Source organism: Artibeus jamaicensis, unplaced genomic scaffold, assembly GCF_021234435.1.
Source record: "Artibeus jamaicensis isolate MK-2021 breed Jamaican fruit bat unplaced genomic scaffold, CSHL_Jam_final contig_793, whole genome shotgun sequence".
NCBI lineage: Eukaryota > Metazoa > Chordata > Mammalia > Chiroptera > Phyllostomidae > Artibeus > Artibeus jamaicensis.
In genome coordinates this window covers 5,412,404-5,556,582 of record NW_026521975.1, presented here as the reverse complement: position 1 = coordinate 5,556,582, position 144,179 = coordinate 5,412,404, and the positions used below count along the sequence as shown (strand labels likewise).

Below are 144,179 nucleotides of genomic sequence, written 5' to 3'. Positions count from 1 at the left end.
AAGAAATTAGTGTAACTATCATAACCCATGTTAGTAAATGACTCTCTCTCTGTAAAACTATGGCACCATGGATTTTTATTCATTCAATTAGGAATAAAGGGTTTATTTATTTATAATCAATCATAGTCCCTTATTTCTGATAATCAAATGGTCCCAACTTTGACCATCAGGAGACCTCTTGGGTTGGCTTCTGTATATTTTTGGTGCAACCCCATTCATCCCGACAGCTTCCTTACTTTTGGACAATGATACACCAGGCTCACCTTATACTTTCTCCACCCAGATCTGGAATCAGCCATTTCTCCAAAAGCCCTGATTTCTTTAGTGAGGGTCAGTGCCAAACTTAATTATACGAAGATGGCCGTTTCGTAGGTTTCAACCCAACACCAAGAAGACAAGGTCTGGTTGCTAACTGCTAACTGCTGCCACAGTGCCTTATTTCCAGGCCTGTCAGGGAGCAGAGCCAGGAAATGCATCCTTTTTGTTTTAACCATGAATTCATATCAGTGTTACCAATTTAAAATTAATGCAGACCTTTCTAAGTTCCATTGTATAGCTGTATTTCTTTTCTCTGACCTTCAAAATCTTGACTCATTCTATCAACAAATTTACTTATTTATTTTATCTTACAATATGCATTCGTTTCAAAATTATTATAATGATGTGACTCCAGATACTAAATGGAATGAAATTTAAAATTGCTCTGTTCTTTCTGACCTTAGACTGTGTCCCACAGTCACAGATATGACCCATTTCTAGATAGTGAGATGTGTGACAACTGTCAGTTACACAAACATGGTCACTGTGGCACAGGACATACACAGCCAGCAGCCAAAGGAGTGGAAGCAGCAAGTGAACATTGGAGCCGTGGGAACTGCCTTGGTGTTCCAGCTGAGGCCCCTGAGCTGAGAATAACAGATGAGAAGTACCCACTTATTCTAGAGCTGTGGGACCCTCTATGTCGGAATCACTCAGAGGCGTCCCTGGGCACATTCTCCGTGTGAGAGCGAGGGGGCAGGCGGCAGGAGGTGGAGCTGAGGTGGGCAGTGGGAAGGAAGCAAGGACTTCAGAGTGGAAAGCTGTCGAAGGCTGTGATGTGGCCCTCATCCTCGCGGAGGAGAGGGGGTGCTTCTCCCACCACTTCCACATAAGGGGAGGCCTCCAGCCTCAAGCCCAGAGCAGGAAGCTGGGCCAAGGGTGGGCTCCAACCCTGAAGAAGGAGAGGAGCGTCTGAGCAGTTGAGGAGGGATTGTCCCCTCTGCCGCTCCCCATTCCCCAGCAGCTGAAGCGTGGAGTGAGCCCTGTGAGACCTGCGAGACTGCCTGGTGGGACCGCTTCCCTGCTTCTGCAGTCAGCTTCCTCCGGGACAAATCCGGGCGGCAGGTCGGGTCACCAAGATCCCACCATCACCCCCGACCCCCCATCTCTCTTCCTGTCCTTCCTGCCTCCAGGGCCTCTATCTGAATTTTAAAACTGGGTCCCTAGTGAGGAAACGAGGCTGATGTAACCCAAGCAAGCCCCTGTGAGATGAGTTACATTCTCTGCTCGCTCCGGTTATGGGTTTGGTAGCTTTTATTCAGGCATTTCTCACAAATGGGAATGCGTTCGCTCTGGCTGCGCAGATGGAGGAGAGCAGCTGTGGGGCTCCCAACTGCTAATCGACCGAGAGTCCAGTTGTTGAAGCAACATGGGCATCGTGGATGCAGACGACCCCGGACATCAGGGGCCCGAGGGCGTTCCTGGTCTTACGCAGACGTGCTGTTCGCCTCCCTCCTTCCCACGCCCATTCTCTGGCTTGTAACACCTAACTCTCACTTCGCCCCGCTTACCCCAGGATCCCTTCTGTGACGGCAGCAGCTCACACTTCCAGCTCACATCTCTGGCCCCACTGCCCTTAGCCGAGAGTCTGCGCAAATCGCCTGGGCGTTTTCTTTGGCTGGTTTCTTCAGGAGCTCCCACGTTCCTCGCCAGGTTTTGGATGCCAGTTCTTAGGACTCTTACATGAGAAGCTCCAGGTAGACATTTTTCAATAGTTAAAAAAAGGAAAAGAAACATCTGTGTATGTTTGAAAACCATAGAGTAAACATAAATAAGTAAATATGAGGCCCCTCAGAGTATTAACACAGGCTCAACCACCGCCAGGCTCAACCTTTTCCCCTGCCAGCCCCCCCCCCCCCCCCGCCCTCAGGGGTCACTCAGGGCTGGGCAGCAGGATTACTGAGCCCAATAAAGCAATGCAGCTGACAAACCATTTCTAAATACAGTTCATTGTGCTTCAAGTTGACATATGCACTCCTAAAAATCATCACACCACGCCAAATCACTCAATAAACGAGGGCCACTCTAAATGTCATCAGTAGCATATTCCCTAAAAGATAAAACCTCAATAAAACAGCAGCCCAGTCTAACATGTTATATGGTTAATGCATTTTTTAAAATTACAATGAGCATGGCACTTAACCTTGAAAATGACATGAAGTTTGCTTGTGGAGGAGGCTGGAAAGGGTCGCATTATTATTATCTGGAAGTTGTAATGCCCATGTCGATGGGCGGGGCTGTCTCCTGGGTTTCTCTTGGCACTGAGTATCCAAGGTAGGCAATCTTCCATAACCTTAAATCCTAGGCATGTTTTTCTGCCTCTGAGACACAGGTCCTTTGAGGCATGTGTTTAAGATAAATACCCGTTTTGCCAAAGTTGAAAGTCTAACCCAATATTATAGACCCCTTTACAGTGAACTTCCCTGTCACTGCTGGAAATTTGTTTTCAACTTTCTTATTTTTTTCATCTGCACTCAGTACTTGAAACCACTAAACTAGACATTACAGGCATTACAGAGTCACTTTTGCAGGATGCGGCAATTTCCCTTAAAGTTTTCATTATAAATAATACTTTCCTGCACACACATGCTCACTGGAATTTTGAACCAGAAGCCTTAGACATGTTCGGGATGTTGAATGATTTTTTTTTTAGTATCAAAAAACTCACATTGTGCAAAAGCATAGCAAAACACAACCTCCTGGGACAACACGTGAATGGAGGCACCTGGTAGCTGTTTGAGGTGTGCACATTTTGTGTTTGTTGTGTATTCTTACCCAGCTGAGCTCATTTGGGTGCAGCTGGATGTTCACAGATAAATGCAAAATTTGCGTTATGCTCAAATTGTTCCCTGTTAGATCAATTGCTTTGGGACCACTTCACAAGTGTTACAGTAGAATTGACTAAGAGTGAAAACTACCGTTTCCACAGGGAATCCTTTCTACTGGATATCAATCTCTTTCTCTGAGATATCCTAATTGATTTTGATGTACTTTACTTCAGAAACACTTACGACATGGCTGAATGCAGGTTTCATTAACTGGACAGTGGATGGTGCCAGGCTGTGGACCTTTTTCCATCAGGAGCCTTCCTCCTGCTGACTCCAGTTTCTATACGCAGCCCCGTTCACAAGCTGCTTACAAATTGTACATCAAGCTAGGCCAGTTCTACACGCTATCCGCCCTAAGAAAGATGCAAAACTGCAAATCAGATGAACTGGTTTCCAGAACCCCTATGTGGATTATGAAGCCAGGAGCTAGAGGGACAGCAGAGAAGGGCAGGGGGTGAGGGAGAAAGAGCAGCCTCAACACAGTGAGAGTATCAGAGACAGTGTGGGAGGCAGAGACAGACAGGGAAAGCAGACAGCTTCGGAGTGCCTACTGTGCGCCAGGCATAACGGTGAGGCCTGGGCCACCAGGGAAGCACAGGCAGGAAGACTGGGGCGGGGTGAGGAAATGATTCTTACACCTCAGGTGAAGATGGGTCGCACAAGAACCCCCTTCCTGCCCTGGGCCACCCATGCAGGGAGACTTCCTGAGAGGACTTCAGATGGGAAATGAGGGTGGGCCTATCATCACCTTCCTGACTGTCTCTTTCAATTCCCAGAATTCACATATGTGCTTGCTCCTGGCCAGGTAACTGGGGGTCGTTTTGTGAGTCACCACAAAGTCTCTGGATAGTGTGGGAGCCTGAGAGCTCCAGGGCGGGCTGGAGTGGACTGGGAAGAGCCTGATGGGCAAGTGAAGCAGCTTGGTGAGGGTAGGGAGAGGAGCAGGGTGAGGGGCTGGAAACTGGCTGTGATGTTGAGTTTGGGCCCACCTACTGCTTCGCTCTAACACAAGCTGCATGGGTGGCCTTGGGCAAGTTACTCAGCTTCTGACATCTGTCTCGTAATGTGTCAAACCACAACAATAATACTTACCTCAGGGTATGGAGAAGCTTATGTGACATAAAGGAAGCTCTTCCCCCCAGAACCTGCTCTGAAGTGAGCAGTCAGTGAATGGCAGCTATTGGGTATGACTGATGTCATTGGGCATTACTGTTATCACCATCACTTCTGGCACAACTATAGCCACCACTGTGGCTATGGGGAGGGTGCAGCATTCATAGCAACAGGTAATCCGGTAGAGTGTGGAGTTGACCAGCTCCATGGTCAGATCCATGTGTGGCTTGCTTTTCTAGTGAAGCCACACTCATTCTCATAGGTCTCTGTTCTGGTTCCTGCACCCTGAAAAGCAGCAGCTGTGAGTGGTGGGGACAGACTGTACGGCCACAATGACTGAAATTTTTCCTTCCTTGTCCTCTAGAGAAAAAAATTGCCAATCCTACCATTGGGAGCAGGCAGAACAGACTTTATCTGAGACACTAAGGAGGCCACATCCTTCTCCTCACAGCATCCCCAGATCAGACTGTGCCAGGTCCTTACCCCCTGCAGAAGCTGAGGCTCAGAGAGGGTGACTTAGGTTTCCACAGTCCTCCAGCCAGGAACGAATGGGGCCTGGACTAGAATCCAGTCCGCTGTGATCCCAGAACTTGACCTCATTCCATTCATTTGTCCTGATAACAATATATGGTTTTAAAAAGTACTTAGTAGATTATGTTCCAGTTAAAGGTGAGATCAACTGGTATTTGTCCCTTACTGCCTGTCTTATTTCACTTAGCATAATGCTCTCCAGTTCCATCCATGCTGTCACAAGGGACCTAAGCTCCTTTCTCTCTGCTGCATAGAATTCCATTGTGTAAATGTACCATGTTTTTTTGATGCACTCAATCCAGGGGACGGGGGAGGGGACAGTGGAGGAAGGGTTCTCAGGAACTACTGTAAAGGACACATGGACAAAACCAAGGGGCAGTGTGGAAGCAAGGGAGGAAGGCGGGTTTGGAGGGGGTTGGGGGGTAGAATGGGGAGAAAATACAGACAACTGTAACTGAACAACAATAAAATAATTTAAATAAAAAAAACTACTTAGTGAATGCTGGTAAATAAATGAATGAATGGAAGAGTGGGTGGATGAAGCTTAAATCTCTGTAAAGCTGTTCTCTGCTCATTATCAGGAGGCTATGTAGTTAGTAGAAGGGACCCAGCCATCTACCACTTACCTTGTAACTAAACTTCCTATGAAGACACTTTCTTCATCAGCAAGAAGAGCAAAAATACCTACCTCACAGGTATGGGATAAAAGTCAGGTGTGATAATTCAAATGAAAGTGTTGTATAAACCTATGTAATGCAAGATAAATACATAGCTATATTAGGCTAATTATTACTGTGATATTTTCTTTCTTTGACATTTAAAGCATTCATTCACTCATTCATTACTGAGCATCTGTTATGCACCAGGTACTGCGAACACAAGAAAAGTTTCTTGTCTCAAGGAGCTCACATTCTCATGGGGAAATAGGGAAGACAACAGCCAACTGTAAGACAGCAGATACCCCACTGACAGAAATAGGAGAAGGATGAGACCTTAAACTTTAGATTTATGAAAACATAAGGGCTTCCTTGAGCCAAACTCAGCTCTCTACTTTGCATTTATAGGTGTCCCACCCAACACTGACATTTGACTGTGGTCACCTCCAGCCAGGCATCTAGGAGCTCAGAGAAGCCCCAGCAGCTTTGCACACAACCTCTGCTTTGGTGAGTCGGCCGGCATCTCCGTGGGGTGGCCCAGGGCCCTGGCTCTGCCAGCACCATCAGGGGCCCTGCCTTCCGAGGGCAGCTGTGCTTACACAGGAGTCAGTCTGGCAGCTACAGACACAGCTGGTGAGGGCTGACAGGTGCAAAACAATGTGCGTGTCCTCCCAAACTGGCCTTGTTTACACACTCCTTTCCACATTTTCTCTCATGTTCTGAACTAAGCTCTCTTGCCTTCTGCTCTCACCAGCTCTTGTCAGCAGGAGTTAGTGTGTTTGCATATCCACAGACATGTTTACATTTTAGACATTTCCCAGCAGAGACAGCCTCTGTGCTCTGCACACGTCCCATGTGCTGACAGTAGCAGCGACACAAATGCTGCTTTCAAAGGGTTAACTACTCCTGGTAATGATGATAATAATAATAATTATTATTATAATAAGAATAGTGACAGCCATCTTGGTTTGAGCACATCCTGCGTGTTAGGGTCAGAGATAGTTTTATGTACGTCATTGCATGTTATACTTACCACAGTGCTGAGCCAAGTTATACTATTATCTTAATTCCGCAGATGAGTACATATAGACTTAAAAACATTAATTAAATCAATTGTCCAAAGGCACACAGCTAATAAGTAGTAGAGCTGGGTTTCTAACTCTGATTCCATAACCAGTGGGTTTAATCCACCTTCTAAGTCAAAGCCAGACCAAGTCCATCATGAGTTCAATAGTTACTACTTCTTGCGGCTCGCTCTGCCTAGAGTGCCCCCATCCCAACACCCACATCTGCATAGTTCCCTCTGGTACCTTACTTGAGACAGCACTGCTTCCTCCATTTATCCTATCCTTTCCACCGCTATATTTCTGTTCATAAAACTTACTCTTATCTGACATCATATACTGGGTTGACCAAAAAATCCATGTGGTTTTTCCCATAAGAGAAAGGACGTATTTTTCATTTTCACCAATAACTGTATTGATTTGGATATTTTGAGTATCTTGGCTGTCTCCCAGATGGCATAACATTGATTGTTCTCAACTGATGTCTCAATTTGATCGCTGTCAACTTGAAAAGGACTATCCAACCATGGAGAATCATCCAGTGAGAAATCTCCAGCATGAAACTTTGCAAACCACTTTTGACATGTTCGATCAGTCACAGCCCCTTCTCCGTATACTGTACAGTTTTTTGCATTTCAGTTGCATTTTTACCTTCCTTGAAACAATAAAGCAAAATATGCTGAAAATGTCACGATTTTTTCCATCATCAATATTAAAATGACTACACAAAATGCACCGATTTTGATGTTTTTTTAAATGCATGTTGATATGATGACAGCTGTCACAATACAATCTAACAAAATTGTTTCAAATGAAGTTAAAGACAGCTAAGCATTACTAAAGCCATTTTATAGAAAAAAACAAGCAAACTTTTTGGCCAAATCAATGCATCTATTATTTATTTATTGTCAGTCTTCCTATTAAGCTATAACATCCTCGGTGATGGAGACTTTGTTTTGTCCCCCGTGCTGAGTCTCCAACACCTAAAAGAGACTTCTGATCCACAGAAGATACTCCAAAAAGATTTATTGGAAGAATGAATATATCTCATGCTAATTTCAGTTATACAATGTTGAAATAGTACCATGTAAAGTATTAGTGAAGCCTCACTTGGTTTGCAAAATTTGAAGTGATTCAAGTATTTCCAAATTGTAAGTATTCATCAAGATTCGCACAATTTCAAAGCCACAGGAAAGTGATGAGCTATGTCCAGGTTGTCAGCTATGGTTAAAAGGAAAACCTGTTTCTGTAACCCTAACATTTCCATCACCAAACGTGAGGGTTTTCCACACCAAGCGATTCTCCAGTTCTCAGCGTACTCAGTTCTGACACTACCAACTGCCCAGAGCCAGCCCTTACCCCACCAGTCAAAGGCTCAGCCCCACAGGTTGCCCCCCAACCTCAGACACCAACTGCAAGTAGTGTGCCCCTGGTCTGTCCAACTTGACTACAGATCAGAGGTTCCCATGACCCCCTCCTCAAGTTCAACAATTTCCCGGGGAAACTGTTTACTTATTATTACCACTTAGTAAGTGGTAATTATTACCACTTAATAAAAGAGAAGCACAGGGAAGGTATGCAGGAAGGGGCCCAGAGCTTCCCTGCCCTCCAGGTGTGCAGCCCTCCCAGCACCTCCACCTGTTCGCTAGAAGCTCTCTAAACTCCTTCGTTAGGGTTTTATGGAGGACTCGTTATGTGGACATGGTTGATTAAATCATTGGCCATTGGTGATTGAACTCAACCGCCAGTCCCTCCCCCCCTGCCCCAGCTGTCAAGGGCTGAGGCAGCAAGTGTCAGCCCTTCAATAACAGGGTTGGTTCCTCCGGCCACCAGCCCCTACCCTCCGAGAGTCACTTCCTTGACTCAAACTCAGGTGTGGTCGAAGGGGCTTGCTGTGAAAAACAAAAGTTGCTCCAAACACTTCTATCACTCAGGAATTGCAAGCGTCCCAGGAGGTCTGTGCCAGAAACCTGGAACAAAACCAAATATTAATTTATTATATTACATTAGGAGGTCTGTGCCAGGAACAAAGACCAAATGCATTTTTTATTATATATAGTATCATAATGGTGGCACCATTTTAGCTGGAAACTCTGGGTTCAGTGCCCCCTGACCCAAGTTATTCTTGAACATTGGAAATCCTATGAGTAATTTTCACGACTAGCGTGCTATTGTTTTATCATTTGCTAACATCATAATTTAAAACATGTTTGGTGCCAGGAAAAATGTCACCTACGTATTCATTAGTGCATGTGGTGAAAAATTGGCCTGAAATCCATGAACTCTGGAGACGTCAAATGTGACCAAACATGCTGAAAAGACTGCACCCCGAGACCCCACCACACTGTTGTTTCAGGGGAGAGGACTCCGCAAAAGCGTAGAGCCAGGCTGAGAACACCTAAAGCAACTCTAAGGCAAAAGCAAACAATGTGCTTTAAGAACTTGTCCTGCTGCTTTGTATTTACTTCTATGTAGAAATAGATCTTGAATTCTTCCAGTTAAAGGCCCTCCCTTGTCTCATTCATGCCCCGCCCCCTAGGACAGGGCCCTTGTTTGCAGCTCATGACTCTCCGAGGATCTTGGAGCCTCATTTCTCCACCTGAGGGTTTGAGGGGGGTGAGCAGACCCAGCCACCCAGTTATGAGGATGGGTCTTGAGGGTCAGACCCCTGGGGGACAGTTCCCCACCGGCCATGGCCAGCCCCTTAGCATAGGTTTCATCTCACCTTGACTGCCCTCAGCTACCACACTAAACTGTACAGGCTTCCTGGGCAAAAGGCCTTTGCTCGTACCAATAAATAGCTACGCTGTGCAACAAAATCCTTCATGAGTCCCCAAGTGATGAATAGGCCATTTCTTCTTCCTTTGTTCTGAAATGGCCTCTCATGGGCTCATGCTAAACTTCCCCTACCTCTTTCAAACACAGAACCAACTGCCAATGACACGTAACTTCCCATACCCCCTGGGGCTTCCACACAGGTCTGCACTGGGGAGCAAGAGTTACATGTGAAACCTTGAGTTGGGTCATGTATCCCCCTCAGGCTCTGCCTGTGCCACCTGAGCTTCCACTCACTGACCCACACTCCCATGGCTCTCCCTGCCCTCCGGCCTGCCTTGTGCCTAGGTAAGTCCCCCTGCATCCTCAGTCTTAATCAAAAAAGGCTTCACTGATGTCCTGGCCTTTTCTTATGTGTTATCCTAGCTTCCAGTCCCTTTCTCAAACTTTGCTTTTAAAAAGCAATTCCAAATGCCTTTTCTTAGAAAAATGAAACCCTGCCACCACGCGGCTCAAGTCTGCCTACCTCCTGCCCCCATGTTCATGGAAGGTCATGGCCTCTGAGCCCATCCTTCCTCCTCCCGTAAGTCGGCTGTGAGCTTGGCAGGTCTTACCCTCTGCTGGGGTGGCCCATCCACAGGCTGGCCTCGGAGATCTTTAGCCCCCTGCATCTCAGCCACGGGCGTCTATGAACGTACCAGGGACCCTGCATCGTCATCCCCAGCTTTAAACTCTACCTGGTTACTTGGCAATTCTGGAACTTTAAACATTCTAGTGGGAGCCCCCACACTTGGTCTTGGACCCCACTGAGATGGCCAGTTCTCCAGTCCATCTGTGCCCTTCCCATGTTCCCTCCTGCGCCGGCAGCCGGGACTCCACCTGCATTCTCCATGCCCGAGCCCCATGTTCACCTTGCAAACTTACCCTACAAAACTCAGGATGAAACCAGCTTTCTGCTTTATGTTCACTCTCTCTCTCTCTCTCTCTCTCTCTCTCTCTCTCACACACACACACACACACACACACACAGTTTGCTTAAGCTATCGGAGAACAAGTTCCGAGCATGAATGTGGTGCCACCATGCATTTGTGGCCTCCAGCCACAAGTGGCCTCCATGCTGCCTGGCAGTTCTCTGTGTCCCCAGCCCACTCTCTGATTCTCTCAGATATTATTTCAAACCATCTTTCATCTTCTCGCGAGCCATTTTCTATCACTTCCCCCATACCCCACCCCAACTCCTTTAATGAACTTGTCTGCATCCCCATACACCCTTTCCTCATCTTCCTCCAACAGTAGAGGAGCATCCTTGCCGCTCTCAACTCACTGCTTCCACCTGCACTTTGGATCCCTCCTTCCCTTCACATCCCTCAAGAACAGTGGTCGGCTGAGTAATGGCCCCAAAGCAGTGAGTCCTCAACCCTGGAACCTGTGAGTGTGACCTTATCTGGAGAGGTCTTTGCAGATGTGATTGAGTTCAGGATCTTGAGATGAGGGGATTATATTAGATTATCAGGTAGACCCTAAATGTCATCACAAGTGCCCTTAGAAGAGGAAGGCAGGGGACACCCAAAGTTCCCAGGAGCTGGAGGAGGCAAACAGCAGATTCCCCTCTGGAGCTGTCGGAGGGAGCAGGCCTTGATTTCACGAGTTCTAGCCTCTAAACTACATACGAATACATTTCTGTTGTCTTAAAGCCACCCAGTGTGTGGGGATTTGTCACAGCTGCCTCAGGAAACTCTTCATTCCAGCAATGACCCCCTGACCCCTATACTTCCTATCTTTTTCCTGCAAGGGAAAGGTACTATCAAAGACCAGGCAGCCTGAGGACTGTGACATGTTGCAGAAGGTCAGAGCAGTGGCAATGGGGGACAGTCAGGACACTGGAACCTGGGAAGAAGGGCTAGTGGGACTGGTGGGAGGCAAGGAAGGAGGGAGGCTCTGTCCACACTGACCACTCGCTGTATTCCAGTTAAGGCTCAGACCTGGAACACAGAGTAAGACAGACTCTGCCGACAGTCGTCCACAGCCTGAGGCATAAGCTTATGCATGGAAAGGTGGTGGAGAGGGGTTAGAGGCACCCAAGGAGTCTTAAAATGTGAGGGCACTTGGCAGGTGTTTAGGTTTTCCAGGACGGCCAGGAGTGTCCCTCTAAGTAAGCAACCATCTTCTCTCGATGGCTTCTTTGGTGAACAGAATAAAGAGCAAGAGAAAGAAAAAGGTAAGAGCCATCATGGAAACACACAGGGTGGAGGATGGGGCTCACAAACCTGGGAGCCAGAAACACAGGGATTGACCTCTCAACTCTGCTAATTAACTAGGGGTTGTGGCAGAATTCTTCACGCTCAGATTTCTTTAGCCATGCGAGGATCTGGCTTGATCAGGAATAAGCCTAGTGTCCAAAGGGCCTGCCTTGAAGAGACAGTCATTGAGAGGGAGCTGTTGCTGTTATGGAGTCACTATTACAGATCCCCAGGCTCTGCTTCTGCACCGGTGATGGACACTCCAAGAATTCATCACCTTCCAACTTCAAAGTAACTGCCACCTTGGAGTTATCCCCAACAAAGATGAGCTGAACACGCTTGTCCTCGTCCATAAGAATGCAGGAGAAATCCCGGGTGACGATGCTGGTGTCCTTTTGTACCACTGGACTGTGGGCATTTTCACTTTTATTCTTAGAGTATTCCTCAAGAGGAAGGAAGAAATTCACTTTTATGCAGGCTCCGTGAAGCCATTTTCAGTATGAAAATTTAGCTGCGGTCAGTGCCTTGCACTTAATAATGTCGAATACATGTTTTGGGGGAAAGGAAGACATCCCTCACAGACTGTACTTTGGAAACAGAGGGATGTAGGAGCCAGAACTCCTACACCTTTTAACAAGAAGGAACTACTGCAGCCCCATCCAAGCTCATGCCACGGGTTGACCATTCGGAAGCTCTGCACCTCCTCTCTGTCAACACACACTCTACCTTGTGCCCAGGTGAAGCACGTGGGAGAAAAACTGGCTGTACATCCCTGGGAAAAACACACAAGAAATGAGATGAAACTACTTGATTGGCCTATGCGCTCTCACAACCTGTTTTTCTGCTCTTCTCTGTTTTACAAGCACCGGTCCAGACTTTCTCCCGCTGTTATCACCAGCAGCCCTCAGGCCCGGACTTGCCTCTTAGCACTGATACTGCTCTGTTTGTGCAGGTCCCTGCAGGCTGGGCTTGCTCATCCAAGAAAGCTAGAACGGGTGGTGGTTGTGTCATGTCAGCCTAGAGGAGTCAGGCACTTTCTCTGTAAATTCCAGCCAGAGAATAAGGCCTAGGGCTGTATGTTAACCTGCCAAACAGTTTCTAACATAGAAAAGGGGCATGCAGGCTTATTCTCTTCTCCAATAATTCCATCCTTCCCGTATCTCCCAGTGACAGGAAGGGGAGTGGTGAGGAGGAAAGGAGAGAGGGCGAGAGGGGGGGAGAGAGAGAGACTCCAACACAGTGTGCCTGGCGACAGGGGATCTCGGTTCCTGGGGGGGGGGGTATGGTTTGAAAATCATGTCTGTAAGCTCAGAAAGAAAATCTATATTTATTCTTTTCTTTTCAATTTATCAAAATTCAGATGAAAATGCCTGAACATTGAGACCAAAGCCCAGAGAGCCCGACTGAAATAGTGCATTTTGGGGGGGGGAGGGTTAGGCTCCATACTAGGTTTCAAATACATGAAGGTTAAAACAACTGACAATTCCCAGTCAGAGGAAGGACAGTGTTGGCTGACCCCAGACTAGGCCAACTTCCCCACAGGGGCACAACAGTTCAACATGACTGTGGCTTTTCATAAAAAGGCATGGGAGCAAGAAGGGAAGTGCATGCCTGCAGGACAAGAGAATTCTAAAATAAGTGCCAACGGCAGTTCACCAGATGGAAGGGAAATAATACCAGGAGGAAACTTGGAATGTTAGGAATGAAGAAAGAGCAACCAAAATGGTAAGTATCTGGGTAACTAGAATAGACTATTCTTTTCTTACTGAGTTATTTAAAATTTTGACAGGTTGACAATGGAAACAAAAATTGTAACAGTGTCTGGTGGGTTTTTAATGTATGTAGATAGAATATATAAGACAAGAATACTAAGGGGGACAGGTACCAATATAGTGATAAGGATCCTACATTCAACTTGAGTGGTAAAATGTTGCTTTTAGGTGGACTGTTAAAAGTTAAATATTTATATTATAATTCTTATAGCAATAAAAACCCATAGAAAGAGATATACTCAAGTAATAAGTAATTAAAAAGCAATATTGAAAAATAGTCAAATAACCTAAAAGGCAGGAAAGGAAACATAAAACTAGAAAACAATTCCCAGTCAGGGCACATTCATGGGTTGCAGGCCAGTTCCCAGCAGGGGCCAGTGTCCAGCAGGGGGTGCACCAGAAGCAACCATACATTGATATTTCTCTCCCTCTCTCCTTCTCTTCCCCTCTAAAGATAAATAAAATCTTTAAAAAAACACTAGAAAACAAATAATAAAATTGTAGGCCTAAATCTAAAATATCATTAACGACATTAAATATAAATGTTCTAAACACACTAATGAAAAGACAGAGACTGGAGAAATAAATTAAAAATATATGACTCAACTACATGTTGTCACTTAAAACATGATATAGACACAAGTAAGAAAATGGAGAGAGACATGCCCACAAGCCAAAGAAAGCTAGAATGTCTACGATAACATCAGACAAACTAGACTTAGAGAGGAAAAAATTACCAGAGATAAAGAAGGCTATTATATAATGATAAAAGGGCCAACTAACCAAGAAGACATCATCATCTTAAATGTGTATATGCCTAAAAGTAAAGCTTTAAAATATATGGAACAAAAACTGATAGAATTGAAAGGAAAAACAAATGAGTCCACAAATATTCTTGGACTATTCAATCCCTTTCCCATTAATAAATAAAACTAGTAGCAAATCAGCAAGAATATAGGTAAACTAAGCAATACCATCAGCCAGCTATATCCAGTGGACATTTATAGAACAGTATGCAACACAACAGATCATACATACTTTTTAAGGGTATATGGAACATTGTCCAAGACAGACTATGTACTACGTCACAAACAAACCTTAGCACATAAAAGAAATCATACAAAGTATGGACTACAGTGGAATAAATGATAAAAATAACAAGACAATCTATGAAAACATTTGGAAATTAAGCAATACCTTTATGAATAGTAGGTCAAAGAAAACATCTCAAGGGAAATTAGAACATATTTTAAATTAAACAAACATGAAAATACAGCATGTCAAAATTTGTGGGATGTAGTTAAACTAGTGCTAAGAGGGGAATTTTTAGCATTGAAAGCTTATATTAGAAAAAAAGAAAGCTCTTAAATAAATAATCTAAGCTTAATCATTAATAAAATACAAAAATAAGAGCAAAATAAATGCAAAGCAAGCAAAAGAAAGAAAGTAATAAAGAGCAAAAATCAATACAATTGAAAAGAGAAAAATAATAAATAAAAATACATTTTTGAATAGAGCAAAATAAAACTGATAAACTTCTATAAAGACTGTCAAAGAAAAAAAGTAGACACAAATGACTAATTTCAAGAATAAAGGAGGAAATATTTGAGGAATAAATTACCACAGGCCCCAAAGACTTTAAAAGGCATAATAAGGGAACATTATGTATAACTCTACATAAATAAATCCAAAATTTAGATAAAGTGGGCCAGTAACTCAAAAATCACAAATTAAATAAGTTACCCAGGATGAAACAGATAACTTAAGTAGTTCTACAACTATTAAAGAAATTGAGTATGATGTCATATATGTATTAAACTACTGGGGTGATCACTTCATAAAGTATATAAATGTTTAGCCACTATGTTGTAAACCTGAAACTAATATAATGTTGTATATCAATGGTAGTTGAATAATAAATTAAAGAACACATTTAATGGATAGTTTAAAACCTTTCAAAATGATATTCCGAGGCCCAGACGATCTTCCTGGTGAACTCTACCTAACATTTAAAGAAGAAATAAAATCAGTACTACACAATCTCTTGCAGAAAATAGAAGAGGAGGAATAATTCCCAATTCATTCTGCAAATCCAGTGTTTCCCTGATGCTAAAACAGGACACAAACAGCACAGAAACAGGAACAAACCACGGATGGTTGTCCCGTGTGAGCATCCTCATAACAACTCACACCGAATGGCTAACAGATCAAATCCAGCAACATTTAAAAGAATAATACACCACCACCAAATAGGGTTTATCTTGGGAGTGCAAGGCTCACTCAGTATCTAAAATTCAACTAATGTTATCAACCACATCATCATCTGAATAAGAAAAAAACATGATCATAAATACAGAAAAAACATTTGATAATATTCCACATCTATTCATGATAACAACTCTCAGTAAACTAAGAATGGAAGAAAATTGCCTAGTTCTGTTAAAAAGGCATTTACAAAAGAACCTATGGTTAACCTCATATAATAATGAAAAACTAACTCTATGCTTGTTCCCCAAGATGGCAAACAAAGTAAGGACATGACTCTCACCACTCCTATCCAACACCACACCAGAAGTGATGATAGCCAGTGCAATAACATATGCAAAAAAAAAAAAAAGGAGACAAACACAAACGAAGGATTATTTTTATAAAAAGTCGCCCTAGCGGTTAAGACAAAAAGCCTTAATGTTAGGGTCAGAGGGCATCTGAGGTGCCTGGGCGCGTGCCAACTGTGATGGTCAGCCCTGAGGATGTGGGCCAGGCTCAGGGTGGTGCAGAGGACCAGCAGTGAGACCTTTAGCCTCTGGGGCCTCTGCTCAGTGGCAGTTCCCACTGCTCACACGAGGAGCATCAAGACAGTCGCCAAGAGTCACCTATTGTCACACATATCGTCGTACTTAGTTCTATGTGTGTCCAAGTTCATAGTTCATTCATTCCACAAACATTTCTGAGCACTCGTGATAGGTTAGGTAGATGAATAAGACATAACTTGTGTAGTTAAGGAGCTCATGAGGCTATGACAATGTGAAACAAATTCTATTATTATGGATGTAATGTCATGGAAGCAAGAAGTAGGGTGCTCGGGAACCCCAGCCCTTTGGTACAGGTGCTCCAGAGAAACAGAAGCAACAGGAGGAAGGGAGAGGAAGGGGGGTGGATGGTCAGAGAGGAAGGGGGGTGGATGGACAGAGAGGAAGGGGGTGGATGGACAGAGAGGAAGGGAGGTGGATGGACAGAGAGGAAGGGGGGTGGATGGACAGAGAGGTGGGGAGGTGGATGGACAGAGAGGAAGGGGGGTGGATGGACAGAGAGGAAGGGAGGTGGATGGACAGAGAGGTGGGGAGGTGGATGGACAGAGAGGAAGGGGGTGGATGGACAGAGAGAAAGGGGGGTGGATGGTCAGAGAGGTAGGTAGGTAGGTAGGTAGGTAGGTAGGTAGGTAGGTAGGTAGAGATGTATTATAAGAAATCGGCTCACATGATTATGGAGGCTGAGAAGCACATTTAAAAAAATAATTAATTAATTGATTTTAATCCTCACCAGAGGACTTTTTTCCATGGCTTTGAGAGAGAAGGGGAGAAGGAGAGAGAAGGAGAGAGAGAGAGAGAGAGATACATTAATCAGTTGTCTCCAGTATGGACCCTGAATGGGGATCGATCCTGCAACCTAGGTATGGGCCCTGACCAGGAATCGAACTGGCAAGCATTCAGTGCACAGGACAATGCTCCAACCAACCGAGCCACACTGGCTGGGGCAAGAAGTACACTCTCATTCTGTAGAAGGTGACTATCCATCTCAGTTTGCCCTAGTCTCGGCTTATGGCTGTTCCCATGCACAAGCTGGACACCAGGAAAGCTGATGGTGTACTTTCCAGTCTGATCTAAGTCTGAAGGCAGAAGACCACTGTTCCCGATTGAAGACAGTCAGGCTAAGAGAGCAAATTCTCCCTCCCTTGGCTTCCTCGTCTATTCAGTCCTTCAGTGGATTAGACGAGGCCCCACCCACACTGGCGAGGGTAATTGCCGTACTTGGTCGTACTGATTCACAGGTTAATCTCATCCAGAAACACCCTCACAGACGTAGCCAGGATAACATTTGGCCAGATATACGGGCACCCATGGCCCAGTCAGGTTGGCACATGACATTCAGCATCACAGATGGGCAAGAAGAGAAGAGCGAACTGAGGCGGAGCAGCTATAGACAGAGGAGTAGGGAGAAGCCGAGAGACGGTAGATGGGGGAAGCGACAGGCAGGGAGCATCTCAGCGAGGAGGAGCAGAGGCGGACACTGGGCTGGTCATAACCTCACCGGCGAGCCTGGGGCCGGGACGGGCACGATGCGGTGGACTGTGGAGCACGGGGAATGGAAGGGGACACGGAAACCGGGGCAAATTCTTTCTAGAAGTTTAGTGGTGGGAGGTGGAAATGACAAGAAGATGGAGGGGGTGGGCTCGAGGAAGGGGACTTTATTTCTGTTTCTTTTTCCTGGGAGACTTGAGCGCATCGTGTTCTGATGGGAAGGACCCAGTAGGGAGGAAGACAAGGCTGGAGACAGAGGGAGAAGGGTCCCGCAGGGCGACCAAGCTCTGCATAGGCAGGCCCGTCCGTTCCCTTTTTCACTCATCGGAAGGCGGCAGGATGGGGAGAAACAGAGGGTCTTTGGCGGTGGGAGCCCGAGGGCAGTGCCGTTTGACCAATTAACACAGTCCTCGTGTCCACGAGCCTTGGCGGGTGTGGTCTAACCAGCGGACGTCTAGCAGTGGGATATCAGGCAGGTGACTCGGCCTCCCTGTGTCTGCTTCTCCATCAGAAGTGTGGGCAATGGCCCCAACCTCAGACAGTCATCGTGAGGACTCCCTGAAAAATGACATTTAAGCATTTTCAGTAAATGTTTGCTACTGTGTCTAGCAATTATCATCATCAACACTGGTATTAGTATATCTATGTATCTTTATTGGTAAAAATCCATGATAAAGACTTCTTTCAGGCCTCCTTTTTATTTTTTAGAAACAAAAAAGACACACAAAACCATTCCTGTTGCCATTCCCTTGGCCCCGAGAGTCAGGCGGCGCCCATTCTCCACAGCCAGCTCCCTTCCACAAGAGGTGAAGGCTGGATGTCAGACTTGGAAGGCTTTCGCTTGTGAAGAGTATGCACACGTTGTCTCTCTAGACGACCGTGTGGCTTTCTGGCAACAAGGAGCAGAGATTATTAGTGAGGGGGTGAGTCACATACTGCTCTGGCTTTGGGCTCACTGTGACACTGACACACAGATGGAAGCTGTGACGGGCGGGGCGGGCCCCGCGATGAAGCCCACGTTGCAGAGGCTGACCCCGCCTGTCTGGACCGGCTGTGAGCCTGGGTGGAAGGGTGGCTCTGCTCAGTTCTCAGTCCGGGTTCATGCCCCTCCACGTCCCACACATGTCCCAGCGTCATCCAGAGCAGAGCCACAGCCCGTGATGGCTGAGTCACTCCACTGTCACGAATGCCTTCTCATTTTCCAATATCCTTGTCTAAATATACTGTCGATAACCACATCATGGCACAGAAACAAGACAGTAGCCTTAGAAACCGAATCTCAGAGCTTGGAGCTTCCCCTAAATCATGTTTCAGCAAAACATCTACAGAGCCCAAACTAATTCTTGACCTTCTAGGAAAATGTCAGTGTGGGGTGGAGGCCTGTGTTCGTACCGCTCTGGCTAAAACAATTTCCTCCTTCCTGCCTATATATCTTCAGAGAATCCCCGAGATCCCATTCTTGGTGCCATTTCCTCATGGGAGTGTTACACACATATTTTTCACATCCTCCTCTGCCCTGAGTCCAGAGTGGCTTTATAAAGTGGCCCTGGCACAGCAGCATTTTGAGATGCTCTCCTGGTGTATGTTCTGGAAAGAGGGGGCACGCTGGTCTTGGAAAGACTCCTATGGTCAGCATGAGCTCTGGGTCGTATTCCTGGAAGGCAGGGCGAGAGGGAACAACATTCTCCATTACAGACTATTTCTGAAAAACTCCATTCTGTGAGGGCGACCACACATCTCAGACTGCCCCAGACAGTCTTGGTTTACAGCTGTCGTTCTTTCCCCTTCAAAAGTGTCCATAGTTATCCTCGGTCTCTGTGACGGCAGCTACACCTTTACGCTTGCTTCCGAAGCCTTCCTGGCAATTGGCAGTTGTTTATAATTGAATTGTCTGCTAGGGAAAAGCCTGATAAAGATTCCTGTCAGTTTGGGGAGAGAGAACAGGGGGCATTTGCAACACACCCCACACTGCTTGTCGCCCTCACACTGGAGATCCCCAGGTGCTCTCAGAGGGCATTTCCCTGCCACCAGCCTTCGTGGTTCTCAGAGCAGAGAACTGACTCAGAGCAGGGAACGTCCCCAACACAGGTTACTGACTTTTGAGGAGAGAAATTGAAGGGTGGGAAGCCCAGGTTTCTGGCTCTCCCCTGCTCTCTGGCCAAAGCCTTCCTGGCCACCACAGGACACCAGAGAGTTGGGTCTTTCAAGGACAGACCTTTATCCAATACCCATAATAAAGGGACCAGGAAGCTCAAAGAGAAGAGCCTCAATGGGCCAGTGCTTGCACGTGGTAGGTGCTAACCAACAAGTGCTTGTTGACTGAGCTGCACATTTGCTGTCGGACTAAACACACACACGAAGAACCAACATCTGGAGCTGTTATCTGAGCCGGGGGGAGATGCAGCACCCTCCCACAGCACCTGGGACACTACCCCTGCCTCTCTCCCACCCAGACCTCACGGAAAACCAAGCCTCCGGGCAGCCATCCAGGACAGAGGGGCCCCGGCCACCAGCCCCTGCAGCTGTGGGGTGAGCACGGGAGAGGCACACAGCTGAGTCTGAGCCCGGCCAGATCCAGCGGGTGTGTTGAGGGGAAGTGGCTGTCCTCAAGGCTGCTCCGCCTCCCCCGCCTCGTCCCAGTCCTCAAGAGGGGGCGGAGCCTGAGCGCAGAGGGGCCAGCTCCTCCCTCCGCCCTGTTTGCCTCACTTCTAGCAACCTCACTCTCTTGCCTCTCTCCTTCGGGATCCTGGAGGCAACATGATTAGAAATCAAAATAGACTTGAAAGCAAAAGTATTGGCAGAAATAATGAAGGGTCACTTCACAGGGATAAGATGATAACACACAGAGTTTCCCATTGGTGTTGCCGTTCAGTGCTCCTGGCCATACCTGATGGTATTATAAACGTTTTTGAATGTAGGTCAAAATTGTTCTGAATATAATCAAGTCATCAAGAAGTGTTAGCAATTTTATGCATTTAATAACAGTTTCAAATATGTAAAGCAAAAAAGAGAGAGAGAACTAAAATGGTAAATAGACAAACACACAAACATAGTAGGGGATTCTGATATATTTCTCCCTGTCATTGATAAACAGATAAAAATCAGCAAGGATATAGAGGTGGACAACTCAATTCGTCTGTTTGGAAACAGTTTGACATTATCGTTAAAATTATGGACATGCAAACCCTGAACTCCAGTCCCAGGCATGGACGGCAGAGACACACGTACACTGTGACTCGGATTCAGAACCATCCACGACAGCACTGCCCACCGCCAACAACAGCGATGGATGGCCGGTCCCGCCTGCAGCCGTGTGAGTGACAAGCGGCAGGTCCGCACGAGAGTCCCGCACTGCGGTGGAAGTCAGAGAGCACCTAACAGTGGGATGGCTCTCAACAGGAAAGAAGCAAGATGGAAAAATTACAGACAGTATGATTCATCCTTTCTCTAAAGTCTAAAAACAATGAAAGCTACAGTTTATGGTTGCAGATACATATGTAAGTGACCCTACTACAAAGGAAAGTAAATAGATGCTTCTCGCAGGAGGCCGGCGGTCCCGGGGGTGACGCACGTAGTGGCGGGATCTAGTCCCGCCGGGACTGGCAGTGGTGACGCCGCCGGTCCTGCACAGCGCCCATTTAAAACTGTACGTGCACTTTCATGCAAGTGTATGCATGTTGGCTGTATATATCAATAGAAGCAACATTTGCAAAAACTTCATAGAGGCTGGGCCCCAGGAGGGGTCCTGCCCAGAGAAGCCCTGCCTTCTCTTCCTCTGCCCCTTCCTCTCACCTGTCTTCCCCTCACCTTCAGCCTTCCCCCGCCCCTCCCCACCGCAGTGCCCCCCCAACCCCAGCTGGCCCAGGGTGGCCACGTGCTACGGGTCCTGAGGTGAGGGCTCCTGGCTCCGGCCTCCCCGCCCGCCCCAGGCCGTGTGAGGGCCCGTCCTAGACAGGAGTGCCTATTTCCTCCTACGGGAAGATTCAGGGGCGGCTCCGAGGAAATGCTCCTGCAGCCTGGGTTTGTTCCGGGCTCCGAAGCTGCCTCCGGTGTGGCAAGGAGGCACTCTCCGCAGGGTCCGCACTGGTGTGGAGGGTCCGTGTAGGGCTTGGTTGTCGTGAAAAGTGTGCATTTGCCTTCACTCCCCCCTCTTGGACATAGCAAGGGGAGAGAGCACTGTGTTGGGAGAGAATTTAGACATTGAGGGTCTTCAACCCTTTAGCAACATGTTCCCAAAGGTCAGTACCAAGGGGTGGAGGCAGAAGGGGTGGAAAATTAAAGCCAGGCCTCTAGGGTAAAGTCTCTGAACCATGCTCTTTCGCTTCCTCAGCCAGAAATACTCGTATCTGGTTCCTAAAAGTCATCTGAGGACATTTCTGGTCCATGCCGGGGTCCCAGTCAGGTCCCTAGACTTGCAGAAACCACTCTTTCTCCAGTTAGATTGCTGATGCCTGTGTATAAAATAGATTCCCATAAATGAATATTTTCCAAAAGCTGTTCAACCACGAAGAGTTGACCTGAAGCCTGAGACATTTAAGCCTCCAGTGGGGAACCTTGCCGACGGTATTCCCCAACAGCCACTGCCCTCAAACAGGCGGGATCTGCCCCGATGGACACCAGGCCACCTTCCCTGACCCTGCAGGTCCCACCACGGGCCTCATGGCCCCCTGGACAGGCCCACTGTCCAGGCAAGCAAAGAGCAGGCTTTTGTCCTCCCCTAGCTCTGTCCTCCTCACTGGGAGGAAGAAAACCAGAATTGCAGAAGAAGGAAGCAGCTCCCAAGCTGGGAAAACCAGCCCTGATGGTGAAGTGAATCAAGTTCTGCTTTATTCTCCCATAAACAAAGCCATCTCCTCTCTGACCCACAGGAAACGCCACAGTCCTGAGAAAAATGCAGCAGGCTCCTGTTCCTTCTGTTCCAGCCACTTGGAAGTGGGCCAGACCCTCTGCGCCCCTCTACCCCGTGTTCTCCCGCCCTGTCCCTCTTGGGCATCTCACCACGGGCCTGGTGAGGCCTCCAGGGCACCCTGCCCCTTCATGGTGCTGGACACTTCTCCCGCTTTGCTTCCTGGGAGCGTCTGTCACTGGTCTTCTCGGGCATCTCTGTTGGTTCCTTTTCTGTCCCTTTTGTGACTTCTTGCTTCTGTTTTTGCTCCCTTATAGTCTATTTCCCATAGCAGCCAGCGTGACCATGTAGAAATAGAAATCAGACCTGGCCAGCCTCCTCAACATCCCCCGTGGCCTCCTCAACGCCCCCCAGTGGCCTCCTCAACATCCCCCGTGGCCTCCCCTCAAGGGGGCAGGAGCAAGAGTTCCCACGCCCCTGCTGACCTGACGCTGCCTGTGTCTGAGTCTCGTCTCCCTTACCCTTTAGCTCCCGCCTTCCAACCTGCTCCTCCGGGCAGACCAGCCTCCTCCCTCTCCGTAAGTACGCACGGCTCAGGCCGGCTGGGGGTCTGCCCCCCTGGCCCGGATCCTCCTCCCCGAGGGCCCCATGTGGCTCTGCACGCCCCATGTGGTTCCTGTCTCTGCTCTGATGTCTCCTCTCTAGAGGGGCCTTTCCTACCCGCACCTCTCCATCTGCTTACCCCACATAGTCTACACATGAGCATGGCATGTGTTTCACCCTTGCTTACTGCAGTCTGCTTCAATAGAACGTACATTCTGAGCGTAGGGACTTTGTAGGTCTTACTCACTTCCGCACTCCCAGAACCCAGCATGCTGACACACAGTAGGCACTCAAAAAGTGTGTGTGAATGGATGAATCAATGATAAAAAATTATAAATATATTAAACATTCTATCTTAAATTAAAACAAGTATATGATCATGCCCTGACTGGTGTTGCTCAGTGGGTTGAGCACCGTCCTGCAAACTGAAGGTCTCCAGTTTGATTCCCAGTCAGGGCGCATGGCTAGGCTGCAGGCCAGGTCCCAGGTTGGGGGTGTGTGAGAGGCAACTGATCAATGTTTCTCTCATACTGATTAATGTTTCTCTTCCTCTATTTTTCCCTTGCCCTACAAACAAACTAATAAAATCTTTAAGAAAAACCAAGCATACAGTCATTTATTTGCCAATATTTTGAAAAAAGGCCAAAGCCTTTCCTTTACTAATACGGTGCCCTCATTGGGACCCTGGCTGTCCCCTTTTTTCGCATGTCGGACCTATAATGTGCCGTCCACAATTTCACATTTCAACTTTCTTTAAAGCAGCCTGAGACCTTAAAAGCTCTTGAAAAGCAGTATCAGTACATAACCCTCCCATAGTTTCATTATTTTCCCCCAATATCCACTACGCTTAATTTAACCCAAATCTTTTATTATTATTTTTTAAGATATATTTTGTTATGCTATTACAGTTGCCGCAATTTTCTGCCTTTTGCCCCCCTCCGCCTGGTACCCCTCGTCCATCCAGCAATCCCCGCACCCTTAGTTCGTGTCCATGGGTTGTGTGCGTAAGTTCTTTGGCTTCTCCACTTTCTATACTATTCTTAACATCACCTGGCCTATTTTGTACCTACCATTTATGCGTCCTGACCCCTACACCATTTCCCCAAATCTTTGTCACCTGCCTTATTGGGTTTTTCCAACCAGTCAGTTTTCAAAGGAATAACTCTTCCTTTTTATACTCATTGTAGTAGCTTACACACTATTTAATTGGCTAACATATATGTAATTAAATTACTTAAGTGTGATAGCCTGTATTATGAACATGAGCTGGTTTGGAAAGAAACAGCACTCAACTCAGAGGTGGGCAGGTGAACTGGAGAGCTACCCGTGTTCTCTGCCACCTGCCAGAGGGTTGCTATGGTGAGCTGGCTTAGAGGGGGTCAGAAAACGGGACTTCTGCTCAGTAATCCCCCCCATCCTTAATGGTGCATCTCAAGACCCCCAGTGGATACTGAAACCACAGGTATTACTGGGCTTCTTCCGATACATAGACACCTTTTCACTTCCAGGGAGCACTCGACGACTCCTCTTGGCACATCCGAACGGCCAGCATCACTCCTCTTGTGCTTCGGGACCATTATTAAGTAAAATCCGCATTATGTGAACACAGCGCTGCTACCTGGACAGTTCATCGGATCACTGAGACGGCTACTAAGTGACTGAGGAGCAGGGAGTGCACGCGGTGCTGAGATGCTGGACAGTGGGACGAGTCGCAGCCCACGTGAGAGATTTCGTCACGCCACTGAGAACAGTACACACTTTACAACTTACGAATTGTTTATTTCTGGAATTTTCCATTTAATAGTTTCGGGCTGCATTGGCTGTGGGGAGCTAAAGGCATGGAAGGTGAAACTGCAGGTAAGCAGGGACCAGTGTGGCACACAAACCCCCGGCACAAGCACATGGCCGTTCCGGTGCAGACTGTACGGACGCCGCAGGAGAGAATAAAAGAAGCAAAATTAGGTCGGCTACACGCAACGAGGACAGAACACAGGCAAGGAACCTTCCTCTGCCCCTCCTGACCAAGGGGGCACTCTCGTGAAAGAACTGAAGTTATTTCGTATGGAGCCAGAATGAATGTTGGATTTCAAGAAATAGAATCATTCTATACTATTGATTTAATAAACTGAATTTAGTTTTCATGCTCCAGTAAGAATGATTGAACAATCATTCTGAATTATTTTGTGGCCCTTTATTTTTTAAAAAGATTTTATTTATTTACTTTTAGAGAGAGAGACGAACGGGGAAAGAAAGTAAGGGAGAGAAACATCAGGGTGGGATTGCTTCTCATGTGCCCCACACTGGGGACCTGGCCCGCAACCCGGGCATATGCCCTGACTGGGAATCAAATTGGCGACCCTTTGGATCGCAGCCCACGCTCAATCCACTGAGCTACACCAGCCAGGCTCCCTGCTTATTTTTCACAGTTGCATCAGACCCAAGACTTATCCATGAGAAAGGCTGATGCCCAGTGACTGTGAAGTTCACACATTGTGACCTGCTCGCAACATCTTTGACCACTGGCATCTGAGGGCCCAGAGCTCTTCCCTGGACTTCACTGCTTCTCTCTGTGCCTTGTAGTGGCCTTGAACTTTTAGTGAGGGACATAACCAAAATGCTTTTACTAAGTAAACATCCTAATACGCTCTCTAGGTGACAGCTCTCCTCAGAGGTCAAACAGAAATGTGATACTGTGTGTCAGAGTGAACCCTCCACAGAAGGCCACACAGTGTCTCCCATCCCCCCTGCTCTCCCTGCAGTGTGACCCCAACATCACTCCCACCTCGTGGTGGGAAGTATGTCCACTTCCCTGGAACTTGGGCAGACCTTTGGGGCAGCCTCTCCCAACCTCGTACACGCAGCAGAAGCCGTGCCGTGTGACTTCTGAGGGCAGTCACAATGCCGTGCTCTCCTGCCCCGCTCTCGTGAATCCCAGCCGCCCTCTGGTGCAGAAGGGCAAGCCGGGCCCGGTGGAGAGACCGCAGGGAAGGCCGGGCGTTGCTGTGCCAGGGGCAGCTCAGTGGAGGTCCCAGCCGACAGCCCGCATCAACCTGCGGATGAGTCCAGACCCTCGCTGCCGCCGGGTTGTTCCAGCCTGGGCCTCAAACTCTGGGGCTGAGACAAGCTGTTCCTGCTGTGTCCTGACCCAGACAACTTGTGAGCACAATAAAATGACCACGATGCACCGTTACACTTCAGGGTAGTTTTTTAGGCAGGAATATCATGTGGAAAGCTGATTTAAAAGCTATCACAGTTCATAATTTCAAGATGCATCTGGATGTCCTGTGAAACACCATGCTTATTTAGAATCTGAAACAGTGAAAACAACCAAGCTTAGTAAAGAAACATCCGGTGTATGGAAAAGTGTACACCCGTAAGATTGATTTTAATGACATGGTGGGATGTGGGTGTATTTATCTAACACATTTTCCTTGAGCTACTCACCACACCTCAGGGAAAAAAGCAGTGGAGAGGACACACTCCCTGTGCTAAAGATGTACAGTTTCAGTGGGAAGGACAGGGAAGTCAGTGGGCAATGACCATGCGGGGGGACGTGGATGCCGGAGGGCTGCCCGGGAAGTGTGGACCCCCTGGTGATGAGGAGGTAGCAGCTCAGCACGGCTGGTGCCCTCAGGACAGAGAGGGAACACCAGTAAGAAACCTAGCACAATGTGATAAAAAAAAACCAGCAACATTTCAGAAATCTGATCAAGAGGTGATCAGGTGACCCCACCCCCTCCACAGACACACCTGCCACCAGCACCAAGTGTCCTTATAGATACTAAGCGTGTGGGGGGGTGTGCGGTGGAATGCTGGCAGCGGCGCCAGGTTCCCGCCAGTGACATTGGTGCGAGTCATTTATTTTTATTTTATTGTTTTTCCCCCATTACCATTTAGTCCCTCTATACCCCCTTCCCTGCCACAATCACCCCACCCCCCTCACGACTTACTCACCACAGGTCCTGATGCTGTCACCTGGCTGAAGAACAGGTGGCCAATGAATGAGCACACACACGCCTGCACATGCACTCATGTGCACACACATCACATGCCCGAACATGCTTTCATATGTGCACACACATGCACACATGGGAAATACGAGTCCCCTGAAATGGGAACACTGGTTGTCTCCTGGTTGTGTGAATTATGGACAGATCTTTCCTTTGTATCTTATTGCATACTCTAAATTCTCTCTAATGAGAAAGTACTTCTGCCATAACCAGGGAGGTAAAAGCAATGACAGCAATCATAAATAAAAATTTAAAAGTGAAATCTTCCAGACACTGAATGTGCAAAGGAGGTAACTGCTGCCTTGCACTTACCCCGCTTTCCCCTCCCGTCTTCTTCTCAGGCCTGCGTCTGGAAGGAGCAGTCCGGCCCGGCCGCTCCACACGCCCACATCTCTGCCTCTGCCTCTGGCTCCCACTCCCCACCCAAGGCCGGCAGTGACCCCCCTACTGTGAAACCTGGGGAACATGTTTTTATTTTTAAAAAATTTTTTATTTATTTTTAGAAAGAGGGGAAGGGAGGGAGAAAAGAGGGAGAGAAACATCAATGTTTGGTTGCCTCTCGTACGCTCCCTACTGGGGACCTGGCCTGCAACCCAGGCATGTGCCCTGACTGAGACCTGAACCGGCGACCCTTTGGTTTCCAGGCTGACACTCAATCCACTGAGCCGCACCAGACAGGGCACACGTTTTTATCTTCATCTTACTAGATTATTTAACATTTGATACTGTTGATTTCTCTCTTCCCTGTTTTGTTAGCAGCCTCTTCCATTTTTCTCTCTCCCGCCTTTTCTTTCTGATTCTCGGGTTTCCCGCCCGCCTCTCCAGCACTCTCCGGGGCACCACCAAGGCTCCGCCACACACCTTCACGTACGCACATTTCCCGGGTGACCTCATCTAGACCAGTGGTGTCAAGCAGCAATTACAGACTCACGACTCCCAAGCCCATCTCTGCTCAGCCTGTCCCAAGTTCTCGCTCCGACTTCCACCTGCCTGTCGGGCACCTCCATTTGGTCACATTACAGGCACCTCAAGCTCAACACACTCAAAATCAAACATCACTCCCCCCAAATTAATTCCTCCCAACCATGTCCTCTAAGTGTGAGTGCTTTTACCCGTGAACTAGTCATCCAAGCCAGACATCAGGAGGCCAGTCCTCCAGACTCGTCTATTCACTTGCTATTCATTAGGCACCTGTGTTCAAGGTGGACGCATCCCTCACAGCCTGGTGCGCACAAGGAAAACCTAGAGGTGAGGGTGGTTTGCTGGGGGCGGGGTTGGGGCCTGGCTGCGAGCTGGTGGACAGGTAAGGCAGCAACCTGGTTGCGTGGGCACGCTCTACGGGGTGAGTGCAGGGGGCTACGGGAGCACTTAGGAGGGGAATGAAACTGGACTTTGGAAGATTAGGACAGACTTCCTTGAGATGGTGACACAAATTGAAACTTGTAGGATGGCTGTGTCTTCATCGTAAAACTGAAGGGTGGGGTGGGCCTTACAGGAAGAAAAACAGACTGCAAATGCTCGGAGGAGAGAGAACAGGCACATTGTGTTCTAGGGCCTAGAAGTTACTGCGTACGGCAGACTCCTAGATGGTGGAAGGGGCGTGTGTCTTCATGGGGGGGGGGAGTGTTAATAAGTAAAAGGAGTGGAAAGGTGGTCAAGTGCCAAATTATCAGAGACTTTGTTAAAGAAATTGGATTTTACCCCAAGGAACATACGCTCATTTTAGTATTTTTAAGCAGGTGAGTTCATTTACTTGTTCAAGAAACATGTGCCCTCAAACAGCCCTCAAATTTTGTGGTGGACAGATTTACGCAGGCTGAGACCGGAGGCCTAAATGCTGACAGGAGGCCCCGGGAGCCTCGTCCTGACAGGACGTGGTGATGAGATGCATGTGCAGGATGAAAGGCACTTCCAGTGTCTGACTTGTGCACAAGGGTTAATGACGGAGACAGGGAGCACTGTGGGAAGGTGAGTACGGGTTGCGGCAGGAAGGGGGTGAAAGATTTGGTTTGAGGTGCCTGTGGAACATCGAGGCGGAGCCGCCCTGGCTATGGGACGGGGACTCAGGGCTAAAGGTAGAGATTTAGCAGTCGCTGGCATAGGATGATGAGCGAGGCCATGGGAGTGGATGCGGCTGTCCCAGGAGAGTGAGGAGGAGAGCAAATGGCTGGAGAACCCTGGAGAGCACGGACATGTGGGGGCAGGGCGGAGTCCTTCCTCCTGCTGACTTGCCCATCCGACCCTCTGGATTCGACCTCAGTATCCCGATTTGCCACCTCCACTCCCAGTGCCACCACCCTGTCCAGACTCCTGCGCCTTCCCAAATGGATTACTGCGACCTCCTGACTGGGCAGAAGAAATCTACTTCCACACTGCTCCTGACTCCATCTTCCTAAACATCATCCTGATACTTAAAACCCATTAGTCAACTACTCAAAATCCTTTGAAAACTCCCCCTGCCTATTTTAGGAAAATCTAAACTGCTTAGCTTGATGAAGCTTCTTGGAGTCACAACCTACCTACCTTCCGTGCCTCGTGTAGCTTAAATGTACTTTGCTCTAGCCATAACCCTATGTACTTCCAAACACAATGCTCTTCTGTGTCACACACTGTTATGCCTGGGGTCCCCCCCAACCTTTCCTTGATCTAAATAACCCTGATTTCTCCTTGAAAGCTTGGCTCCAGTGATATTTCCTCAGGGAGGCTTTGCTGCCGGGCAGTGATTTAGATGCTCTTCCTCTCTGTCCTGCGGTGTCTTATTTATGTTCCCGTTTGGGCTCTCTACACCGTATCATTGCAATTAATTACTGATTGGACTGTTTCCCTTACTGAACTGCACGTGTAAAGTCTTATTCAACTTTGTGGTCCTGGTCACAGGTAGGCACTCAGCAGGCATGGACTGAATGTGTACGTAACGGCTGACACTCACTGGGACTGCCACGCGAAGGCGGTCTGCCTCCGCGGGTGCTCCTCACCGCAGCAGGCTGCCGCTCGCCACCCCGTCTGTGGGGTTCAACTTGTCTTTTTCTTAATTAACTTTTCCTTGGAGAAGTGTCTATTCAGGTCCTTTGCCCATTTATTTTCTATTGTTGTTCAAGTACACTTGTCTCCATTCCCGCCCCGGCCATCCCTGCCTCCCACCCTCACTCCTGCCCCTCTTTGGCTCTGTCCATGTGTCCTTCATACACGTTCCTTGAAAACCCTTCCCTTCTTCTTCCCCTTCTTCCCTCCCCGCTCCTCTCTGGTTACTATTTGTTCCTAATTTCCATGTCTCTGGTTGTAGTTGGCTTGCTCGCTTGTTTTACTGATTAGGTTCCACTTACAGGTGCAGTCACCTTGGGTTGTTTGTCTGCCTGGCGTTGTCATATGAGGTTCTTTCTGTATTTTGGAGATCGAACCTTTGTCTGCTGAATCATTGGCAAATATGTTCTCCCATACAGTGGGTTCTGTTTTCATTTTGATGCTGTTTTCTTCAGCTGTGCAGAAGCTTTTGATGTAGTCCCATTTGTTTATTTTCTCATTTCCCTTGCACCAGGAGATATTATCGGCCAAAATATTACTACGCAAAATTATACCGCCTGTGTTTTCCTCTAGGACTTTTATGACATCCCGACTTATACTGAAGTCTTCAGTTTATTCTGGTATGTAGTATAAGACGGTGGTGGTCTAGTTGCATTTTTTTTGCATGTACCGGTCCGACCTCTGCACCCCTATGTTCACAGCAGTGTTATTTACAATCGCCAAGATCTGGAAACAGCCTAAGTGCCCACCATGGATGAGTGGATAGAAATGCTGCTGTACATTTACACAATGGAATGTTACACAGCAGTGAAAAAGGAATTCCCATCTTTCGACACAGCATAGATAGAACCAGGGGCTATTATGCTAAGTAAAATAAGCCAGTCAGTGAAAGACAAATACCATATGCTCTCACTTATATGTGGAATATAATGCACAAAATAAACTAATGAGCAAAACAGAACCAGAGGCATAGAATCACGGAAGACACTGACAGCTCTAAGAGGGGAGTGGAGAGGTGGGGGGTGACTGAAAAAAAGATGAAGAAATTAGTCAAAGAGCATATACGCATGACCCACGGACATGGTCAGCAGTATGGGGATTGACGATGGAAGTCGGGGGCAAGTTAGGTGGAGGGGGATGAAGGGGAAAAATTGGGACAACTGTTAATAGCATAAACAATAAAATATTTAAAAAAAATTAACTTTTCTACATTGTGAGCTCCACAAAAACAGCAATCTTCTTAGCTCTCTCTATAGCCCTTGCAACAGCTGTTACAATGCTTTTCACTGCGATAGGACGCTATTCAACGGGCATCAAATGATAACTACTCGATAAATGTCTAAGAAACGAGTGCTGGGTTTCAGCCTGTGTCTAAACACCACTAGCTGAGGAACTGCTGCCAAGACTGCAGGAAGCCTGTCTTACATGCATCTCAATTTAGCTTCACACCATTCCTACCAGACACTGTGACTCTGCTGTTTCTAAATGAGGGGTGTGGGCTTCACGGGCCATGCAACTCGCTGCAGGGCCCGTGGCTGAGCAGTGCCAGCCCGCTGTCTACTTCAAGTGTGTGACAGCCCAACAGACAAAGGGGAAGGGAATGAACTATGATTACCGAGTGATCACCAGTTCAGCTTGGATTGGTGCTGACACGAAACCGGTGTCAGGGGGATGGGACACACCGCCAAAATGGTCTCTGACCAGGCAGACCCTTCAAGAGGCTGCTGGCGAGTGATACCAACAAGCCATCACCCACCAGGTGGGACTGAAAGGCTACACTGAAGTCATCCGACGTCCTGTGTGACTGCAACTTCTGCCTCTAACATCCGGATTCTGGGACAGTTTCATCAGATCTCAAGCCTGGGCTTCACCTTCCTTTGCCACGTACAATGTGCCCCCAGGTAGAGTGCGCACCCGCGTTTTTGTGCACATTGCACATGAGATTATTACACCCATGGTGTGCAGTCATTATACCCACGTATAATGCACATCCTTGTGTTTCTCTCAAAGATTCGGGCAAAACGTGCCCATTACACACGGCAGAAGAGGGGGTCCCTGTCCAGCAGTGAATTCACTTCATAGAACCTCTCTCCAAGAATGTTCAAGTTGCCCATCAACTGCAATTTTTTTTTTTTAATCCTGAAGTCTCTGCAGGGTTCTTAAAATTCATCACCATTCCACAGATCAAAGTTCTTATACCAGAGCAAATGATGCAGATACCCCTACTTTCCGATAAAAACTTTGAAAAGGCACCCACCGGTCTTCAACATTAGGCTGCTAATTTCATCAAGCCACCCTCAGCTGTTAAATGCCTAGGCCACTGCAGACTTTGTAACACCATCTGTGAGTTCATCAGAGTAGTGATCACAGAAGCACAACAGCCACTGCAACGCTCGCCCAGTCTCAAGTTGTGGTGTCAAGGCTTTGCACGCATGGCGCGCAGGTCAGAGGCTGAGAGGGACATCCTGAGTGTATGAATCCCAGTTATTCAGCCATCACAACTATACCTCCTCAAACTGCCAGGCAATGCCAGTTTATTAAAAGCAAGTGCTTGCAAACCACCTCTGCCGCACTCATACCGTGGAACACTATGATCTGAACGCCCAGCCTAGATCTCTTCCTGGGTTCTCAGCAAACGGCTTCTTTCTCCCTGACTGTGCAAGCCAGAGAAACCTAGGAATCTTCCCTAACACCCCCTATCCCTTGTCCCCTGCCAGCCCACTGCCAAGTCCTGTCATCCTGAGGTCTCATCACCCCCAGTCTGGCCCCCTCCAAACCACATCCCAGGGTCATCTTCTAGAACTACAAACCTCTCCAACCCTGCCTACTTTGGCATGAAATCATAAACCTTATTTCAGTTTCTAACTTTCCTTTCAATGAGATAAATGAATGTAATTTCAAACCAGCTCTAGTCAACAGTTTAATACACAGCAGAAAGCAGAGTGTGTACAATGCCCCGCCATGACATGGGCCACCAACGTTTGGAATGCTGCACATAGGTGACACTAGAGAACTAGGTAAGATGCTTACCTGTAGTTCTCTTTTCTGCAGCTCCCATCATTACAGGTAGCAATGTAATCCACTGACTTGCAATTTCGTAAGCCTACCTTCCTCATCATTCTACGGGCCCCTTTATCCCCTTAAAATAAGTGCAAAACTCGGGCAGGTTATTAAAAAAAACTAGTCAAAGTCCAGCCAAGAAAACACTCCTTTCTGCAGCCTAAAATAAACACTATTTGTGAAACAGTTTCTACCTGAAGGGAAAAGCTACCAGCAAACCAGTTTCAGTAAGCGGGGTGAAAACACAACCCAATCATGGCATTTACTGTCCCCAAACAGGCACAGGCCGCAGGTCACTCTCCTGCTGGGGGCTTTGCAGTGAATGGGCAGGCTCTGCGATCACACAGCCAAGTGCAGTAAAATCAAAATTCCATCTTATTTTTTGCATTTTCCAGGACATATGGGGACAGTATTACAAACATACAAGGGGATTAGGTCACCCTTCAGTTACGTTTTCATTTGCTTTAAGTTGGCCACAGTTCAGAGGTCCCTAAATCTAAAGGTCTTGAACGTTCTCCAAAGGAAAGTGCTTCTTCCTTACAGAGGGTAGACTCACCCAAGGCCAGCCATCGTGCCTACTCAAACTGAAAGCAACATAAACGCGACTTCTGCTCCTTTGGGAATCTGGAGGCAGGTGTTTTGTTCAACCCAGCTCCCTAGGCAGGGTCCGGCGATCACCTAATGACAACTGAAATTCTTCCCATAGTGAATGATACCGCCCCATGTCCCACTGTTTCAGAGGCTACAGTACAGCGTGATGAACAGACTACGGGCCCGTAAACAGAAAACAGGGCTGGGCACCAGGCTCTGCTGCTGACCCTCAGTCCTGGCTGCCTCACCTGGGAAGAAGCTGAAGGTTTTCTAGCAGAACCTCCATCTGGTCTATGAATGCCAACTGCAACGGGTCAAATGACACCAGCTCGACACTTTATCCTTAGTTTGCCAGCCTCTCTCACTGCCCAACTACCAAAAGGTTTTCCTGGTGCTCCCTGCGGCCTTCCCGCCCTTTCCTCACCTCCACCCCAATTCAATCCAGGAAGCTACACCTCCGCCGGACGGCAACCCTTCCAACCCTTCCAACGCCGTGTGTAAAGACAAGTTTTCTGTCCCCTCTTAAGTTTCCTGTGGCCATTCCTTTTTTTTGGGAAAACACTCTCATCAGGTCAACTCCAGATTAGCAGTGACCTTACAGAAAAATGATACTACAGAACTTCTGATAAGGTCGAACCCAAGGAGTCCCGAGCCTGGATGATCAGAATCCTCTGGGGGCTTTCGAAAGCTAGATTTCTTGTCTCCATTTAGTCAAAATATTGGGGGATGGATCTCAGGAATCTGAACATTTGTAAAATACCCCCTTAATCTGGCTAATCACCCAGATTTGGGAATGATTCAGCAAATCAATAGAATGGGACTATTTATCTTGATCTTAAAAGAGTTTTGCTTTTTCAAAAACAATTAGGAGGTATGAAGTTTTAACTGTTCCTCAGTTTAATTATAGGGCAAATCACTGACAGCAGTGAGGAAATTTTAAAAAGGAACTGGTTATTAAGGTGAATTACAGCAAGTGCCACCTGATGCAGAAGAGAGTAAGCTCGTGTCCTCAGGAATCAGGGCTTCACAGTAGCTGCCTGAGAGGGAATTCCTGAGAGTAACAGAGTCTTTCCTTGGGGGAACAAGCAGGCCTGAAATTCTATTACCAAACAGTACCATGAGTTAATATCCTTCAATTCCTTTACAGTGTACCCAGGCCTGCTGTTTTTGATTTGCAGGTTCTCTTTGGGCCTGGCGATCAAGCCGTCTCTGTGGAAGCCAGTGGCACCTCGCCACCCCACACTGCTCCACCTGTGCTTCAGTCACATGCATGTTTAAGCACGTAGCTGACTTTCCTAGCAACCCATTTCCTTTGATGCCTCTTAGTTGGCAAATCCCTGCAGGGCAAAGATTATGCCTTCGGCTTTCTTAATAATGATCTACAGTGAGCATGCGAGTTTTGCTTATTTGTACAAATATTTTGATATTCTCACATCCTACTCATTCTATGAGGCCAGCATAACCCTGATACCGAAGCCAGAGACACCACATGAAAACTACAGCCCAGGATCCCTTACATTCATGCAAAAACCAACAAAACACTAACAAACCAAACTTAGCAGCATATTGAAAGGATTACACATCATAACCAAATGGGATTTACTCCCAGAATGCAAGGATGGTTCGATACATGAAAAGCAATCACTGTGATAAACCACACTAATAAAATGAAGCAACACCCCTCTGCATACGATTATCTCAGTGGCACAGAAAGAGCATCTTGATAAAATTCAACACACTTTCTTGATAAAAACACTCAAATTATAATAGGGAGAAAACTTCAACATGCTAAAGGCCATTTATAAATGGTGAAAGAGTGAAAGCTCTTCCTACCAAATCAGAAACAAGGCAAGAATCTGTGATTTCACCACTTTTATTCAATAGTATTAGAAGTTCTAGCCAGAGCAATTAGGTGAGAAAATAAATAACAGTCATTCGAATTTGGAAAAGATGAAGTAAAACTATTTGCAAATGACATACTCTTATATATGCAGAATACCCTGGAGTCCATCAAAAACTGTTAGAATAAACAAATTCAGCAAAGTTGCAGGGTATAAAATCAATACATAAAATTCAATTGCACTTCTATACACTAACAATGAATACTCCCCCCACCCCCAAATTAAGAAACAGTCCTACTGCATCAAAAAGAATACTTCACAATAAATTTAACCAAGGTGGTGAAAGACTTGTATACTAAAAACTATAAAACATTGCTGAAAACAAATTAAAGATGGCACAAATAAATGGAAAGACATCCTGTATTTGTGGACGGGAAAACTTAACATTGTTAAGATAACACTCCTACCCAAAGTAATCTACATATTCAACGTCCTCCATATCAAAATTCCAACAGCAGTTTTTGCATAAACTAATACCTCTCCTAAAATTTATATGAAATCTGAGAGACTGTGAATAGTGCAATTAATCTTGAAATAGAATAGCAAAGCTGTAGGCCTCACATTTCCTGATTTCAAAACTTCCTACAAAGATACACAGTGACAAAAGCAGTGTGGCACTAGCATCAGGACAGATGTATTAACCAAGGGAACAGACTAGAGTCCCAAAATAAACCCCTGTAAATAGGGTCAATGGACTTTGGACAAGTGCACCAAAAATACTCGATGGGGTAAAACAGTCTTACAAGTCATGCTGGGAAAACTGGATATCCACATACAGAATAATGAGTTGGACATTTACCTACACCACATACAAAAATTAACTCGAAATGAATCACAGCCCTACATGGAAAAGCTGCAACTACTAAAATATAAAACTTTTAGAAGAACATATAGGAGTAGCTCTGTAATACTAGATTTGGTGATGACTTCTTAGATATAACACCAAAGGCACAAGCAACAAGAGAAAAAACAGGGAGATTGGATTCTATCAAAATTAAAAACTTTTGTGCATCAAAGGTTACTATCCATAATAAGAGTAAAAGGGCAACTCCCAGAATGGGAGAAAATATTTGCAAATCATGTATCTGAAACAGGATTAATATCCAGGACGTATCACTCAATAATAACACAACAACCCAATTTTTAAAAATGAACAAAGAACTTAGACAATTCTCCAAAAAAGATATGCAAATGGCCAATAAGCACATGACCAGATGTTCAACATCACTAATCATCAGCAAAAAGCATATCAAAACCACGATGAGAAATCACCTCACACTATCTGGGATGACCACTACAAACCCTCCTCCCCCTAAACAACAGTAGCAACAAAAACAGAAAACAGTAAGTGTTGAGAAGGACATGCAGGAACTGGAACCCAGGTGCACTGCTGGTAGAAATGTAAAATGGTACAGGTTTTGTAGAAAACACTACATAGTTACTGAAAAAGTGAAACAGAATTACCATGTAATCGAGCAATTCCTAGTATACAAGACCTGTCCAGAGGTATCGAGCCAAGTAATATGAAAAACAGAAACATTTACTGGAGAAGATACAAGAAACACTACACTGTACACAGGACAATGACACTTCTGTCCCCTTCAAAGTAGGCACCTTAGGACCTCACGCAGTTCTCCCAATTGCCATCAGGGGCCCTGGCATATTTTCCTGAATCTCACTGATGGTCTGAAATCTCTTCCCTTTCAAAGGTGATTTCAGTTTTGGGAAAAGCCAGAAGTTGCAGGGCACCAAATCTGGGGTGTAGAGGGGCTCAGTCACCTGGGTGATTTGATGTTTTGTCAAAACACTGCTCGAGACATGATGTATGAGGTGCACTGTCATGATGAAGCTGCCAGTCCCCAGCTGCCCATAGCTGTGGCCTTCTGAACCCTCCGAATACTTTATGCAGAGGAATGTTCAAGCTTAATGCAAAATCCGATGCAGATGCGTTGCTCTACTTGCTCACTCTGAATGCGACGGCCAACAGTACCCACACTTCCTCAGCAGTGCACTGTTCACACGTACACATTCCAGTCCACTCTCCTTGGCTGCCAGGTGCAAACCATGCTCATTATATTAACAATGGCTGGACTTTTTTTCTGGACAGACCTCATATACCTAAAAAAACTGGGCATCCCAACAATCACGTACACAGACAGCGAGCGGCCACCTCCGAACTGAAGCCCGCCCCCATTTCAGTCACTGTCAGCCAAGAGACCACCTCACCACGCTGTCCACATGTGCCATTTTTCTTACTCTGTCTGCATCCCCCCCCCAGTCTTAACCATGTATGTTTCTAAAGTAACTGAAGTTCTGATAAGCTTCCAAACATTTTACCTAGATGCAGCTGCACTAAGAGTAAAACGTCAATTGAGAACCATCACCCCACAGGCTCTCCCCCGACAAATCACACTGTTAGACACGGTGTGGATGTGAACAGTGTGCGACTAACAGTGTGCGACTTAGATACTTATACAGCAATGTGCATAACAGCATTACGATAGCCAAAAGATGACTACAACCCAAATGTCCATGAAAAGATGGACAAACAGAATGTGGTATATACATACAACGGAATACTACTGTCTTAAAAAGGAAACTCTGACACATGCTACAACATGAATACACCTTGAAAACATGCTCAGTAAAATAAGCCAGATACAAAAGGATAAATATTGTATGATTCCATGTATATGCGGTACCTAAAGCAGTCAAGTTCATAAAGACAGAAAGGAGGAAAGAGGTAAGTGGAAGTGGGGGAGGCGGTGTGAGGAGTTACTATTTAATGGGTACACAGTTTGTTTGAGAAGATGAAAATTCTTGAAGTGGATAGTGGTGATATTTGCACATTGTGAATGTACTTAGTGTCACTTAATTATACACTTAAAATGGTTAGAATGGTAAATTTTATGTTATGTGTTTTTTCCTCAATAAATAAAATCTTTTGATAATGACAGCTGTGGTTAAGAACTTGGCAATGAGGTCACACCTATCTGAAACCTGACCTACTTTCCAGCTGAGTGACTTTGGAAAAATTGCCTGCAACCTCTAAGAGCTTTAGTTCCCCCTTTTGTAAAATGAGGATATCACTACCTCATAGTGATTACTGTCAAGTTTAACATTAAAAAAATAAAAGTAAAATGCCACGGATGAGGCCTATCACACTATCAACTCAATAGTGATGGTTACTTTAGCAGCTCTAGAGATTAAAAATAATTTAGTAGGCCCTGGCTGGTGTGACTCAGTGGATTGAGCACGGCCTGTGAACCAAAGGGTCACCAGTTTGATTCCTAGTCAGGGCAGATGCCCGGGTTGTGGGTTGGGTCCCCACTAGGAGACGTGCGAGAGGCAACCACACTCCGATGCTTCTCCCCCTCCCTTCCTCTCTGTCTAAAAATTAAAAATAAGGTAGTAGACCCTGGCTGGTGTGGCCTGTAGACGGAAAGGTTGCTGGTTTGACTCCGCATCAGGGCACATGCCTGGACTGCAGGCCAGGTCTCCCAGCTGGGGGGGTGTGAGAGGCAACCCATGGATGTTTCTCTCACACATGGATATTTCTTTCCCTTTTTTTCCTCTCCTTCACCTGTCTCTAAAAATAAATAAAGTCTAAAAAAGTTAAGTAAAAATAAGGTAGTAGGCTATCATAAAAAAACATAAATGAAGAAGCAGAAAGGCTTTAAAATACATGCACAGGCACCGGCAACACGGAGATTTGTAAACAGGGATGGGCAGTCTTGGCTTTTCAACAGTTCCTAAAAACTCTCTTGAATACAGATGATTTTGTTTACTCGAAGTTCAGTCTGAAGTGTGTGACACAGATGCTTAGAACAAAAACGCAGTCTGAGGTCCCCAATCGCAGTCTGGTTCACCGAGTACTGTGTTCATTCTGCGCACACTTTTTCAGACACATGGACAGATAGACAAGAGTGCTTCCAGAAGAGGACTCCCAAGAATGAAGAAGGGTGGACAACGTACGATGGCGGCATCAACAACTATTCAAGCAGAAAGGAGGAAAGAGGTAAGTGGAAGTGGGGGAGGCGGTGTGAGGAGTTACTCAGCAGCGAGCAGGCCTCAAGCGCTGAAGCCCGAATCTTACAGGAGCAGCCACCACCTTGGAAGGGGAGAGGGATGTGAGGGACAGTGACTTAGAAGGTGTCTCCCCTCCAACGTTCCATGATTCTAGATTTAAATGTTTAAACTTGGGCTTTTTGGGGAAATACAATGCTATTCCGAAAAGAAAAATACAATATGGAATGCTGTTCTAGGAAACTCTCTTTGAGTAACAACAGTAGTAACTTTTGAGCAAGAGCAGTAAGACAATTTCTGAAGTGTGTAATTTTAATCTGCAAATGCATTTCAGGCAAAAAGGAAAAAAACACACTTGAAACCCACAAGCACAAATAAACCAACTTTAATAGATATTATTTTATATTTATATAGCGCCTTCTTCAAGAACCTTAGATGCTTTACAGACATTACATCTAATTAATCCCCACAACAACCCTGTGAGGTAGGTATTACTCCCACTTTACAAGATAGGGAGACTGAAGCACAAAGAGGTTAAGTGACTTGCCGAAGGTCACACAGTTAAGTTCACTGAAGAGCCAGGACCTGAGCGCCTTAGCCTCCCAGCTCCCAGTTAAACACCTCATGAGAGAATCTTTAATGAAAAGTATCTTTAAAGAAGATACTTTAAAGAAGTAGTATGTTATGAAAACGAGGTCTTTCTACTGCCATCAAGGAGAGGAAAAACCCTATACTGATGGTTAGAGGCAACGAGACTCTATGTGACACTTTCCTTTTCCCCCCTGAAGTCACAAGGCTCCTGTCTGAAGTTATCTTCTAAAGGTGAAGTTGCCAAGGCAGAAGCCATATGACTTCGAAGTGAGACTTAGTTTAGAGTATTTACTTTTAGTTACAGTCATTTATAGAAATTTTTATTCCAATATACAAAATATGGGATGGGCACCCCAACAATCATGTACACAGACAGCGAGCGGCCACCTCCGAACTGAAGCCCGCCCCCATTTCAGTCACTGTCAGCCAAGAGACCACCTCACCACGCTGTCCACATGTGCCATTTTTCTTACTCTGTCTGCATTTCCCCCCCAGTCTTAACCATGTATGTTTCTAAAGTAACTGAAGTTCTGATAAGCTTCCAAACATTTTACCTAGATGCAGCTGCACTAAGAGTAAAACGTCAATTGAGAACCATCACCCCACAGGCTCTCCCCTGACAAATCACACTGTTAGACACGGTGTGGATGTGAACAGTGTGCGACTAACCATGGAACTCGGGAAGAATGCTGTCGCTGCTTTAACATGAAATGTAACCTTGGCTTTTACTGTGTTTTTACATGTACACTGTGAAAAACAAAACATAGTATCCCAACACTGTACCTTCATGCAAATGACTTCATCTATCTTTCTCATACATGCTGCGGCCTGACTCCTGTGAAAACGGACTCAGCTTCCCCTTACTCTCCTTTTCTGTGCTGAAAGCTGCCGAAACAGAGCTTTACGTCCCAAGACAGTTTGGTTAAGCCCTCAAAATAAGAAACATATCCAGCTCCCCGCCATGACCTTCCCCACATTCTTGGTTGTGATTCTCTGTGCAATGCTGGTAAATCAGCCAGGCTATGTGATTTGTACAAAACAATTCCAGCCAGGAAAAGGCTTTGGAAACTGTACCTTAAAAAGCAATCTGTCAAAATACATCATAATTTTCTTCTAGCACATCTGTTAAACAACCCAATTAGCTAAGTGACCCTGTTAGAGACATGTTCATGGAACGAATAGGTGAAGTCATTTCCTGAGCTAAAAGATACAGACACTACATGTTAATAATAGCAGCAGACAAAAGATTTTTTTGTTGGTTTTTTGTATTCAACAGTATTAATAAAGTAAGTTTAGAAAATTACAGCAATTAAAAAAATTACTGCCAGAAAAGACTCGGATAAAGACTATCCAAGGCCTGATTGCTATTATTTTGAATATATATTCAATTATTTTCTGCAAGTGACATTTGGCCACTGTCAGAGAACTTACTTGTTGCAAGGAAAAATGTCAACTGCAATAATTTACACACATTTTAATTACATACATTACTTCTTAAAACTCCCAAAAGAAGGAAGTCTTAACAAAGTTAATTTCTAAACATTCTTCCAGGAAGATTTGTAAAGGTAGAGAAGAAAAAGAATTTGTTTGTGTATTCCTGGTCTACTTCATTAAAAATTAATTTTCAAAGGGTCTGTTAGTAAACTACCCAGGCTGCTGGGGTTATGATGAATGATCCCTTCTTTCCAAGTTAAGAATGACACTGGAAAATAACCTAACTGTGACACGAATCTTCCAGACATGACCTCAACTTGAAACATTAGAGTATTTAAGAATTCTAAAGACTGGTGTACCACCACTGCACCAGAATGTTTCTTATCATTCCAATAACTACAGGGAATTTTGACAGTTTCTTATTTTATTGAAATTAAAGCTGAATAAAATAACTGACTTATAAACTATAACAAAAGATAAATATTTTTAGCCAGAGATATCAGTTCCTCCTAAAAAAAGAATATTTACCTCCTCTCATTGCAATTTTTCTTAAGGTATCTATCTTATGAATTTAAAATACAGTTTAAAATTCACTTTAAAATAGAAACAAACAAAAGGACTAGTTATACTGACAAAAGCTAGTAAAAATATGCTAAAATTTACTGACAGAATCACGGGCACTTCATACAATACTTAGACTCTACCAGTTTTTAAGTAAAATAAATAAGGAAAAATTATAATTACAAAGCCAGTCTTTCCCCTTGGGGAAACAAAGAGCCACTTTTGACCAATTGTTCCCTACATATACATATACTGTATATTATTAAAAGCTTCTTCAGAGAAGCAAAACATATTTGTCTTCCTGACACTGGATTCTAATATCTGTTAGTTGTTTTTTTTTTTTAAATATCAGGAAGGCAACTGCAAGTGTTGGGCCCAAAAGTATTTCTGGTTTACGCTTGAAAAGACCACTGAGTATCCTTTCTACACATACTCGACACAGGTACGTTTATGCAGTGTGTTCTCTATCACCTCCTTAAATTATCAACACAACCTAGCTCACATTCCTATTCTTTCTACTGCACCCCAAGGAGTTCAAATCATTACTGGTACAATTAATAAAGAGAACATGCGTGTCAATTACCGGAAGGCTGTTTTACAGGAGGAGCTGCTATCTCTGACGTCACTTCCTCGTTGAATGGAACTGCACAGATAGCGTGATACCTGAGCAAATAAATCAACTACCATGATCGGAAGAGCTTGTTAATCCACAGTCTTTGCTTTATTGTGTGCAAAGTGTGCTACCGCCCCCTGAGCTTCCTGCATTTCTCTTTTCTTGAAAAATCAGTGCTTGATCCTTTCCGCAATAACCAGAGAAGAAATGAGGCAGAAATCTCTTCATCACGGTTCCCACTCAGTCCCGAGACTGATAGAAAAGGATGTAACCAGACTCAGAGTTCTTTGAGATATCTGATGTCAACCCGTAGAATTCTTCAATAGCTTGTGCATCTATTTTCTGTGAGGCAAAATATAAATATGAGTACATAAACAAACTCCTTGAACTGCTTAAATCCAGTAAAACTTTAAATATTTCTCAGAAAACATGCCTTTTGTTTTCTCATTTATAAATAACTGCACAAGCAGAATGGCTTAAATTAGTAAAACTGATAACACCAAGTGTTGGTGAGAATATGCAGCAACTATAACTCTCATACATTGCTAGGGGAATGCAAAATCATACAGATACGCTGAGAAAATGTTTAGCATTCTCTTCTAAAACTGAACATACAACTACCTTTGATCTAGCAATTCTATTCCTAGGCATCAGCCAAAATACATGAAACCACTAATAGTCAACCATTTGGGACCTGTGAAATGGCAACTTCATGTACTCACACCTAATATATACACCTAAGAAAATAAGTGCATGTGTCCAGAAAATGACCTGTATAAGGATAATCAAGGTAGTTTTATTCACAATAGTCAATAAAGGACAAAAGCCAAGTTTCTAACCTGGTATATTCATACAATGGAAAACTCCACAGCAAGTAAGAACTACTATTACAGGCCACCAGAAGAAATCTCACATTTATAATGATGAGTGAAAAAAGCCAAACACAAAATGAGTCATATTTGACAAGTGCATTTATAGTCAAGGATGGCAATATTAATGATAATGATAAAAGTAAAAATAGTGGGTTTCAAGGAAGGTGTGTAGAGGGAAAGAGAACTGTGGGCACTAACGAAGAGAAGGGAAAAGAAAGCTTGCTGGAGCAATGAAAACATATCACACTTTGATCCGGATGTGTGTGGGCATGCATGCGTGCACGCCCACGTGTGTGTGCACACCCATGCAAAAATCCACGAAGCTGTTGCTTCAGATTTGTGTACTTTTCTATAGGTATGTTATAGCCCAATACATTTCTTTTTTAATAATGAACATTTTAAAAAAACGAACTCTGTCATTAGAACCTACCCCTTGTTTCATTCTAAACACTGTAAAGGTCAGCAGACAATTCAAGCACTGGGACTGGATGTGGGGGGTACAAAGCAGAAATGACATTACAACTCGAAGACCCAGACATATGTCTAATACTCATCGCCTGTCATGTATAAACGAGAAGCTGGGAGAAAAATGTGAAGAGTAAAACACACACACACACACACACACACACACACACACGCTCAACCTTGAAGAAAAATAAGAAATGAAGAAACTACTTACTTCTACAATATCGTCATCAAACAACAACCAAAAGTCATGACTTTTAACTATTGCAATGTAATGGCCTCGATTAGGACCACTGAAACAAAGAGGAAAAAAAGTTAATTTAATAAAATATTTGTTAATATTACTTGTCTATCCCTAAATTTCATGTCCTATAAAGTAGAAAAACCAAAAGGGATAAAATACTCCTTACTTATTCATTCTCCCCAAAATCAAGCTACATTGATTTGAACTCACACTCAATTTTAAAATCAAATAATTAGTACTCTACTTTGAGAAATATAACAAGTATCCTATTACTATACTATGCTATTAAAATTCTTTATTGTCTTTGAAATAATGTTCGCATTTATTTGATGGAAGATTTAAATGAAGTTTTCTGGTATTTTGGTGGGTAAGAAGGGGTCCTGGCCAGCGCGTGCTGAGATAAACCACGCAACAGTGCTGCAGAGTCAGCTCTAAGTCTCTCTCCCACAGCAGTAGTTTTTCTCTCATGGAAAGATCCTATGTGACACTTGAAAAGGCAGGAAAAAAGATATCAAATTCATGGTTCTAAACTCAAGCTCAAACTTCATAAACTTCTTTAAAAACAAATGACTTTTGCCCAATGACTAGTACTATTAGTGCTATCTTTAAGTTGTAATTATTGTGTCAGTAGCTCGTTTTAAATAAATCTGGAATAGAGAAATCTAGGTATACGTAAAAATAGATTATTTCTTAAAAAAAATTTCTTTGCTTTATGCAAGACCATGCTAAAGATTTTAACCTCTTGAAGTTTAAGTATGAGTCATTATAAAAATGTATGTATGAAGGGAGGGAGGTGGATTTGGCTGGGGTGAGGGGGAAATGCAGACAATTGTAATTGAACGACGATAAAATATTTTAAAAAATAAAAGAAAAATAAAATGTCAAAAAAAAGAGAGTCCAAACATTGTCAATTGTGCCAAAGGGAGCAAAACTGCATCTAAGTAACGTATGAATTAACAGAGATCTTTTGGGGGACTGCATAACACTGTCTACAGATTTAAATATACACATATATATGTACACTTATGTGAACATCTTTATAATATAATCCTTTTATCATGATAAAAACACATAATTTTTATTAAATTGTGATTCTATAATTGATCTTATAAAATTTGAAGTAATTTTCAAGACAAATTATTCTTTACGGTGAATACTGTTTTAAAAGAAGCAACCTCAAATATTAGAATAAGCGACCTGCCACGTTCCCACGTGTCAGATCCCTTGGTCTGCAGGTGAGACAGGATCTTAGCTGACAAAATGGCACAGAATAAGAGGACTTTTCGCTAGAGAAGAAAACATCTCAAAACATTCTTTTTAAAAAAAGATTTTAATGCTACAAGAGTCTAACTTGTCCATTTCTGTAAGATTCATCTTTAAAACCATGTATTTTATAGTGAGAGGTAAAAAAATGAGAAAGAAAATTTTAATGGGGCTGAGAAGAAAGAAAACTCACAGAAAGGGTGAACAACAACAGAACCTGAGAGGGAAGGAGGTCGGCGCTCTGAGGACAAGTAGGTATCAGACGTTAGCGTTAGGCAGCTTTTTCCTTTGGCTAAGAGTTAGTTTGAAGAAAAGTAGAAAAAGTTAATTATAGAAATTAATAAGATGAAGGACTGAAGGTAATAAATTTATACCCAAGGAAGCTGTTTGTTAGGGATTTGCATTCTAAACATAAAACATGCCAGCTCAACATGCACGGATGCCTGATATGTACAAACGACTGTGCCCTTCTGTGCCCTTGCTGTGGGGTTAGAGAGACACCGACAGTGTCCCACCCGAAGACACTGCCAGGTCAGGGGTAAGCGTCTCCGAGAGTGTGAACAGAACAAGAGATAAAAGCAGAGCCAGGGGGACTGTGAAACAAGACCTCATCCAGTGAGAGAGGAGGGAACAGGGCTGAGGAATCGAGAAAGGTTAGTTACATAAAGGAGTTGGGGTTTGAGATGAACTTAAAGCATAACACTCAATAATTCAGCCAGTGTTTGTTAGAAACCTACTACGGGACAGGCACTAGGACTAGAGGTCGAGCAAACTGGACCGGCACAAACATGGCGGAAATGAGATCTCCCAACAGTCAAAGGGTGCAGACAAGTGAGCCCTGTATACAGATAGGAAACGTGTCTACAGATAAATCTCAGAAATAAAATAAGAATTAAAATATTATTAGTGTTTTGTTTAATGGACAAATCATTTCCTATTTTAAAAAGTGCCCGTCCTCCTAAGGAAAAGAGACCTATAAATGGATAAACATAACACACTACAGAGCAGCACCCAAGGGAAAATGAGGCTGTAGACAAGAGCACCAAGGAAGACACGCAGTGCTTTGACAGGCAGAGCAGGGGTCGGGAAGAAGGCATGAGGGGTGCAGAGCGAGAGAAAAGGAATACGAGACTGGGGTGTGGGGGTGCAGAAACTAAGGCAGGAGTGAGCCCCCCCGCAGTCAGCCGGCCTGTGAGGAGTCAGCGAGCACCCACCCCTCAACTTCTGCAGCACTCCAACAGCTAAGGCTGGAGACGTGGACAGGCGGCAAGACGTGACAGCTGACTGGTCATGAGGCTGGGAGGAGAAGCACATGAGACCAAGGAAAGGGTTAAAAAGAAAGGTCAAGAGTTAAGAAGCTGTAAGGGGAAAAGGATGGATTAAATTTTAAAAGAAGACAGACAGGGGAGGGAGCCCAGGGTTATGATCAGGAATCCCCGAGTTCAAGATCTTGTGAGTAGAGCAATTCCAAAAGATGGAACAGAATTTAAATTGGGTAAAACTGTCACTGAACATGAAATGGCTACAGAATGGTAAAGTTAGGGTGTGAAAAGCTAACGTTATAATTATATTTTTATTAAAACAGTAGCAGGAGCTAAGTAATTTACATTTTCCTTTTAATCCTAACAATGAAGTAAGGTAGTTATTATTTTTACCTTTTATAGCAGAGAACACTGACATTCAGGGAGCTCTGTATGAGGTCACACTGACCAGAAATGATGAAGTGAGAACTGAAACCCAGACTTCTCTGCCTCTACAGCCTCTGGTCTGAATAACTACAGGTTGAGTTATCTCTTACTGTTTTCGTGCATTCAGATGTCATCGCTTTTACTTTAAAAATCAAATGCTCCAAAAACAGAAAGATGACAGCAAAGTATAAAACACCCGAAGACAGGCTAATGCAGGCCATGCAGGTTCAAAACTGTTATGACAGAGAGCTGACTTCCAGGTGTCATATGATGAATAGAGAGCAGGGAGGCCACGACTTTTTTAGGTGAATAAAACATATCGTTAGTATGTTCCCCCAAACCTTGGGGGAAAGGATGAGTGCCTACTTTACAACTATAACAGGAAATTCTTAACAGTCAACGAAGACTTATATTTCAAATATAAATTCTGACTATGTGATGGTCTTGCAGTTTAAGAATTTTTGAGCTATTTTATAAATTGAGGTACAAAGAGTGGAACACATCACACTAAATTGGCTAACAGGAAATAAATACACTAAGGGAAAAAAAACATTTATCTTGGCAGATTATATCCACAGCCATTTAAAATGGTTTCACAACCATTAACACAAGAACATACCCAACAAATCTCAGAAATAATTTATTTTGCAAAGCTACTTAGGCACCATCCTTTTTACCAAAAACAAAAACATAAAAATATTTTTAAAAAACAGAAGAAGAAAATAGGCCTTAAAGTTCTTAAGAATAATATTTCAACAATAAGAACAAAATTTAAATCCAGAGGCGAAGGGAATAGGAGGAGCATAAGAAGGTAGAGGGGGTGGTGACATTTATAGACACACAGGGAGACAAGACTGTGGGTGGTGAGACTACTATGGAGTGTACAGATGACATACTACAAAATTGTACTCTTGGAACTTGTATGCTATTAATCAACGTGTCTCCCCAATAAACTTAAATAAAAATCACACCCAGACAACAATATATTTTAGCAGATATACAAGTTTTAAGGAGGAAATGATAAAACGGATCCGGATGAGAACCTCTGAAAGGTCTGCCGGGAAGCCCGCAGGAACACCCTGAACGCACATAGTTCCCCAGCCCGCGCTCTTACTGCCAGCCCCCACAGCTGCAATTACCTTCCACAGTGAACCACTACAGCAACAAGGTCGTACATTCTGTCAGGATTGGTTGCATCGCCTGAAGTGTTAAAGAGACGAAGTTCTAAAGGAAAAACTACCCGGTAAGAAAGTTTTGTATATCGATGAAGTTGATCCATATATTTAAATCTCTTCAGGTGTAGAGCTAGAATCATGGGCAGTTTTTTAACTTTCATCCTATTAAAATAAACATAAAATAAAATTTCATAAAAGACGCCATATCCTTCAAAGAATTATCAAATTTTATGATTCAATTAACAAATAGTTAATGGTCAGTCTTAACCCAGCACTGCCCACTTTGCATAGTTCTACCAATTATTTTTATATTAAGAAAGCAATATTTTGAACATCTTAATACAACCCCACCCCACCCATTATCACCAAACCACATGAAGTGAGCACTCGCCAGAGCTTGGCAGTACACCTGAGTGCCCAGCTCTGGAGAACAGGGAGGCTGTGCCACTGGACCCTACAAGACACCCACCACTACACTGGGACATGCTACCAAGCCTAGCATCATGGCAGCTTTACCTTGGAGCCTGTCAAAAATGAGGTGTGTCAAACACAGGGAGGCTGTCAAAATGAGGAGACTAAGAAACATGGCCCAAATGAAAGAACAGAACAAAACTCCAGAAAAGGAACTAAACAAAATGGAGACAAGCAAGCTACTAGATGCAGAGTTGAAAATACTGGTTATAAGGAGGAACAATAAACTTGGAGGATGAATAGATAAACTCAGTGAAAACCTCAACAGCGTAAAAAAGGACACGAAAACCATAAAAAAGAATCAGTCAGAAATGAAGAAAACAGTAACTAAAATCAGTAATACTTTATAAGGAAACAACACTATAGTAGATGAAACTGAGAATCAAATCAGCAATTCGAAATATGAGGCAAAAAACACCCCACCAGAACAGCAAAAAGAAAAAAGAATCCAAAAAATGAGGATAACTTAAGGAGTCAAGACAACTTCAAGTGTACCAACATCCTCATCACAGGGCTGCCTGAAGAAGAAAGAGCAAGAAATTTAAAACCTATTTGACAAACAATGACAGAAAACTTCCCTAACTCCATGAAGGACACAGACAACATACCAGGAAATGCAGAGTCCAAGATGAATCCGAAGAGGCCCACACCAAGATACAACATAATTAAAGTGCAAAAAGTTTAAGACAAAGAAAGAATCTTAAAAGCAGCAAAAGAAAAGCAGTTAGTTACCTACAAGGGACCTGCCATGAGACTATTAGCTAATTTCTCAACAAAAACTCTGCAGGCCAGAAAGGGTTGGCAAGAAATATTCAAAGTGATGAAAAGCCAGGACCTGTAACCAAGATTATTCTATTCTACCCAGCAAAGCTATCATTTAGAATGGAAGAACATATAAAGAGCTTTCCAGACACAAAAAAGCTAAGAGTTCATTACCACCAAACCAGGATTACAGTTAAAGGGTCTCCTTATGGGGAAAAAAAGATAAAATGATGAACAATAAAATGGCAATAAATGCATATCTATCAACAACTGAATCTAAGAACAAATGAACAAACAGAAACAGACTCATAGATAGAACATTTTGACAGCTGCCAGACAGTGGGGTGGGGTGGGGTGGTGGGGTGGAGGGCTGGGTGAAAAGGTGAAGGGATTAAGAAGTCAACATTGGTAGTTGCAGTAATAGTCATGGGGAAGTAAAATACAGCATAGGGAATACAGTGAATAATATTCTAATTAACTATGTATGCTACCAGATAGGTAAGAGATTTATTGGGATGGTCACTTAGTAAGTTATGAAATGTGTAATTACTGGGTTGTACATCTAAAACTAAAAATAATATTCTATGTCAACTGTAATTTAAAAATAAAAAATGATTTAAATAAATGGTAAAGTGAGGACAGAATGAGAAAGATTAAAGACCATTCTACTAAAGGTGTTTGCCAGAAAGAAATCACTGCATATTAAGAATACGACTGCATGGATACTAGAAAGAGAGTAAAATAATCAGAAAATTTTAGGAGTTAAGTTTTTAATTGTGAAACATAGGTTACCCTTCACACTGCAAATAATTTTTACAATGCGCTGGGTTACCTTTGCGCTCCTGCTTCTCCTAGCAATGGTCCACTCTTTCAAAGGCTCAAATGTTATACCCTCTGCCAAAAATAACTGCTCTCTTTAACCTTCCCTCAGCACTTTACAGAGTTACTTTATATACGCATAGTTTATCACTCTAAGTATTTATATGATTATGGGTCTTTCTCTTCTTCCAGGTCCGACTTGCTGGCAGGCCAAAACCATTCCTTTCACTTTATTTCTCCGCTAGTAATGTGCCTGGCACAGGACAGACACTTAACAGATGCTGCAGAACTGAATTCTGTGCGTGTGCAGTGCTGCAGAACACTTCTCATGATTAAAAAAAAAAAATTTACTAAGCCGCCGTCTCTAATGAAGTGAAAACAATAATTTTATAGCATTTATACTAAATCTGCATTCTACAGATCTTAAATGTGGTGGGCAGCTTATCATTCCAGAAATATTTACTATTCTGCTAACCTGGCCTTTGAAAAAACATTAGCAAAAACAAAGGCAAACTCTTAGTCATTCCTGGAAAGCAATCTAACAATATGAATTAGGAGCTTTTTATGGTCTTTGTCTCAGTAAGCCCCTTTCTAGAAATTAAATTAAATCTATCTCAAATAGAAGACTTCTGAGAAAAACTCTCCTAGTTTCTTTAGTATCACAGAAAATTGGGAAAAATCTTCACTATTCAACAATAAGAAATGTTGAAATATATTACAATATAAACATAGAGTATTATATAACTTCAAACAAAAGTGATGGTGAAACTTACTAAATTGCCCAGGAAAATATTTATGGAAAGCAAAAAAATCAAGATATAAAATTATATAACTAATAATCCAACTTATATACATCAGATCCATCTAGAGCTGCTAAAACAAATTCTTTCAAAACACCAAAAACCACAATATCCTTTAAAAATTTCCAGTAGAATGTAGATCCAGATTTTCTCAGCATGAAATGAACTTAGATGAAACAAACATCTTAAAAAACAGATACACAATTTTACCAAACCTGAAAACAAGAAACAATAGGCAATCTAAATATTCACAAATCTACTTGTAATCAAAACCTCCCCACTTCTCAATAGAAACAGGACCAAACGGTACCCCAGGGGAATTCTATCAAACACTTAAGAAAGAAACAAAACTTATCTTATATAAACTATTCAATAAAAGAGGAGAAGGGAATAACCCCCAACTCATTTTTGTGGCCAGCATAAACCCAATACAAAAACCTGACAAAGGTATTACAAGAAGATAAAATTACAGACCAGTGTCTCCCATGAGACTCCATAATGTGAAAACCATGAACAAAACATTAGCAAATTGGATCCAGCAACATATAAACCCCACTTGGTGATGATGTAATAGTTACACTAAATGAGTGGATGATTTATGCCTCAGGTTCTTTCTAAAAATCAGTAACTATAAAAATAAAATGGAAAGATTCCCTTATATTCCTAAATTAACAAAGTGGTACCAAAATGGAAGGGGCATTTAAAAATCTGTACAGCGTATTTCTTTTTCTAAAGGGAAACACCCGCACTCCACCTTAAATATTCCAGAAACTTAATGCTGGTCAATAATGTGAATTTTCAAAACAAGCATGTCATCTTCCAATCCAATCCAAGTATTTTCCCATGAGACTGGGAATAAGTAGACCACAGGTCTTACTTTCTTTGAAAGAATTTATCGCCCACATTATATACACAAGGTTACAAACTCAAATGACCACGGCCCGTCACAGCAGGTGCTGAGACTGCGGTAAGGAGGAGCACAGCCTCCCTATTTTGGGTCCTACTGGGAGATCTGTGCAGGCGGCACTCAAGGGCAGACTGAGGGAAGCGGAGAACAGGTCCACAGCAGGCAAAATCCCAGAGGACAGCTCCCCAAGTCAGTCCTCCAGGGAAATTCTGGACTGTGAATTTCTCTCAACCACAGCAAGGATTGATGGGCTTTCACTTTCTCCTTTCCTGTCAGTCAAACATGAAAAATTCCCCAATTTTTGCAGTGGAAAGGGAGTCCTCCAAAGAGCCAGAAGTACAAGCAATCCACAGGAGGGGGAGGGGCTGGAGACCTGACACCTTCTGCACCCAGTGCTAACTACTAACTAGAATACCAACTACTCAGCTGCAGGCGATCAAAGGCACCATGAAATGCAGGCCCAATGCTGTCTGCTGTTTAGACTTTTCCCCCCCAAGAATAGCCAGCAACCATTTTTTTAAAGTAAAATATCCTACTTGTATAAACTGTGTGAGCCAACCAATGAAGTCTATAGACAAAATTTGGTCCAAAAGGTACTCACTAGTTTGCAAACTCGGACACAGAGATATTTAACATCCCAGCACAGGCACATAAAAATTCACTATATACTGTTAGTAGAGAACCCCTGACCACAAAGAAAAGTTTAGCAATTGTACAGACATAAAGTTCCACACTCTTATAAACTGTAGCACCGACAAGGACTAACTAGAGCCAATCAGGCTAAGGAATGAGAAGAAAGTACAATGCTGGCACTGCATGTGAGGAGGACACTAGCAGACGGGGACGTGAGCCCTGAGAGGAGGCACAAAGGACAGAACCTGCCTCCAGGCCTGTGCTATAAACGAAGGACAGGCTGGTGGATGGGTGAGGCCCACGGAGTGCCCCGGCCACAGCGGGACCAGCCACAGCGGAACCGAGTGCTGAGCACTCTCTGCAGATGCTGCCAGGCACGCAGCATGAACCTTTAAAAGACAGAAGGACCCAGAAAACCAGAAACACAGGTCAGATTCAGGATTTTTAAAGGGGTGGGAGGAGTATGGTCTAAATATTTGTGTCCTCTCAAAATTTCCTATGTTGCAACCTAAATGCCGAAGACTTCCCCCAAGATGGAGGCATAGGTGGAAACACTTTGCCTTCTCGCACAACCAAGTTTAAAAACAACCAAGTTTTAGCAACAAAGACACAGCGAAACCACAGAAAATTGAACTATATGTAAGTCTGACAACAACAAAACCTTCAGCCAGACCGGTAAGAGGGGCAGAGCCAGCAGCAGAGCAAAGCGGGGCAGGGTCAGGCAGGGAAGATCCACCAGACCGACTGGGGTGTACGACCCAGGCGCACAGGCAGCCGTGGGCGGATCCCAGGTTTGGAGTAGCAGCAGGTGGACCCACTGAGGGCTGACCGCAGTCACACATTCGCGTGCAGATAAACCAAGCGAAGGAGTGAGCAGTGAGACAGACCAAGTAGGCCCCAGCGGCGGGAAGCAGCAGAGGGGACAGCTCTTCTCCCTCCCTGAACCCGCCCCCACATATAGCCTCACAAACCAGCAACCTGGATGGCCCCGCCCTGGTGAACACCTAAGGCTCCACTCCTCATACCTAACAGGCGCAACTTGACCAAAACATTATGACTCAAGAAAAACTCAAATCCCCAGAGCCCATAACTCTAAGCGACCAAGAAATAGCCAAACTTTCAGATGCACAGTTCAAAACACTGGTGATCGGGATGCTCACAGAACTGGTTGATTTTAGTCACAAATTAGAGGAACATATGAAGGCTAAACTAATTGAAATGAAGGGAAACGCACAGGAAACCAATAGTGATGGAAAGGAAACTGGGACCCAAATCAAGGGAGTGGACCCGAAGGAAGAAAAACTGACCAAACAGAAAAGGATGAAGAAACAAGAATTCAAAAAAATGAGGAGAGGCTTAGGAACCTCCAGGACATCTTTAAACGTTCCAACATCTGAATTATAGGGGTACCAGAAGGGGAAGAGGAACAGCCACAAGTGGAAAACTTATTTGAACAAATAATAAAGGAGAACTTCCCCAATCTGCCGAAGGCAATAGACTTCCAGGAAATCCAGGAAGCTCAGAGCCCCAAAGAAGTTGGACCCAAGAAGGAACACACCAAGGCACATCATAATTACATTAGCCAAGATTAAAATGAAGGAGAGAATCCTAGAAGCAGCAAGAGATAAGGGGACAGCCACCTACAAATGAGTGCCCATCAGACTGTCAGCGGATTTCTCAAAAGAGACCTTACAGGCAAGAAGGGGCTGGAAAGAAGTATTCCAAGTCATGAAAACCAAAGACCTACAACCAAGATTGCTCTATCCAGCAAAGCTTTCATTTAGAATGGAAGGACAGATAAAGTGCTTCTCAGATAAGATCAAATTCAAGGAGTTCATCATCACCAAGCCCTTATTATATGAAATGTTAAAGAGACTTACCTAAGAAAAAGAAGATAAAAAAGATGAACAGTGAAAGGACAGCAAAATCACAGTTATTAACAACCACACCTAAAACAAAAGCAAACTAAGAGGACAGCTAGATCAGGAGTAGAACCATAGAAATGAAGATCACGTGGAGGGTTAGCAACAGGGGAGTGGGAGGAGGAGAAGGGGGGAGAAAGAACAGAGAATAAGTAGCATAGAGGGTAGGTAGAAAATAGATGGGGGGAGAGCAAGAATAGTAGGGGAAATATAGAATCTAAAGAACTTGAGACATGTGGTCATAAACTAAAGGGGGGAATGGTGGGGGAGGGGGTGTGCAGGGTGGGGGGAAATAGAACAACTGTAATACCATAATCAATAAAATATATTAAAAAAGAAAGAAACCCAAATGCCCAAAGTGATGGTTTCAGTAAACAGGGGCCTTTAGGAGGCACTTAGTCATGAAGGTATAGCCCTCATGAATGGGATCCCTGTGTAGTATGTGAGGCAAGAGGGCTTGCTGGCACCCTCCCACCATGTGAGGACAAGGTGACAAAACACCAGCTATGAACCAGGAAGAGGGTCCTCACCAGAACATGACCATGCTGGTGCCTTGACCTTGGACTTGCCAGTCTCCAGAATTGAGAAAGAAATTTCTGTTGTTCATAATCCACCCAGTCCATGGTATTTTGTTACAGCATCCTGAACAGATTAAGATGGGGCATGTGCAAGAGTAACTGGGGATGCCGACTCCACGGAGACAAACTCCTACTGCTGAAAAGGTCCAGATGTGGCACTTACTATATAGGACCCGGACACATGGAGCAAGATATGGGTCCAGTTATGAAAAAGGAGAAGGGAAGGACTTGATCACAGGAATAGAAAGAATCTCAATTCTGAGATCTAGAGCAGATAGAGACAGACATATGGACATGACACCTTGACACTGAGTCACCTGGGCATTGAAGGAGTCTTCTTTGATGCCTCACAACTACAGCTGTGGTCCTAAAAGTGGGCTAAGCCGAGTATGGAATAAAGGGAAAGCACAGCAAACAAAGAGAAAGGAAGCTTGTGTAGGCAGAGAGCCAGTCAGACTGGCTCAGCTCACAGTCCACGATCACTCATCATCAAAGTGAGAGAGAGGCAACAGAAATACTGCTCTTTAAAAATCGCAGCACCATTCCCTCCCCAAGGCCCAGAAGAGAGGGAACTACCACCTGAAACAAAGCCATCGAATCCCTTTTCATTCCAGTTCCCCAGGGACATCCTTCCACTTCCCCGTGTGCTCTGTCGTCCCACTAAATAAAAGTCTATGACTGTTACACCCCATTTTCCAAGCTAATATTTCTCCTGGACTGTGCTATACACAGTTCAGTAAGTACGCTGTATACAAGGAGTCTATATGCAATAAACTCTGTAAAAAGCTAGATAACAATACATTTCTTTTATTCTGTGGGTCTCTCAGAGTCTACAATATGAAGCATAAACAACTACCAGGATATGTTATTATGTAGCCAATTCACTGGATCACAGAATATTTTCCATATTTTTTAGACTATAAGATGCACTTTTTCTTCCCCAAATTTGGGAGGAAAGGGGGATGCGTCTTATGGTCTGAATGTAGCATACCTGGCTGGTAAATGTAGTTTACATTTACAATGATTGGTCAAATATTTTGTTATTTATGTTATTAAATATTTTACATTTTTTGCTTCAAAAATTTTTTTCCTATTTTCCTCTTCTAAAACCTAGGTGCGTCTTATGGTCCTAAAAATACGGTATTTTATGGCATATTAATAAGATTTCCAGAAATCATTCTCCAGAGTTTCCAAATTGAAACTTTTAAAAGACAATGTCCTTATATTAATTCGAACATGCATCATGAATGACACTTCATGTGCAGTTTTTATTGAGGTAGAAAAACACGTAACATAAACTACCATCTTAATCCCTTTTAAGACTCAGTACAGTAATTTTAGATGCATGGACGTCACTGTGCAAATAGATGGAGATCTTCACCTCACTGACTATGCCCACCGGACAACCCCCATTCCTCTTCCTCGACCCTAGCAACCACCATTTTACTTTTGAGAACCTGACTCCTTTAGATTCTTCATAAAACTGGAATCATACAGAATTTGTCTTTTTGTGACTGGCCTATTTCACTTATGCACTCAAACTTTATCCATGTTGTAACATGTGAGATGATTTCCTTCTTTTTAGGGCTGAATAATCTCCTACTGTATACACATTTTCTGGGAGGGAGAAAGAGAGGGATATATAGATACATGGATGTGAGAGAGATACATGGACTGGTTGCCTCTCACGTGCCCCCAACCAGGGACATGGCCCACAACCCAGGCATGTGCCCTGACTGGGAATTGAACCAGCGACCTTTTGGTTCACAGGCCAGCACTCAATCCACTGAGCCACACCAGCTAGGACTTGTCAAAGGCTTTTTCTGCATCCACTGAAATGATGATGTAGTTTTTATCCATCCAGATGGAAACCTTTTTAAGTTAAACTGACTTTTGTTTCTTTAATAAGAACTATGATCTGTACATACGACATAATCTTATTTTGAGACTAGAAACTACAGACTTTTAGAGATGATAGGGATCTTAGAAATCAACTAATCCAAGTGAGATCCAAAAAGACTTGTCCAATATCACACTGTAGGATATCAGAAGGGCTGCTACTCCATCCTAGTGGAAAGTACGCAATTTCTGTATTGGTGTCTTTCCGTGGACTTACACATAATTTGTCCTGTAGAAATACTCTAAAATCTGTCTGAACATATGTGGGTTGAGGTATACAGATACATAAAAAAATATGTTCATCAAAGCACCAAAATGGTTTTTCTCAGTGAGGAGAAACAAATTTTAGCTGTGAATGTGACTGCACATGCTGAGTCCTTTGAGTCCTTCTGGTGACTACTAAATCCAGGAGTGTCATAGAACCCCAACATGACACAAAGCAGAACCGTTTGCCACTCAACAGGATGCAGTGAGAACATAGCATCACTTCCGTAAACTTCCCACCTCCAAACTGATAACCCAAACCTAACTTGAGAAAACATAAGATGAACCTGAAGTGGGACATTCTACAAGATCACTAATCTGTAATTTTGAAAAGTGTCAAGATTATTTAAGTCAAGAAAAGACTAAAGAACAGTTCCAAATGTAAATGACTAAACAGACATAAATACTAAATGCAATGTGTGATTTTGGACTGGATCCTCTTTCCAATAAAGGACATTATTGGGAAATTAGTGACACTAAAGTCAGGTCTACTAAACAGTAACATGTCAGTGTTACTTTCCTGACTTGGATGGACTCGGTACATAAGAAAACTTCCCTATTGGTAGGAAATCGCTACTAAAGTGTCCAAAATCATGGGACATCACATCACGACCTTACTGTCAAATGGTTTAGCATAAAAAAGCATTCTTGGCATTGGTTCTACAACTTTTCTCTGAGCCTGAGATTGTTTGTTTCCAAGCACAAAGTAAAATAACAAGGATGATGACGATGACTCCCTTTCTTGGAACTGAATTCCCATCTCTACAATGATATACTATGAGAAGGTATAAAATCCAGTGTAAGAACGGCAGAGACTAGGATGGGGCTAAGAAAAGTCCTTTGTCCCTCACCAAGAAAAAAGTTTATATAATCAAGAGTTTCCAAATCAAATACTTTAACTATACTGGTTCATGATTATTAAACAATTGTTAAATACAGAAAAATCACTAAGGTTACAGAGTTGAATATCCTTTATCTAGTAATTACTTAGCGATCTTGACTGTTGGTGATAAAATTAAAAAATGTTTATTCAGTGTAAATTTTGATAGATCACCTTCAGCTAGAAAAGCCCATCTACAATATCCACTGTCAAAGAATCACTGAAAATTCCAAAAACACTAAATTACCGTTTGTGTGCTTCCTGTTTGCTGCGACATTCTTCACAGTAGTATTTGTACTCACTGCACAGAGTTTCTGTGTTGCTAAAACCCCTGTGTAAAATTCAAAATAAGTTAATTTTGTCTATGGCAGAAGAATCATGTATTCATTTAGAAATACTCTAAACTGAAGTTATTCATTAAATTTCACAATGAATAAATACTTACCTTAAACAGTGAGTAATTGATGTATTTTGTTCCACGTCAACAGAAAGGTCTAAAAAATCTTCATCTTTGCTGCTTATCTGTGAAAATAGGGAATTTCCTTTGAGTTTTTTCAAGTATCAGTAAACTACTGTTCCAAACTGATAGAATTAAATGACTTCTAATATTAATAGTAAGTATATGAAGAGTTCTTTTTCCCCAAGTTCAAAAGAAAACAACTTGATTTGGATTATTCAAAAGAACACTGACTAAATCACTTTCATTATCTTTACGGGTAAAACACCAAGGTACAACTCTTACTGGCAAAAGCTAGCATAATGTGAAACTGAATTACTTTCCAAAGTCTTGGTGTTACTGTCAAGCATGAAACAAACTATTCCATATGCACCAATTCTTAAAAACAAACCAAGAGTGAATGACAATGCTTGGCAAAAGACGTCACACCTACATTGTTTTATCATTAAGAAAATGACTTAGCCCAAAATGCCAAATACCAAACTTTATTTATGACCTTTTATTTCTTTTTAAAAAATCGAATACAAAATTCTGTTTGACTTACAGGCATATCACCTCATAAAAATGGTTACTACTTATTCCTTTGGTTTGGACCAGACCACAGCTTCTGACATCCATTTTCCTTGCTACGTCCTCCTTCAGGAACTCTGCCCACGGTGACCCACCATGCAATTGGAGAAAATTCTCAGTTCCCTGTGCCTCTCTCCCACAGTGACTATACATCCAACTGAGTTAATGCTTTCCTACTTCAATACTGCATTGCTGTTATAAGCTTAATATCATTGGTTTGTGACAGACTATGGGCCTACATAAATAAATATTAGATACCCATGCAAATAGTAATAAACAGGAGCATGTATCTATATTGCAAGATAACTTCCCTGGGTCTCAAAAGATTCAGTAAGAAAGGAGGGGAAAAGACAAGTACAGGGGGAAGGAAACATGATGTGTTTAAGGAAAAGTAATTAGCCTGGTACTGAAGGAAAGTGGGTAAGGTGACAAGAGACAGTGTGGTTGAGGTAGGCTAAAAGCCAGATCACTCAGGGCTTTGTACTGGATCAGCTTCATATCAGATAAGACAGGACTAAAGGGAAATAAAGATGAAAAAGTTTGGTGTTCCTCAGTGAGGTTTATGGTTCTCAGACACTGCCTCAGGGGTCTTCATCTTAAATTTTCATTTTTATGGTAACATAAAAAATTTGACATTAAGGATTATCTGGATGTATCTGCATTACTACGTTTGTATTCACAGCTGTGTTGGTGCCAGGAGATCAACCACCAAGTGGGGCAGCATTTAACTTTTAAGTGTCTGTAAACACGTCTGGTTATTGTTGGGCTGCTATGTCCCAATGTGGGGTCACACCAAGTGTCTGGGAGATATAGGTCTAACACTCTGTGAGCCAAGTCTGGCCAGGGAATCATCAGCACAGTGGTAATGAAAATGGAACATGACTCTCCCAATACAGAGAGGCAGCCCAAAATGAAACTCTGGAGGAAATCTGCCTTTAAAAGATAAATAGAAGAAAAGCCAGGCAATGAGATCAAGAAGGAACCATCACAGAAAAGAGAAGAGCAGAAGGGGGTGTTGTTACAGAAACTAGCTTCCCACCAACTAGGAGAGTAACAAACATGTTACTAAAATCTGCCATACAAGCTCTGTCTTCTGGAAGCTCATCCTGAGCCTTCACAAACACTTCTCCCTTCTATCTGGATTAGGTCTACTCTTCTCTGGCTCCAAAGCATCTTGAGCTTCCCTAAACCATAACATACTGTCTTAGAATTGCCTGACTAGCGGCTGACTGGACATTACTACTCTGTGAGCAACTTGAGACCAGAAATTTTGTCTTACTCATCTTCCCCAACCTCTACCCATCTTCTACCTGGCATCATTGGTACTTCGGTGTTTGTGCAAAACTAAATGAAGAAGAAATGCTTTCATTAGTTTGGCACTAATGAGCATCTCCTGATTATGTAAAATGACAGCTTAGATTATCAGAAAGTATTCTCAATTCAAAGCCTTAATTCTTGGGAGACTACCTGCAAATATATACTATAAGCCACAGGAGTAGAAAAATGGGTGGACAGAAAAATGGGTGCACTATCTACCCATTATAAATCAAATTAATAAATATTTGAGCACTAACAATGGCTAATATAACTTTTTCCCCATCCCTCAATACCCCCAGCCTACAAAATAAACTTCCAAGTCGTTAGCATAGTGACCCAAAGACCTCCTCACAAGGTCTCAAATCCACCTTGCCAGCTTTACCTACTGCTGCATTTCTCAACATGCTAAGCAAATTCAATTATTTTCTATTTCATTGAAGAAGGTTGAATTATATATAACTTCCAAAACAGACCAAATACCATTATACCATCAAGGACCTGGCCTGGTAGCTCAGTTGATTAGAGCACTGCCCTGATAAGCCAAGGTTGCAGGTTTGATCCCTGGTCAGGGCACTCACAAGCAGCAACCAATGAATGTATAGGTAAGTGGAACAATGAATTGATGTTTCTCTCTTTCTCCCTTCCCCTTTCTCTGTCTCTCTTAAAAAAAAAAAAATCAAGCATGGCCAAATTCTCTGATTTACACCTATTATTCCAACTGAAATACTGCTCCAATAATTCAGCAATATGTTTCCTAAAGCTTAGAATTGAGCTATGTCAAAATTTTTCTTTATAAGATACATAAAAAAAAAAATAACTCGTGTTAAAGTAACTTAAATTGAGAAGGCAAAGGTGGGGGAAGCAGAAGAGGGTAAAGGTGGATCAATGGTGATGAAGGGAAACTTGGCTTACGGTGGTGAACACACAATATAATACACAGACATGTGTTATAAAATCGTACATCTGAAGCCTATATAATTTTATTAACCAATGTCACCCCAATATGTTTAATTAAAAAATAACTGCAGTCGATTAGATTAAATAAAGATAAGTATTGAGCCCATTCCCCAACACCAAACACTGACCAGTCAAAGCTGCTACCTCAAGTAACTGACGGCTGCGGCAGTAGACAGAGCCCAGGCCTAAGACAACCTCACTCTAAACCCAAAAACATCTTCTCAGGTTGTTAATGTATTTAAGCTCTCAGTCATACCCTTTCACTTGACCTGAAAGAGGCTCACCAATAAAAATCTTTTTAGAAAAGGTAATTTTATTTATTTACTACTGTGTCCTTCACTAATTAAAATTGTAGCTTTGACAATCATCATTCTGCAAATGCCAAGTTATAGTTAAAAATATCGATCTATAAACACCCAATAAATCACTCACTGGTATAAGTTATGATTTTTTTCAAATTGCACTGAAGTAATTAAATATTCATATGGAAAAGAAAAAAACCCTTAGATACTGACCTTACTTCTCTCACAAAAATTAACTCAAAATGAATTATAAAATGCAAACTATAAAACTCCTAAAAGATTAACATAGGTGAAAAATGGAGATGACCTTGGATTTGGTGAAAAATTTTTTAGATACAGCACCAAAAGCATTTTGAGAACACCAACATCATTTCCATGAAGCAAAAAATTGGACTTCACTATAATTACAATCTTAAAATTGAAACATTAAAAACTTCTGACCTGCCAAAAATACTGTTTAAAGAATGAGAAGACAGACAGAAAGAATGAGAAGACAGACAGAAGACTGGTAGAAAATATTTGCAAAAGACATCTAATAAGAGAGTGGTATCCAAAATATATAAAGGAGTCTTAAAGCCACCCAATTTTGAAAATAGGAAAAAAACCCGTACACACACCTCACCGAAGAAGATATATAGATGGCAAATAAGCATATGAAAAGATGTTCAGCATCACCCACTGGGGGTCTTGGAATGTATTTCTGCGGATAAGGGGGGGGACACTGTACTGTACCCAGCAAGTGGGTATCTCCCCCCCTTTGAATATACACAGTATGCTTTAGTTTTTCTTCCAAACATAAACAATAAACATAATTGTAGAAGATGAAAAACAAAATAATATGCCTCCTGGGCCTGTAAGTTTCTCACAAGCTTAACTAAAACATAATTTCCAGACAAGGTCCTATGGCCTCCTAAACAGAAACAAAATCAAATAGCTCAAATTGCAATCAGTATTTTTCTGTCATGGCAGGTGTTCACTTAAGCAGCATTATTAAAATGTGTAGAGATTTCTTTCGACTGACAAGTCCATCTTTACATTTATTCCACATCTAAGAGGGACAACTTCCAAGTTCATCTCTCATACTTATCCTCAAAGAACTTTCACGATAATGATTACATTATTTTCTATAACAAATGTTACGATATACTTACAGTTTCACAAGTAAGACATCTGGTTTCATTAGTTAATGTTCCCTGAAAAATCTCATGAACCCAAGTCGGGTCTGGTGTGCTGTTGTTGTTCTCACTGTCCACGCTGCCATTGGGCAGACGGCCATTCTGTTTTTCCTGCTTTCTCTCCTCTTGTAAAATATCGGCAATTGTATTTAATAGGTAATTTAAGAACTCATGGGCATCCTGCTGCATGTAGTTGTCAAAAAGCTCTAAAAATAAAAATACATTAGAGAATTACTTCAGAATTAATAACTTTATAAGTAAAAATGTTTGCTAGTGTTAGCAACTTACAAGGAATAAATATCTTTCACATCTAAAAATTATGAATTTGGGGAGATAAAGTTAAGATGAATGAGAATATTTTTTTAAAAGATTATACTGATCCATGAGGAAAGGGCAAAACCTATACTCACGCATTTACATAATGTACTAGGGTGACTAGAAGCAATGGCTTTTTATTAGCTCATCTAGTCTATTATCCCACAAAGATTACAATATGACAAGTTCTTTACATCCTCCGCATATAAAGAGCTTATACAAAAGAAAATGCAAAGGTGGGCAAAGGACTTAAAATCAACGATTTATAGAAACAAAATTCAAAAGGTTAAGAAACATGAGAAAATGTTCAACCCCCACGATAATCGAAAGTCTGGATTTCCCTATCTGTAAAATGGAATACCATCTTCTTTTGAAAGGTTACTATAAAAATAAAATGGGAAAAAGTGAAAATATTTATCGGGAGGTGTATGAATACAAGGCATGAGTTTTAATCTTGGTATCACAAAGACCAAGTATCACATTTAAACAGCATCACGTTCAACGTTCAAGACTGTTTGGATCTACATTATGGGCCCATCTCTAAATGTCACATGTCACAGGCAATTTACTTAACTGCTGTTGGACTGCAAATCAAATACAATAATGTTAAGAACAAAATTGGAGCCACACTTAATTTCTCTGTTATATATTTGTCCTGAGGGATTTGATTAGCTTTAAAAAAACTCCCTAGTCTACGGCCATACCACCCTGAACGCGCCCGATCTTGTCTGATAAAAAAACTCCCTGTATTATTTTTAAATTAAATGTACTGGAGTGACATTGGTTAAATAGAGTCATACAGGTTTCAAGTGTACTTTCCTATGATACATGATCTAGACGGTGTGCCTACCACCCAAAGTCAAATCATCAGTAAGCTGGTTCCTCAAAAACTAAAAACACAACCCAGCAACCCCTCTTCCAGGTATCTACCTGAGAAACTCAAAAACATTTATTCACAAAGTCATATGCACCCATGTGTCCACTGCAGCATCATTCGCAGTGGCCCAGACGACAACTGAAGTGACCTCTGACAGAGGACTGGGTAGGGAAGGTGCAGTGCACATAGACGATGGAATAGTGCTCGGCCGTGAGAAAAGAGGAAATACTGCCATTTGCCACAACATGGATGGATGGGCCTTGAGGACACAATGCTAAGTGAAATAAGCCAATCAAAAAAAGCTAAGAACCATGTGACTTCACTCCTCTGTTATTTTTAAGAAAAATAAAAGCCCTGAGTCCTAGAAGTGACTGCTTTAGCCTATGCAGAGTTAACAGCCAAGTGATCTTTACCTTGGTACGTCATGTGTCCACTGGTTTTTGCCCACTGCACAAGTCACTGCACTACCCCTGACACAGAGGCGGCCTGCTCCTCTGTAAAACCTTCTGGCCACCCCATTTCTGAGACCAAGCCGAGTCATGCTTGGATCCCTCAGGTGGGTCCACCACTGGATCAGTCTGCTATACCAAAGTTTGAATAACAGAAGTCAATTACCTTTAACCCTGCCTCTTAATGCAGTAATTCTCCATACCTGAAATACCACCCACCCCTCAATCCCAGTCTCCTGTCTCCTACTTCTCTCATTCGCTCTGTACCTTCTTTCTTTCCTCGGCCTAGGGGCTTCTTCTTTCCTAACCCTTTATGTTATTCCTTCTAGGAACCGCTTTCTGTTAGAAACTCCGTATCTCTTCAGCCTTTGGCACTTTCTAGCTCCCTGCTGCCACATCTAAACCACCACTCTCTCACCTGCAGATAAAAATTTGCCCTCAATCAAAAAAGTTCTTAAAATTTAGACACACTACCCTTCACCCTCCTATCCCGCAGTCCCCTGCCAATCTCTCTTCACTCACCCAGTCACAGCCTGACTCACAGTTTCTCCATCCAACCTGACTCCTGCACCAGCCTTTCCGCTTTTAGCATCTAGGCTGCTTCCTTATGTGCATGTGGACCCATTAAAAATCAAAAGCTTTCCTCTCTCTCACTCCCCACCCCAGGTCAGATCTAGAAGTACCCACCTCAGGAAGCCCATTAAGATAAAAAACTGGAAGGAAACTGTGCTAGAGTTGATTAGGGGGCTTAAGGAAAAGTGGAAACAAATTGAGGAGTTATGGAGAAATCTAAAAAAGGATTATGAAGGAGGACCAGTAGGAAGATTTTATAAACAGTACCTCGTTAAGACAAGAACTGAATAATCAATTACATGGATATCTGTCTATCTACAGGATAGCTCAACATCACATTCTAAAGTAGCTGCATTTTTCACTGTTAAAAAAGTACTTTAGCATATATGCACGTTTTTCAAAATAATTATTTTTGTAAAGTAAAACTGTGTAAATGCTTTTGTTTTTTAAAAAACTGAAACATCTTTTTTTGGATAGTCTCTTAACAGAGAAGAATGACTTCATATTTACAGAAATAACTGGCTTGAAAACACCAGAAGTGAGATGCAAAGTAAACCAGAAAATACTCTTTAAGTGTTTTGTTGAAATATTTAAAATAATATATAGTGTACTTTGTATAAATATACTGAATATGCCAGAATCTTGCACTGCCTCAGAACAGCCACTATAGTTTTAAAAACCTCAACCAAGACTGCATAATCATCAAAACAACATTAACTAAATGACCTCAGGAGAATCCCTGTAAACTATATCTTCATTTTCTTCTGGTGTGCTTTCTCTTCTGCTAAGTAATACGATGGGAAAGGTGGAGTTCAAATTTGCTTTGGAAAATTAAACAAATACATTCATTGATTCATGCAACAATATCTAGTAAGCACCTACTATGTGCCAAGGACTGGATTATGTGCTGGGAATACAATGGTGAACAAAAACAAAAGGGTTCCTTGCATCATAGGACTAACAATCTAGTGGGAGAGACATATAACTTTATATTCTATAAATGTATAAACTATTATAGCCCTGATATAGCTGCAACATTAATGCAAAAATCAAAAACAAAATCACTGGTTAAAAATAAGTTATGTTTTCTTTATAATTCAGAAATAGCAATAGCTTTCATTTCACAAAATATCTTTCATGCTCTTTTGAAAAAAGACTGAAATAAACATAGGAAATAATTTCTTCAAATATATTTAATAAGTGTTATTTGTGAACGAGTAAAATTTCCTCATTTTGACGAAGACCAACACCTGGAAAAATATATATTTACACATATATTTATTTATGTCTGTATTTCCCTGAAGTACCTGAAACGCTGTTATGTATATATGGGTTTTTTAAGACCAGGACCCTTCCTATTTCATTCAGAGCTGTATCCCCAGCACTTAGGCCAAAGCCTGCCACAGAGTAGATGGACCTGACATTTTTTGAATAAACATATAAATTAATGAAGAGCAACAGGGGTTCACACAGTTAAAAACAACATGAGAAAAGTAAACATGGCCCAAACCAACAATCTGAACTATGTACATAGCCAAGATTCGGTAAGTCGGAGCACAGCTGTAGACACGCTCTGATCTGATGCTCAGGGCCACCGTAAATGATCCCACGCTCTACAGCAGAATCAACTCGAGCTAATATAATGAGATCACCAACCTGTTTTAATGCTTCCAAAATAATAGAAAGCCTAGAAGTTTCTGATTTTAAACAGATAGCTTCATTTCTTACCTGGATCACTCAACAGTCGCCTCTCTGGTCTCCCTGCTTCTTCTCATCCTTCTCTGTGGGAATGGGCCCCCCACCACCGCCGCCCATTCCCACAGAGCAGACACCCAGCAGCCAGAGGGCTCTCGACACTCCATAGCTTTCTATAACTTTATCTTCATCTTACTCCACTCTAATTTCCACTCTAATTCTCTTGAAGTTTTTTATGCACTTTGGGCAACTGTCCTATCTTAGAAAAATTTTGCCTCCGATCTCCAAATGGCTTGTTTCTCACTTCAAATCTCTGGTCCAACACCAATACTCAACCCCCTCATTCTCCAACCCCTTTTCCCTGGTTTGTTTTTCATTAGTCAAGATGCACTGTACTACATAAATGTTTATTGTTTGTCCTCCCCACTAGGAAGGTCAGTTCCCTGAAGGCAGAGTCTTATTGCTGTATCCCTAGTTCTGCAGAGTGCCTGGCACACAGTAGGAACCAATATATAACAATGAACAATCCCAACATTCAGCTAGTACTGCCTCATCAAAGAAGATTCTGGAGCACAGGAGATCACACTGTGCTTAGGAGCACTGTGCACAGTCCTATTATGCCAAGACTGGGTGATACAAACTAAAATTTAAAAACAAAAATTCATTACTGAAATTAAAATAGATTCTTTCCAAAGAATATAAAAATGATTTTTTAATTTAAGGCAATAGTAGTTCAAAAGTATGGAGCTAATATCTATTGAGAATATAAAACATTAAGTTTTTACAATAACATGGAAGGAAATTGATTTAAGAGCAGTGAAGTTAGTGGAAATATTAAAATGGGCAACATATTTTTCCAGAGATGTAAAACAAACCAGCTACCAAAATCTCAGAAGAAAATTTACACAATGGATAACCTATGAAATGCTCTTTGATTTGTATGCTCTTCTCTATATAATTATCAAGGAAAAATTCGAAAGCAAAAATATATTTCAAAACATACTTTCAAATGCCAGCAGCATCAAAATAATAAAAATAATTTAATATTAAATATTGTTTTTGAAGTATAGAAACATGAAACAAAACTTTTGATATGGGTCTGGAATATTCCTTCCATAATCAGTCTCATTCAACAAAGTATTTAAGAAGTCTACTGTGCCTCAATTTACTTTGCCTAAACACAAAATTCAGAAAATATCAAAATTCAGAAAACACAAAATTCAGAAAATATCAAACAATTAAAAAATAATAATCACTTTAAGAAGCAAACAAATAAGGCCATGGGTCTTTAACCACACCAAACTTTTAAAACACAGTAATCTGAACTCTGTGTTCAATATGACAGTCAATCTAAAATTTAAATAAACAAACAAATAAACAAATCATGTACTCTTACAGATGTCACGGACTGCATGTATGTGTCCCTCCACTAAATTCCTATGCTGAAACCCTAATCCCCAGTGTGATACTATTTGGAAATAGGGCCTTTGGGAGATCATTTAGGTCTAGAGATCTGAGATTACTGCCCTTCTAAAGAAGACACAGGAGAAAGCTGCCCACCCCACCCCCCACCCACCCTGCAGTGTGACACTACAGCAAAGGTTACCAACCATCTGCAAACCAGGAAGAGGGTGCTCATCAGACACTGAATCTGCCAGTACCCTTATCCTGGACTCCCCAGTCTCTAGGAAGGTGAGATAAATGTTTTATTGTTTAAGCCACCTAGTCTAGATAGAGTATTTTTGTTTCAGCAGCCCAAACTAAGACAGCTCACATGCAATATATTAAACACTGAGGTCAAGAATAATGTAGCATTAAATAGAAAGGAAAGTAATGTGTATTCTGCGTCAGTTTCATGTTTCTGATGTTGTGTTTCTGAAATACTAACAAAAATCAGCATGGCATGCTCAATTTTCATGCACATGAATTTCCTACCAGAACAATTTTTTAAGTATATTTTATTGATTATGCTATTGCAGTCGTCCCATTCTTGTTTCTCCCCTTTATCCCCCCTCAGCCCTGCACCACCGCTCCCACCAGCATTCGTCCATGGGTTGTACACATAACTTCTTTGGCTTCTCCATTTCCCATACTGTTCTTAACCTCCCTCCTGTCTATTTTGCACCTGTCATTTATGCTACTTATTCCCTGTACCTTTTCCCCCATTCTCCCCCTCCCTTTTCCCACTGATAACCCTCCATGTGATCTCCATTTCTGTGATTATGTCACTGTTCCAGTTGTTTGCTCAGTTTGTTTTTGGTTTCTCTTTTCTTTTAGGTTTTCAGTTGTTCATAGTTGTGAGTTTGTTATCCAAAACGAAATTCTTGAAGTGTTACAGCAATACAGAGAAAATACTGGATAACAGTTAGATTTGGCTTTCTTAAAATTAAGAATATGCAACAGATCTATAATCTAAGAAAGTAAACACTGTTTAGCTTTCATCAGAGAAACACAAAAAAAGATAAATTCTTGTGAGCAATTAATCAACTACTCTATTTTTAGGGGAGCACATGGACAAAATGAACAAAATCTTTAACATATGTATCGGATGCGAGAATAATAGCGTATAGCCATATTATTCCAGCATCATCTTGTGTTTCAGAAAGTAAGATATGACCCAGGTAGATCTCAATTTAAGTGATAATGAACAATGTCAACTGAGTTAAGGGCAGGATTGCCCAATGGTGTATTTAACAACCAACCTTAAAGACTTCTCAAATCATTTCTGTGGAGTATCTTTCTCTTTGATAACAAAGTTAAACTAAAAACATCACCCAATTTTATAGCTACAAGACTGAAGTACCCACCTTAAACGAAACCCGAATTCTACATGCTATTTAAATCTCACCCAAGTTTTTTGAGGCAGTATACCATATTAATGGAACACTGGGCTTACATATCAGGGAGAAGCTGTGGGACCAGTTACTTTAACTTCTCTGAGCACCAATTAAAATTTTATACTCATATAAAGTATGTTTTATACTCATATAAAGTATAAAACAATGTCTAACTTATGGGCTTGCTGTAAAAATTAAACTAAAAATATTCTGAGAAAAAGGAAGTGGGGTTTAATCAGCAATTATTTTTAAAAGGAAGGGGGAATGACTAAAGCTATCTATCTTAAGTCAGAAAGTGGGTTTGTTCTGGTTCTTTCTTTCCCTAGGGTGTGACTCCTGGCAAGGCTTTCAGCTTGTTTTTTCATGGTTAAAATGGGCAAAAACATGCTCTGTATATTGGACTACTATAATGATCAAATAAGTTAAATATACAAAAGCATTACAAAACAACAAATGAACAATAATGTGGAAAAAACCTTCAATCTTGACAGAAAAGACAAGCAAGAAAAAAAAAGAAATTACTGTATGATTTTTCATTTCCTGGCATACAGAATCTGATCTTGGTATAACATACTTCAAACATTAATCATAGCTCATTAATTACTGTTTGACTATCTCCTCACTAAACTAACCTTCCTTAACGATGGGAACATCGCCTCAGAGTCTTCAATGTCTGAACACATCACCTGGCACAAAGATGCTCAGGCAATGCCTGCTGAATTGCAGTTTGCTCTAGTTAACCTTCCTGTTAGGTAAGCAATACATTCAGAAGTAAAGGGATTACCATTTTCTTTCCGTAATCTTGTTATGAACTTCTTGGGAGGTATTACTCCAACCTTTTTCTTCTGGGTGGCTATGCTATGGAACAGATCTGCTAAGCACGTAAGAAGGTTCTCCTTCTTCCTAGGTTGACTCTTGTATGCTAGAACTTTTTCCCGAAATGGACGACAAAAATAAAGTGCTTGAAGAACTGAATTGCAGTAGCAGGTATTCCCAAACTAGAATAGAAAAAAAATTTTTTTGGTTAAGTTAAGGACAACACATTTTCAAGAGAAAGAATTTCCATGTGTATAGCTAAGAAAAGAAAAAAATTGGGAATTTATGATCCTCATAAACTAAACGGTATCTGAGAGCAGAAATAATGATTCTGACTGCAAAGTAGCCATTTTAACATTAAACAGATGCTCCATGCATCCGTTTCAGGTTAAAATTGAAGGAAAAGATATACAATAAATCTGGTTTTTCTGAAAACTGATTTAAAGAACTATATAATTTGAATAGTAAGATGAAGGTTTCAAATTCCAGATAATTTTATTTTTAAATTCCCATTGTTATTAATAGTATTGGTTGTATACTAAGCATTTTATATGTACACTTAAAAATATAACTTGCAAATTCTTTAGAAGAACACAAAGTGAGATTTTTTAAAAATTAGGTTCTTAAGGGCCATCTAAAAATAAACAAAAAAAGATCCTCTGACATATTAGGTTAAAAATAATCAATAGAACAGCCAGCCTAACAACCACGGATATGCTGGGTCACTTATTCTTGCTCTATCAGAAAGAAATGAACTCTAGTCCCACAGTTGTAACCTGAACTAGCTAGCAATCAAATTCTTATTGGTCATGTGATCTAGAGTATGTCACTACACATTACTGAGATTCAATTTCCTCCTCTTTAAGGAAAATAATCCTACCTTACAGAAAAAATGATGCATAATTTGATAAACATTTATTGCCTTCCTTTTCTCTTCCCACCAATAGATACTGGCTCCCAATATCAGCTGATAAAACACCCAAAAGTCACTGGATGAGGGTTTGGGGAGTACTCCGATACTATAAAAAGGCAATAATGACAATTCTCAGAGCACAGGCATGGGGTGACATCACATATATACTAACTTTAAAAGGCTAGATAGAAGCCCTTGGCTGGTTTAGCTCAGTGGATTGAGTGCAGGCTGTGAACCAAAGGGTCAATGGTTCAATCCCCAGTCAGGGCACATGCCTGGGTTGCTGGCCAGGTCCCCAGTGGGGGCCATGTGAAAGGCAACCACAGATTGATGTTTCTCTTCCTCTCTTTCTCCTTTCCTCCCCCTCCCTCTAAAAATAAATTAATAAAATATTTTTAAAAATTAAAAAAAGGCAAGATAGAAAAGTGTTAAACAACTGACAATGTCAAATGTAGGTCGTCCATAAACACATACATGTTTGCTTATATTTAAAAACTAAGAGAAGATAAATTACTATAAAAGCTAGTAAAAATATTTATAAAGATGGAAAAGAATAGAAAAATGAAAGTGAGATCCCTGTGAATATACAGTTATAAAAAGTTTACTTTGTATCCATTTTTAAAAAACTCAATGAAAAAAGGGAAATTCCTGTAAACAAAAGAAATAAAAAACATAATGTGTATCAAGTTGGTGGAAGAACTACAAACACAAAAGAATTACATCAAGCAACTTCAAAACAAAACTTTTGCTATACGTACCACCAAATCACAGTCTAGGAATAAAAAACAAACTAAAAAATCTTAAATACTACCCAGTAGTTACACTGTTAGAATTAATGCATCAGTATTATTATTTTAAAACTAGTATAAATTTATTGTAGAACAAAGTAACCAAGGAATTATGTTAATATCCTTAGGAACCAAAATTTTTAATGTAAAAAAATACAAAAATATAGTAAATGCCCTATAAACTTAAACTGGAATTAGAAATATGAGTATAAACTCTGCCTTTTTGTAAATCTTTGAGAGTGTGAGTGTGTTAAAGGTCTGTCTTTGGAAAAGGCCCAGCAGCAATAAGTTTCCCTGTACCCAGACTGTGGCCTCTAAAAACCTTTTTCTCCTGAAGAGGAACCAGGACACCTTGCAGAGGGTTATACCAGGTCTGGGGCAGGAAATGAACAATGCACAAGATTAGCCCAGGGAATCTTTTAGTGGGAATACAAAAGCCAACTTGCATCAAGAAGATTTACCACAATGAATAAAAAGCACATCAACTACATAAAAATCTATGAATTAATAATAACATGAAAAAAAAACAACCTTCATTAGTCTCCAATGAAGGTTATAACATAACATATAAAAGGAAAGCCAGTTTTATCTTGCCTTTCTTATAAGAACTTTATTTCAGGAGGTACTAAACAGTTGATAAAGGAAGTTCTGGTTTATAAAATAACTCTAGCTCATAAATTCAGAAGAAATGGCTGTAAATAATGGATTAGGCAGAAATTATCAATGGATACTAAAGACATTAGGTTAAATGAAAGGGAACTTTAAAATGCAAGGCTGCTCCAGACCAGAACCCCCAATGCATCCCTGCATCATTAATAATGAACAACCAAACTTTTGTCTTGTAATGTGAAACACCAAGAAATATACAGCACCTACTATGAAGTACTATTGACTTACAAAACAAAACCACTAAACTTTTGTCAAGTGTCTAGATCTAATTATCAATTTATAAGACATTCAGGAACAGAGGAACAAGTTAAACAATACCACAATAACAGGAATAAGGACATGAGACCCCAGGAAGATATATGACTTCTCCATTCATATTGCTAATCAGAGCCAAGAACTGATTTCATAAAGGCAGATGCTTTGAAGGCTTTCTTTTAATGCTAAAAGAAGCGAATGATGATGGTGCATTAATATTACTGATTGTAAATATAAATATAATTACTTCAATAAAGTGTATCCAGAGGCTAAGGAGACCTATAGTACAATCTATAATTCACAGCCTAATGACTCCAGTGACCAACAAACTATGGCTGTCAATTGAAGAAAACATATACTCTCCATAGATTGACATTTTAATTAAAGAATAAGCAAAAGGAAACTCTAACAACTTCCACAGAGAAGGTAGATAAAAACAAAAGACAGCATCTCACAGTATATTGGAAAATTTCACGATGAAACTTGATCTACATATTTGGGGGGCTATAAGGCACTGCCCCCTACCCCATCAATCTGGGAGGAATAATGGTTGTTAATGCTGCTGTTGAGTTCTGTTTACATTACATTGGTGAAATATTATGTTATTTACGTTATTAAATATTTTACCACATTTTTTTGCTTCAAAAAATTTTCCCCCTCTAAAACTGAGGCATGTCTTATGGTCCCAAAATACAGTGCTTATAAAAAGGCACACAAGAAGCAAATGGAGTGGGCTGAAAAACTGGCCTAGGGGGTCTGTATTTGTACACTGTGCTGGAGGTCAGCCCTTACTCATCTTCTGAACATCAAGCAGAAGTTAACATTGTAATCAATTCTTTGAGGTTATCTACTATGGTCTTCTCTTACTTACCTTCATCAATCCCAGTAAAGAAACATTAAAGGCTGAAATATTTCCCTATAATATGCCAACTTTTTATCTTATTCATAACTCTGAAATTTCCTTGATTTTTAACAGTAACTTTCATTCAGTTCCTAAAATCTAAAATTGTATCTCTCAAGTAAATACTCAGGCAAAAGGGTGCCTGGGATGACTACCTCTATACTCTTGGTTTCTGAATGCTCAATTTCTGCAAAAGACATTCTTCAGGGTTGAAATCTACCCTGTGTTTTTATAGCTGATTCTGACAATCAAAACTATGACTACACTTAAAATCAGGGAAGACAAATGTTAAAGGCCGCCACTTTCCTTCAGCCCGATCATTGATTTTTTTGAACTGCATACTGAACGCGCCTATCCTTGCAGAAAGCCTTAATAGAGAAACTAAAGACTTTTTCTCTACATCTTAAAATAGGTCCCCCACAAATATTTATTATATCCCCATCAATAAGATCATTTAAGCATATATCCCTAATATACGCATATTTGTAAATTATATATGTACATTGTGAACACTAAAAATATAACAAATGTGAATAAGATGAAGTGAACACTTTAAATTTGTGTTACAGTAATTTTTTTTATTTTCACTAAAATTGAAATGAGTATGCTAGTTATCGTAAGCTGTGGGTTATAGATTTTAATACAGTGAGTTGAGAGTCTGAGTTATTTGGATACATGGTTTGAATGGCCATCAAAGTTGAAAAAGGTACCTTCACAAAGATACATACATAGATCCAAGTGGAAAAGAGTCTCCTTGACAGCGTTTACTTTCTAAATTATAGTACTAAACTTGAAATCCTTATGCACCAAATCTGTTGGGACTCAGTCAGTAACCATCCACCTCAAGCGCAGCACAGCACGGCAGTTAGGTACATCTGATGCACAAAGCCAAACTGTTCAGGGGCGAGTCTGGCTCTGCAACCTGACCATGGGAACTGACTAAACCACTCTGCTCTTCGGCTCTCCACCTGTACAATGGGGTTTATGACAGCACTTAACTCTTAGAACCTTCCAGAGAATTACCATATTTGTTGGACCAAAAGACACATTTAGGTTTTAGAAAAGGAAAATAGGAAAAAATTTTTGAAGCAAAAAATGTAGTAAAATATTTAATAACATAAATAATATTTCACCGATGTAAGTGTAAACAGAACTCAACAGCAGCATTAACAAGCATTATTCCTCCCGGGGCAGGGGGTGCATCTCAATAGTCCAAAAAATACAGTAAATCAATAATCTGCACGAAGCACTTAGAACAGTTCCTACCACTTCATCATAAGTTACTTTTGAAACAACCTTTTAAAGCCATTTGCCCATTTTGAAGAATTAGATTAACTGAAATTAGATCGTATAATCTCTATACTATATTTAAATTATAATGCATTTCAACAACATAAATGAGTAAGAGAAGGTGAGATTGTCATCTCTTTGGCACTACTGACCTTGAAATAACACAGGACCATTTCACACAGGGATACATCATAGATGCCAGTATCATCCATTTATTTAAAATTAATAAAACTTAATCTACCTTTCATTTTTAGATTAAAATAAACATTAGGCCCTGACCAGGTAGCTCAGTTGGTTAGAGCATCATCCTGATACACCAAGGTTGTAGGTTCAAAACCCTATTATGGTACATACAAGAATCAACCAATGAAGCCATAAATAAATAAGTGGAACAACAAATCACTGTTTCTCTCCTGCAAATCAACTTTTCTAAATTTAAAAAAACATTAGAAATTCTAATATTTTCTTCCTATATCCCTAAGATCATCTTAAATATTAGAGACTAATGCTTTTAACATCATGTCAACATATTGCTTTTAAAAATCTTTGAAAATGTTTAAATGCTCCACTGTCCCCCCACATTGGAGGCTGGTGATGGTGCCTGTCCTGTGAACGAACACCCCCTTCTGAATGTCCCCCTCTAAGAAAAGGTGTCTTCTCCGAGACCACAGGTGTGGTCTGTTTAGGTGGCCGTCTGTAACACTATGCCTCCTATTGCCCAACCCAAAACCCCCACTACAGTCAAGTGGACCTAATCTAAAAGTGTCCTTCCACATATTAGTGGACATCTACTGGCTAACTCCTGCAGACTTACTCCACTGCCCCATGCTTCCTTCTAGGAACGGACTTGTCTAGGCAAATTCTGTAGCACTGTCAGTCACAAAGCCTTGATCCAATATAGCCAGAGAACCTGGACCAGAGTTCTTTGTCACCTTTGATTGGGACGTTCTTTGAGATCACTGATAATGTAAACCTCAAGTAGCCTACTGCCATCAAATTGATGCAAAAGAAAACAGAACTAAGAGACGTTTGCTTAATCAACTTCATAACCCACAAATGGAAATAAAGTTTCATTTTTATTTCTCTCTTTCCTCCATAATGGCCCCTGTTCCCTGGATCCAGAATTCCAAGTAGTGACTACTAGCTCAATTCAGGCTAAATTAGCCTTTTATAAGAATGATGGTCTAAGAACACAACCACAATTTCATAACAAAGATTTGGGAGGAAAGCATGTTCAACGGTAGCCTCACAAAGAGATCTGTTGAGCTCAATCTACTTATGTGTTAGGGCTTATTGTATTAGAAAGTTAATAAAGAACCATACAATAGAACGATGCAAATAGGCTCTTAAAAATGTATTGAATGCACAAAAAGTACAAAATACTACTAGTGCGAATCACACTCTATCAATTGTACTGAAGGAAGTACTCCTCAGCTACTTAGGGAAAAAGGTAGTTTGGTTTATCAGAGTAAAACAATGTGTTTTCCAAGAATGTATTTAGCTGACTATTGTATAAACAACTGGCAGACAATGAGGATGTTTTACAGCAAGAGAAAACTTCCTATGATTCCTCTTTCTTCTCAGGATTGTTTCTGACCCCTACATTACACCAGCATTTCTCCTGACTTACAATAACATCAGGAATATTAAAACATCCACACAAGACAAAGCAATAACCCTACTCTCTATATCATGCAGGTTACAGTAACAGACATCAGGATTATCATTCATTAAGAGTAAGCTGCCATAAAAGCTATCATTTATAAAAGTATTCCTCCAAAATAAAAATATTTGCAACTAAAAGTAGTGGAAAATAGGTTGCCATGAACAATGTTACAATAACTACACTGTCAAATTTTCTGCTAGATTAATTAAAATGTGGCTATTTTTCTTCTCTCCATTAAAAAAAGTCTACTTTTCTAACTGCCCAAACATATGCACTATTTCCCAAAGGCAAGTGCTACTGAGTGCTTCTGCCACTCACTGGGTGCAAAAAAAAGACTCTAATCAGGCATATCTAATAGGCATTCTTTTCAGCATACGATTTTGGTAAAAGCAATTAAAATTAACTTGGAAATACAAACTTAGCTGAGAAAAGACTGATGAAAAGAAAATATATGTGTGCTTCATTTTAATTTTTAAGTATATTTTATTGATTATACTATTACAGTTGTCCCATTCTTTTTTTCTCTTTATACCCCTCTGCTGGTACCCCCTTCCCTCCAGCATCCCCCACCTCGGTCATGCCCATGGGTCACGCATATGAGTTCTTTGGCTTCTCCATTTCCTATACTATTCTTAACCTCCCCCTAACTATTTTGTATTTACTAATTATGCTTCATTTTAACAAAATTCAATCGTTAGAAAAGAGTAACTGCAAAGTTTCATAAAGCAGCAACATTCCAGTGTAGCCCCCAGCTCTGACTACCTGGCAGACAAGTATAGGGACAGGGAATGAAAAAAGCTTAAATGCTAATCTCTGATTTAGCTAAGCCACCCTCCCCGGTCTCCTAAAGCCCCCACCTTGATTTGTCAGAAAGTCCCGTAGTGTGATAACTCTACAAATAAAAAGAGGAAGGGGAACAAGAAACAGAAGTGATAATTTAAGAGCTGAAAAAGAGGACTTACAGAAAAAGATTAAAGGTACAGAACACGATTGCCACGTAGCCTAAAGTATAAGTCACAGAAAAGTTAATCACTATAATAGTTCTGTTGCATCCACTCGGACTACCAACTTATTTGAATATAATTCAAGGTACTCATCAATCTTTCATAGCTAGAGCCCTGGTTACTTTAAGAGACCTCAATTCTTCATCATCATAAATAGGAATAGAGATCAGAAACTAACTTCTACTCATCAAGTGAATAAACACACAGCATCCTCTGGTGATCTCTTACCACCTTCACTCCTTTCCGCTTCTCTTGATTTCACTGAATTTCAGTTTCTCAGCTTGAGGGAAAAGCACAAAAACTACCTTTGAATTCAGATTGATCCACAAGGAGTAATAAAAGTGATCCTTTCTTAGAAACTCTTTTTTACACACAATCAACACTGGAATTTTGATAGTTATCACACTAAAAACATCAGAAAAAACAGAACTTCAGTACTCATTTTATATAATTTTATCTAAGTTGGAACTTAGATAAAAAAAATAGAACGAAGAAATCACACTGATAGAAAAGAAATCATCTAAATAACAGTATCAGAAGTGTACCAGAACTTTGGAAAAGGAACCACCAGTCAGGACAGGTACATAAACGCCCAATGTAGTAATGGGGGGGGGGGGCATAGACAGGGCAGGACAAGACACATGAAATCTCAGAACACTGTGCGCAGTAGATACAGATCATCCTAAAAGTCCCCCCAAATTTTTTTAAATGGGGGAAAAGGCCATATACAGAAGAGATCAAGAATCAGTATGGTATCAGTCCTCTCAGCTGCATCAATAGAAGCCAGAAAACAAGAGTATGGTCTTAAAAATTCCCATAGAAGGTTATAAACTAGGATCTATATGAGGCTATTACAATAACCAAAGCATTTTTAAATACACCAGAGTTCAAAGTCTATGTCCTATACGTACTTCCTAAAGAAGCTACTATCGAATGTGTTCCACAAAACCATGGAGAAAACCAGGAAAGAAAACAGGATCTAGAGAAGCTGAGACGTGAAGGGCAGGCATGCCTTCGGGTGTAAAAGGAAGGGCAATCAAAGGCTGCACAGCAGGACGGAGGGCTCTGGGGGGACGTTACCAGGGAAAGGGGAGTTTGCCTGATGGTTGTGACTCAGTGGAAACCGATATTGAGAAATTCTTGTTTTTGTTCATTTGTTTGTTTTGATAAAGACTTTGGGAAGGATAAATAGAAATGAAGGAAATGAAAAAATAAAGCAATGGTTAATTCCATGTTGAAAGAATGAGGAAAAGTAAAGTTGCCAGGGATTGGTGACAGACATAAAGAGCTAAATTTCTCATCTACCGTAACAGAAAGTCAATGGATTTTTCTTAATATTAGGACTTTAAAAATAGAAGTATAAGCATTTTATTTAAAATCTAAAGATAAATTCTAAAAAAATAATAGCTGGTGAGAAGCAGGAGGGGGGAGGGTGCTGATTCCTCACTGTAAGCTCTACACTTACAGAGATGAACCCCAAAGCAGGGGACACACGCACATGACTCTTTTAAGTGCTTTCCCCAAATCACAAAAAAAATCTATCTCATACATCGTAACTACATACTAGTATTCAGTGACACACCAATTTTGTTGAATTTAGCTTACTTTATTACTGTATTATCATACATGTATATATTTTTTCTTTAAACATTCACCATGGATCCACCTAACAGCATAGTACAAGAGTATAAATTACTACAACAATTATATAACACAGATTTGTGATGTTTTCTAGTGTTACAGAAGAGTTATAAATTTTCAAGAAGTTCTTCTAAAGTTTTAATAATATATAATTACTAGAATTATATCCACAAGAATTGGGATGTATTTTTCCCTATATTTTGTACTTTTATATCTATACTAGTAGAACACCAGAAGTAATTTGACAAAGATCCTAACGTCACATAGAAGCATTTACAAAACTATCTGGACCACTTACATGTAGACATTTAAGTAATTCTCAAAGGATCAAGAGATCATCTGGACTAAGCCAAATGAAATTCTGGTTATGAGAAATCTGACACAAAATAGGGAAAATCAGGTTTACAAGTATTAACTCAAGTCACTGAACAACCTTCTTCCCACCCACTAACTACAACTTCAAAATTCCGAATCAAGTTTCTTGGCATTACATCTACTGATACAAATAAGCAAGTTTTCTTTAATAAATTATGAAATACATTCACCATTTTAAAAAATACTTTCAACCGTAACTCTGAAGACTAAATAAGCATCAATGAATACTTACATTGACTAATCCAAAATAGTGTTCATTGACTGGAAACTGTTCTGGACCAATTTCTTTCTCTAATGCCGAGGCATTGGCGCCCTACAAGACAGCAAACAAAAAATCTTAGTATTTAGAATATCTTCATAACATATCACAATTACTTAGGCATTATGGAGGCATCCTTGAAAAACCTATGTTCTCTATAACTGCCCAACATTATTCAAAGAAAATTAAAAAGGACAGTGAATAAAAGCTTTTAACATTACTAAAAACTAGTTTGCAAAAACTTTCTCAGTAACCACAGAAGGACCAAGAATTATATTCCTAACTTGTTTCTTTTATCTCACCAATGAATTAAAGCCCCTGCTGTATCACGTACTCTAACAGAAGTCTGTAAGCTGATAGCGGCCATCTCAGAGATTTGAAATTTTGTGAAATAAAAATGCATATATTCAGTGGCCTAACAATTCTTCGCAGGTATATACCTGAGAAATTCTCACACAGAACCAAAGGTGACAAGAATGTTTACTGAAGTAGCACTGGTGATTCCACAGCTGACAGTAATCTAGATGGTCTTTAAAACATGATACTCTATTACATAGTAGAGTCGGAACAAACTAGAGTTACGTAAAAAATGGATACTTCTCAAAAACAATGTTAAATAAAAAAAGAAAAGCAGATCAACACAAAACCACATCATATTTACAGCAGCACACACACATTCTATCTCCCTAAGGACATGGCATATAGTTTACACGTCCTTCACTGGGCAGAAGCCCATCCCTGCTGTCCTGAGTATGAGAAGCCAAGACCTTTGTCAGACAACACATCCTCAACTTCTGGATGGCTCAGGCCTGAAAATAAGTACGTACCAATCAAAGGGATCCCCTGGGTTGGTGGCCAAGTTCTGTCAAAACAAGGTGTTCCCTCTAATATCTTCTAGCCATCTAGCACTCTGTGTGTGTGTGTGTGTGTGTTATTTTTATATAACATCCTGACACAATCAATAGCTTACAAATACTGTTTACTTCTAAATCAGGTTACCAATAACTGTTTTATAACAACACCAAATTCAATTATTACAGCAACTTCAAGATCCACTGACCAAAATGGTCTTCGTGGGATGCGTTAAGTCCCACTCTCCATCCCTGCCAGCGTAAGTATCTTGTCACAAAACTTCCTCACCTATATTCAAAACTATCATTAGCCCAGATGTTTACTACCTACTGAAATTGGTTTCTATTTTCAAATCAGTATAAAGTCTTTCCTATCAGAAAATAAATTAAAAAAGAGAAAGAAAAGGTTAGCTATTATCCAAAATACCACCTCATACATATCTATCTCTGTGGAATGATGTCAGTTACACTGACATCATTGGAAAAGCATGTTTGGCCTTAGGATAGACTAAGGGCAGAACATGTGGACATTACCCGTGTACTGATCACATGCCGCACACTGTGTAGAGTCCAACCACCCACGATGTTCCACTTGTCCACATATATACCACACACTTTCCTGCTCTGCCTAGAAAGCCCTTCCCCATTCTCTTGTCCTCAAGTTTTGACTATGAGCAAAGTTATTGGCCTCTCTGTGTCTCCTACCTGTAAAATGAAAATGTAACCAATTACTTTACAGGGTAGCTATGAGGCAGGATAGTAAGAAGCTAGGAAAATTTCTTGGCAAGTGGAATGGGGAAACTGAGAGAGCTGACTAGCTGGCCACCTCTTCTCTTGCACAACCACTCCCTTAGGCATTAAATCCTCAGGCCAATATGGTTGTTATCAGAATAAAATACTCTTAGGAACAAGGACTCAGGGTCTGTTGACCACAGAGACTAAGCTTTGGTCAAACTAGATATAACATTTCAGGCATCAGCTGTGTTTCAGCACCAGGTCCAGAAAAGCAGCAAAACCAGATGCAGCTATGTCATGGGTAGTGCCAGGACCAGATGCAATAACTGATGAACCTCTACCCTAGAGGCAACCAATCGGCAGAGACCACAACCCTGACCCTATACGCTTATTTTGATGAGCCAGCATATTAAAGGGCACACCTGGAAAGCTGATGAATGTTCTATTCAGATACTCCCCTGAAAACTCCCCTAAAATTCCTACTTTTAGAAAACAGATTAAAAAACCCTTAAGGCAGCTGGGCTGGTGTGGCTCAGTGGACTGAGCATGGGCCTATGAACCAAAGGGTCGCCAGTTCAACTCCCAGTCAGGGCACATGCCTGGGCTGCAGGCCAGATCCCCAGTAGGGGAAGCATGAGAGGTAACCACACACTGATGTCTCTCTCCCTCTCTTTTTTCCTCCCTCACCTTCTCAATAAAAATAAATACATAAAACCTTAAAAATAAAAAACCCTTAAGGCAAAGGACCCAGTGCATGCTCTCTCTCCATAGTATGTCCATGCCCTCCTTCGTCAGGAATGTATCTTTGCTTTCTTTCCCCTAAATTCTAAGGGCCCTTCTTTTGCCATTGTAACTTGAGCCTGAGCCCACACAGCCCAGGCAGCTCACTTCTGCCTCTCATCTCTCCAAAGGCCAAGGAAGCTCTCTGAGCAGCCAACTCAAATCTTCTCTGTGAGTGTACTTTCCTTTTGCATGGTAAATAAACTTCACTCTGGAGTTTATTCACTCTGGAGTTCTAGCACTGGAGTTCCTCACTCTGAATTCTTTCTTTGTCAAACTCGAAAACAAGGGTTCATCCATCATCAGTAACAGCCAGAAACTATCAAAATTTAAACTTACAAAAAAAAACATCTGGCAGTGCCTGGTATATAAGCAGACACCCCATAAATGTTGGTTTTCTTCCCCCCAACCCCAAGAAGGAAAAAAAAAGCTACTCTTGTGAGTTATTAATAAATATCATCTGCCTCATGCAAAACCTAACAAGTAAGTGACACTGTCCTTGGACTTCCAAGGACAGACTTTTAAATGCTCAAGGAAATAGAGACCTCTGGCTAAGATGGAGGCATAAGCAGACTCACCTCGCCTCTTCTCACAGCCACAAGAAGGATAACAAGCAATCTAAAAACAAAAACCAACCGAACTGCCAGAAAATCGAACTGTATGGAAGTCCAACAACCAAGGATTTAAATACGAAACATTTACCCAGACAAGTAGCAGGGATGGAAAGGACACAGTGCGGCACAGCAAGGAAGTGGCAAGGCAGCAGCTGTGGCGACCAGCAGAGCAGGTGGTCCCACATTAACATGCAGCGGAAAAAAACTCAGGAGGGACAACTAGGGTGCCAGAGATCCTAGCACCAGGCCAGACTGTGCAGCTCCGGTTCCAGCGTTGGGAAAAAAGCCTCATAACCTCTGGCTGTAAAAATCAGTAGGGGTTGGGGTGGAGGAAGAAACCACTGGTCTCTCAGGACCATTTGTTTAAAGCGCCCACAGTGTCCTAGAATGTAGGAAAACCCACCCATTCCTGGTGCCCTGGAATCAGCACCAGAGCAGCAGCTAGAAAGGTGGCAGATGTTTACAGTAAGTGGGGAAGTAACTGGAAATGAGGCAAGAGGCAAACAAGCAACACTGTTCTCTCTCTGACCTTTCCTCCACATGTAGTGTCACAAAGCGGCAAACTTGGTTGTACCACACTGGTAACCACCTAAAGCTCCACCCCTTACAATATAACAGGTGCGCAGACAGGGGGAGTCAAAGCAACTCTACCTAATACACAAAAACACAGGGAGGCTACCAAATTGAGGAGACAAAGAAATATGGCCCAAATGAAAGAACAGGCCAAAACTCCAGAAAAAGAACTAAGCGGAGACAGCCAACCTATTGGATGCAGTGTCCAAAACACTGGTGATCAGGTTGCTCAGAGAAATGATTGAGTACAACCACAAAACAAAGAATTGAAGGCTATATACAAAGTAAAATAATGAAAAATATACAGGGAACCAAAAATAAAGAGAAGTAAACTGGGATTAAAATAAAAAGATTTGGAACAAAAGGAAGAAGTGATCAACTGTATCAGAAAAAAGAAATAAGAACTAAAAAACAAACAAACAAATGAGGAGAGGCTTAGGAACCTCCAGGACAACTTTAAATACACTAACATCCAAATCATAGGGGTACCAGAAGGAGAAGAGAAACAGCAAGAAATTGAAAACTTATTTGAAAAAATAATGAAAGAAGACGTCCCCAATTTGGCAACGGAAATAGACATACAAGTCCAGGAAGCTCAGAGTCCCAAACAAGTTGGATTCAAAGAGGGCCACACCAAGACACATCATAATTACAATGCCAAAGGTTAAAGATGAAGAGAGAATCTTAAAAGCATCAAGAGAAAAGGAGACAGTTACCTACAAAGGGATTCCCATAAGACTATCAGCTGATTTCTTAAAAGAAACCCTGCAGGCAAGAACTGGCAAGAACTACTCAAAGAGATGAAAAGCAAGGACCTACATCCAAGATTGCTCTATCCAGCAAAGCCATCATTTAGAATTCAAGGGCAGATAAAGTGCTTCCAAGACAAGGCAAAGCTAAAGAAGTTTAACATCACCAAGCCCTTATTACTGTACTTTGCCGTGCATAATGTGCAATTTCTTGCCCAAATTTTTGAGGGAAAAATAAGGATGTGCATTATACATGGGCAGTACTATTTCCATATCTATATAAATGTTTCTAATTCTTTTATTTATCCTTATGTGTTAAAGGTGCAATTCTAGAAAGCAATAACAATATCTGTATGCAAAATAATACCCTGGAATATGATAATCAGTTTTCTTTCTAAATGTAAATGAGTGAAAAATTGAATTAAAAAAGTGAAATGGAAAATTTTTTCCTGAAAGTTTGGGCCAAAAACATGGGTGAACATTATCCAAAATACAGTATGAAATTTTAAAGGAACTTATCTAAGAAAAAGAAGATCAAAACTATGAACAGTAAAATGACAACAAACTCACAACTATCAACAACAAAATCTAAAAAAAAAAAACAGTCTAAGCAAACAACTAGAACAGGAACATAATCATAGAAATGGAGATCACATGGAGGGTTACCAGTGGGGGGGGAAGTACAGGAAATAAGAAGCATAATTGGTAGGTACAGAATAGATGGGGGAAGGTTAAGAATAGTATAGGAAATATAACTCATATGTATAACCAATGAACATAATCTAAGCAGGGAGACTGCTAGAGGGAATGGGGGTACTGGAAGGAAGGGGGCAAAGAGGAAAAATGGGACAACTGTAATAGCATAACTAATAAAATACAAACAAATAAGGGACCAACAAAAAGATGCTCAAGGAAGTACTACACAATCCATCAACCTTGGGGGCCCTGCACTTTGCAGGATTCTAGTCTACCCATATTCAACCATGAGATTTTTGGCTGCAGAGTCTTTCCTGAGAGTCTAAATAAAAGAACCAAGCTGTCCCTGCCCTCCTCCTTCCTGTGTTGGAGCCAGGAGGAGAAAAGAAAGCTGGGTGACACCTGAGCCATCTGTCCTGACTTGCATGGTCAGGACTTTAAATTCCATGGAAATTAGGCTGTGTCTCCTTCATCCAGTGTCTGGTGCATGGTGGGTACTCAATGAATGTTTATTACATTCTAAAAAAAAAAAAGTAAATAAGAAAAGGAAACAAAAATCTTAAGAACCAAATGAGACAACAAAGAGTGCCCTGCAGGTTACAACACTGTATACCCCCAAAAGTCTAAGAACAGAGCAGAACCATAATCCAAGGAGGTCTGGAAAGAAGAAGCCATGTGTGAGAAAGTGTAAACAGCAATAGACCATCATCATTTAACCTTTCTGGATATAAGAACCCTCAATTGTGGTGGGGAACAAGATGGTGGCAGAGTAGTGGCACATAAGGATCTGCCTTACACTACCTCCCAGAATCAAACTGGAACTAAAAATAAAGAGGGATACAGCCACCTGAAATAAACAACCAAAGACTACTTGAAGAGGAGACTCTTAACTAAGGACAGGCAAAAATCACCTCAAGACCAGCGAAAGGGCAGGGGCAGTTCCCATGGGCAGCAGGGCAAGGTAAGGCACAGTTGTGGAAGCTTCCCCTTGAGAGAAGTGAAGCCTGGACCCCCAGATCCGGCTTCCAACCACAGACCACCAATGCTGGGATTAGGTATGCATACAGTATCCAGTGGAGAAAAGCCATGGGAGTTTTGTCTGCCAGGAAGACACAAGACAAAGCCACTATTTTTTTTCCTAAAGGGCCAAGGCACAGGTTTCTCATTTGCAGCCACTCACCTTGGGCTTGGGTGAAGGGAGGGTGGCACCGACTGGAGTTGCCTGAGGACAGTCTAGAGTGGGAGGCCTTGGGGAGTGACATGGGGAAATGGCTGCTGGGTTCCCAGTGCTGGGACATACCTCAGTGCCACAGTAGCCATCTTCCTAGAGAAGAGCAAGCCTCCCCCCGAGGAAAAACAATTACCCCAACCTGTGGGAAACCACTCACCCCCACCCTCTGGAATCATGCTTGCACCACCCTGCATCTATTTTCCTTACTATCCCCTACCCTGCATCTTAACCCCAACTGAGGAGACAGCAACACAGGCAGACTCAGAAGGTGTCAGAGACTGGCCTTAGGGCACAGCCATTCCATATATTTTCCCCCAGCACCAGACAGGTGCTTCCCCCTCACAAGAGAGCCATGGAAACACCCTCCTGGTTTCCAGGACACCCAAACCCTGGGGTCTGCAGGCCGCACTCGCTTTTCTACTAGGGGCTCTGTCTGCCCCTAGTAGTTCAGGGAAATAATCCAGGACAGTTTGGGATGTGTGGGTGGGGACAAGGGACACACCTACCACCTTCCCTGAAGCCTGAATGGCACCTGCCTAAGATCCAGGGATTACATCCTTTTGATCCCACCAGAAGCCATCTAAGAAAGTCAGGTCAGTGGCCAGACAAAGACTAACAGGCAAAGACAGGTGGAGGTGGATCCTGCAGTACCTTTGGTCATTTGCTGACCCACCTCTGGGCCTTGTGCTGGCAAATGCCAGCTGGTAAATGCACAGCGATGCCTATCCCAAGCACAGCCAAGCCTGGAGGAGACAGCTGCAAACTATGGATTTCGTGCAGCTTTGAACAGGCTGAGGAGGGACAGACATGGACAGGATCTGACAATGGCTTACAGCACCTTCGAACAACATCCAACGAGCCCTATCCAAAAGGAGAACCCAGCAGGAAAGCACTAAACTCTACTAAGACAAATTTCACTTCTTTCTTTTCCATTATTTTCTCTTTTGTATAGCCCTTTTATTATAATTTCTTCCTTTTTCTTCAGTTTCTTTTCCTAATTTTTCTTTTATATTTCTTATTTTACTACTACTCCTTACTCCATTATCCCTTTTCTTAAATTCTTTCCCTTTCTTTGTTTTTTGGGTGGTTTTTTTTTTTTAGATTTCCTCTTTCCATCTCTTATTGTTTCTCATCTTCCCATAATCATTTTTCTTTCCTTTGGTCTTCTCATATTCTCCTTCTTCTTTTACTATTCTGATTCTTATTCCACTTTATTCTTTGCCTTTTGTCGTTCATTTTGCTGGTGTTGTTGAGGATTTTTTTTGCTTGTTTTGGTTATTTTTTATGTTGTTTTGCTCTGTCCACGCCTGTGCAACAGCATATAAGATGTGGTAGGGGTTGAGCCTTGCAGTCAGCTAGCCAGAGGGGAGATCTGACCAACAAATGGGCAACAACACTCAAGACCCAAGTACAAGAGAAGAGCCTGTATTACCCATACAAAGGGCATTCCGAGAGCATCCAGCTCAGGAGATCAAGGGGACTGCACACCACTGAGTCCCACAAGACTCCTATAACATAAGGCCACCCAAAGAAGACAGGGAGTCAAAACAGATCATAATACATAAATGCAAACAGAAAGAGTGAGCGTTTCTTTGTCTTTCTTTGGAAGACAAAGAAACAACCCCAAAACAAAATGAAGGAACCCCCAGAAAAAGGGCTAAATGGAATTGAGGCAAGCAATTTATCAGACACAGGGTTCAAAGTAACAGTTATAAGGATGCTCAGGGAACTTAGTGAGAATTACAAAGAACTTAGTGGAAATTACATCAGCATGAAAAAGGTCACAAAATATAAATAAAAACCACTTGGAAATGAAGAATACAATATCTAAAATAAACAATTCACTAGAAGGTATTAAAAACAGGCTAGATGAGGCAGAGGATCAAATCAGTAATTTGGAAGACAAGGTACAAAAAAACCCCACCCAATCAGAGCAACAAAAAGAAAAAAAAGACTTAAAAGGAACAAGGATGGTTTAAGGGAACTTCAGGACAACATGAAATGTAACAATATCTTCATCGTAGGGATAGCAGGAGAAGAAAGTGAGCGAGGGACAGAAAACCTGTTTGAGGAAATAATTGCAGAAAACTTAGTCCTAACCTGGTGAAGTAAAAAGTCACGCAAGTTCAGGCAACACAGAGAATCCTAATGAGGGTGAACCCAAAGATAGCAACACCAAGATACATCATAATCAAAATGACAAAGTTTAAAGACAAAGAGAGAATCTTAAAGGCAGCAAGGAACTAATCGTCAGTTACCTATAAGGACATTCCAATAAGACTGTCAGCTAATTTCCCAACAGAAACACTTCAGGCTCAAGGGACTGGCATGAAGTATTCAAAGTGATGAAAACTAAGAATCTACAACTAAGACTACTCTATTTAGCAAGGTTGTCATTTAAAATTGAAGGTGAAATAAAGAGCTTCCTAACCAAAAAATGAACAAACAAAGAAGAAAAGGCTAAAGGAGTTCATTATCACCAAACCAGCACTGCAAGAGATGTTAACGGGGCTGCTTTAAGAAAAAGATATAGGGAGGGGGGAAACACACAGGTACAGAGGCATAAAATGGCAATGAGTAAGTACCTATCAATAATCACCTTAAATGTAAAACGATTAAATGATCTAATCAAATGACATAGCTGAATGGATAAGGAAACAAGACCCACATACCGTATTTTGTCATGTATAATGCACACTTTTTTGCCCAAATATTTGAGGGAAAAATAAGGATGCACACTGCACATGGGTAGTATCTGAAACACGTTATTTCTGTTCTTGTGTTTTGTAATTATTTGTTACATAAAACTTCTTGTACCATAATGTGTTCAAAAATAAATACTAAAATTCCTTTATAATATAAAAAGCAAGTATCTAAATATAAACAAATAATTAAATTAAAAAATTAAACAAAAGATTTTTTCCTGAAAGTCTGGGCCAAAAATGTAGGTGTGCATTAATTATACACAGCAAAATACAGTATGTGCTGTTCACAAGAGATCCAACTCTGAGCAAAAGATTTACACAGCCTGAAAGTGACTAGATGGAAAAAATATTTCATGTAAGCAGAGACCAGAAAACATCTGGGGTAGCAATACTTATATCTGACAAGATAGACTTCAAAACAAAGGCCATAACAAAAGACAAAGAAGGTCATACATAATACTAAAGGGAACAATACAACAAGAGGATACAAATTTTGTGAACATATATGCACCCAATATATGAGCACTTAAATATATAAAGAAAACATGGTGGACTTTAAGGAAGAGATTTACAGCAATACAGTCATTGAAGGAAATTCTAACATCCTACTGGATAGGATGGATAGATCTTCCAGACAAGGCCAGATCTTCCACAGAAAAAAATCAACAAGAAAACAGTGTCCTTAAACACATGAGATCAAATGGACTTATGTAATTGATATTTACAGACCAGCAAAATACACATTATTCTCAAGTGCACATGGATTATTCTCAAAGACAGACCACATGTTAGGGCACAAAATAACTTTTAACAAATTCAGGAAAATTGAAATCATATCAAGCATTTTCTCAGATCACAATGACATGAAACTACAAAGTAAGCTTAATTAAAAAAAACTCAAAAGCACTCAAATATATGGAGGCTAAACAGCATGTTATTAAATAATGAATGGGTCATCAACAGGCTCAAGGAAGAAATCAAAAAGTACCTGAAAACAAGACAAACAAGAACTTAAAATCTATGGGACATAGTGAAAGCAGTCCTAAGAGGGAAGTTCATAGCACTGCAGGCCTACTTCAAGAAGACAGAAAAATCTCAAATAAGCAACCTAACCCTACAACTAAAAGAACTACAAACAACAACAACAAAATTCACAAACAACAACAACAAAGTTCAGAGTGAGTAGAAGGAAGGGACTAATCAAGATCAGAGTGGAAGTACATAATATAGAAACAAAAATCCAAAACATCTATAAATACAGGAACTGGTTCTTTGAAAACATAAACAAAATCGATGAACTTTTAACCAGACTTATCAAGAAAAAAATGAAGAGGATCCAAATTAATAAAATCAGAAATGAAAGAGGAGAAATAATAACTGATACCACAGAAATACAAAGGACTTTAAGAAAATACTATGAAATATATGCCAAGAAATTTGACAACCTGGGTGAAATGGATAAATTTTTAGAAACATACAATCTTTCAAAACCGAATCAGAAAGAAGCAGAAAATCTAAATAGACAGAATACAACTAATGAAACTGAAGCAGTAACAAAAAAAAAAAACTCCCAACAAACAAAAGTCCTGGACCGGATAGCTTCACAAGCAAATTTTACCAATCATTCAAAAAAGAATTAACCCCTATCCTTCTCAAACTACAGGCCAATATCCATGATGAACATAGATGTGAAGATCCTCAACAAAACATTAGCAAACTAGATCCAGCAATATGTTAAGAAGATAAAAAAAATCATACACCATGATTTATTCTGGTGGGATTTATTCTGGCAATAGAAGGTTGGCACAATATCTGCAAATAATAAATGTGATATGTCACATAAAAAAAAGAAAGATAAAAAATCATACAATCATATCAAGAGATGCAAAAAAAAGAATCTGATAAAATCCAGCACCTATTTATGATAAAAACTGTCAGCAAAGTAGGAATAGAGGAATCATATCTCAACATAATAAAGGCCATATAGGAAAATCTTACAGCCAACATCATACTCAATGGGTAAAAACTAAAAGCGTTTTCCTTAAGATCAGGAACAAAACAGGAATGTCCACTTCTACCAGTCTTATTCAACATAGTACTGGAAGTACTGGCCACAGAGATCAGATAATAAGAAATAAAAGGGCATTCAAACTGGGAAGCAGGCAGTAAAACTCATTATTTACAAATGACATCATACTGTATAGGTAGAAAACCCTATAGGCTCCACCAAAAAAATACTAGACCTGATAAATGAATTCGGCAAAGAAGTGGAATACAAAATCAATACTCAGAAATCAGTGGCATTTTTACAGACCAATAATGAACTATGAGAAAAAGAAACCAAGAAAAATCCCATTTAAAAATAGTAAACTATTGAAACAAGAAAAAAGGTACCTAGAAATAAATTTAACCAAAGAGGTAAAATACTTGTACTCAGAAAACCATAGGACACTGAAGAAAGAAACTGAGGAAGATACAAATAAGTGGAAGCATATACTGTGCTAAATTATTAAAATGTCCTTACTACTAAAAACAGCCTATAAATTCAATGCAACTCCTATTACAATACCAATGGCATATATCACAGATCAGAACAAATATCCCACTAGTTTACATAAAACCAAAAAAGACCCTCAACAACTTCAGCAATCTAGAGAAAGAACTAAGTTGGAGAGATCACAATACCTAATATCAAACTAAGGCTGCTATAATCAAAACTGTCTGTACTGGCATAAGAAGACACACAGATCAATGGAACAGAATAGAGAGCCCAGAAATAAACCCAAGTCTCTATGGTCAATTAATTTTTGGCAAAGAAGGTAAGAATATATAATGCAGTAAAGACAGCCTATTCAATAAATGGTGTTGGGAAAACTAGGCTAGTACTTGCAAAAAATGAAACTGAACTACCAACTTATACCATACATCAGAATAAACTCAAAATGGATGAATGACTCAAATATGTCACCATATCATAAAATTCCCAGAGGAAAACGGATGTAGTAAAAATTAATATTATCTCACATAGCAATATTTTTGCCGATATACTGATTCCTAGAGCAAGGGATACAAAGGAAAAAAATAAACAAATGGTACTACATCAAATTAAAAGGCTTCTGCACAGCTAAAGATACCATCAACAAAATTAAAAGGGAACCCACTGTGTGAGAGAACATATTTGCCAATAACATATCAGACAAATATTTAATCTCCAAAATATATAAAGAACTCATATGACTCAACACCAGGAAAACAAATACTTCAATTAAAAAGTGGGCAAAGGACCTGAACAGACTCTTCTCCAAAGAGCACATACAGATGGCATGTAGACACATGAAAAAATGCTCAACGTCATAAGCCACCAGAGACATGCAAATTAAAACCACAATGAGACACCACCTCACACCTGAAAAATTGTTATCATTAGTAAATCCACAAAACAACAAGTGCTGACAAGGTTGTGGAGAAAAGGGAACCCTAGTGCACTGTTGGTGGGAATGCAGACTGGTGCAGCCACTGTGGAAAACAGTATGGAGTTTCCTCAAAAAACTAAAAATGGAACTGCCTTTTCATCCAGCAATTCCACTGTTGGGACTATACCCTAAGAATCCTAAAACACAAATTCAAAAGAACCTCTGCACCCCAATGTTCACAGAAGTGTTATTTATAATAGCCAAGTGCTGCAAACAGCCTAAGTGCCCATCAGTAAAGGAGTAGATGAAAAAAACTATGGTACATTTCCACAATGGAACACTATGCAGCAGAAAGAAAGAAAGACCTCCTATCCTTCACAACAGCATGGATGGAACTGGAGCATATTATGCTGAGTGAAATAAGCCAGGAGGTGACAGACAAATATCATATGATCTCACCTATAAGTGAAACTTAATCAACAAAACAAATAAGTGAGCAAAACAGAACCAGAGACATGGAAACAAAGAACTGACAGTGACCAAAATTGTGGGGAGGGGGATAATAGGGGACAGAAGTAGAAAGGTCAAGTCAAGGAACATGTATGAAGGACCCATGGACAAAGACAACAGGGTGGGGGGAGTAGTGAAAGCCGGAGGGGAGTGAGTGGGGGGGGGGGGGGGGAACAATTGTAGTTGAACAATTAAAAAAATTTTTGTCAGGTAAGAAAAAAAACCTGAATACTTCTTTTATACTAGTTATGGTAAACTTAGTTCCCAGACAACCTTCTTTTTGTTTAGTACAACATAAGGAAACACAACACATTTTTTCCACTTTTGTGTTTCAAATCCCATCTTAGAATCCAATTGGTATCACTCTAAGATTAATACTGAAAAGAGTCATATCAGGTCAGTACCTAAAGGAGATCTACCAAAACAGGCAGAAAAGGCTTCCCTAAGATGAGAGAAGCAAGTGATCTTAGTACACTAAGGAAAGTACTGAAGGCACAGACATAGCTAATGTGAGAAACAAGTTTATATCTCTTACGCAAGAAAACAAACTTCAATTATGGGCTAAAAACCCATACATGATCTTCTGGAAGATACTGTGTCCCTGAAACTATGTTAAATACAACAAAACATTTTTTATGAAAAAAAAAAAAATTCCATATCCTAAGTTTCAGACATCATAAAAATAGACTGAAAGCAGTAGTCCTTCAAGTAAAGGTGAAATCCAAACAGAATCGGAATATCCAGCCCTGTGCAAGAAGTTACGGAACGTGATTTCCAAACTGCAGACCCAACTATCATTTCCTTTACACTAATACAGAATATATCAGAGCATATCTCCCTCCTAAGAGTAGATTCTTGAAATTTTTGTTCCAAGGTACAGGTATGTACAATTATGTCTAACTGTAAAGAAATAAGTCTATTTCTCACTGTGGGTTGAAATCAATCAAGTTGTGATATACAAGCTGCGAAGGATAAAAACGCTAAGAAAACAAACTGCAAAGTCATAATCTAATTGGGGAGCCCACTGTGGATAAAAATTAGCTTTTCACGGTGACATACAGGTAAAAAGTACTAAGTGAATGTAGAGTTACAGAGGAGAGAGCAGGTGCCACACTCTGCTCCAGCACAGCACGCACTACAGGATGTCAGGCGGGAATGATACCAAGAGACTGAGGATCTGAGGAAAGCTTCATAAACAGACGGAACTACAAGAGCCAAGCCTTGAATTTTTCTTCAGAGGTGTTCTCGGTACAGCCTTTCATGTTGAAAACTGAGAGCCTGAAGAACAGGAGCAGGCTGCAGGCTGGGCAGCAGGCTGAGCGAAGGCCTGCACAGCAGGAGGCCTGCCCTGCGCCTGGTTCTACTGCACCCTGAACACAAGGTCGCCTTCCACTAAACACCTTGCTTTTCTCACCAGCAAGATGCCCGGTTTATGGTATCTATTGTAAATAAAAAAATAATACAATTCTAAAATAGCAGTAATGTAGAATCACAATCACAGTGTGATTTTTTAGGACAAGAATTTTAACCCTTTGAGCTCCAATTTCCTAATGTGCAAAACAGGGCAAACAACGCCTTCATCATGGCCTGTTTCTGAAAACCATGTAGAATATATTTAGAAACATGCACAGACCAGTAAGCATTAAACAAACAAAGGAGTTCCTTTGCCTCTTCTTACTCCCACCTTCAGATGAACCTCTCAAAAGGCTGGGGGTTCCACCCTGACGAGCAGTCATTCTAAGAATCTTGACCTAGGCCCCCCACAGTTGCCTCCTCTGGTCCTAGTTCTAACACCAAAATTAAACTGTGCTCCACAGACACTACAAAGGATCCTTAGATTGACACAGACTTATCACTGGCACTATGCCATCACAGCCTATCTCCGAGGGCTGCAAACACCATCTGAGAATCAGAGTTCAGCACAAAGCAAAGCCAGCATTGATAAGATACACACAGAACTGGGAGGTACAGTGTCCAACACTAATGGATATGTCCAAATGTCTTGCTCTCACATTCCTGTAAAGAAAATCACTACACAGATACAAGAAGTGTTAAGTTAAAGTGAAATCAAAACCATGTGAGTTATTGACTGACTTAAGGTAATTACTCTCTAACTACTACAAACAAAATTCAAACTCGAGATTCCAGAGGCTAACTGTACTCTAGCTCACCCTAATGAAAGGTAAAACTATTATCAAGCTTAAATAGTTTTTGTCAAGTACAGAAAGGAGCTGGCTGCAGTTGGCGCCATGAGCAGTTGTGTGCAAACATAAACAAGGATGAAATGACCTCACGGCAAATGGCAGAGCAGGAAGCTCCAGGAGCCAGTCCCTCTACCCAAACCTTTAAGCTTAAAAGTCCAGCAAAATCAACCATCTCAGCAAGGAAGTGTCTGGTGAAAGAAAGGTTGCTGAATCTGGGTGACAGAGCAGGGTGTGCCAACCAGCTACCATTCCCTGTCACTCAGCCCCACAGCAGGGGTGGGCAAGGGGAACCTTGCCCTCCACACTCTGGAGCACAGCAAAGGTTGCTTTGGTTCTGACCCTCTTAGAACACGCAACCTCCCTTTTTGCATGGGGGGAGGGGGCAGGGGTTGTTCCAGACATTTAAGTAAATCTCTCATGTCACAAACTGAACAGATAACAGAAACTTTAGTGACCACACTCAACAAAGAATACAGACTTTGCAAAATCAGTTTGGAAAGGTCACTATACAGATGACTGCAACACTCAAAAGGAGGGAAGGGAGTCTGGTGCCCAGAGTTTCATATTATAATACTTAAACAGTCCAGCTCTCAAAAACAACAAAAAACTACAAAGAAGCAGGAAAATAAAGCACTTTTGTAGGAAAAGAACAATTTGACAACAGAACTGTCCCTGAGGAATTCCAGACATTGAAATCACTAGACAAAGTTTTAAATCGATTGTCTTATATGTGCTCGAAGAACTGAAAGAAACAAAGAACTAAAGAAAATCAGGAGAATGCTGTATGAATAAATATGGAATGTCAATAGAGATTATAATAATTCTAGATTTTCAATCTGCTTTTTTTTAAAAGTACAATAGCTGAAATAAGAAATTCGCTAGAGGAGTTCAACGTAGATTTGATCAGGCAGAAGAAAGACTTTGAGAGTCAGTGACCTCGAGAGTGAGGCAGTTGAAATTATCCAGTCTGAAGATGACAAAGAGGAAATCATTTATCCTGTATTTTTCAGACCATAAGACGCACCCTCCAAATTTGGGGGGAAATAGGGGCGTGTCTTATAGTCTGAATGTAGCTTTACATTTATATTGGTGAAATATTATGTTATTTATGCTGTTAAATATTTTAACACATTTTTTTTTGCTTTAAAATTTTTTTCCTATTTTCCTCCTCTAAAACCTGGATGCGTCTTATGGTCCAAAAATGTGGTAGATCAATGAACAGGCACCGTCAAACATGCCGACACATACCCCATGGGAATCCCAGGAAAGGAGGAGCAAGCAGGAAAAGAAATAATGGCCCCAACTCCCCAAATCTGATGAAAGACCTGAACTTACACATCCAAGAAATTCAACAAATTTGAAACAGGAACACCTCAACAAGACCCACGCATTACAGTAAAACGTCAAAGACAATGAGACTGTCCGAGCCTTTAAAAAGGCAACTCATCATAAACCAGGGATCTGCAGAAGGATTAAAGAGCGGGTTTTTCATCAGAAACCACAGATGCCAGAAGGCAGAGGATGACATTTAAAGTGCTGAGAGAGAAAAACTGTCAACCAATTCTATAAATGGCAAAACTATCTTTCAGGAGTAAAAGAGGAAATAAGATATTCCAAGGGGATTCATTCCTAGTAGACCTGCCCCTACAAGAAATTCTAAAGAGAGTCCTTCCAGCTAAAATGAAAAGATACTAAGTAATAATGCAAAGCTATGTGAAGAAATAAAGAACGTGGGTAATGATAACAGCCAGTACTATTGTACTTTTGGGGGGTTTCCAGTTTTATTGAGCACAACTGACATACATCACTGTGTACAGTATGCAGTGTGACGGACTGATTTACATGTAATGCGAAATGATTTCCACAGTTGGTTCAGCTAACATCCATCTTCTCATACAGATACAGGAAAAAGAAAAAATGTGTCCTTGTGATAAGAACTATTAGGATTTACTCTAACAACTTTCTTATATATCATGCAGCAATGTCAGCTATCATCATCACGTTGTACATTACATCCCTAGTGCTTACTCATCTTGTAATTGTATTATTGTTTTTTAACTACCCTTTCTCATGTATGACTAAAAACGGGAAACACATTAAACAACAATTATAAACCTGTGGTGATGGGTACACAATGCACATATATAATCTGGGACAACATAAAAAGGTGGGATGACAGGTGTATAGGAGCGAATTATCTGCGTACTATTAGGACTGAGTTGGTATTAAAAACAGGTTGTTAGAAATTTAAGAGGTAACTGTAATACCAAAGAAAACCATTAAGAAAACAACTAAAAAATATACAAGGAAAGAAGGAAATCAAAATGGCACACTACAAAAAAATCAAGTAAATATTTAGAAAGGCACTAACAAGAATTTTAAAAAATACATAAGACACAGAAAACAAATAGCTAGATACAGAGGTAAGTCTTTCCTTAGTAATTACTTTAAACATAAATAGATTCAGCTCTTCAATTAAAAGGCAGAGACTGGCAGAATGGATTTTTTAAAAAAACTGCATAATATCTACAATAGACCCATTTTTGATAGACATGAAAAGAGGTTGAAAGGAAAACGATGTAAAAAGACAATCCAAGAAAACAGTCTCAACAGACTCAAAAGAGAGCTGGAGGGAACAGAGCTACATTATTGTCAGACAAGACACATTTTTTAGTAAAAAGAAATTATAACAATACTGTATTACATACTTGAACGTTGTTAAAAGACCTTAAATGTTACCACCAAACACACACATGCACAATGTAATTATGTGAAGGATGGAGATGTTATCTCACCCTACTGTAGTAATCACTATGCAATAGATATATGTATCAAATAATCACCCTGTGCACATACCTTTAACCTACATATGGTATATGTCAACAATATTTCATTAAAGCTTGGGGGGAGAAGTTATGAGACAATTTGAAAAACATCACATATTAATGAAAGGTTTAATCTATCAAAATGATGTAACATTATAAACATACATGCACCAACCAACAGAACCTCAAAATATATGAATCAAAAACTGACAAAACTGAAGGGAGAAAGGGACAGTTCTACAAAAGCTGGATGCTGCAATACACACTTTCAATAATGGATCAATCAACCAGACAAAAGCTCAATACGGAAATAGAGGGCTTGAACAACACACGTAAGAGACATAAACAGAGCAAGAACACTCCTCCCAACGACAGAAGGAATTCCTCTTGGGTGCATGTGGGACATTCTCTAGGAGAGATCACGTGTGGTGTCACATCAACATATGTCAAAGACTGAAGGATATAAAGTATCTTTTCTGACCACACTGATATGAAACCATAAACTGGTTTAAGAAAAACTGGAAAATTTACATAAATGTGGAAATTAAACACCAAACATTTAAAGAAGAATTAACACAGATCTTTCTCAAACTCTTCCAAAAGTGGAGGAAACACTTCTTTCCTATCCCATTTTATGAGGCCAGCATTACCCTGACACTGAATCCAGACTGCGACATCTCCGTAAGAAAACTTTAGGCCAATATTCTGTATGAAGATAGATAGAAAAATTCTCAACAAAATACCAACAAACCAAATTCAAAAATATATTAAGAGGATTATTGACCAAGACCAAGTGGAATTAATAGCTACAATGTATTAAAAAAAAACCCTACAACTCCAGGACAAAAAGACAATCCAATTAAAAAATGGGAAAATGACTTAATAGACATTACTCCAGAGAAGGTATACAAATAGCAAATGATTACATAAAAAGAGGCTCAATATCTTAGTTATCGGGGAAAAAAGCAGATCAAAACTGTGAGGTACACTTCACACCCAATGGGATGACCAGGATGAAAAAGGGGTGGGGGCAATAACACACGTTGGCAAGGATGTGCAGACATTTGGTAGTTCCTCAAAAAGTTAAATATGGAGTTACCATAGGGCTCAACAATTTCACTCCTATGAATGTATTGAAAAGATTTGATGATGGGAAGTCATACATTTCATGTGTTAGCACTATTATTTATAACACCAGAAAGTGGAAACAAGTCTAAATTCCTATCAAGAGATGAGTCAATAAACAAAATGTGGAAAAATATAAAATACCATTCAGCCACAAAAAAATGAAGTTCTTTTTTATGGAAGAAACTGGAAAACATTAGGCAAAGTAAAATAAGCCAGACACAAAACAACAAATATTGCACAATTCCACTTACATGATATATTTATAACAGGCAAACTCCTATTAGAAAGTAGACTGGAAGCAGCAGGTATGTACAGAGGGAGGAATGGAGAGTTACTACTGAATAGTTTTTATCTGGGACAATGAAAAAGTCCTGAATTACATTCCATAGCGGTGATAGCTGCACAACATGGTGAATGTCATTAATGACACTGAAATGTACTCTTAAAATTAGTTAAAATAGCAAATTTTACATTATATATATTTTACTACAATTTTAAAAAAACAACATGTGATCAAGGGTCAAAGGTTCTTATACTGGACTCCCAAGACAAGAACTAATAGACTTACTGCTTACTTCCCAGGGCTGTTTTCCTGGAAAGCAACTCACTTTCTGAAATTCAAACTTTCTTAGGTGAAAAACATTAACTGCAGAGTTCAGATAAGGTCAGGTGTTGCGTATGCAGTACTGCAACCCAAAAGTTAATTCTTGACGTAAACATTTAAATTCTACAGCTTTGAATCAGCAAGCCACACAAGGGCAAAACAAGAATATCAGAAAAACTCTGGAAGGCATCTGGGAAAGAATCAGTTCCTCGGGTGAGGAGCGAGTGCTATCCAGCAGCAGAAATCACAAGAGGGCATAATGATTCCCAGTGTTTCTGTTTGGCATGTCTTAAAACTTGCAATAAAATTCATCTTTTAAAATAAACCACAGATTTTCATATTTAAAACACAATTAGAATAAAATGTCAGAACGCTGTAAGAAATCAATGTCGGAAATCAATGTTGTGTTTATATAATAAAGTAGGTAGATGTGAACTGATTAAGAGAGAGACATTTCAAATGTTGCAGGACAAGAGAAGGCTGAGCAGGACCATTACAGAAGTAGTGGGATGAGCAGTGAGCTGAAATCAGAGGAAGAGTCTGAGACCTAGCTGTCACCACTTTATAAGCCGTATGACCTGGGGCAAGTCACTTTGTCAGTCTTAGTTGTTTCCTCATCTTATATAATACAGGAAGCCATCTACTCTGCCCACCTCACAGGGTTACTGTGAAAATCAAATAATGAATATGAAACTTCTCTAGAGCAGTAAGGCACTGTGTAAAGGTATTATTAGTCATTTAAATTTTTCTAAGTAATCATTTTACCAAACGAAGTAACACATGGAAAATTCCAGTAGAAGATAGTAAAGTGAACTTTGTTTTGAAAGCTACTGTGTAGGTAGAAGGAACATATACCAATCTTTAATCTATTCAAAATCTGAAGTTACCTTCCAGTGGACAATTGTTCTAAATACTAGAACAAGCAACAAATTCCTTTTGTACACCTCCGTACAAAACTTTATCTAATAAATATCATATGCTCGCAATCTAAAAATAATGCAAACAGTAAAGAGGGTATGAAATATAAATTTAAAAGTATTATTTACCACTCCCTCCCTTCAGGTGCCTTTCTTCAGAAACAACCACTGTCAACAGCTTGGTTTTATGGTAATTATTATCACAACTTTAAATAATATATGCCTCGGTCAACAGCTTTTAATCTAGGCTACGCAGGATGAAAAACTGGCACACAGAACTGCCTCCCAAACCTCCTTCCCCAGGCCACGTCCTAATCACTATTATTTATTATTAGATATAATATTGATTCAGGGCTTCTAGTCATTCTATACTCAAGTCTCTAGCTAGATTTACCAATTTCATATAGTATTTCAGAAATGTCTGCTATTAAACACAAGGAAATTAGCATTTTCTTCTCCTTTAGCCTCTCATTTCCTCTACCTCCCAAATACTTCATTTTATATTCAGATACTATAATATTTACTTTTCCTTCTACAATTATAACAAATCTGCTTCAAACAACAGGAACTGGAAAGAGGCTGCTCACCGGTAGCTAGCGTCTGCAGAGGAGCTGGACTTACACAATGGAGGGGAGGACAGAGATGTGATAACTTCAGAAGGAAGAAAATTTTAGTTATGTATGCCAGAAAGTTTCTAGGTAACTAGTAAAAAAAAAAAATTGAAATCACTCAAACAAAAAATAGTACAGGAAAGCAAGAAAAAAAAAAGAAAGAAAAAAGTGAAGAAGGGAAATGTGGGCCTTGGTCATTAAACTACCACTCAAAGGAGAAACTTCCAAGTTTCCGGTCTCATTCAAGCTCTTGGTGCTCCTCACGTCACTGCAAATCCCAGGTTAGGTGTTCAGATTTGTGAATTAAAGGCCACACCATGGGTGTCCTCCTCTCCATCTGTCCTGAAAACACAGGCTTTAAGTTCCATAGAATGCACATATGTGAGAAACAGGCAGGTGAGACAAGAAGGAATTCCAGCACTGAGCATGGAACTGCAACCTGTCCCCAAGTCTGTGGCAAAACCAAACTACCACAACCTCTCTCTGCTCTCTCCATTATCAAGCCCTACCAGAGGTGTCCAACCTTTTTGTGTCTCTGGGCCACAATGGACAAGAGTTGTCTTGGGCTACACATTAAATGCTGCAACACATAATCACAAAAAAAGTATTATAATGTTTTAAGTAAATTCACGATTTTGCGTTGGACCACATTCATACCCATCCAGGGCTTGCACGCCGCCAGACATCCCTGAAAGCTCCGCTCTCTTTGCAAAGGCTATGTCCCTGGCTTCATCCTAAAGGTAAAACCTGGCAGGCCCATTATTCTGTTAAAACAGGAAAACAGAGAAGGCTCCCCTTCTCTGATTACCATGGTGACTGCATCACAGCCACAGTCCAACAACCAACAGCAGAATGCAAACTCAGGCTTCCATGCTCAGTTGTTCTGTGTAGTAGTTCTTCTTCCCGCTGTAACTTTTCCTACTCACCGCTGCCTCTTTAATCCTAATTACTACTTTTCAGTCCTGTAGGAATTCCTCAAAACCATCTGATCTGTTCGTAAGCACCATTTATTCTCTAGTTCTATTATAGTTTTCTTTTAAATTTATTTTTAAATATATTTATTTATTTTTAGAGAGAAGGGAAAGGAGGGAGAAAGAGAGGGAGAAAAACATCAATTAGTTCGTTGCTTCTCATACCTGACCAAGCCACAACCCAAGCATGTGCCCTGACCGGGAATCAAACAGGTAACCTTTCATTTTACATGACAACACCCAACCAACTGCACCACCTCGATCGGGCTCTATTACAGTTTAATGAATCGAACACTCACCACACTCACAGAGACACATCTTTGTTATTTCCACAGAAACTTTAGAAGTGGATATGTATGTATTTAGACTGGTCTGAGGCTCCTTACAATATATTTCTTAAAAAGTAAGACTTTTTATTTTAACAAATATATCCAAAGTAGTTCACTCAACCCAGAGTCTAACTACTGTGTAAATCATACAGAAAGTTTTGCTAATAAACATGTACAGTATTGGAAGGACTATCTCTGATGCTACATCAATCTCATCAGAAACTCAGCCCAAACCAAAGCCAGCAGCATGCAGACCACTATTCTAAATAACCTCCAGTAATGTTCTCTAAAGTATTACATGCAGAAATGTGAACAAAATTTATAGATCGATTATATATTCTACAAAATTTTTAAATTGTATTGTAATTTATAAAAATAACTATTAATCGGCCCTGTCTGGTGTAGCTCAGTGGATTCAGCGCAAGCCTGCGAACCACCCAATCCCGGTTCGATTCCCAGTCAGGGCACATGCCTGGGTGGCAGGCCAGTTCCCAGCAGGAAACTCACAAGAGGCAACCATATATTGATATTTCTCTCCCTCTCTCCTTTCCTTCCCCTCTAAAGATAAATAAATAAAATCTTTTAAAAAATAAAAAATAACTATTAATTGCATATTAACACTGAAATGTGTCACCACACTAAAAATGAAAAGGACTGAAGAAGCTCTTTTCACAGGGTTACAAAAGACCCACAGGACGGAACCTGGGGAGAAACAACATACAGAAGTGCTCTGATCAAAAGCAACCCAATTTCTGAAACTTATCACCTTTGGCTTACCATCTAGGCTCATCCTCTATTATATTCTGAAAACTGATTCAGAAAAAGGGAGAGAATAGGCCCTCTTTATTCAATCAGACAGTGGGAAAAGAGTTCAATGAGTTCAAGGTCAGAATACACATATCTACATGCACAAACAGGGTGAACTTGCATCCAAATCTCTCAGAAAAGAAGTTACTTTCTATCCAAGTCCCCTAAACTTTCTCAGGTTACAAAACACATTCTCACAATTACCTCATTTTGAACAACAAAAGGTTATCAGAGAAGTCTCATGTACCTGAAATATCTCATTATTGTACATGATGGATGTGATAATAAATGAAATCTTTAAAATCACTTTTATCTGGCCAGGCAGCTCAGTTGGTTAGAGCACCATCCAGGCAGGCCAAGGATGAGGGTTGATCCCCAGTCAGGGCACAGAGAAGAAATCAACCAATGAAGGCATATGTAAGTGGAACAACAAATCAATGTTTCTCTCTCTCTCTCCCCACCCTCTAAAATCCACAAATTTAAACAATCACTTTTATAAAGGAAAGAATAGGTCAGCAATTGGTGATATATGATGCTGGGATATCAGCAAGTAAGTAAGCAAAAAGTTACCATCAGTAGCATATAAACAGAACTGCTCCCCCAGGCCACGGCATCACCGCTGCCACTGAGGAACGCATGTGGCGATGCTGTACGTAGATTGAGAGCCACTTAAATGAAATACTGATGACATGCTCTGACAAACTGTACTAATGTCACAAAAATAACTAGAGAGGAGAGACACTGATGTGAAAGATACCTATGAACAATTACATTAGTAATATACCATTATAAATGAATGAAAACATTTATGATTTTTAATCTCAAATCTCTGTGTAACAAAATTTATAAATTAAATACAAATAACCCTTTACTATAGCATGTGACTCTCCAAATATTTATCATTCAAACACTTAAATATTAAGGTCTATGAAATATAGAAATCACTGCATAAAGGAAAACATGCTTTTCTTCACTTACAAGTTGGGTAAGACTATCCCATCCCAAAACATAGGACCTGTGCTTTCACAGAACCCATCCTGCCTTAGAACCAAGGCAGCGACAAGTCTCTTGCATCCCCCACTCTCCCCGATGGGGGTCTGAGTTACTGCTGAATTGCTATCTAATCTGAGGACTGTTCCCCCAACACAGGCCAACTGTGAGAAAGCAATCAGGAAGAGTGGTCAAGCTCCCCACCGCCGGAGGCTGCTGAAATGACTCCTGCTGGAAAAACAGTTTTGTGCAGAGCCCTAATTTTCCACCCCACTGCTAAGAGTGTGAGAGTTAGGGGGACTATAATAAAACAAATTGTTTTCCATGTTCTATCTGACTTACTGCCTTCATTTCAAAAAAACTATGACTTGTTTCAGAAGCACAAAAAAAATGTAAGGCTCCTGAGCCCAAGTCATATGAATAACTAGAACAAAACAGACTTTAAAAAAGACCCTTTGGGTAGTTTAATAAGGTGAAATTTTTCTTCAGTGGAGAGAATAAAGTAGATAAATAACTTATCCTAAGGTAAGTTTGTGTGTCAATTCAAATTAATTAGAGAACACAGTATTAAAATGTAAATCAAATACAATACTGAAATTAAAAACACTAATTTCTATGTGTATACATATGGGTAGCTTTCCAAATATGTACTGACCACCCAACTAAGCACCACTAGAACAAAATATATGTACTACAAAATATAAAAGATGGGGACCTAGATCAAACACATATAAAGTCAAATCACACAATACTTATATAATAGTGCCTGGAATTTTCCTCAGAATAATACAGGAAGGTTTAAAGTAGGTAAGAGTGAAAAAGACACAAGGTTTGGTCCACAGATGCTTCTTTGCTGCAGCTTGCACATAAAATACTATGCTGTCCATTTCGATACATGTAGGTTTTTCTATAATAAAAAAGATCAGGCTTGGTTAAAAAATACAATATGTGATTAACTGCCAAGTAAGTGATCTAGATAATACTTGCATTAGTTCCAAAAGAGATGCACCATCAAATAAAATAATTACAAGTAAGATACTACACAAGGCAAGAATTAAACCTCAGTCTCACTGACAAGCCACCATATAAATGCATCACTGTGGTGGACAGAAATTACAAGTGTTCCCCTTGAATGTGGGCAGGACCTGTGACTTGCTGCTAACCAAGAGACTATGACAAAGATAATGGGACATCACTTCTGTAATTGCGGTACATTATACAAGACTCTGTATTACTCTGACTCTGGCTTTGAAGAAGCAAGCTGCCATACTGTGTGAGGGCCACGTGGCCGGTCCCTTGGAGCTGAGGGCAGCTTTCACCCCTCACTCAGTCTTACAACAAATTCTACAACACCCTTAGTAAGCCTGGCAACAGAGCCATGGCCAACTGAGACTCCACATGAGAACCGAGCTCTGGCCAGCATGTGGGCTGCAGCCTTGCAGAGCACATGACTTACCCACAGAAGCTTTTATGTCAAAAATGTATCGACTTACGTTGTTATATCTGTGACAATTTGTTCCCTCGCCTAGAAAAATTAATACAATTTTCCCCTCATACTTTCAGTTCGAAAGCTCCTGATTTACCATGTTGTGTGTACTGTTTACTGCTGTAGTTGTGCAATTGTGTGTTATTACTTCTTTTGAGTTTAAAGAAATACTAACTCTAGAATTCCAGAATACGGTAGAGAATCCATGTTCTCCTTTCAGGAGATCAAACGATCCAGTCTGTCTAGAGAGTGCGGCCAGTTGTCATGACACTTTTTACTCCCAATGGGGCCCAGTTCAGACAATGGAAGACCATTCTGCCCTAAATTCACCTTCTATATTTTAATCGTTATCTTTCCAGGCAAGACTATCTTAATTTTTTTCAGTCTGCTCCAACCGCATATATTTCCTATGTCTCTCTAATCATTACAGTTAACATTCTGCTGAACTCTTCCCAAACTGATTATTTCTGTGACAAGGATGTTCAGCATACAGATGGAATACAATACTGAAGCTGCAAACACTGAACAGAGCTTGCTTACCCTCCATCTGAATGCCAGGTTATTAGTTCCTATAATGTTGACAAACCCCACATGCCTGCAACTATGAAAAGTTTCCTACAGCTTATGCTACACACTTGTACAAAACTGTTTTGAAAATAGTCACTCATATAAACTGTTAACACCTGAAATTTCTTTAGAAAGACAGAACTCTCCTATAGCAACTTCATACAGGCAAGTCCCATCTTAAATTATTCTATAGGTAGGATACCTATAGAATAAATGTAGGTGAAGTCATATATGCAAGTACTTGCTTATATTGATTCATGTATTTACAGGGTGGGGCAAAAGTAGGTTTACGATTGTTCATATGGAAAATTAACACAGTAATTAATAAATAATAATACAAGACACACTGTTTCCTGTATCACAACTGTAAACCTATTTTTCCCCACCCTGTATTTCATTTTATTTTTTTAAATATTTTATTTATTTATTTTTTTGAGAGAGAGAAGGGAAGGAAAGAGGGAGAGAAACATCAGCGTGTGGTTGCCTCTCATGTGTCCCCCACTGGGGATCTGACCTGCAACCCAGGCATGAGCCCTGACTGGGAATCAAACCAGCGATCCTCTGGTTCACAGCCTGCGCTCAATCCACTGAGCTACACCAGCCAGGCCCCACCCTGTATTTTAAAAACATTTTCTTCTGTGGCTTATGTGTTTTAGGTGCTCTGCTAAGAATATGGAATACGAAGTCAGCTCATCCATACAGAAAAGGAAATCGAGATTCTGCCTTTGTTGTTCTCACATTACTTACTGATTATCCTGTGATAATGTCAAATACAATTACTTCCTATTTGCAAATATATTGTTACTGTACATGCACTAAAAAATCACAATATGCAGTGAAAAAAGCTATTTACAAAGTCCATTTAAAGTTTCTCAATTAATACAATGCTAATCTCAAAAATAGAGTAGTTCTCTTATGTTTCACGTGGGGCAGGAAAGTAGAAGAATTCACATGCTGCCACTTAGAAGACAGTGGGCAATGACTGGGAGGGAACATAATGAAGGCTTCAGAAGTGCTGATGACACTGCTTCTTCATTTGAAGCTGGTTACATGGGTGTATTCAGTCTGAAAACTCATGTAAGTTTTCACTTACATGTTAAGCAAGTCAATATAATTATGGAAACAGAAAGAAAGTCAAGTTTAGAATATGAAATCCTAGATCTACATCAACAAGCACTATTAACCAAATAATTTTTAATGCTTATTATGTCTATATAGGCAAAACAGAGCACAATAAATACCATTTATTATGTATCTATGAAGGGCCAAAGACTATCCCAGGTACTTTATATAATGACCTATTTTAATTTCAAAACAACCCTTTAAGATATTATCTTAATTTTACAGACAACAAAATTAGCACTTCGAATCCTTAAAAGACAGGAAATTTGATCAATGCTAATCTTCGTATGTAAATAAATTAGTATCTAGATATAAAAAGTCATTAAAAAATTTTTAATTTGAAATGTAAAACTTTTTAAATTGCAAATTGTTCATTTGCTCTCACAAGAAATCAACAGATTTCACAATTATTTTCAAGTCAGATGACAGTGACTTTGCAACCAAAACAACCTCCTAACACTAGATTACTACTAAACTTCAAAAATATCACACAAGAATTTCTCTAAGGCCTTTTGTAGCTATTTGAATTAAAAAGGAAGACGTTCAGACTCAAAGAAGAAAATAAAAATTCTAATATTAAATTTGACTTGAAATTATCAATGTGAATTAATTTTTTTAAATTTCCTTGCTATGTCCACTAAAAGAACCTCAAGCCATGACACCCCAGTAGCAATGCCCACACCTAGAGTTCATACCCCTTGGTTTCTAAACACCATTCTTCACTAAAAGGAACCATTTCTTTAGAGAAATGGCTGGCTGCAGGGTTGTGTAGAGGAAAATACAAGATGAACCCAGAATACCTTATCTTAGAATGTGTTCAGAGAATGATGAAGACATGACAAAGGGAAAGAGGAAAGAGCTTGAAGTACATTCGCCTAGGCAAGGACTTGAGCATGAAAATTAATAGTAATAACAATGCAGCATAATCTATTAAACAAAATAAAGGTCCGCACTGCTATAAATAAATACATGAACAAATAAACAGAAAGGAAGGAAACTTCTTTGTTGCAGTAGAATGCCATCAAATACATGTAGAAGGAATGACAGTCCTAAAACTAACTTGTGCCATTTAGTGACAAGCAGCATATTTACTTAGTATCAAAAATACTACCCCCCAAATTAATTACAAAGTAAAGCACAGTAACTTGACAGTGGAGAAAACTGGTAAAAAGCTGTAACCAAATGATAAAAGTCAGCATCACCAATAACAGAACAAATCAGCACCATCACATTCCTCCTGAACAGGGCACATCACTGCTACAGCATTCCTGCTAAAAAGAATGCATAACCTAAGTCTAATCTCGAAGAAATATCAGCCAAACACAAATTGAGACACAGTATACAAAATAATTGGCCAGTACTACATCAATAAAGACAAGGAAATGCTGTAATACTGTTATTAAAAGCACATTAAAAAATGACAACTACATCACATAATAACTTTTCATTTTATTTTGGACATTATCAGGACAACCGACTAAATCTTAAATATGGAAAATGGTCTAGTTAACAGTATTAATTTTTTTCTTTTTACTACATTTACAAAAGAGCATATCCTTGTTCTTGGGAAATGTACGTCGAAGAATTTAAGAGTAAAGTGGCCCAATTCTCCAACTTATCCTCAAATGGCTCAAATAAAATCACTGAACATTTGCCAAGCAAGTTTGGCAACATGTAAAAAACTGGTGAATTTGAGTAGAGAACATTTGGAAGTTAGTTGTACCATCCTTGTAACTTTTCTGAAAACTTAAAATTATTTTAAAAAGTAGCCAGCAAGGGACTCTCAGTAGCAAAAATCTACAATAATTTGAGCATCAAAAATTATTTTAATTATCAAACCAACTGTAATTGATTATAAAACAATAAAAAATATTGTGATGCTCAAAAGAGGAAAAGAGGAAAGTTATAAAGGATGAAAGGCTCATTCACAGCATTGATGTCAAGTGTCAGACTGAATCCCATTTCTGAAAACTGATCATGAAAGATTTACACATTTACTCTGCCTTTTTAGAAGGAACTATATTGCAACTCTAGCTTAAAAGAGAATTTCTTTATGGAGAAATGCCTACTAATAAACATGGAAGGAAAAACAGAATTCGAAAAATACTATATTTTTTTGAAAAACCCAAAGAAATCATTCCAAACTGTCTTCATCATCAGTGGTGGCGCAGAACAGGGGAACAGGACATGGGCAAAGCTCCAAACTCCTCAGATATCTTGGTAATTGCAAAGTAAAACATTTCACTTAAAATGGAGAGATTTGGTGGTTTCTCTTTTTTTTTTTTTTTTTTTTAATTTTTAAATTTTATTTAGTTATTTTTCAAGTACAGTTTAGATTTGGTGGTTTCCACTTTAACTGAGCTACAACTCAGCGTCACTAGTGGTGACACACCGGTCACCATGTTCCACATGACATGCTACAGCATGAAGTCTGCAGCATCATTTATGAGGACTCTTGTCAGAGAGTGCTGAACCTCTCAAATCAAACTTGAAGGCCTAATTTCTACTCTATAGTAAATGCAAGGTATAGAGGAGCAATTAAGAGATAACACAAAGAAATAATCAGACAAATTCAGAAAAGTCATTATATCGAGAAACCTGTCTTGTCTGTTCAAAATGTCAGTGTTGAGGGTGAGGGTGGAGCAGGGAGGCAGGAAACCTGAGAGATTTAAAAAGACTACACAGATATAACACCAACTAACTATACAGCATGAACTCTGGACTGCTGCTCGGGAAAAAAAACAGCCCTGGCTGGTGTAGCTCAGTGCCTGCCTGTGAGTCTAAGGGTTGCCGGTTCAATTCCCACTCAGGGCATATGCCTGGGTTGTGAGCCAGGTCCTCGGTGGGGGATGGTGTGAAAGAGGCAAGCACACATTGATATTTCTGTCTCTTTCTCCCTCCTTCCCCTCTCTAAAAAATAAATAAAATCTTCAAAAAAACCAAAAGACTATAAAAGACCCTTTTAATTGGGAAACTGGAATACGGTCTAAATATCAGATGATACTTTAAAAATTACCAATATTTTTCTTTGGTGAGAACAAGGAGCTCCTAGGTAGAAGTATGTCCTTATTTTCAGATAATCCATCAGGGTCTGCCTACTGAATCACTCCTTAAAATTCAATTCCTTCATCAAATGTCTACCACTTTTAACCCAAAAGTTAAATTTTTTCATTAGAAGCTAAATGAAGGAAGAGATAAGTATAAGTCAAGACCACAAAGAGAAGGCTCTTAATCCCCAGAGAGGAGATGTGCACCTGTCAGGGTGTCCCGTCCCTGACACTCCGTCTTCAAGTGGAACCATCGTGGTGCTGGTCAGACTGTCCCCAGTGTGATTCACTCCCCTTTCCACTTACGCTGAAACTGTCTTCAATTTTGACTGCAGATTTTCACCCGCAGTAAGAAGAGAATGTGCAGACAAATCAAGAGGAGTACTATGTTACTGAAACTTATTACACTGACTTAGGGAATTCATATTGTGATTGGCAGACACCTAAAGAGTTGAAGAAGGGACCTAACATTTACTGAACTGGACCCCTGACATGCACTCTCTTATTTACTCCTTCTAGCAACTCATACAGCAGTATTTTTAGACAAGCAGCTGAGTACGAAAGTTATAAACCAACACAGTGGATCCAAATTTCAGGGACCTGAATCCCCACTCTGCCAGCTTCATTACTATATGATGTGGGGAAAATTCCTTCAGTTATTTATGCCTCAGTTTTCTTGTCCATAAAAGATAACAACAGTTCCAACTTCCCAGAGTTGTTGCGGAAACTAAGTGAGTTAGTATGCATAAGAGTTCAGAATAACGCCAGGTACACAGTATTAGCTCATTGTTACACATACCATTTTTGGCCCGTATTATAGACAGTGAACTCAAGGGTTGAAGGCAATTTGCCCATAGCTGTAACTAATAAACGGCAGCGAGGAAACCTCAATACATGTCTGTCAAATGCAGAGTTCCCACTCTTCCCTACACCTCTCCCTATTTCTCCCCAAATACTGGGGTCTCTCCTCAAATAGCTATAATAGTGTAAGATACTTCCCAGTGAGTTTGCCTTCTTGAAAAATAATAGGTGTCAAAAGACATGAAACGCTGAGCCATGCTTTTCTCCATTGGTGACAGTAGCCTGTACGAATGAACTATTTAACATAGTGGTACTGAACTACTGTACCCATCAGTGCTGAAACATACCTTGTCTTTTTGGCTAAGGAACTGAATTTAAGGGAAAATGAGTGAGCTCCAAACAACTAAGGCTATGGGGGGCCTACACAGGCTCCCCATAACGTCAATCTAATTACTATGTTGGAGCAATTCACTTAGAATGTTTTTCACTGTGAAATATCATGATCTTAGATAAGTTCACCTATAGTACTTATCACTATAAAGAGCCCATTGTCCTAAGATCCCTTTTAAATCCAAAACTCTAAACAATCTATGACACTGAACTTTTGCTGTCAATAGAAAAAATGAGAAACAATGAAAATAAGTTGGTCTCTAAGAGGTTACAGAATTGAAAGAGATAGGAGAGAAAAAATCTTATTTGAGAGTACCAGCATTAACAATTCAGTTACCCACAGAACAGTTCAGAGAATATTTAATAATCCAAATTTTGTTTTAAAAATGTTTGCTATGTATTCTAAAGACCAGGATAACATACACAAATATGCTATCAATCACTAGTAATTAATGCATTATAGTTGACTTCTACTATTTACACATTTCTGTTCATTGCAAACACATATTCCTTTTATAATCAGTAAATAAATAAGATTTCTTATTACGTATCCATGTAAGTAATAAAAAAAATTACATAGTTGTGAAAGGCTGGAGGGTAGAAGGTAAAAGGACTAAGCAGTTACAAAGGGTGGGGGGGGGGAATCAAGCAATTAGTTGTAAACTACATCCAATTCCAGAAAATGTCAGCCATTAACAATTAATGCAAAATTAAGTGTTAAGTTCCATCACTGTGGAGCTCCAATGCTGACTTACAGTGAGGTTAGAGGTTATTTGAACTAGTTAAAAAGATACTTAAACCAACCAATTGCTATTCCCCTTAAAAAAGTACAGTGCCTTAAGTCCCTACCTTGTTTCTGAAAAGACTTAAGATGGCAATATTCCTTTAACCCATCTAATATAGGTTAAGCTGTGTCCCCTTCTGCCCCCCAAAAGGTTTACTGAAGTTTAAACTCAGTAGCTCAGAATGGGACCTTATTTAGAAATAGGGTCTTCACAGAAGTAATTAAGTTAAAATGTGGACATTAAGATGAACCCTAATGCACTGAATGGTGCCCTTATGAAAGAGGTAATTTAGACACAGACACAGAGGAAAGACAATATGAGAAGACACAAGGAAAGACGGCCATCTACAAGCCAAGGCACACCTGAAGCTATCAGAAGCTGGGAGAGGCCTAGAACAGATCTTTGTCTAGAACGAACTTTCTGAGAGAGCATAACCCTGCCAACAACTTGAATTTGGACTTCTGGACACCAGGACTGTATGACAATAAACTTCCCTTGTTCTGAGCCACCTAGTTCGTAGTACTTGTTCCAGAAGCCTTAAGAAACAAATACACCATACTAAAATCTCCACACAGCTGAACAGCCTCATACTGACTACCTTGTTAAAGAGCTAGCAATGAACAATTTTGTTTGTAGAAAAAATATATACTTGACCATTGAACAATGTGGGGATTGGAAGCACTGAACCCTCCTCACACAGATAAAACCCACATGCAACTTTTGACTCCCAAAACCATCAGTGCAGTCATCCCTCAGTATCCACAGGAAACTGACTTCAGGAACAGGCTGAACATCCAAAGCTGTGCATGCACCCACTGCCTATATGAAGTGGCACAGAACAATGCATAGTCGGCCCTCCACCCCACAGATTCCCAACCACGGACTGAAAATACTGTTTTTAATCCACAACTAGTAGAACTCTCAGATGCAAAACCTGGGAATAGGAGGAGCTGCCTGTGTTTTTATTGAAAAAAAATTGTGCATAACTGGAACAGCACAATTCAAACCCATGTTGTCCAATATAGAACTGTACAGTGAAACTAATCTATGGGCACAATAATATATTCATACTATTTAGTTTGAATTCCTTTTAGTTTGCTTCCAATTTTTGTATGACTGTCTTCTATGAGAATGTTTGTAATATATTCTCAGTTGAGACATAACAAATCTGAATATAATCATTCCAACTTACAAAGCTAATATAGTACACTATAACTAAAATGCCAAAACAAAAACCATACTTCCAACTGAAAACTATAGGTATTTAACATAAGCCAGAATTTAATATCTGTGATAAGAACAAAAAGACCCACAAACAGACACATAATAATAAAAATGCTGAACATCAGAAACAAAGAGTAAACCCTGAAAGTAACAAGAGAAAAAGGGTGATTCACTTACAGGGGACCACAAATAACACAACTGACTTCCTAGCAGAAACAATGGCAGCAAAAAGTGGGGTAAAATATTCAAAGTACTCAGAAAAAAAAAAGTGTCAACCAAGAATACTAAATCTATCACAACTTTCAAATTAAATGGGAAATAAAGACATCCCAAGACTGAAAGAAAAAAAAAAGACCTGACAATTTTCTGCTAGCAGACACATCTTACAAGAACTACTAAAGGAGGTTGCACAGGCCAAGATCAAGTGACCTCAGGTAATAATTCAAGTCCACATGAATAACAACAAAAAGACCTGTAATGATCATTACTTCCCTACAAGGAACGCTATTCATACTTTTTTTAAAAAGAAATTGTATACATAAGATATAGGTATATACAGTACTGCTGGACTTACATATAAATGTAACATGTATATAATATGTTTAACAATAACAACACAGAAGGGGGCATGAGAGCAGAGCTGTAATGGGCTTAGGAAACAGAGATGGTAAATTAGTAACTACAATAATGCATTGCTGGGTTTATAACACTAACAGGTGTAATATGTATAAAAATGTCACAAAGTGGGGGAAGCTTACAGTATTCAAACCTCCAATTCACTTTTATAGTCTTTAATGTAAGTGTACAATTTAGTCAAAATGGACACCAGGTCTGTCTGTAAAAAGTCCAGCCATTGCTAATGTAACAAAATGGTTTGTGCAACATCAATGTAACCTGGCAGCCAATAGACTACAATGTGCATGCGTGAACAATGACAACTTCACTGTACTAGTCAGTGGGGGCAGTAGACACCATGGAGTGAGCATGTGTACTGTGTGGCCATCACATTCAAAATGACTGAGTAGAGCAACAAATCTGCATCAAATTTTGCGATAAGCTTGAACATTCCTCCACAGAAACTATTTGGATGATTCAGAAGGCCGAGGCTATAGGCAACTGGTGACTGGCAGCTTCATCACAACACACCCACTCACACATCACGTTTTATGCATCTTTTTGGTGAAAAAATCAAATCACCCAGGTGACTCAGCCCTCCTTCAGCCCAGATTTGGTGCCCTGAGACTTCTGGCTTTCCCTAAAACTACAATGACCTTTGAAAGGGAAGAGATTTCAGACCGTCGGTGAGATTCAAGAAAATACTCCAAGGTAGCTGATGGCAATTTGGAGAACTGTGTGAGGTCCCAAGGTACTTACTTTGAAGGGGAGTTGAAGCATCATTGCCCTGTGTATAATGTTTCTTGTATCTTTTTCAATAAATGTCTCATATGCATATATGTATATAAAGGTATACAAAGTAAGAGATATAAGTATTTTTTAGTCTCAAAATAAGTTCTGTAAAATCTAATATCAATGCACTACTCCAAAAATGAAAATGGGAAGAAAGATTTCACTTCTATAGCAACAAGAAGTTGTGCTACAATCCATTAATTGGTACATCTGCATTACAAATCTTGTTAAAATTGGAGGATTCGGACCATCTTTCCCCTTTCACGGAAAGCTCAACCTGCTTTTCTGAGCGCCATTTTCTTTGAATGCCATGAATTTAAGTCTCATCTCCCCAATAAGACCGTATCTTCCTTAAGAAACTGTTCTTGCAACCCACCAGTTCACCTGGCACAGCACTGGACAGATTACTGGCTCTTCTTTTCTCTTATTTAACTTTCCTACTCTCTTGATTTTCCTCTAGACCCATGAGCAAAAAGTGAAAAATAAAATCCCTAAATGTCCAAGCCTTTTGTTTCAACATATTTCTCTTAAGTTTACTGAGATATCAAATCTAATTACGATAGTTGTTTAATAATTGCAAATCAAAAATAATTTGATAGTTGGCGATCCTCAAGTCACAGTTTCTTCTAATAATTATCTTTAAGCATGGAAAAAAATCTATCTCACATCCTGTAAGAATCTCCCTATCTTTCCACTTACCCCAAGTGCCCTTTCCCACCCTTTCTTCGTGAGGAGGCACAGAGTCTGTTACAATATCTTCTCTCTAAATTTACCCAAAGATGATATTTTAATGCAACCCAGCCATCATTTGAATCCTTCTAGATATAAAAGGTTTTGATCTATTCTTCAAGTCTTTAAATATGGTCTACAAATTCTCTGTTGAGCAAGGCCATACAGTGTAGGTGTCACCCATTTTCATAACCTCTCATGCGACCAAGTCTACACTTACTAACATATCCAAAGTTGTAAAAGTATTGGCAGCTAGTTTTTCCTTAATGTCCTGTTGCATCTTTACATTTCTCCTGCTGAGACTGGTGGCATACTAACAGTTCTTGAAGTAAAAAAACTCGTATTTTGCTACTCCTACACTTACAACAGGTAATAACCACCTCTTAACATCCACTTAGTGAAAAAAGGCCTAAGTGCACTAATCCACTCAAACTTTTTTTCCTATACTCCACCGCAGCCCAAAATTCATTATAAGCATATGAGGAACCAATTTGAAACATTTACTAGAATGCTGGCTGAGTTTTCTACGTTAAAACTGTGTACACAGTACAACAGAGTGGAATGCTTGGCCTCACACGTCTTGCTCCAGCCTGCTGTGTTCCTGCACACAGACCTGTATCATCAGAGGAACTCCGCTTGCAGCGTGAGTTTTTACAGAAACAGCCCTCCCAGAAGGTGGCGCTCCAGAAGATGAAGGAAAATGCAAAAAATAATGACTGTTTATCCAGGATTTGCAAGAGCCTTGTGACCAGATGCAAATCTGTTGACTGGAGTCAACAGACTGGAAACAGAGGTTTCAAGGTCTTCCTCAGACCCCTACTGGTAACCAGGTGTCCATGGTCCTCAATCACCCCCCATTTCTCCTTCCCTCGACAGGAAAGTAGCCTGAATTCTACTTTAGAAAGATGGATTTGAGGTCCCACTAAGTCTCCCATCTTCCCGGTTGCCACCTTCTAGATCAGTAACCCTTTCCTTACACCAAACTGACTGACGCCTTTCAAAGCATCAGGAGGACATGCTTTGGATAGGTAACACCACTGTGGTAGCAGAAAACTAACAGCTCTCCCCCCACAAATGTCAACATCCTACTCCTCAGAACCTGAGAATATATTAGGAAACTAATACATGTGTAAATTTTTGATTCATTTTAAACATTACAAATAGACATAGATGAACTCTAACAGCCCTAAAATTTGAAACTTCACATGACTATGTCTGGTAAGTTCATCTAGTTCTCCGAACCATATGCTTAAGAATGTGAAGTTGCTTAAAAAACAAGAGTACTAAGTACATGAGTTCAAAATGGAAAATAAAACATACTTTGGCCAGCATTAGTGTACTATCAGTCAAGTCTTATTAATTATAATACAGATGCAAGAATTTTCATTAGAATCCCATGTATTTATTCATTTGTCACATTACAAAATTATGTTTAGGTATGAAAAAGTTAATTAAACTTTATACAAAGCTTAACCTGGCAAAATTTATTATTTTCAGAGTACAATTATAAAAATATTCTGTATATTATAACCATATAGCTTTAAATATGATATCAAGAATAGATCTCAATTCTCTCTAAACTTTAGAGTGTTTCTTTAAAATAAGAAATTTATGAAAGCAGTTAAAACTCTATTCTAAACCTCTAATGCAATGCTGAATCTAGAGAATGACTATCAAGAGCTGCTAAAAATCACCAGGTGAGGGGCTGCAGCAGAACTGCACGATAGACGACCCTGCCAACAACCCTTCAACCCACCAAGCGACGTTACCACCAAGAACGAGAGGACCAAGGTGCCTCCTAAGATGCTGTGAGAGGAAATCCACATCACCATCACCCGACCTACTCACCCATTCCAACCCTGCCCCAAAAACCAAACACAACAAGGAATGTGGATCAAGCCTCTACATCTACCAACTTACAGGAAATACACAAGAGGAATGAATATATGTTAAACGGCATTAGAGGATGTCATCAGCAAAATGCAGAAAATGGAAAAAGCTAAGGACCAATCTGACTTCTTCAACAAGATAAACTGAAATTTTTAAAAAGGGGTAGGAGACCCATACCTGAGAAATATAACAATAAAATGTAACGCATGAACCTAGCCATGTAAAACCATTAGAGACAACTGGGCTGTTTCAACAATAATTAGACTGAGAGCACTAAGAAACAGAGTGAGGGGGGGCAGCACACAGGGAGTAATGATACCATGCTTGTCTGGGGGGAGGGGACACTCTAAACTCACATTAGCAGCCACGTAGCTGGGTGGCACCAGCAGTAAATGGCAGACAGAGAGCCCTGGGGCCAGAATCCTACTCTCAAATCACTGACTACGTAACTGCAGTCGGAAGTAATCTATCTGTTGGACCATTTCCCAATCTGTGAAACAGACCACTACTGCCCGTTTCACAGATTTTACAGTTGCTGTTCAGAAAAATAATGAATAATAAAATGGTCAGAAGTGCAAATGATATTGATGAGGTTTCTTTACAGCAGGCATTGCCACGAAGATATATTCTGCATAAGTTATTTTTACTACTGACTGACACACGGTTACTATGTTTTGTAGACTTTTAAAAATAAAATTTCCATGAAACCACTTCCTCTGATCATTTTTCATTCAATGTTTTACATATAAACTAAAAAAAAAAATTAAGAGCACCATAGTTGAAATGTAATACTTTAGGATTTTACAGATTTTTCTTTCCGTCACTGCAATGGAGAGTGTTGTTCTGTTTACAATCTCCCCCATTTCCCTTTGCCCACTGGATCAAAAGTACTCCTTCTGATTAACTCATTTCAGCAAACATGAGTTCTGCACGCTGTATCATAACATGACCATGAACAACACATGCATGCCTTTTTTAACTACCAGACAACCTTCATAAATTTTTGCCTAAACAATCCAATCAATTTAACAAGTTTGAGGACAAAATCACTGAAACATTAAACTGCGTAAGCAATTTTAATCACTAAATTCTTATTTGTTACAGTTGCTTCATTCACACTCTCACCTCCTCTCCAAAGCCCTTTCCCCTTCTTCATCTTCCTTAAACTGCTTTTCAAATCCCACCAACCTCCCTCTCCACCACTCTCAAAAGCCTTCTCTTCTCCAGTTGGACTAGGCTTCACTCCAAATGCCAACCTGTCCTCCATTTAAGCATCATTAACACTTAGCTATCAAGTTGGCATCACTCACTGTTCACCTGGTTATGCACAATCTGGTCTTCCCAAATAGACAGCAAGCCCCATGAGGACAAAACTGAAACAACTTGCATCTCTAGTGTATAATTCTATTTACTGAACAGCCATTGATATTAATAGTGAAAATGGAGCTGACTGCCCCATTAGTGTGATGGGATAAACTGTGCCCTCCAACAAAGATATCTGAAGTCCTAACCCCCAGAACTTCACCGTTATTTTGTTTGGAAACAGAGGCTTTGCAAAGGTAATCAAGTTAAAAGGTCAGGCTGGGCCCAAGGGTCCTTAGCTGTCTTTGCCACATCTACTTCAAGGATGAGGACCATTCTCAGCGATCAGATTGTAGACATCCAAGACAATGTGGACATCACTCTGAAGGGACACACAGTTATTGTGAGGGTACCCTGTGGAGGGACTTCAATCACATCAGTGTGGACTCAGTCTCCTTGGAACACAGAAGAAGAGCCTCTAGGGTTGGCGAATGGTAGGACAACCCAAAGGCACTGGCTACCCTAACTGCAGTCACATACAGAACATGACCAAGCATGTTACCCTAGGCTTTGGAGACAGGATGAGGTCTGTGCACACTCAATTCCCTATCAATGCCATTATCAGAATGGCTCTCCTGTTGAAATCAGAAATTTCTTGGGCAAAAAATACATCTGCTGAGTGGGGATGAGGTCAGACATCACTTTTTCAGTATCTCGAGCACAGAAAGATGAGTTGATTTCTTGAAGGGAATGACAATAAATTTGCATCAAATTCAGCTGCTTTGATTCAGCAAGACACGACAGTTAAAAACAAGGATATTAGAAAATGTTGGATGGCATCTATTTCCTAAAAAAGGAACAGTCCGGCAGGCTGATGAATAAGACCTAACCGGTCCAGCTATAGAAACAGTGGATGCTGACTGATTTTTCAGACTTATTCGTGATATTTCAGATACAATAAAAGCCGTGTGCTGATTTGGGGGACAGAAAGAATCCTCCAAAAAGGAGAAATGTGGGCATGGACACAGGAATGCACAGAGAGAAAACAACGCACAGACTGGGGCAGACATAGACACAACCAAGGCAGAAAATGGAGTGATATATCTAAATGCTTAAGACGACTAGCAAATCACCGGGAGCCAGGCTAAAGGCACAGAACAGACTCCCCTCAGAGGCCCTCCAGAAGAACCAACTCTGCCAACTCCTTGATTTTGGACTTCTGGCCTCCAGAACTATGAGAGACAAAAATTCAAACCTCACAGATTTTGGTACTTTGTTTTGGTAGCCTTAAGAAACTAATACAACTGATGTTTAAGAAAATTAAAATGTATAATACAATCAATATTGCATAACGAAACCTTTCTAATATGATAAGAGACGGAAGATAATGGAGAGTGAAAATGAGCACAGTCTGTCCTAGAATGAAGCAGCATAAGGACAAAGGAAAATGTCCATTATGTATTAAATGAAAAGAGTAAGTTGCAAATAAATCTCAAGATTTTATTTGGGGGTATGGGGAATAAGAAACCCACAATACCATGTTTTCATTACACACAGGAAATGTCTAACCACACAAATGCACGCACACACACTCTTACAGGCAATTCATTCTTGAAAATTTTTTGGAATAGAAAGATTTTTCTTAATTCACATAATTTTGTATTTCTAAAAACTGAATGGTTTATTTTTTTAAACTTTTTAAAATGTGGAATCAAAAGAAACTGTTTCCAAAAGATAGCCAGACGTCGTATCATTCTTTAACAATACACAGTTAAACCTGAGTGATTTAATTCACTTTTAAATTCCTGAATTTGATAGTTCAAAACAATTCATTAACTACTGAACTATGAAGGCACATCTACCACTCCACTTCTAACAGTGACCATGTCATTACATTTCAGAGACTGTTTGCAAAAATGACAGAAGTTAAGAAGGTCACATTTACCCACCAAATCACATCTATAAACCACATAATTCCAGAGGTTTTACAAATGTTCCATCATTGAATTTCATTTCTCCACTGGGCCACACCTATTCAGTCCAGCCTTCTCTTGTTCCAGTACCACGTAACACTTAAACAGTGGTGTTAACTTACCATTGTTAACTTCAATGTTGACCAAATATCTGAATTTTAATAATCCACTCTACGTTTATCATCTTACCTAACTCCAAACCCTTCTGCATCTTCATTTTTGAGATTTCAATTTGTGAAGTACCTAGCAACAGCACAAAGTAGATATTCAATAAACGTTTTTAGCTCTCCATGTCAGTTTCTGAGGGAAGCTAAAAATTACAGAAGTCACATTCGACTGTATAGTCTGCTAAGATAAGATGGCCCAAGCCATCCTAATCGAGAAAAAAGCAAAAACATCACAACAAAGCCAGGCTCTCAGTACTAAAATGGTGTGATAACTACAACTTGGTTCCAGGAGTGAAAAAAGATGGTGAGGAATTAAAGCAATTAATATCTGGGGTGAAAAAGTGCAACAAGCAGAAAAAAGCTTTAAGGATACAAGGAAGTAAAAACTAACGGAAGGTCAGGGCCAAAGGGAGCTAGGAAGGAGCAGTTGACCTGAGCAAAGGCAACCACAGAGTCTTTAAAGAGCAGAAGTAATAAAACTACAAAGAGACAAAAAACAGTGACAGATAGCACTTGTATCATTTTAATGTCTTTAAATCAGAAAATGATGCAAAGACCCACGTATGGTTATCAGTACGGTTATCAGGGTAAGCTTGATTTTTATAAGAAACAATCAGACATTGAAAGTTGCTTCCTTTCAGTTTTGCATTTGCAAAGATGGTTGTCAAAGTCAAGGCAACTGCTTGACTCAGGCAGGGGAACACAGCACGTCTTCGTTAGGCTGGGCTCCCTGTGAGGCAGGTGTAAACCTCCTCAAATTTAAAATGCAGTGCAGACAAATGAAACTATTTAATACTTGCCAAAGAAGCTGCTAAAAAATTTCAAAAGTGAACTCTTTTTAAGAAACACATGCAAATAATGACAATAAAAATAATAAATTTGCCTAGCAGGATCAAAGCACAGTATAATTTTGGTTTTGTTTTTTTATCAATTATTTCTACTTTTGAGGCTTTGACATTTCAAAATGTTCCCAATTTTTATTCAACTTGAAATAAATAACTCTGAGTACCATCAGTCTGAGGAAATTCCTCACCTGTTCCAATATGAACCAAAGCTCCCTAATTAAGGCTTTGAGTCTGACACCTTTGAAACACTGTATCCTGTTTTACAGAAAGAACACGCTTCCTGTACTATATCAAGATACATCTTCCTTAGCAAACTTCAGTATACCAACTGCTACCCACAAAGTACCACCTTAACCATATGGCAAGTATCTTCATAAAGCAAATTAAACCCCACAAAATCTTTCCAACACCAGGAGAAAAACAAAGTGAAACAAAATTCTGGGGAAAAAAAGATAATTTCTTCAAAGATACAATGGCTAGATTTTTTTTTTAGACTGAGACATGCACATTCAAAGCAGAACAAATGTTTCTGTCTACAGGATCTCATATTACAAACACATTTTGCACTCCAAAGAACAAAAACCTTTTTCTTCCTTGCCCCTAGAACTGACTTCACTACTTACTTCACACCCAGATTCTCATTTGAAAGAATCACAAACCTTCCAAGTAGACCAACACCACAGATATTAACACCATTTACTCACTATAATTTTAGATCTTTAAAAAAAGTTACTAAAAAGGAATTACAGGAAGTTTGCTAACATCAGTGCTCCCTCACAGAACAATTTAACCAAGAATTTTATGTCAATAAGAGAACCAAACCCACAGATTATTTTATTAGGGAAAAAAAGGTCCACGAACCATAAATTCCCAAAACATTCCATTTTTTTAAAGAGTAACCTAAAATTTGTTTCATTGATTAGCTGGGCATCCTAAGACCAGGATCACTAAAATACTCATTTGTAAACCTTGAAATGTCTACACTTTGTCAAAGGCAACTTGTGAGTCTTGTCACAAAGCCCAAATATACCTTCTATCCTTTCCTTATGAGTTCTGCCAAATAGTAATTGGTAAGAATGGCTTTAATGTATATGTACAGTCCACATGCCTTTCACGTGTATCCTCTCATTTCATCTAATGGAGAAATTATTACTTCATTTCACAGTAGAAATCAGGTACCTGGTTTATCCAAAAATAAATAATTGGTAAGTAAAGTGGGACTCAAAGCCATACAGAAAGCTTAAAAGTTAGAAACAAAAAAAATGTTCCAATTCTTGTTTAAAATGGAAGGAAAAACAATTTCATCTAAAACATAAAAGCTGCAATACATTGGCTTGCAGATGTCATCATGAATTTGGGAGTAAAGAAATCTGTACCTCATCCCTCCCCCCAAAATCTGTGAAAGTGGGGCTAATATCACCAGGGTTCGTCCAGTTCTCAATGGATCACAGAGGTGATAGACATGAGAAAAAGAGTATGAGACTAACGAAAAAGGACTAAATGACCCTGAAATATCTCAAATAGCAACCTGGATATGTATTTTCAGTATTCTTAGGTGTGATACCAATATTGTGTTATTGTTATATAGCATGCCCTTTCATTTTAGGCAAGTTACTTGTTAAGCAATATTTTGTTTATACAATCTGATAGTTTCATTAATGTGGATAAATATGATCCATTCATTGATTGTAATTAGTGAAATACAGCTTATTTATTCCACTTTTGGTTTTCTTTCCTTTTTCATCTTGCTTTTCCAATTTTCCTGCCCTCCAAGTGTGAATGATTAAGTTTCTGCTGGTTTGGAAGCAAAAGTATTCACTTATTGTGCAGATATAAATTTACCCTTAATTTTTAACCAGTATATATAACTTCAAACTTTCTGATATTAGGGTTTTGGGGAGACAAGGCCTCTAACAGGTTCTAACTACCCAATGAATACCCCTTCTACCCCACCCCATCTTGTTATTGTCATCACTTAAAAAAAAAACACAGCAACTTTTTAACCATTAATGTAATGAAATTTACCAACATATTTTTAGCAATTCCATTATTTCTTTATCCCCACAGCCTTCCTCTGAACTTACATTTCCTTCCGCTAATACCTACTGTATCGATATGTTAATAAGTCAATAGTTTGTAAACTATCCTGGGACTTCGACATCTGGCCCCCTCCTCTTCTGTAGCCTATTTCTCCCAAGAGGCCTTCCATACTAAACCAGCTATAGAATCTAAAATAACACATGATCCCACAATTCTACATCTTTGCTCATACTTGGAATTCCATCTCTTCCTGTCTATACGATAGATGACTTCATTTCACAAGTTTAAATCTGTTCTATGTAGGTTTTTGTTTTTTTTTTTTGCTGGAAACCCTTTTCGTTCTCCCAGTGAAGTAACCACTTTCTCTTTTACCTACACTTACTACTTACACCAGCAGGAAGAAAGCCATCTCATCACACTCATTTGTTTTATATTTCTATCCTCCTTCTCAACCTTTTTCTCAGCATGTAGAGCTCACAAGAATATACAGGTAAGACTCTTCACACCTGGACGCGACTGGTCAGGGGTCTCTGGCCAACCCAGATACACCCTGGCTGCCTAGGGTCCAAGAGGATTGGATTACATTCTCAGCACAACTATATCCCATACGGGTCATGCAAAACAGGGAGTTCTGTTAACACCAGAGCTTATCATAGTCATCTCTGTATTCTCACAACCCACATATACCCTGTAGGGCTCCATTAATACTTCCAGAAAGTACTTACTGAAGAAAAGATACCCTTCACACACACACAAAAAAGTTACTCTTAGCTTTAAAAAAAAAAATTCATGCCTCTCATCTCATGAAAAAAAGTTTTTCACTATCATGCAGAAGGCTCATTAGGGCACAAAAATAAATCCCAAGGCAACAATACTCAGACACCACTAAAAATACTATGACTGAAGCGCTGTTCATGATTAGGAAATGTACAGATGGTTCCTGGACCCAGGAAGCATTTGGAGCCCAGGAGCATTTTTCAGTAAACACATCTGTCAGTTATCACTGAAATAAACATCACTTCTTACTTTAAGCTGCAAGTTCATTTTTATCAGCTTGCAGCTTTAGACATGTGGATTACTACAGAGATCCTGAGCAAGTTTACACATCACCCTGTAGTCACCGAAGTTTTTAGAAAAAGCTAATGGTCTTTCTTACAGAGAAGCAACAGAAAAACACAGCCAGTGACCACACAGAAGTATGAGGAGCTACAGAACCTCACTCAATCATGTTCTCTATTAAATATTTTGTACTTTGCACTATCACAAAATTCTTGACTGGGTACTTCTGTGGAAACAGTCAGAGATTTAATAGTTTTTTTTTCTTCCAAAATATATATACAAACTCTCTCGTCTCCTTGTAATACAAATTTTGTACATAAGATTTTAAATGATCAAGTCTTATACACAGGTATTTTCAACAATACTGGGTCTGACTGAGTTTTCAATTCAGCAGCCCATAACTCTTCATAATATCAGCATTTACCCTTTTCTTCCAATACCTTAAAGTACACTGCAGATACTCAAAGAATCCTCTTCCAGCCCATGAGATGGTGAGAGAACAGGTTTTTAGACAAAATGTCTAAAAGAAAGTTGGGTAACTGCACTGTAGGCCAACAAGAGTAAAGGATAGAGGCAAAAGGGAATTGAGTGCAACAGTATGGCCCCAGCAAACAATAGGAAGTTCTGAAAGGGAACACGGCCTGAAGCTGACTTTTAACACACACATACCTTGTTCTAACACAGTAACTCACTGCGCTTTGCTAAAACAAATACCGTAAGATTTTATTTTAAAAGCAGCATTCCCAACTTAATCTATACTTGTAAAACATGTTTAAGAGTATCACAAATTAGACCACTTTTACTCCCAGATACAAGGAATAAAATGTCTTCCTACCAACTATTCAAAACAGAGAAAATACAATCTACATTCATAATTTATAATGTAATCTAATTCATTTAGCCTCAAAGTATATTTGTGTTTTCTCAGAGGTATATACTACTAATAAACTAGTTTCTTACAATGAAAATGAACTAAAATAACTTCATTTCATTAATATACAAATTTCAATTTTGGCTACTAGTATTTATTGAGCTAACGCTAATTAGTAGTGCCAATGAGTCATCCTTACCACATTGAGGGGAGGGAATCACTTTAGAATAATAATATTAAGCCCTGGCTGATGTAGCTCAGTGGATTGAGCGTGGGCCTGCGAACCACATGATCGCGGTTCGATTCCCAGTCAGGGCACATGCCTGGGTTGCAGGCCAGTTCCCAGGAGGGGACTCACCAGAGGCAACCATACATTGATATTTCTCTCCTTCCCTTCCTCTCTAAAAATAAATAAATAAATAAATAAAATCTTTTTTTAAAAAAAAGAATAATAATATTAATAACAACCACCACCAACCACTGCTACAGAGTGATTACCATGGACCAGGGACCATTCTGCAACTCTCTACACCAGATATTATTTTATCCCCATTTTACAGACAAGAAACCATAACACAGAGAAGTAACTTGTCCCAGGTCACACACAGCTAAGCAGATGTGGAATGTAACAAAGGCACCAATTCACATATGTTTTTAATGGCACTGGAAAAGAAAGAAGTGTCCAAAATGAGTAAACAGCTCTGTCACTTTAGCCTGTTAATGAATAAAATGATCATATCACTAACCTTCATTAAATGCCTCTAAAGGATGAAAAATATATTTACTTTCAACTGTAACTTTCCATAAATTCAGTAACACTAAAACGAAAATTGGGAAAGTAGGCATAATTCACACTTAACTACATCTAACTCCATGCTCCTCATGTTCATTTTCCTCATGTTCATTTTCATTGTAAGAAACTAGTTTATTAGTAGTATATACCTCTCATGTTACCTAAAACGTGATCAGAGCTCCCAAAATCATGATGCTACCAACGATCATAAATAAACTCTCAGTAAACTTGCAAAGGATCATAGAATACTGAGTTTTAGATCCAGAAGGAAACAAACATGTAATGAACACTGACTAAAGAGTGTCTTGTCTAACCCTTTCATCTTACAAATTAAAACAATCAGCTTCAAGTTTTATGAGACTTCTCCATACAGATCTAAAAGTCAAAACCTGGACTAGAATTTATCTCCTGGTCCAACTGCCCTTTTTAACAAACCAAGCTGCAGGATACATGAAATACTACATAAAGTTTTTGAAATTGAGCTACTAAAGGAGAAATAAAAACCAAATTAAATGATTTAAATCCAAAAAATGAAGATCTCTGGAGAGGAATTAATGCTCAGTAAACAAATGCTTCAATAATCTCCTGAGACAGTAAAAGTGTCAGGAGAGCTAGAATAAATATGACTTTAAGGAAGAAAGAGAACTTGTAAGTGACTAAAAGGAGGTAGGCTCAATCTCTGGGGACTTGGTCAAAGGCCTAGAATTAAACAAAACAACAGCACGGTTATGATAACGTCTCACTGAAACTGGCCACATGCTTCCAGGTGGAGTACATGATTAACTTACTCTGAAATCTATTATAAAAAGATTAGCCAGGGGTGGAAGGAGAAAACACCAGCAGGTAAGCAAGGCCGTATAATACAAAATCATACCAGAGTATTTATACACATTACACACAACTGAACATGGTATTTAAGCCTGAACTTTTTAGGCATATCAAAAGTTTCAAGTCCCAATGGTTTTACCTTTATTTGCAATTATGAATAAGTTTAGATGAGAATACACCCACCATCTCATAAAATTCCATTTTTACTGCCTATATAACTTTATCCTCCAGTAATCATGAACTAACTTGTCAAGGACTTAGTAGCCTATCACTGTGACTTACTGGGCCAACGATCTTGCTGTTTAACATCATTTTATAACATTCAACTCTCTATGCTAATTCTGAACTTGTACAAATTTTAAAACTAACAAGACAATCATTTCTAGGGCAAGCTAAACAGCAAAATTTTATCTAGGGTGTAAGCACAATGAAGTTTCTTTTGAAAAGTCAAAATATGCTCTGAGAAATAAAATATTTTATTTTTGCTTCCTTAAGAATGTCCAAACTCTTTAATAGATTTTTCAAATTTTCTATAAGAATGTATTATTTTTAATGCCCAAAATGTATTTAACCAGATTCAAAAGATCACAGGCTTAAATAAAACTTTAATAATACTTATGCTAAATGTCCTCTCCCAGCTTCCTCTATACATGCTGCAACACTCCTTTATCAAGTATTTAACCAACATTTACATATGATAGAAGGCTCATTTTTGAGTCTTAAATTAATATTTACAGTAAAAACAGCAAAAATTGGTGAAACAAATGGCAACTGTTCCTACCACTGAAGCACTATTTTACTAGTAAAATATTAATAAAAATTAAGTATTTTACTAATAAAAACATCTATCCTATTTCTTGAGACAGCACAAGAAATTTTATTATCTAATATAATACTCTGACTACTGAAAAGTAGACTGTCAAACCATCTCCCTGAACAAAAGGTTTTTCCTCCGTTTACTTTCTTTCTGGAGCACTTTAACTCCACACACATCATGTTCTTACTGAGAATGGAAAGAGGACAAATAGCCAGCTTCGCCTGTGACTTTCCTCCCATAAGCAGTTCAAAGTTTACCACAGGCAGGGTGCTGTGCTCAATACAGGCTTGTTGGAGGTAAACCTGTCAAACCCACTCGGCAGCTAACTTGCAGCGTTGGCCTCACTGACACGGAGTTCTAACAGATCTGTGTCACCCCTATGTTGGAAGGTGGGCAAGCAGCCAGGCCAGTGCCACCCCATGATCCACCTACCACCCCAGGCAAACAGCTTCTCCCTGATCCAGTCCCCTCTCCAACAATCCCTTCCCAACCAGGACTCCTACAACCCGCCCAGGGAGAAACCGTAAATGATCACAGTGGGATCTGGATGACGCTCTGGGAGCCCCGACCACAGCAGTGCCTGCCTCCCTGCAACAGGCAAGACCCACACTATCACTCCCCGGTCCAAGGCCTCCCAAGACGGCTTTATAACTCACACCTCAATCTCAAAACACAGGTTTTTGGCCCCTTTTCTCACTATTTCACCATTATTAAGTATAATATTAAGCACTGGGCAGCTACTCTGTGCCAGGCCCTGAACTCTGAAGTTACTTCAGAGGCAAAACAAACACCATATGATACTGAAAATGTACTTTTTCATGTAAAAATAATAAGTGGCACTGCTAGAAATACGTCTGCAAATTTATTCTGTGAAATTTAAACATAATCTCTCATTTGGGTCAGGCTAACTTAAACGAACTCTACTAATTTTCACATGTAAGCAAAACAATAGTAACCTAGAATAAGATATATCTGAAAGATTTGCTTTTAACACAGTTATTTACCGCAATTAAGGTATTGTTGATCTGCCCAGGTACCTTATGTTGACAAATGAAAAAAAATTACATGAATTTAATTATCTGTAAAATAAAATCCAACTCTTCATAAATGTTTCCACAGCTTCTGATTCTCTGAGAACCATCATGCTCTTTAGGTCCAGCCCTTCTTCTCCCCAAGACACCACACAAATTTCCAGTCTCACCCATGTTTAACCAAACTGTTTTATTGTAATGTAGAAGTTAGTGTTCCACCAAAGGGCAGAAATAAATGACAGTCCCTCACCTTGTACGTTCACAATCTAAAAAGCAGATGAGAAGAAAAGGCACTACACAGTACATATGGTAAATGCTACTGAAATTACAAAAATGCAGTGAAATTATGAGGTGGATGGGGATGGACAGGGATAGGATTAGTCAAATAAGGCTACCTGCTTGACAGACAGGCATGAACTCGCTAGACAAGGTGGGAGGCGGAACGTCCAAAGCCTAGAAAAATAGCATCTACAAAGGCACAGAGGTAAATATCTTTGCTTTTCTTGATTGTTAATTTTGTAATTCTCAGAAGGTAGGTTTTCTTTAAAGGATAAAATTGCAGGTTACTTTGAGATATTCGGCATTTCGTTGGAAGCACATCAGAATCTATTCAAATATAAATACAGACACAATTTTAACACTACTTTTAGAACAATCTCATTTGACCAACCACTGGTGTTTCTGCATTTGCCAACAAATACTCACACACATCCAACATGCAACTAATGCCCCAGAGTGGAAGACCTAGGCAAGAGCTTTGGAATCTAACGTTCTTGAGATCAGAATCCCACTTATTCATGTTTGACTTGGCAAATCTCTTTGTGCCTCATGTTCCTAATCCGATCATAGCATATTTTATATTAACCTGTTCATTTGAATACTGTTTGTCTCCTTCAACTACAATGTAAACACCATGACAGGAGGGATTGTCTTGATCACTGCTGTATCCTCAGCACTCAGCACAGTCGCTAGCCCTTAGTAGGTGCCGAATGTATACCTGATATACCTGAGTGAATGACTAGTTAGTAGAGTAACACATCACTTCTGAAGCACTACACTTTGACAATGAACTATGACCCAACAATCTGTGTAGCTCAGCAATCTCTTAAGATTATCTATCACTTTTGAAGACTTAATTATCAGATTCCTTTTGAAATAGAATAACTAGAATATCTAAAAATAATCCAAATGATCCTCAGAAATCACTTTAATATAGTTCCTTTAATATCAATACTTCCTAAAATGTAAATTATGAGGGGAAATGAATTCACCAATGATTAATTATTCAATATGATTTCTTTAATCTTGCAGATCAGCAATTTTCAACCGGTGTGCCATGGCACAACACTGTGCCACAGAATATTTAAAGTAATATATAACTATTTAGGTAGGGGCACTAACCTATTTTCCCTTAGACTGTCAAATTTAAAAAATGAAAGCAGCCAACACAACAATGGCCTTCTGGTGTGAAATGAATCGAAATTATACCTATTTTTGGTCATATCGGTAAAAAATACATTTTTTGCTGTGCCATGGAATTTTAGCAATTAGTTTACATATGCCATGAGATGAAAAAGGTTGAAAATCGCTGCTGTAGATTTTAATTCCACTTGATTTCAGCCATTTTTTTACTACATCAGCATGCGGTAGCATCTTGCGGATGTAATTTACCACTCCTTTTAAAAAATGAATATAAAATGTACCACCCTTAAATTGAAGACTGCTTAGAAAAAAGGCTAGTAAGACAAAACAGAAGAAAAGATTTTCAGAGTCTTTCAAAACATAAATCACTAGGCCCACAGTGCAAAGAATAACTTTTTTCTGTGATGGCCTTTATTTTTCATTATTATTAGTGAAATTATTTGCTTCAGATATAAGCTCATAAAGAGCTAATAAAAATATGCCACATCGTGTGGAAAACTGTAGCCCTCCTGGCCAAGCACAAATCACCAAGATTTACACGCACCCACGTTTTGCTTCATTCGGTACTTTTCAACAGGTATTATTAGCTCTTTGCCCTTAAAGTCTATTTAGAAACCCCAGTAAAGCACAGATTATAACCCTTGAAGTCAGTCGCTGCACAGAAATACTTCAAGCCACACACAATGTGCCTAGTATACTCAAGTAAACAAGTGTGACAAGGAAGCTTAAGCTGTTTGCAACATTAACGTGGATTCCCAAAGACAAGACTGCCACCTGGACACGTGGTTGGAAAAGAAGAGCTCGCTTTTCTACGAAAGAGTAGAAATGGGAAAAATTTCCACCTCACTTATTTAAAGTTTCCACCTTCACACACACCCCTTTCCCCGAAGCAGCGGGTGGGGAACTCGGCCTCGCCAAAGGGGCAGAGAGGGAATCTGCACTAGACTTCCGTCCTCTATGGGACAGGATTGAGACCTGCCTTCCTGCCGTAGGACCCTCATCGCCGCCCTGAGCCACCTCCCAGCTTCGCGCACCGCCAGACGGAAACGCAGCGCACCGCCCCGTGTCCTTCCACCTCCAACTCGGGCCGGAGCTTAGCTCCAGCCCGCGCACTCACAGCCCGGGAGCGCCTCGTAGCTCACCCCGGCGCCGCTGTAAGACTTCAGCAGCAGAGCCCGGGGAGCCGAACACCGGGACCCGCCCCCAGCCGTAACCCGCATAGGAGCCCCCTCTGTGGTCACCCTCCCGCCCTCCCTGATCGCCAGCCGCCTCCCCGTCCCTGGGGGCCGCTAATTGCTGTGCTCTGAGCCCGCAGCCGTCCAACCGCCCGCGCCCAGGCCCCACCGACGGCCAGAGTGAGGGGCGGGGACCGTTGTAGGTCAGCCAGCCGCCCACCCTAGGGGTTCCCGGCCGCCCCTGCCGTCCTCCCGCCGCACCTACCATGGTACAGATGGAGGCGAATTTGGAGACTGTCATTAGGATTTCCATCCGCCCAGCGCCATCTTCCACCCAATCACAGCAGCGGCGGCAGCGAGCGGGGTAGAAAGGGAGCCGGGCGCCGACTCACACCGCAGCCCGCGGGCGGAACCCGAGTCGCTAGGGACCAAAGCACCGAGGCCGTTCTGCCGCCGCTGCCGCCGCTGCCGCCGCTGGCGCCCCGGCACTCCCTACCTCGGGTCCCAGCCCCCGCCCGCTGGCGGCCCGCCCGCCTCCAGCTCCTCCCCAGCGCAGGGCGCAGCCGCTGCCTCTGGGCCCGCGCCTGCCCGCGAAGCGGTCCGCCACACACCCCGCCCAGCGCGCTGGGGAGCGGCTCCGCTGAGGCCCTAATGCCCGGCCTGCCCGGCAGCTTCACGGCCCAGCGGCGCTCCCCGCCCACTTGCCGTGCGCCCGGACCGCCCCGCGCGCAGCCACGCCCACTCCCCCCGCGCACGCCTCTCCCTCGTGGTGCGTGCCTACCCCGGAACTCCGGAGCGGGCCCTACTGGACGCTTGCTACGCACCGCCTCCTGCCGGCGTCCCTCGGGGTCCTAGAGGGTGCGGAGCAGTACACTCTTGAGCTTCGACGGGCGCCTGGGGAGGTCCAGTTCGGTGAGATGGCTGCGAGTGACACCTACGCAAATCCCGGAAGGGACTGACCGGCAATCCCCGAGAGCGCAAGGACAGCTATTTCCCACTGTTGAAACAGGAAATGGGGCGGTGATCTGGATGATTCTGAGTGGGATGGTAGCAAAACTGTCTCTGTACGGTTAAAATAACCCAGGTAATCCAACATCCCAAGCGCTTAAAATGTCAAATGATTTGTTTCTTTTTACATATATTGGTTAAGTCCCCTGCGTCAAAACTCCCTAATTTAGCGAAAAGATAACTGAATAAAAATGAAAGAGACGAAGTAGAAACTATGTTTAGCTCTTCGAATTGAGAAGAAAGGTAATATTGGTGATGGGGTCGGGGGTAGGGGGGGTTAAACTTCCTTCATCATTGCCTGTTGGCCATAAATTTAGAATATGTGTATATATATAGTTTCTAAATATATTCTTTCTGAAAGTTGCAAAATAGGGAAGACTGCAACCCAGCAATGATGATAATGTTACCAAGACAAGAAGTCTCTCAAGTGAGAAAAATGTCTCAAGTGAGAAATATTTAAGCCGTGTTAGCTAAAGGTATAGTTCCTCTTTTCTGCTTTAATAAAATTCACTGAACCCTGTTCATGTCAAGCAGCTCAGCTTTATTTCTTCCCATTTGAGAAAGTGGTCCAAGGGAGTGTAATAACTGCATAAGTCATTGTATTGGAAAGCTTGTGATATTTTTTCTATTAGTGAAATGTAGTGATTTGGTGATTTTCTGGGTTCCCCCATTTCAGTGGGGCTGAGGAAATGAATTCAGACAAGTCTTTAAAATCAGATATGCCTTACCTTATAGGTTCGAGATACTCAAAACATAAAGCATTCAAAGAAAACTTTAGATGGAAAGTAAATTCCTCCTACATGAATTGTTTCGTGAATTATAAGCTTTCTCGGAGAAAAAATTTGCAGATAGAATATAGCTGAGCCTCATAGGAGCTGGCTTGGTTCTTCAGGCACCTGCCTCCATGTAAGTTGGGACCCAGCCTCGCTGCCTGATACCCAAGCCAGTGGCTAGGACCTTGTTTGTCACTGCACATTCAGGTATGTGAGTGCTTGCCTCCTGTTTTCCTTCCTAGACTTGGAAGTGTCACCTGCCTGAATTTTACTTGCTGTATTTCATACCTCTTAGACCTCCAGGCCTGCCCGGGTCTCCTACCACTGTCACCATGCTCCTGGATCTTGTCTCGCCGATTTGGATGCGTGTCTGTTGTCATCCTGTCTTTCCTACTTGGCAATTCTGTTCCAACACACAGATCTGATGTGCCAGAATTTAAGCTCTGCCTCCATCTACACTGAAGGCCAACAGTCCTATACATAAGTTTATGTAAAAACAAGGCCTTTTAAAAGTGAACTTCTGATAGTATTATCTGGAATTGTGCTTAGTGCTATAGCCATCTAAATTAGCAGGTGATATCATAGAACCTAATTGTACAACCTCACAATGCCTTGTCTGTCCAGCCTAAGGTTAATCAGCAAGGCACAATAAAAAGATTCTTCTATGTGCTGGGTGCTACCCTGGTTGTTTTGTTTTGTTTTTTTAATCATATATCGTGCAGCTGAAGATAAGATTTGGCTGTAAGGTCACACATTGGCACTTAGAACTTAGAAGAGGCCATCTGCTCTTAGAACACAGTTTTGACCTGTGGCTGTATTTTCATTGTGCCTAGAGAAAAATGAGTTTGTGCTCCTGTAAATCCTGTTGGGCCTTCGTGAGAGTGTAAGCTACAAAATAGACCCAGATAATCTCAGGGACCAAGCAAGTAAGCAAACTAAAGCCAGCCTTCATTCGTTGGTCAGCGCATTTTTTTAAAATTATTTAATTTGAATACTTTTATACAATTATATACTGTCCAGTTCCTTGCAAGCCATCCATGCTTTCTGTTACTTATCCTGTCTCCCTTGAACCACATGTCCCTTCATATATTTCTTTTTTAATATGTTTTATTGATTATGCTATTATAGTTGTCCCATTTTTTTCTCCCCTTTATTCCCCTCTGCCCTGTATCCCCCTTCCCACCATTATTCCCCCCTCCTCTAGTTCATGTCCATGGGTCATACATATAAGTTCTTTGGCTTCTCCATTTCCCATACTATTCTTAACCTCCCCCTGTCTATTTTGTACCAACCATTTATGCTTCTTATTCCCTCTACATTTTCCCTCATTCTCCTCCCCCCACCTGATGCCTGCACTGACAAGCAGTGCCCGTGGCATCACGGATGAGACAAATTCACACAGACTACCGAGTCCTGTGGAGGAAAAGGGCCAGCAAGGCTACTCCCTCAAGGGGGGAGAGCCTCAGAACGGCCGCCACCCTCTCAAGGGAGGAGCAGCTTGGAGCGGCAGGCAACTCTCTCAAAGGGAGAGGGAGCTGCTGCAGTGGCCCGGCAACTCTCTCACCAGGGGAGAGAGAGTGCCCCGACCCTTTCCTAGTCAGGCTTTTATTGGGATTTTTGCACAGGAGTTCAGGTACAGCTTATTAATCATTGTCAAGCAGTAAACAGTAGATAGTGTACAAAGAACTATGAGGGCTTCTTTTAAATCAGGGCCTGTCAGCTAAAAGGCTACAGAACTTTTTCTGCTCAGGCCCTTATCATCTAACTAAAAGCATTCTTAAACAAAGCAGGTCTCACAGGGTTTCACATGTTCCTTTTCAGACCAAATTACCCAGGGAGTTCGCCATTCCCAGCACAAGGCTTGCACCGCCTTCCCCATCATAGGTTTTTAGGCTTAAGTGGATTAGAGCCAGGAAGCGCTTCTCCCAGGGAACATGGGGACTCGGGCTTCGTCAAAGCCAGGGGGATGAGGGTCCATCACTCCCTCTTTGTCGCAGCCCCCAGAGTCCTTCTATGATGGCCTCCCAAGTGATTGTGTCTCACCTAGGTTGCCCCTCCTCTGAGGGGTCTCACCTGTCTCTGAGCATCCGACCATACTTTGGGGGCAGGGATATGAAGCAGGGGCTACATCTGCTGCCAGAGACAAGCCTTGTCTACTCAGTGGCTCACAGCCTTAGACATGGGAGATGGTTTACAATTCCTGAAACCAGGCAGGGCGGTCCCCAACACCCACCCACTATAACCGTCTAGGTGATCTCCATTTCTGTGATGCTGTTCCTGTTCTACTTGTTAAATCTTTTTTGGTTTTGGTTTTTTTTAGATTCGGTTGTTGACAGTTAAGAGTTTCTTGTCATTTTACTGTTCATAGTTTTTTATCTTTTTTCTCTTAGATAAGTCCTTTTAACATTTCATATAATAAGGGCTTGGTGATGATGGAGTCCTTTAACTTGACCTTATCTGGAAAGCACTTGATCTGTCATTCTATTCTAAAGAATAGCTTTGCTGGATAGAGTAACCTCCGACGTAAGTTCTTGACTTTTATGACTTCAGATACTTCTTTACAGTTCCTTTTTGCCTGCAAGGTTTCTTTGGAGAAATCAGCTGATAGCCTTATGGGAACTCCTCTGGAGGTAACTGTTTCCTTTTCTCTCCCTGCTTTTAAGATTCTCTCCTTATCTTTAATCTTGGGTAATATAATTATGATATGCCTTTGGTGGATGCTTCCTTGTGTCCAACTTCTTTGGGACTCTGAGCTTCCTGGACTTTTTGGAAGTCAGTTTCTTTTGCCAGATTAGTGAAGTTCTCCTTCATTATTTTTTCAAGTAAGTTTTCAATTTCTTGCTTTTCCTCTTCCCCTTCTGGCACCCCTATGATTCAGATGTTGGGATGTTTAATGTTGTCCTGGAGGTTCCTAAGCCTCTCTTCATTTTTTTTTTTTTGAATTCTTGTTTCTTCATTCTGTTCTGGTTGAACATTTATTTCTTCTTTATGTTCCAAATCATTGATTTGAGTCCTGGTTTCCTTCCCTTCACTGTTGGTTCCCTGCGCATTTTCCTTTATTTCACTTTTCATAGCCTTTGCTTCTTCCTCTCATTTGTGACCACACCCAGCCATGTCTGTGAGCATCCTGATTACCACTGTTTTTTGAACTGTGCATCTAATAGGTTGGCTCTCTGTCACTTAGTTGTATTTTTTCTGGAGCTCTGATCTGTTCTTTCATTTGGACCATATTTTTTTGTCCTGGAGCCTCTTTTACATAGTGAGGGGTGGAGCCTTAGGTATTCACCAGTGCAGGGCAACACAGGGCACTGTTTGGAGCTGTATGTGGGGCAGGGGTCCAACAGGGAATGATGCTACTTGCTTGGCTCTCGGCTGGCTTTGAGTCACTTCCCCTGCTACCCACATGCAAATTGGGTGCTTCCAGTGTTGATTCCTGGGTGGGTGGGTTTGTGTATGTTCCAGGACGCTGTGGGTTGTTGGGGACCATTTTGTGTAGCCACATGAAAGCAAGGCCTTGAAAGAGGCCTATAAGTCTTGACCAGAACACCAGAAATGCAAGAGGCAGGCATGACCCAATGCTAGCACCGAGGGTTCCTGTGGGAAATCAGGCCTGAAGAATGGCCATTGTACAGGCCATTGTATCCTTTGAAGCTTGCTTTGCTTTGTACAGCCTGTGGGTGTAAACCAGATGTTTAAGTCCAAAGTATTAGGAGTGTACATATGAAACATGCTTTAACAACCATCTGGCGTCAGCATGTATGACAGACTCTGACCTAAGACGGATCTCTGTTTCTTCAATTGTTATTGATAGATAATATCTGTTTTTGTAACTGTAGCCTTTGGACATTGATTGATGAGCTGTGCATGCATGCTGTATATCCCTACACCAGGGGTGTCAAACTCATTTTCACCAGGGACCATATCAGCCTTGCAGTTGCCTTCAAAGGGTAGAATGTGATTTTAGGACTGTGTAAATGTAACTACTCCTTAACAGTTAAGCAAGTGCTTGGCGCCGCCACTGGGTTGCAACAATGTGCCAGGCCGGATAAAACAAGGTGGAAGGCTGGATTCAGCCCACGGGCTTTGTGTTTGCCACCTGTGCCCTACACATACCAATCCCAATAAAAGCTGTTTCAGAGAAGGGGTCAGGGCATTCTCCACTAGAGGGAATCGCCACCCCCTTTCCCACCAGACAGATTGTGTCCAGGACGACTCATTTCATCTGCGACTGGGAGGACTCCGAGGAACAGGGTTCCCCTCAGTGGGTCTCTCCAACTGACTCTCCTCTGAGGCTGCGAGTTTTTCCTGCTGCTGCAACCCCCAGAGGTTTTCACCTCTGTCAGAGGTTTTGAGGCTTTCTCTCCCCACAGTGGAACCCTGGCTCGTACACTCTATCTCACTCCCCAGTTGTTCCTCCTAGTTTATCTGCACATAACTGTGGGACTGCCCACAGGTCTGCCAGCTGTTGCCTCGCCTGCTCTGGTCCTCCAGCTGCCACCTTGCTGCAAGTCCTGTCCACCCTGGCTTCCCATCTCTGCTCCCCCTGTCTTCGTGAATGTTTAATGGCTTGGTTGTCAGACTTCCCTACAGTTGGATTTTTCGCAGGTCTGGTTATTTTTTTGTTGTCCTTCTTTTGGCTGTGCAAGGAGGTAGAGTGTATCTGTCTACACCTCCATGGCTAGCCAAGGCTGACTTCTGATTCAGAGGAGCTAAGTCCAGTTATCTACACAGTGGACACATGACTGATTTGCTGGGCAGGATAGCATATAGCCAGTATGTCTAAAACTTTGTTCTTTTTGAAATCAATGTTTAAAATAAAGAGGGGGGGCCAAAGGCATAGCATCAGTATACTCTATTTAAAATTGAAATGGGAGTTCATTCATTAAAACTATTATTATTGATCATCTACAGACGACTAAGAGAAATCTTTGTCCTCAGGAAGGACACAATCCATTGGGTGGACAGATGATTTTTATGGAATATGAAAGAAAATTCTAAGCTAAGAAAATAAAGAACCAATTGCTGTTAGCTGAGAGCAGGTCCAGCTCTGTCTGCAAGAGTAACAGGCTGAGAACAGCTTAAGATCTAGAAGAACAGGATGAACAGTGAGGAGCAGGTAGGGGAAGGCAGTGGTCTCCTAGCCAGAGGGAGAGTTACCTGCAGGGATGCTGAAAGAGATGGGATGTATCAAGGCAGCTGTGCAAGGAGTTCTACAGGGCGTCTGTAGAGATAAGTTGAGGGGACAGTTCAACCCACAGTGACACCAGCAAGGGTTATGGGCTTTGGGATCTCTGCTGTCATATCCATCAACAGTGGTAGAATCAGCCTTGCTTTGTACCTGTTCTTTGTTCTTCATAGTCTCAGTTTAAATCCCCAGTCCTGCCATTGGTTGAGACTAAAGATGGCAGAAAATTTCAAGGAGGTACCAAACCAGCATATCTGTAACTGGTAAGAAAACCTTGACTTCTGGTGAGCACAGTAGTAAACCAGGATATTTTCTTTGTGTTCTTGACTTCTCATTAACCAGGGCCTGGCCAGAAAAAACACCCAGATGCTCAGGAGAATGACAATTATTCTGCTGTTTAAAGAAAGTTCAAAAGTTGCTGAGCTTGAGATGGGGACATCTTTTCCAATGCTTTCATTAGCTACCCCTTTCTTCTGGGACAAGAAGGCAGAGAGAGATAGAGCCATAAAGTGTAGAACTCACTGACAACCTCATGCACAAACATGATCCATTTTGATGATGTGATCATTCAGCCATGTGTATCTGAATTGCATTTTTTTTAGTTAATACATACCTCTTGAGTACCTCCTACTTGTGAAGGCTTAGGGTAGACACTTAAGGAATAAGAGTCCTGTCTTCAAAAAGTGCCATCTGACTGAGAAAGAAGACATGTATGCAAATAATTTTAATTAGATGAGTGCCAATTGTGTGATTTAGAGAATTGTAAGGACTCAGAGAAGAGAGTAATTGTTTCTTCTTTTTTTAATTGATTAAATTAAATTAATTGAGAGAGAGGAAGGGAGATAGAGAAAAAAACATCAATTTGTTGTTCCATTTATTTATGCAGTCATTGATTGATTCTTGTATGTGCCCTGACCGGGGATCGAACCAGCAACCTTGGCATATCAGGACAATGCTCTAATCAACTGAGCTGCCTTGCCAGGGATTGTTTCTTCTCTAGGCATCAAAAATGATACCACAGGGGAAAGTGGGGAGATCTTAAAGAGTAATGTAATTGTATCTTTGAAGAAGAGATATACCTGTCGTTTTATGTCCTTCTCCTCTACCTCCTCCTCTTTCCTGTCCTTCTGGCTTCATCTTATACTCTAACCCTTCAGTCACTACATTCATATCACACTGGCCTCCAACAAACTCCAAGCCTCCTCTGAGTGACTGCACTGGCCATTCCTTCTCCCTAGAACACGCTTAGCCCTTCCCATGATAGGCCTCAACTACAAAACATGTCACCTTCTCCGGGAGGGCTGCCCTGATTCCTCATCCCCCTCCTGTCAGCATAACCTCTGTGAGAACTAGAACTTTGTCTTTTTGTAGAGTTCTATCCCCAATGACTGGGAGAGAATAATAAGTACTCAGGAAATACTTGTTGCTAAATGAATTCAAATGGATAAATATCTGCACTTCCCAAGTATGTCCAACTCCAGAGCAACTTTAAAAAAAGTAAAGAATCATGGCACATAGAGGTATCTCATCTTGACTAATCAGCATAATAAATTTGACTTTTCCTAAAGTAGTAGTGTAATGGGGCAGCCTGGGGTCTGACTACTTGTTGCCATGTACACACATAACTAGAAGATTTGTGGGAAGAAGGCAAGTTTTTATTGACAAGGTACCCATGGGGGGGGGGCATTCCTGCTCTGAGCTGGCCTCGTCTGCAGAGCACAGAAAACCAGCCACCCCCAGGAAGGTTAAAGTCTAAATCCATGCCCAGAAGTTTCCCATTATTTCTTATCTGCAGTCCCTAACAAAAAGGGTTGTGGCGTGGAGGGGAGTCTTTATGCAAGGGAGAAGGATCTTGCAAGCTCCATATCAGTTGATTGTCCCTGGAAAGTGGCCTGTGTGATGTCCAGAGGGTGGTATTGCTGGACAAGTTGGCAAACTTGTATTCTGGAGGCAATGAATTTGGCAAGAGGGTTGGAAGGCACAGTCAGAACCATAACAAGTAAATGACAAAAGTAGGGATTAATTCTACAATGTGCCCTATGAAGAAAGGATGGCTTCCTTGGACAAAGGGGTGCAAGGCATGTAACACCTTTCCAAAGCCCTGTTGCCCACAACACTTAACTCAAATTAGACTGAAGGGAATATTCTGAAATTCCCCCCACCCCTTTAACACTTCTGGACCCTTTCTGTCTAAACCATTAGGGCAGGAAAGGAAAGTTCTAAAGTGAAACCTGTAGGGCACTGCATACTCAACCATGTAGTCCTGTCAAACCATCATGTCTCAGGAGGTGACACTGCAGGTGGGCTTCTCAAGTGGGGCCTACACCATCTCTAAGCCCACGAGACTCTTTTGAGAATACATTCGGCTGCAAGGCCTTTGCTGGAGTGATACCAAGCAGTGACAGTTTGACAAATCCTTTTTGTTCATGTCCATGGTCATGTGTATTAGTTATTTGGCAACTCCATTTCCTGTACTTTACATCCCCATGTCTGTTCTGTAACTACCAATTGTACTTCTTAATCCCCTCACCTCTTCACCCATTATCCCAAGTCCCCTCCCATCTGACGACCATCAAAACACTCTTTATATCCATGATTCAACTACTGTTCTTGTTTGCTTAGTTTATTTTTTAGATTCAGTTGTTGATAGGTATGTGTTTATTGCCCTTTATTGTTCATAGTTTTGATCTTTTCCTAAGTCCATTTAACATTTCATATAATAATGGTTTGGTGATGATGAACTTCTTTAGCTTTTTCTTGTCTGGGAAGCTCTTTATCTGACCTTCTATTCTAAATGATAGCTTTGCTGGATAGAGCAATCTTGGCTATAGGTCCTTGATTATAGAGCAGTCTTGGCTATAGGTCTTGGCTATAGGTCCTTTAATTTCATCACTTTGAATGTTCTTTGCCAATTTCTTTTAGCCTGAAAAGTTTCTTTTGAGAAATCAGATGACTGCCTTATGGGAACCTCACTGTAGGTAAGTACCTCTTTTTCTCCTGCTGCTTTTAAGATTCTCTCTTTATCTTTAACCTTTGGTATTTTGATTATGATGAGTCTTGGGGTGGGCCTTTGCATCCATCTGATTTGGGACTCTCTGTGCTTCCTTGACTTGCATATCTATTTCCTTCACCAAATTAGGAAAGCTTTCTTTCATTATTTTTTCAAATAAATTTCCAATGTCTTGCTCTTTCTCTTCTCCTTCTGGCATCCCTCTGATGTAAATGTTGGATTGCTTAAAGTTGTCCAGAAAGGCTGCTTACACTTTCCTCATTTTTAAATTCTTTTTTGTTGTTCTGATTGGTTGTTTTTTGTTTCCTTGTTTTCCGTACTATGATTTTGATGGTCAGCTTCATCCATTCTACACTGAGTCCCTGTAAATTGTTCTTAATTTCCATTAGTGTATTCTACCTTTCTGCCTGGGTCTTTTTTGTCCTGTTGAGAGCCTCACTAAGTTCCTTGAGCATCCTTCTAACCAGTGTTTTGAATTCTTCATCTGATAGATTACTTATCTCCATTTTGTTTAGTTCTTTTTCTGGAGTCTTGTTCTGTTCATTCATTTTGGCCATGTTTCTTTGTCTCTTCATTCTGAGGGCCTCCCTGTGTTTGTTTCTATGTATTAGGTAGAGCTTCTATGACTCCCTGTCTCAGTAGCATGGCCTAATGTAGGAGGTGCTCTTTAGGGTCCAGTGGCACAGCCTCTACTATGTACTCAAGCTGGGTACTCAAGGTGTACTCTCCGTGTGGGCTGAGCACACCCTCGTCTTGCGGTTAAGCCTTGATTGCTGTTGGCATGTCAATGACAGGGATTTAGCGAGGCCATTCAGCTTCAAGGACTGGCTGTGATCACTGACCACCAATCTCCTCCCTCCATGGAGGGCCAGCTCTGCAGGGGCAGGGTGGTGCTATTCCAACATGGTCTGTAGCTGTCCACTGGGTATACAGGCTGGGGTTTTCCAGGTGGTCCAGGCCAGGGTCAGCAACTACCTATGTTCTGCCTGGTGCCGTCCAGAATGAGCAACAAAGCAATCTACAGGTGGCTGCTACTTGTTCTGGGCTTGGAGGTTCCCAGATGAAGCCAAACTGTGATCCAAACCTGGCTACTGCTAGTGCCAGGCCTGGGGGCTCACCGAGGCTGGCTGTTGCTTGTTTGAAAGGATTTAGGAAGATGTGAAGCCTGAGTCAAGACCTGCCATTTATATGGAAAAGCCACTATTAATGGCTTGGTCAGGCTGTAAGTTGGGGGGGTGGATTCACTAGGGCAAAGCAAACCATGTGAGCATGGCTGATGGAGTCTCAGATATGGCACCTTCCAGCTGGCACTGTGGTCTCTGTGGGGGGGATGGTTCAGAAAGGGAACAATGGCCTTTTCCCACCTTTCTGTCTGAGAGAAAGCTGACCCCCAGCTCTCCCCCTGATGCCAGACACTTCCATTCCTGCCTGTATGCCACTAGTGCCTTTCAAGTTGCTACCCTGGTGCTAGAGCTCAAAAGGAGTGAGACTGTGTACGTCTGTGTGTGGACCTTTTAAGAGGAACTGCTTCGGACTCCAGTAGTTCCTTTCACCAACTCCAACCCTCTGGTTTATGGGGGCTTATCTTCCTGGC

At 40.9% G+C, this 144,179-nt stretch overlaps 1 protein-coding gene and 1 long non-coding RNA gene across 3 annotated transcripts; one reads left to right on the top strand and one right to left on the bottom strand.

Annotated features, from left to right (window-relative positions):
* Positions 1-40,022: 40,022 nt before the first annotated feature.
* USP12 (ubiquitin specific peptidase 12) lies at positions 40,023-133,215 on the bottom strand. 2 transcript variants are annotated; one of them, XM_037137137.2, is made up of 9 exons: positions 132,875-133,215; positions 80,569-80,649; positions 70,803-71,016; positions 63,249-63,478; positions 58,940-59,016; positions 58,742-58,825; positions 48,524-48,721; positions 44,404-44,482; positions 40,023-43,194 (listed from the first exon to the last, which is right to left on the bottom strand). In XM_037137137.2, exons 1-9 carry the CDS (start codon positions 132,920-132,922, stop codon positions 43,093-43,095), a joined length of 1,113 nt encoding a protein of 370 aa, XP_036993032.1. In that variant the 5' UTR covers positions 132,923-133,215; the 3' UTR covers positions 40,023-43,092. The 2 variants fall into 2 exon arrangements, with proteins under 2 accessions (XP_036993032.1, XP_036993035.1); XM_037137140.2 differs by lacking the exons at positions 70,803-71,016; positions 132,875-133,215 and having other exon boundaries at positions 80,569-80,650.
* A 165-nt stretch (positions 133,216-133,380) lies between these two features.
* LOC119043226 (uncharacterized) lies at positions 133,381-135,048 on the top strand. The gene is made up of 4 exons (XR_005081378.2): positions 133,381-133,693; positions 133,979-134,093; positions 134,353-134,597; positions 134,686-135,048. It is a non-coding gene; the product is annotated as an uncharacterized LOC119043226 (long non-coding RNA).
* Positions 135,049-144,179: the final 9,131 nt, after the last annotated feature.

Bases quoted from the DNA above. Each gene is read 5' to 3' on its own strand.
- USP12 (XM_037137137.2), bottom strand. From the start codon at position 132,922: ATGGAAATCCTAATGACAGTCTCCAAATTCGCCTCCATCTGTACCATG. The intron at 44,483-48,523 runs GTAATTGCAGCT...TCTTTGTTTCAG, and splicing joins GTAGTGGTTCACTGTGGAAG to TGGTCCTAATCGAGGCCATT. The intron at 43,195-44,403 runs GTAAGTAGTTTC...TTTGCCTCACAG, and splicing joins TTGATGACGATATTGTAGAA to AAAATAGATGCACAAGCTAT.